The 107,681-nt window shown below is 46.8% G+C and overlaps 2 protein-coding genes across 2 annotated transcripts; both read right to left on the bottom strand.

The window, feature by feature from the left end:
* Positions 1–11,948: 11,948 nt before the first annotated feature.
* LOC130107851 (uncharacterized) lies at positions 11,949–17,031 on the bottom strand. Its single transcript, XM_056274630.1, has 2 exons — positions 15,681–17,031; positions 11,949–13,980 (listed from the first exon to the last, which is right to left on the bottom strand). The coding sequence occupies exon 1, from the start codon at positions 16,858–16,860 to the stop codon at positions 15,946–15,948; it is 915 nt and encodes a 304-aa protein (XP_056130605.1). The 5' UTR covers positions 16,861–17,031; the 3' UTR covers positions 11,949–13,980; positions 15,681–15,945.
* Positions 17,032–24,972: 7,941 nt separating this feature from the next.
* dnajc14 (DnaJ (Hsp40) homolog, subfamily C, member 14) lies at positions 24,973–69,638 on the bottom strand. The gene is made up of 7 exons (XM_056274316.1): positions 69,457–69,638; positions 66,114–67,613; positions 65,812–65,918; positions 50,786–50,905; positions 50,463–50,623; positions 32,561–32,663; positions 24,973–26,460 (listed from the first exon to the last, which is right to left on the bottom strand). The coding sequence occupies exons 2-7, from the start codon at positions 67,404–67,406 to the stop codon at positions 26,160–26,162; spliced, it is 2,085 nt and encodes a 694-aa protein (XP_056130291.1). The 5' UTR covers positions 67,407–67,613; positions 69,457–69,638; the 3' UTR covers positions 24,973–26,159.
* Positions 69,639–107,681: the final 38,043 nt, after the last annotated feature.

Below are 107,681 nucleotides of genomic sequence, written 5' to 3'. Positions count from 1 at the left end.
TCGATACAATCCTGTCTCGGAGGTCCACAGACAATTCCTTTGACTTCATGGCTTGGTTTCTGCTCTGACATGCACTGTCAACAGCGGGACCTTATATAGACAGGTGTGTGCCTTTCCAAATCATGTCCAATCAATTGAATTTGCTACGGGTGGACTCCAATCAAGATGTAGAAACATCTCAAGGATGATCAGTGGAAACAGGATGAACCCGAGCTCAATTTTGAGTGTCATAGCAAAGGGTGTGGATACTTATGTACAGTGGCTTGCAAAAGTATTCATACCCCTTGAACTTTTCCACATTTTGTCACGTTACGACCACAAACATAAATATATTTTATTGGAATTTTATGTGAAAGACCAACACAAAGTGGCACATAATTGTGAAGTACAAAGAAAATTATACATGATTTAAATTTTTTTTTACAAATAAAAAACTGAAAAGTGCGGTGTGCAAAAGTATTCAGCCCCCTTTTCTCTGAGTGCAACCAACTGCCTTCAGAAGTTGCCTGATGATTGCTGAATGATCGAATGTTGACCTAATGACTAAATAGAGTCAACCTGTGTGTAATCTAATCTCAGTACAAATACAGCTGTTCTGTAACTGCCTCAGAGGTTTGTTAAGAGAATATTCGGGAGCAAACAGCATCATGAAGTCCAAGGAACACACCAGACAGGTCAGGGATAAAGTTGTGGAGAGGTTTAAAGCAGGGTTAGGCTATAAAAAGATTTTACAAGCTTTGAACATCTCACGGAGCACTGTTCAATCCATCATCCGGAAATGGAAAGAGTATGGCACAACTGCAAACCTACCAAGGCACGGCCGTCCACCTAAACTTACAGGCTGAACAAGGAGAGCACTGATCAGAGATGCAGCCAAGAGGCCCATGGTGACTCTGGACGAACTGCAGAGATCCACAGCTCAGGTGGAGGAATCTGTCCACAGGACAACTATTGGTCATGTACTGCACAAATCTGGCCTTTATGGAAGAGTGGCAAGAAGAAAGCCATTGTTAAAAAGAAAACCATAAGAAGTCCCGTTTGCAGTTTGCCAGAAGCCATGTGGGGGACACAGCAAACATGTGGAAGAAGGTGCTCTGGTCAGATGAGACCAAAATTGAACTTTTTGGCCTAAATGCAAAACGCTATGTGTGGCGGAAAACTAACACTGCACATCACTCTGAACACACCATCCCCACTGTCAAACATGGTGGTGGCAGCATCATGCTCTGGGAGTGCTTCTCTTCAGCGGGGACATGGAAGATGGTCAGAGTTGATGGGAAGATGGATGGAGCCAAATACAGGGCAATCTTGGAAGAAAACCTGTTGGAGTCTGCAAAAGACTTGAGACTGGGGCGGAGGTTCACCTTCCAGCAGGACAACGACCCTAAACATAAAGCCAGGGCTACGATGGAATGGTTTAAAACAAAACATATTCATGTGTTAGAATGGCCCAGTCAAAGTCCAGACCTAAATCCAATTGAGAATCTGTGGCAAGATCTGAAAACTGCCATTCACAAACGCTCTCCATCTAATCTGACTGAGCTTGAGCTGTTTTGAAAAGAAGAATGGGCAAAAATTTCAGTCTCTAGATGTGCAAAGCTGGTAGAGACATACCCAAAAAGATTTGCAGCTGTATTTGCAGCAAAAGGCGGTTCCACAAAGTATTGACTCAGGGGGGCTGAATACTTTTGCACACCGCACTTTTCAGTTTTTTATCTGTAAAAAAAATTTAAAATCATGCATAATTTTCTTTGTACTTCACAATTGTGTGCCACTTTGTGTTGGTCTTTCACATAAAATTCCAATAAAATATATTTATGTTTGTGGTCGTAACGTGACAAAATGTGGAAAAGTTCAAGGGGTATGAATACTTTTGCAAGCCACTGTACATGCAATATTTCAGTTTTTTATTTTTAATAAATTTGCAAAAATTTCTACAAAACCTTTTTCACTTTGTCATTATGGGGTATTATATGTAGATTGATGAGAAAAAAAAGGAATTTAATCCATTTTGGAATAAGGCTGTAACATGACAAAATGTGGGGAAAGTGAAGGGGTGGGAATACTTTCCGGATGCACTGTATGTAGATATATGTACATATGTAGATATATCTAGATATATTATATTAGAATATTTGTAGCTATATCTGGATATGTAGATATATGAAGATATATGTAGGTATATGTAGATATATGTAGGTCATCTGATCTCATCTTCAGCTGCTTCTCCGGGGTCAGGTCGCGGTGGCAGCAAGCTAAATAGGGCACTCCAGATGTCCCTCTCCCCAGTAACACCCTCCAGCTCCTCCTGGGGGATCCCAGGGCGTTCCCAGGCCAGATTGGACATGTAGTCCCCTCAGCGCATTCTGGGTCTACCCCGCGGTCTCCGCCCAGTTGGCCGTGCCCGGTAAACCTCCAAAGGAAGGTGCCCAGGAGGCATCCTAATCAAATGCCCGAACCACCTCAACTGGCTCCTTTCGATGCGAAGGAGCAGCGGTTCTACTCCAGGCTCCCTCCGGATGTCCGAGCTCCTCACCCTATCTCTAAGGCTGGGCCCAGGCACCCCACGAAGGAAACACATTTCAGCCGCTTGTATCCGCGATCTCACCCTTTCGGTCGCTACTGAAATCTCATGACCATAGGTGAGGACTGGAACGAAGATTGACTGGTAAATCGAGAGCTTGGCCTCCCGGTTCAGCTCCTTCTTCGCCACAATGGTCCGGTATAACGTCCGCATTACTGCTGATGCTGCACCAATCCGCCTGTCAATCTCCCGCTCCATCCTACCCTCACTCGTGAACAAGACCCTGAGATACGTGAACTCCTTCACTTGAGGCAACAACTCATCCCCAACCCGGAGGGAGCAATCCGCCATTTTCCGGTAGAGAACCATGGCCTCAGAATTGGAGGTGCTGACTCTCATCCCAGCCATTTCACACTCAGCTTGAAACCGCCCCAGTGTGTGCCGGAGGTCGCGTTCTGATGAAGCCAACAAAACCACATCATCTGCGATGAGCAGAGATGCATTTCTGAGGTTCCCAAAACGGACACACTCCTCACCTTGGCTGCGCATTGAGATCCTGTCCATGAATATCACAAACAGTCTGTGAATGTTCTCATTCATCCAGGTCATGGTTATCCAAAGTCAGAAAGGCACGAACTGATGAAGCCTCTTGGATGAGAGGCGAAACGTCTTCACGGATATATACCAAGTCCAGTTGCACTCGATTCAATTCCTTTGAATATCACAAACAGAATCGGAGACAAGGGACAACCTTGGCAGAGTCCGACACCCACCGAAAACATGTTTGACTTTGTGCCAAGAATGCGGACACAGTTCTCACTTTGGTTATACAAGGACCGGATGGCTTGTAGCAGCTGCCCCGGTACCCCATACTCCCGCAGTACCCCCTACAGAGTACCCCGGGGTACACAGTCGTAAGCCTTCTCCAAGTCCACAAAACACATGTAGACTGGCTGGTCAAACTCCCATGCCCCCCTCAGTACTTCCTCAAGGGTAAAGAGTTGGTCCATTGTTTCACGGCTAGGACGGAATCCACACTGTTCCTCCTGGATCTGAGGTTCGACAATTGGTCAGAGCCTCCTTTCGAGCACCCTAGAGCAGTGTTTCTCAACCGGGGGTCCGCGGACCCCTAGTGTTCCGTGGTGTAATTGCAAGGGGTCCGTGAAAATAAAATATCTTTAAAAAAAGATATGACTGAGACCTTTATCTACCTAAACTAAAAAGGGTAACAGGACTTTTTTTCTCTAATTACATCTGTTTCACAAGTGTAATTTATTGTATTTTAATAAGAGATCTCGCTCCCGTTTGCGTTGTTAAAAGTTACTGCATAAAAATTCTTTTGTTACATATATCTGAAAGTTACTGAATACATGTTCTGTTTTGTTACATAAATCTGAAAGTTACTGCATAAGAATTCTGTTTTGTTAACTATATCTAAGTTACAACTGAAAGCTCTTATTTTTGCCCCCAAAGAGTGAATAAATGCTATAATGTGGCAGGAATGAGGAAAAACACATGAGACCAAAGCGAGTTTGATGTTTATTCCTCAACTCCAAAAACCAACTGCAGCAGGAACAACCCTGCACCGGCCAGCCCGGGAACGTAAACCACGCCCCCAGCTCACAGTCCTGCTGGGTGAGAGGCATAGCCCCTGGTGTCCGCCACACAGCCCCCCCCCCCCCGAACACCCAGAAGGGACTCCTGGAAAGAAAATTAGTGTCTCACTGGAGGTTTAAGCAGCCTGCCATAACGGCTGCGCCGTCCCTCAGCCGAAACAGTAGGTGAAACACAGTCCAAAGCCGGCTGAGAAGCAGAACGCTGAACCCGTGAAGACACTGCCGGGGTCCTGGAAGGAGGACGACCCCGACGGGGAACCTGGGCCGGAAACACAACTTCGCCTGCCACCCGGTTTAAGCCTATCAAGCGTGACACGCTCCCTACGCCCACCCATATCCAGCACAAAACCCTTAGGACCCGTCTCAAGAACCCGAAATGGGCCATCGTATGGGGGTTGGAGGGGCGAGCGGTGAGCATCATGCCGTACAAAAACAAAACGAGCCGACATGAGCTCCGCAGGCACGAACGACCGCGGAAAACAGTGGTGAACGGGGCCTGGAACCCGAGTGCTGTCGGACAAAAAAGGATAAACTGCCGGACGGGGTCGAGAAGCGGAACTCCCAGGCAAAAATTCCCCAGGGACACGGAGCGGCTGACCGAGCACCAGCTCAGCGGGTGACGCGTCGAGGTCCTCCTTAGGAGCCGAACGCAACCCGAGCATAACCCAAGGTAAACGATCCACCCAGTTACCATCCGAGAGCGCAGCACGCAGCGCTGCCTTGAGCGACCGGTGAAAACGTTCACACAACCCGTTAGCCTGAGGGTGATACGCGGTAGTGCGGTGTACCTGCACACCCAAGGATCGCGCAAGTGCCGACCAGAGCTCTGACACGAACTGGGGGCCCCTGTCTGAGGTGATATCTGACGGAGTGCCGAAACGGGCGACCCAGGACGAAAGAAAAGCGCGTGCAACATCCGAGGATGTTGTGGAGGATAGAGGGACAGCCTCTGGCCACCTGGTGGTCCGATCTACCATTGTGAGCAGGTGCGTAAAACCCTGTGAAGAAGGTAGAGGGCCCACTAGGTCCACATGCACGTGGTCGAAACGTCTGGCCGGGATCGGAAACGGTTCGAGGGGCGATTTAGTGTGCTGGTGGACCTTAGCGCGCTGGCACGCCACACATGCAGCTGCCCACCCCTTGACGTCCTTGCGGAGGCCAGGCCAGACGAACTGGGAACCGACCAACTTCACCGACGTCCGAACTCCAGGGTGCGAGAGGGAGTGAATCGAATCGAAAACTCGACGGCGCCAGGCCACTGGAACAACGGGGCGGGGACGGCCGGTGGAGACATCGCAGAGGAGGGCAGGACTGCCTTCCTGCATCACAGCGTCCTCTAGCTTGAGACCGGTACGCGTCGACCTAAGGGCAAGGACGTCCGGGTCGCTGGGCTGGTCGGCAGCCATAGCGGAGAAATCCACACCGAGGTGCACAGGACACACAAGCACACGCGAAAGAGCAATCAGCAACAGGGTTGGACTTACCGGCCACATGCTGAATGTCCGTTGTGAACTCGGAGATCGCCGCTAGGTGGCGCTGTTGACGAGCAGACCACGGCTCAGTCACCTTGGACATGGCAAAAGTCAGCGGCTTATGATCCACATAAGCCGTGAATGGTCGACCCTCCAGCAGGAAGCGGAAATGCCGGGTTGCAAGGTGCAGTGCCAGCAACTCCCGGTCAAAAACGCTGTACTTGCGCTCGCTATCTCGCAGTTTGCGGCTAAAAAATGCGAGTGGCTGCCACGCATTCGCCACACGCTGTTCAACCACAGCCCCCACGGCCATGTCAGACGCATCGGTTGTTAAAGCTATGGACGCCGTGGGTGTGGGATGGGCGAGGAGGGCAGCGTTAGCCAGGGCACACTTAGCTCCGTCAAAGGCCTGGACCCGTTCGGGAGTCCAGTCGACAGGGTCGTTAGCCTTCTTAAGCCGCAGGGCTTCGTAAAGTGGCTGAAGGAGGTGGGCAGCGCGAGGGAGGAAACGGTTATAGAAATTCACCATGCCCAAGAATTCCTGCAATGCCTTAACAGAGACTGGGCGGGGAAATTCCGCCACCGCTTGCACCTTAGAAGGCAACGGGACCGCGCCTTGCGGCGAAATGCGGTGACCCAAGAAGTCAATCACCGGCAGTCCAAACTGACACTTGGCCGGGTTGACTATCAGGCCGTGTTCGTCCAGACGACGGAAAACCTGTTTCAGGTGCGCCAGGTGCTCTTCAGCTGACGGACTGGCTACTAATATGTCGTCGAGATAAACGAACACGAAAGCAAGGTCACGCAACACCGAGTCCATCAGCCTCTGAAAGGTTTGCGCAGCCCCCTTCAAGCCAAAAGGCATGCGCATGAACTCAAAAAGCCCAAACGGGGTGATCACTGCGGTCTTGGGCACGTCCTTTGCGCGCACGGGAACCTGATGATAGCCGCGCACCAGGTCCACCTTAGAGAAAATAGTGGTACCTGCCAGGCGTATGGAAAAGTCCTGTATGTGTGGGATGGGATAGCGGTCATTGGCGGTGACGTTGTTCAGGCGGCGAAAATCGCCGCAAGGCCGCCACGACCCATCCGCCTTGGGCACCATGTGAAGCGGCGAGGCCCACGGGCTGTTGGAACGCCTCACTATACCCAGACGCTCCATGATGGCGAACTCCTCCTTAGCAATAGCCAATTTTACAGCGTCGAGGCGCCGCGCGCGCGCAAAAACTGGCGGTCCCAGAATGGGAATGAAATGTTCTACCCCGTGTTTAGTAACCGCGGTGGAAAAGGCAGGTGTAGTCACCGATGGAAAATCCGCCAGCAAACGCTGAAAAACATCCCCTAATGCTAAAAAGTTAGCATGTGTTAACGGCCCGGCTCCCCCTGTCTCGCACGGAACAGTGGCGAAAGACAGCATCAATTAAACGGCGGTTTGCAACATCAACCAGCAGACCATTAGCATACAGAAAATCCGCGCCGATAATAGGAACCGCAATGGCGGCCACTACAAAGTCCCACTCAAAATGGCGCCCGTGGAAGCAAACAGTCACCAACCTTGTGCCAAACGTCGCAATGGACGAACCGTTAGGTGCACTTAACTGTGGGCCGCCGCCTTCGGCCGACCTGTCTGTCTTAGCAGGAGGGAGTAGGCTCTTTTGCGAGCCTGAGTCCACCATTAACCGTCTTCCTGACATCGTGTCCTTAATGAAGAGCAGCTCACTACGACCGCCAGTGCCCACAGCTGCTACTGAGCGCTGGCCCGGGAGTTTCCCGCCGCCTCAAACGTGCACGGAGGGACGCAGCGCCTCGCCTTGCCGCCGAACCGCTGGTGGAAGAAACAGAGGCCTCTCCCGCGCCGTCTCCGGGCAGTCACTCCAACCACCACCGCAGGGTCCGCGTCCTTCGACGTCGGCTGCAGAGGCTCCGATGCCACACTCTGCACAGAGAACCGTCTGGTAGCCAGCAGGACCCGATCGGCCTCCTCAGCCAAACCTCGGCAGTCACCAGCGGCCAGACACGGGGAGTTAGCCAAAGCCGCGCGCACAGGAGACGGAAGCTGCGCAGGAAAACGTGCGGGAAAAGGAACCCACCTTCGTCTGAGCCTAGCAGCGACAGCATATTGTCCATGAGATCCACAGCCGTCCCGTCGCCCAAACCGGATAGGGAAAGGATTCTATCTGCCCTCTCTGCGGTATATAGACTGTACCTCCGGAGCAGAAGATGTTTGAGGGCGACGTATTTATCGTGTTGCGGAGGGGCGCGCAACAGCTGCATGGCCCGGTGTGTGGACTGCTGGTCCAGCGCAGCGACGACCAAATAGTATCTGGAGTCGTCCGCGGAGATTCCACGCAGGTGGAACAGCGCCTCGACATGCTGGAACCACGAGGCCGGGTCGCTCTGCCAGAACTCTGGGAGTTTCACAGCCGCGGCGAGAACGGCCGGCTGTGAGAGTTGGGGTGGCGTGGCCGAAGTGGATTCACACACATCTTCTGCTCCAAACATGTTCAATTCGGGGTCACCAATGTGGCAGGAATGAGGAAAAACACATGAGACCAAGGTGAGTTTGATGTTTATTCCTCAATTCCAAAAACCAACTGCAGCAGGAACAACCCTGCAACCACGCCCCCAGCTCACAGTCCTGCTGGGTGAGAGGCATGGCCCCTGGTGTCCGCCACAATAATGCAATTTAAAATGCAGTTTCTACTGTTTCGAACAAATTGCAACCCCCCTCCCCAAGATCAGGTGGAGGGGTCCTCAGGGTAGATCAAAAATACGCAGGGGGTCCAGGACCTCAAAAAGGTTGAGAACCACTGCCCTAGAGTAGACTTTCCCAGGGAGGCTGAGCAATGTGATGCCTCGATAATTGGAGAACACCCTCCAGTCCCCCTTTTTGAATATGGGAACCACCACCCCAGTCTGCCACTCCACACAGGTACTGTCCCCGACCTCCACGCGACACTTAAGAGGTGTGTCAACCAAGACAGCTCAACAATGTCCAGAGCCTTCAGCATCTCAGGGTGAATCCATCCACAACCGGCACCTTGCCACTGAGGAGATTTTTAACTACCTCAGACACCTCTGCCTGGGATATGGGTGGGGCTTCCCCTGAGTCTTCAGACTCTATCTCCTCCACTGAGGACGTGTTAGTCAGGTTCAGGAGCTCCTCAAAGTGTTCTTTCCACCGCTCAACAACATCCCCAATCCGGGTCAACATTTCCCCTCCCCGGCTGAACACAGCCTGACTCAAGCCCTGCTTCCCCTTCCTGAGTCGCCGGATGGTTTGCCAGAACTTCCTTGAGGCCAACCGAACATCTTCCTCCATAGCCTTGCCGAACTACTACCACACCCGAGTTTTTGCTTTCGCGACCGCTGAAGCAGCAGCCCTTCTGGTCTCCCGGTACCTGTCTGCTGCTTCAGGGGACCCCTGGGCCAACCAAGTCCGAAAGGCCTCCTTCTTCAGCCTGACGGCGTCGCTCACCACCGGTGTCCACCAGCGGGTTCTTGGGTTTCTGCCTCGACAGGCACCGATGACCTTTTGACCACAGCACCTGCCTGCCGCATCTACAATAGAGGCTTTGAACATGGCCCACTCAGACTCCATGTCCCAAGCCTCCCTCGGGATACACGAGAACTTCTTCCAGAGGTGGGAGTTGAAGACCTCACGGACAGGGGCCTCCGCTAGACGTTCCCAGTTCACCCTCACTACACGTTTGCGTTTGCCAGGTCTGTTTGGCAGCCTTCCCCGCCATCTGGTCCAACTCACCACCAGGTGGTGATCAGTTGACAGCTCTGCACCTCTCTTCACCCGAGTGTCCAAAACGTACGGCTGCAGATGTGATGATACGACCACAAAGTCTATCATCGATCTTCCGTCTAAGGTGTTCTGGTATCAAGTACACTTAAGAACTACCTTATGTTTGAACACGCTGTTTGTTATTGCCAAGCCATGACTTGCGCAGAAGTCCAACAACAAGGCACCGCCAGGTTCAGATTGGGGAGGCCGTTCCTCCCAATCGCGTCCCTCAATTTTTCTCCATCGTTGCCCACGTGAGCGTTGAAATTCCCCAGCAGAACTAGAGAGTCCCGAGGCGGAGCCCGATCCAGGACACCACCCAGAGACTCCAAGAAGGCCGGATATTCTGAACTGCTATTCGGTGCATAAGCACACACAATAATCAGAGCCTTTCCCCCAGCGACTCACAGTCTTATAGAGGCAACCCTCTCATTCCCCGGAGAGAACTCCAACACAGCGGCGCTCAACTGGGGACTTGTGAGTATCCCCACACCTGCCCGGCACCTGTCACCTTGGCCAACTCCGGAAAAGTAATAAGTCCAGCCTCTCTTCAGGTGTTTGGTACCAGAGCCCATGCTATGTGTGGAAGTGAGTCCAACTATATCTAGTTTGTACCGCTCCACCTCCCGCACCAACTAAGGCTCCTTCCCCACCAGAGAGGTGACTTTACACGTCCTGAGGACCAATCTGCGATGCCTTAAGTCAGCACGCCCCGGTCCCCACCTTTGCCTGCCGCCCAGCCTGCATTGCACCCTACCCCAATGCTCATCCCCACGTGTGGTGGGTCCACAAGGTGGTGACTCCATGTTGTTTTTTGGGCTGGGCCTGACAGGGCCCCATGGGCCAAGGCCCGGCCACCAGATGCTCGCCGGCGAGCTCCCCTCCCAGGTCTGGCTCCAGTAGGGGGCCCTGGTGTTGTGGCTACACTGCCCCAAGCTGCCTCCCCGGCACGTTCAAGCCACTCCCCCAGCTCGGACGTGCCGAAACATCTGAGTGCTCGGTTCGCGCTTTGAGGAGACGAGCGCTGCGCTGCACCAGGTGTTTGCCATCATCTATCAGGCACACCTGCGGCAATCAGGCAGCCCTCTACAAGAAACCTCCCAGAACACCCCTCTGTGCTTCGACGTACTGAACCCTGCGACCCTCCCTCCACGACTTCCACGGTTCCCCGCGTCTCGTCCCCAGCGACCATCACGTTTTCCCCGGACCTCTCCAGCGATCTCCCTCCGTGTCTCTCTCCCTGGACCCCTACCTTTGGACTTGACTTCCTGGATCTCGGACCCGGACTTCCTCGGACAACCCCTCGTTCTACGGATTTGGACTTTGGTAGCCTGACGCACGCACATTGTCACAACAACCCCCACCTGAGATTCCTCTGTTATCATCCCTGTGGCAGTGTTGTTTATTTTCCTGCATTAAAATCGCCTTTGGGTTTTCTCGGTGCTCTGTGTCTGTCCTTTGGGTTTCGCTACACTGGCCTATAGTCGTCATTCGTGATACGTAACACCCGGTTTCCCTTTTCCGGGCGAGGTGCTGTAACTCTACTGGTGTAAATTCACTGGGTTATTTGGGAATCGCTGTTAGTCTGGCCCCTACCCTGGGACCAATTTGCCTATGGAGACCCTACCAGGGTCTATTGCCCCCGACAACACAGCTCCCAGGATCACCGGGACACACAAACCCCTCCACACCGTTAAGGTGACGATTCTCGGAGGATATATATATATGTAGCTATATATATATATATATATATAGCTATATGTAGCTATATAGATATATTATATGTAGATATATGTAGGTATATGTAGATATATAGATATATTATATGTAGATATATCTAGATATATGTAGCTATATGTAGACATATGTATATATATATATATATATGTGTGTGTAGATATATGTAGACATATAGATATATTATATGTAGATATATGTAGCTATATTATATGTAGATATATGCAGAGATATGTAGGTATATGTAGAGCTATTATATGTAGCTATATGTAGATATATGCAGGTATATGTAGATATATGTAGATATATGTAGATATACAATGTCGAATAATCTAAACTGCTTTGGATGTTATCCAGATTTTCCCAAATGTAGTTTAACGAACCATTTTAATTACACGTTACCATTGTTAAACAACAATTATACTGTCACGAACCCAGCTTTTTCATGTTGTGTAATTGAGAAAAATGTGTGAATAAGACTCAATTCCAGCCTCTCTGAAACGAGTCCATTTAAGGAGCAGAGGCATGGACCTGCCATAGCCTCTTTCCACAGCCACAGCTCCTTGTGTTCAGAAGGTCAGAGGATGGAAACGCCATATGAGGTAAAACAGTGACTCAGGGAGCCATTTCCATTGTGTTTACAGTCAAATGGAATAGTTGGCTTATCTGAAGGAATGAGACTTCTACAGGCTTGCAGGCTACTAAAACCAAGATAGCAGCAAGATACCTGGCTGCCTACTTTGCGTTGGTTTACTTACAGAGCTGAGAAATTCCGTTTTGTTTGAACAAAAAAAGAAAAAAAAGCATTCAAGAAATCTTTTATTTTTTTATTTTGAAGAGCAGAGAAGGCAGGGAAAAATACTTTGCCAGTTCTACCTCTATTCCCCGACTAAAATCAAACATGAATGTCACACACACCAAACTCTGACGATAGTCACTTCTTAATGCTTATCGTTCTGTTTTTGCAATACTTTTGCATCTTTTGGTTTATTTTTAACTGCTCAAATGATTGTATCTTAATTGACTCGTTAACTTAAAATGTATACTTAAATTGTACTGATAATTTTTAAGTTGAAAAGGACAGAAATAATTTTCATTTTTACCTTTATAAAAAAGTTAAATTCATGGGCCATTTTCCTTGATGAGGATGTCAAAAAAGCAAAATTACACAGTACAAGATGCATAAAAAACCCAACAAATGTCAAAACGATTTTCTTTTTTGTTAATTGTTAATTTAATATTTGAAAATCTGTCAGGTTTATGTTGTGCCTTAATCCTTTTCTGACATGTGCTCATCACTTTGACATTCTATTGTCTCACTGATAAACACAGATCTGCTCTCAAAAAACTTCTTGACACTTTAATTCAAGTCCTTGTACTCCTGTAGTATCTCTTGTATCCTGGTTGAGTCTAATTATTTAAACTGGAATGGGCAATGTTAAGGAGGGATTTTAACATGGATTTGTCGATGCAAGCCAACTTCAGTCAATCTTAAAGGCCAGTTTAGGCTGAGTACTGTGCAGCATCTCTGCCTCTACAACCAAGCCTTATAGTACTCAATCTAAAAAAGCAATTCTACCATTTTTTCCCCAAATGGGTTAAGATGAGCCATGTTAGTACGGACACCTGTTCATTCAAAGCCCTTACTCAAAGCCTGCATGTTAACAGAAAAAAAGAGATGCAGGGCTTTTTAACTAACATCAGTTGACTTTTCATTGAATACTTCTGAAGAATTCATCCTCAGAATCAATACTGTAAACAAGCAGGGGTTTCTCTTGAAACAAACATCTATTTCAACTTCAAGTGACATTTCTATGCAAAAACCATTTCACCACACGAGTGCTGAAGCCAAACCCAAAATGCAACAGCTCAATGTAGCAAATCAAAGAGTGGAATAGGTTAGGATGTCCATTCTCTTAGAGCCAATGTCATTGTAGTTTAAATTCTACCCCACTTCTCGATGGCTTGTTTCACTTTTTAATACTTGTGATTAGTCTTATCACACACAAGTTGTGCATGTCAAAATGGAAACCTGTAGGGTAATTACACATTACTTGCAAAGCTAGTTTAATGGCACTTGTGTGAATGGCTTCAAATGAAAAAGAGAAAGTTTATAGCGTGGCTGCAAAAGCATCAAAGCAAGAGAAAATTGTTTCTCTAATTTTGAACCTGGAAGGGACCATTGACACCTGGCTCAAAACAATGACATGGCACCAAAGATTGAAATAATAACACAGAGGACCCCAACATTTGAAATAATTGTAACTTCAGATAGTTACCCAAATAAATGGGGAACATTTTGTTATTTACCCTCATGTGACCCCTTTTGCCCAGGACTGGTATATACAGATTTTAGTACATTTGTATGAGATGAGTTTTTAATGAGGCTTTAATAGTGTGTAACAGTTGATGATTTTTGTTTTAATGTGCAGATCCTGCTGAAACAAAGTTTCAGGCTTGTTTGAGTTTTCCTGTAAAACCAGGGATTTGCTTGAGATGAAATGCATATTGACAAACAACTAGTACTATAAAGTGAATTTAATCTTTTCTAGAAAAAAAAATATGGCTTTTTAACCAGAAATTCTCAATTTGAACAGGATTACAAATTTATAGATTAAGTGAAAATTACTGGGTGTCCTAGATTACACCATTCCAGTGCATTCTAGATCAAGGCTCCTCATGAAGATTCCTTCATTTATATTGCAATTACTTTGCATTTCAAAGTAACACTGAGAGCCAAAAGAGAAGTTTATAGACAATTACTTTTCTTTGATAAGAACATCCATCCATCCATTATCCAAGCCGCTTCTCCCAACCGGGGTCGTGGGATGCTGGAGTCTATCCCAGAAGTCATTGGTCGGCAGGCAGGGAGACACCCCGGACGGGCCGCCAGTCCAACACACACACACACACACACACACACACAAAATATATTTATGTTTGTGGTCGAAACGTGACAAAATGTGGAAAAGTTCAAGGGGTATGAATACTTTTGCAAGCCACTGTATATATATATATATATATATATAAATTTCCAGTGAGTCAAGTAAATTCTCTGTGAGATAGTATAAGCATGAAACAGGCTTGTGCTGTCTCAGAGAATTTACTTGACTCACTGGATTATTTTGCACCTTACTTGTTGAGCACGTTCCCTCCCACTCAGTGATTCTTTTAACAAAGTTATCCATCTATCTATCTATCTATCTGTCTATCTATATAGATATACAGTATATAGATAAACTTTTTTTCTTTTAACCTAGTTTATACACACAAACACACACATACTTTGTTAAAAGAAACACTCCACGGTAACGCAAGTGCTCAACAAATAAGGAGCGAAATAATCCAGTGAGTCAAGTAAATTCTTTATGAGTACAAGCCTGTTTCATGCCATAAGAGTATACAGTATATATACTACTACTACTACTACTACTATTACTTCTACTACTTTCGTGTGCTCCCGTTAGGAGGCGCCACAGCAGATCATCCATTTCCATCTCTTCCTGTCTTCTGCATCTTCCTCCATCACACTAGCCACCTGCATGTCCTCCCTCACCACATCCATAAACCTCCTCTTTGGCCTTCCTCTTCTCCTCTTCCCTGGCAGCTCCATATTCAGCATCCTTCTCCCAATATACCCAGCATCTCTCCTCCACACATGTCCAAACCATCTCAATCTTGTCTCTCTTGCTTTGTCTCCAAACCGTCCAACCTGAGCTGTCCCTCTAATATACTCGCTCCTAATCCTGTCCTTCTTCACTCCCAATGAAAATCTTATCATCTTCATCTCTGCCACCTCCAGCTCCACCTCCTGTCTTTTCATCAGTGCCACTATCTCCAAACCATAGAACATAGCTGGTCTCACAACCATCTTGTAAACCTTCCCTTTAACTCTTGCTGGTATCCTTCTGTCACACATCACTCCTGACACTCTTCTCCACCCAGCCTGCCTGCACTCTCTTCTTCACCTCTCTTCTGCACTCCCCGTTTACTTTGGACAGTTGACTCCAAGTATTTAAATTAATACATCACCTTCACTCCTTGTATCCTCACCATTCCACTGTCCTCCCTCTCACTCATGCATAGGTATTCCATCTTACTCCTACTGACTTTCATTCCTCTTCTCTCCAGTGCATACCTCCACCTCTCCAGGCTCTCCTCCACCTGCACCCTACTCTCACTACAGATCACAATGTCATCTGCAAACATCATAGTCCATGGAGACTCCTGCCTGATATCGCCTGTCAAGCTCTCCATCACCATTGCAAACAAGAAAGGGTGTTATGCTCGCGCACCAGAACCTGACCCGTGTGGCGAAACCCAAGACAGACAGACACGAGATGACTTCTAAGTCTACAAAGGGGGGTTTTATTGTGGGAGGGAAATGTATGGTGAAAAAAGGCGTTCTGTTAGGGGGATGTGTGAATAAACTATGTGGTGTCCCGTGGTTTGCGTGTATAACTATGTGTGAGTGTTTTTAGCCAATGTGTGGTGCGGTATGTAAATGACCAGGAGGTGTTGAAGAAATGTGCGTGCACCTGGCGAGAAAGTCCAGTCCGTGATCCAAGAGGGGTTGTCCGAGAAAGTCCAGGTCCGAGAAATCGAGTCCGAAAGGAGGGGTCCAGGTAGAGGGACAAGGGGGGAGATCGCAGGAGAGGTCCGGGGAGAAACGTGAAGGTCGCTGGGGACGAGGGAGACGCGGGGAGCCATGGAAAACGCGGAGGGAAAGTCTTGGGAGGAAACAGAGACACGAAGATAAGACACTGGGGAATAAACAGAAAGCAAGGAACGCTGGAGGGCTTATCAGAACTTTACCGCAGGGTTCAGTACGTCGAAGCACTGAGAGACGTTCTGGGAGGCTTCTTGTAGAAGGCTGCCTGATTGCCACAGGTGTGCCTGATGGATGATGGCAAACACCTGGTGCAGTGCAGCGCTCGTCTCAGAGCGCGAGCGCTCGGATGTTTCCGGCTCGTCCGAGCTGGGGGAGTGGCTTGAACGTGCCGGGGCGGCAGCTCGGGGCGGTGTAACCACAACAGGACCCCCCCTCCTACGGAAGACACCGGGCGACCGTCCGATGGCGTTGGGGTGGGCCCGATAGAACTCCTCCAGGAGTGCGGGGTCGGCCAGGTAGGACCGGGGAACCCAGCTGCGGTCCTCGGGCCCATAGCCAACCCAGTCCACCAGGTATTGGTACCCACGCCCCCGGCGGCGTACGGCGAGCAGCTGGTCGACATCCCAGACCATGTCACCACCGTCGAGGACCCTGGGGGGTGGAGGAGCTTGGACAGGGGGAGACACGGGGCTGGTGGCTACCGGTTTGAGGCGCGAGACATGGAAGACGGGATGGATCTTGAGTGAGGTAGGGAGATGGAGACGCACCGCCGAAGGGTTGACGATGCGGTCGATGGTGTAGGGACCGACGTAGCGGGGAGCCAGCTTCCGGTTGAGGGTAGGGAGGGGCAGGTCCCGGGCCAGGAGCCATACCCTCTGGCCAGGTCGATAAGCTGGGGCCGGCACTCTCCGCCGGTTGGCGCTGCGCCGGGCCCGCTCTGTAGCTTGCAACATAGCGGCCCGGGCGGTCTTCCAAACGCGCCGGCATCGGCGGAGATGGGCCCTCGTGGACGGGACCGCTACCTCCAACTCCTGATGGGGGAACAGAGGGGGTTGATAGCCCAGGGAACACTCGAAGGGGGACAAACCGGTAGCCGAACTCTCCATGGAGTTGAGCGAGTACTCCACCCAGGGCAGGTGCTTGCTCCAGGAGGCGGGGTTGCTGGTGGTAACGCAACGCAAAGCCGCCTCCAGGGCTTGATTGGCCCGCTCTGCCTGCCCATTGGTCTGGGGGTGATACCCGGAGGAGAGGCTGACCGTGGCCCCAATCCCCTTACAGAAAGCCTGCCATACCTTCGAAGTGAACTGGGGACCACTGTCAGAGACAATGTCCAGGGGAATCCCATGAGGTCGGACGACGTGGGAGACGAGAAGGTCCGCCGTCTCGGCTGCAGAGGGGAGTTTGGTGAGGGCAACAAAATGGACGGCCTTGGAAAACCGGTCGACAATGGTCAAGATGGTGTCATTGCCTTGGGACACGGGGAGGCCAGTTACAAAGTCCAAGGCAATGTGGGACCAAGGTCGGCCGGGGACAGGAAGGGGGCGCAGGAGACCTGCTGGAGGGCGATGGAGAGCCTTGCTGCGGGCGCAGGTTGTGCAGGCTGCCACGAACTCCCTGGTGTCTGCCTCCATGGTGGGCCACCAGAAACCCCTGCGGATGAAGGCCGCCGTTCGGTAGACACCGGGGTGGCAGGCAAGATGGCTGGAGTGGCCCCACTCCAGCACCTGGGGCCGGACAGAGGGAGGCACAAATAGCTGGTTCCGGGGTCCATTGCCTGGGTCGGGATGGGCGCGCTGGGCCCTTCTCACCACTGATTCGATGGCCCAGGTGACGGCGCCCACCACCCGGGCCGGGGGAAGGATGGTGTCTGGGGCGTCAGGGGACCCCTCGGGAAACAGACGGGAGAGGGCGTCTGCCCTGACGTTCTTGGTGCCCGGGCGGTAGGTGAGGGTGAAGTCGAACCGGCTGAAGAAGAGAGCCCAGCGCGCCTGCCTGGGGTTGAGCCTCTTAGCCGTCCGTACGTCGGTCAGGTTTTTGTGATCGGACCATACGATGAACGGCTGCCCTGCTCCCTCCAGCCAGTGTCTCCACTCCTCTAGGGCGGCGTGGACGGCCAGCAACTCCCTGTTGCCGATGTCATAATTCTTCTCCGCAGGACTGAAACGCCGGGAGAAGAAGGCGCACGGGTGGATCTTCTGGTCCTCCTCCGACCGCTGGGAGAGGACGGCTCCGATGCCCGTGTCCGATGCGTCCACCTCCACGATGAACTGTCTGCACGGGTCCGGGTGGGCGAGCACCGGAGCCGTTGTGAACAGCCTCTTCAGGGCCAAGAAGGCGGCTTCCGCCTCCGAGGTCCAGGAGAAGGGGCGGAGGTTGGAGGTGAGTGCAGTGAGGGGGGCGGCCACACGGCTGAACCCCCTGATGAAGCGCCGGTAGAAGTTTGCAAACCCCAGGAAGCGCTGGAGTTGCGTCCTGTTGGTGGGCCGTGCCCACTCCTCCACCGCTCGGGTCTTCCTGGGGTCAGTGCGGACGAGCCCCTTCTCCATGATGTGGCCAAGGAACTCCACGGAGACGGAGTGGAACACGCACTTCTCGGCTTTCACGAAGAGCCTGTTCTCCAGCAGCCGTTGGAGGACCAGGCGGACATGCTGGTGGTGTTCCTCCTCAGTCCTAGAGAACACGAGTATGTCATCCAGGTACACCACCGCGAACGTGTTCAGCATGTCCCGGAGCACGTCGTTGACCAATGCCTGGAAGACGGCCGGGGCGTTGGTGAGGCCGAAGGGCATAACGAGGTACTCGAAATGCCCTAGGTGGGTGTTGAAGGCCGTCTTCCATTCATCCCCTTCCCGGATGCGCACCAGGTGGTACGCGCTGCGCAGGTCCAGCTTCGTGAACACCGTGGCGTGAGTGAGTGGCTCGAACGTGGAACTCATAAGGGGGAGTGGGTATTTATTTTTCACCGTGATATTATTTAACATTCGATAATCTATGCAAGGCCTCCGGCTGCCCTCCTTCTTTGCCACAAAAAAGAAGCCCGCCGCCACCGGGGAAGACGAGGGCCTTATGATTCCTGAGGCCAGGGACTCTGATATAATTGCGCATAGCCTCCTTCTCCGGGACGGAGAGGTTATACAACCGACCGGTGGGAAGGGCGGCCCCGGGAAAGAGATCTATGGCACAATCATAGGGACGGTGAAGGGGGAGGGAAAGTGCACTTTCTTTACTAAATACAGGGGCTAAATCGTGATAAATGGAAGGAACACCAGTGAGATCCGTGGGAGGAGGCACGGGTCTGAGGCCGCTGGACGGGGAGTGGGCGGAGCGAAGGCAGTTGGCATGACACGCAACGCTCCAACCCAAAATCCGCCCAGTAGACCAAGAGATGTAGGGATCGTGCCGTTCCAACCACGGTCTTCCTAACACCAGGGGCGCTGTGGGGGCGTGCAAAACCAAGAAACGGATAGCTTCCACGTGATTACCCGAAAGAGTGAGGGTGAGGGAAGCAGTGCTGTGTGTGATTTTACCTAGTGAACGTCCATCTAGGGCTTGGGCTGTGAGGGGTGTGTCTAGGGGGACGAGTGGAATGCCGGCTTGCCGGGCCAGCGAGGTGTCCATCAAACACTCGTCCGCCCCCGAATCCAGGAGTGCACCAACAGACAGTGAGCGGTTACCCCAGGTGAGAGTGACCGGAAAGAGGTGGTTGTGCTCCTTCTTGGGCTGGGGCAGGGTCGTCAGACTCACTAGGACACCCCTCACTAGTGAGCCGGGTCTTTTTGGGCGAGTCGGGCAGGCCTTGATATAGTGGCCCGACCTCCCGCAGTAGAGGCAGAGGTGGCCATGCATCCTCTGCTCCCTAACTTCCAGCGGGAGCCGTGACCGACCCAACTGCATGGGCTCCTCCTCCGGCCTGGATCCAGAAGCCACCCAGGGTTGCGAGGTGGAGTGTGAGGGTGGAGAGAGCCCACGGGACGCTGACCCAGGGAAAGCACCGGTAGGACGGACGGGGGTTGGTCTATGGGAGGGGCCAGCGCGCGGGGCGCGTTCCTGGCGCCGCTCCCGCAGCCGTTCGTCCATCTGGAGGGCGAGGGTGACGAGCTCGTTGAAGGAGGCAGGGCGGTCCCGAACGATAAGATCTTAGATGGGCTCGCTCAGCCCCCTCCTGTACGCGCTCTTGAGCGCAGTGTCATCCCACCCACTGTCTGCCGCGAGTATCCTTACCTCCAGGGAATACTCTGCCACCGACCTGGCTCCCTGTTGGATGGAATGGAGGCGGCTGGCAGCGTCCTGCCCGTCAGCTGGGTGGTCGAACACCAGATTGAACTCGCGGCGGAAGGCACCATAGTCCGAGGCGAGCTGCTCGGTATGGCCTACCGCCGCTATGGCCCAGCTGAGGGCTTTGCCGGTGAGGAGGGACATGACAAGGGCTACCTTGGTCTCTCCTGTCCTATACCTAGCTGGCTGGTGTTTGAACAGGAGCTCACACTGACCAAGGAAACCCCTGCACAGCTCGAACTCCCCACCGAAGGCCTTGGGGCAGGGGAGGTTAGGCTCGCACCGGGGGTCAAGTGGGGGTTGACTCGGAGGGGGAACGTCGGGACCAGGAACGGGGAAACCGGAGGCCGAGCTGGGGGCAGAGACCGAGGCCAGGGCAGGGTGGTCGCTCATCCTAGAGGCCGCTGTGGAGAGTGCAGCGATCTGCGCGGTGAGGGCATCTAACGTGCTCGTCGCGGCCTGGGAGCCGGACTGAAGATCGCTGATCTCTCCGGTGACACGGGTGAAGGCAGTAGTAAGCTCTGAGCAGAGAGAGGCAAGTTGGCAACTGTGACTTCTTACTACTGCCTCTAGGGGAACGGGGCTCTGGGGCGTCACAGGGACCGTCCGCTCCTTGGGTTTGCCTGGGTCCATAATGGCTTCGACGTTCTGTTATGCTCGCGCACCAGAACCTGACCCGTGTGGCGAAACCCAAGACAGACAGACACGAGATGACTTCTAAGTCTACAAAGGGGGGTTTTATTGTGGGAGGGAAATGTATGGTGAAAAAAGGCGTTCTGTTAGTGGGATGTGTGAATAAACTATGTGTGGTGTCCCGTGGTTTGCGTGTATAACTATGTGTGAGTGTTTTTAGCCAATGTGTGGTGCGGTATGTAAATGACCAGGAGGTGTTGAAGAAATGTGCGTGCACCTGGCGAGAAAGTCCAGTCCGTGATCCAAGAGGGGTTGTCCGAGAAAGTCCAGGTCCGAGATCCGGGAAGTCGAGTCCGAAAGGAGGGGTCCAGGTAGAGGGACAAGGGGGGAGATCGCAGGAGAGGTCCGGGGAGAAACGTGAAGGTCGCTGGGGACGAGGGAGACGCGGGGAGCCGTGGAAATCGCGGAGGGAGAGTCTTGGGAGGAAACAGAGACACGAAGATAAGACACTGGGGAATAAACAGAAAAGCAAGGAACGCTGGAGGGCTTGTCAGAACTTTACCGCAGGGTTCAGTACGTCGAAGCACTGAGAGACGTTCTGGGAGGCTTCTTCTAGAAGGCTGCCTGATTGCCACAGGTGTGCCTGATGGATGATGGCAAACACCTGGTGCAGTGCAGCGCTCGTCTCAGAGCGCGAGCCGAGCGCTCGGATGTTTCCGGCACGTCCGAGCTGGGGGAGTGGCTTGAACGTGCCGGAGCGGCAGCTCGGGGCGGTGTAACCACAACAAAGGGCTCAGAGCCGATCCTTGATGTAATCCCACCTCCACCCTGAACCCATCCATGATTCCTACCGCACACCTCACCACTGTGTGTGTATATACAGTGCCTAAAAAAGTATTTGCCCCCTCCCTGGCTTCCTCTATTTTGCATATTTGTCTCACTTAAGTGTTCCAGATCTTCATACAAAATGTAACATAAGACGAAGCGGACCAGAGTAAATGCAAAATTCCGTTATTTTTTATTTATTTAATGAAAAAGAGGTATCCAACACCAATTGACCCTGTGTGAAGAAGTAATTGCCCCTTAGTTACTCAATCAACCAATAAATGTAGTTGATCATTGGATTGAATTAGAGCAGAAACACCCACGCTTGATTACTGCCACCTCTGTTGAATCCAAACATGACTTACATAGAACCTTAGCATCAATGGGAAGCAGACTACAAGGTGTCCACATGCTGATGCTGACATCAAAAGACCTTCAGGGAGAAATAAGGTAGGGACATAGTCTGGAAATGGTTGTGAAGTGATTTGTAAGGCGCTGGGACTACAGTGGAGCACAGTGAGAGCCATTGTCTCCAAACAGAGAAAACTTAGAACACTGGCCTAACAAGGGCCCAGTGACGACTCATCCAGAAAGTCACCAGAAAACCCAGGACAACATCTGAAGAACTAAAGAACTAGCCTCAGCTAAGGTGCACGGTCATGATTCGACAATAAGAAAGAGACTGGGCAAAAACGGAATTCATGGGAGAGTTGCAAGGCGCAAACCATTTCTAACAAAGAGAAACATTATAGTGCTCATCTTGCATATGCAAAAAAGCATTAATGACCCCAAACCTTTTGAGATAATGTTCTGTGGACAGATGAGTCAGTAGTGGAACTTTTTACAAGACACGGGTCCCGTTATGTCTGCCATTAAGCAAACACAGTACTTCACAAGGTCATAACATGTGACAGCATGTCATACCAACAGTCAAACATAGCGTGATGGTGTGGGGACACTTTGCTGCCTCAGGGCCTGGAAGACTTGCCATCACCAAAGGAACCATGAATTCTGCTCTCTAGCAGAAAATACTGAAGGACAATGTCTGGTCATCAGTCTGTGATCTGAAGCTGAAGCGTAATTGGGTTATGCAGCAGGACAATAACCCAAAACACAAGAGTAAGTCCACCTCAGAATGGCTCAAAAGAAACGAAATTAAGGTTTTGGAGTGTCCTATTCAAAGTCCTGACTTGAATCCCATGAAGATGCTGTCGCAGGACCTTAGACGAGCAGTTCATTTCACACAATGGTGGACAAGTACCTGAAGCTGAATGTTATAAAAACAAAAACTTAATAACACCTCCAGCACAGACAGTACAGCCCACAATTCCACCCACAACCCCACCTGCATCAGTAATGAAACTGTTGAGATGGCTGAGTGCTTCAAATATTTCACTCACCCTGGACAATATACGGAACTTTAACAACACACCACTGCATCCACAAACGCTGCCAGGAAAGACTCTCTGCCATCTGCAAACTCAACACACTTTCTGTTGCTGCTCTACAGAAGCATACCCCAACCAATTCTCCTCCGTTGTTCCCCATTTCTTCAACACGTTAACTGTCTCCAATAGGAACTGCCTCATACTCATCACACACAATGCCTCCAAGAGTATTGGCCTCCCCACCCCCCAACCTCTCAGACCTCAACGAGGCCATTACACACAGAACACACACCATTGCACATGACCCGTGCAGCCCCTCAACCCGTTCGCCACAGCTTCCACCTGGTCACTGATACAGATCCTCAGCTATGTACAGAGGTGTGTGTATCTGCTTATGAGGTTCTACAGACTGGGGCAACACATTTCCTTGGAAGAGGACAATAAAGAGTCTATGACGCTTGAAAACAACATCAGTGTCGCTGAATAACAGTGATTCTGCAAAGAGTGTGCCAAAACCCCTGCACAGCCACGTGGAAGCCCGGCCTCCCACGCAGCAAGTGTTGGGCTGTACTGGTTGCTGCTGAAGGTGGCACAACCACGTATTGGGCTCAGGGGGTGATTACTTGTTCTCATGGGTGATATGGTGTTGGGTAACTTCTCCTTCAATAAAGGAAATGATCATTTAAAAACTTTATTTTGTGTTTACTCAGGTTGCTCTGAAACCGTTCAAATGTGAAAAATGTTGCAAAAATACAGGAAATCAGAGAGAGCAAATACTTTCACCGAACACGTGTGTGTGTGTGTGTGTGTGTATGTGTGTATATATATATATATATATATATATATATATAGTATATATACACACACAAGCACACACACACACACACACACACAAATATATATATAACATGGATACAGGAAAAAAAAGATTTTAATAAAATCTTTTTTTCCTGTATCCATGTTGATATTCCACTCCTCATTAGTTCAGCATTCACTACACCATTGACGGTTTCAGAAAAAAACGCTCTCTCTCTCTATATATATATATATACATATATATCTCCATCCATCCATCCATTATCCAAAGCGCTTATCCTGCTCTCAGGGTGGCGGGGATGCTGGAGCCTATCCCAGCAGTCATTGGGCAGTGTACGTGTGTGTGTGTGTGTGTGTGTGTGTGAAAGGAATGGTTTACTGTTGTCAAGTCAGTACAGTGAAGTCATAAAGGCCAGCAGAAGGGTGAAAGAGGATCAACAGCAGTCATCATCCCTCACTTCTACATGAAGAGTTTCAAGATAAATGGACGTTTAAAGGCTGTCAGAATGGAAAGAAGAACAGGGTGTGGGTAAGGATGTGGCTTCACACACCTCCTGAAGGTCAGTGCAGACAGTCATGGGGCGTGCTGTGCGACGTGTAATGACCTTACTAGGTGTCCACACTGTAGGACAGGCAAAACCTCCTTCACAACACCAGCAGATCCAAGTACAATGTACATCCTGAACCGTGGGTTCAAAACCATCAGTGCGTGGATCCCTAGCGTGTGACTTTTATACACAGACAAGTTTCCCCCTCTTAAAAGGCAACAGCTTCACATCTCAATAATCCAGGTAAACACATCCCAGAAGACCTCATCAGCTGTCCATATGAACCGATTCATTATTCCAGGGTGACAGGTCACATAACAGCCCCCTGGTCTCCGCCTGAGTAGAGTGCTGTTAATGTTCAAACATGTTGTAGGGCTGTTCTACACCACCAGGAGGACTGCTCACATAACCATTAACTGGGCCTGATTTGAATTGTCAGACTAATTTAAATAGAAATTTTTATTATTATTACTATTATTATTATTATTATTATTATTATGATATGAGCCAGCCTTCTAATGTTAATGGCAAAATCAATAATTGTGATTGTCAACTTGATTTTGATTTTATCTACACATACCTCTCCAGAAGACCATGAGATCTGTCAAGCACAACACTGGCCAGTCTGGGTAGTACTACAGCAGCAGCGCTTCTCATGACATGTGAACACATTCAGCTATTGGACTCACAACAGATCCAGAAAGATGTGGCAGCAGTCACGTCTTCGCCCAGTCCCTTCTTTTCAGAAATGTATTTTACTATTGCTTCAAATTCAAAATTCCATGTCAGGGTACAGAAATAATTTTGTAGTAAATGAAAAGCAATCTCTACAAACAATTCAAATATTATAAATTCCACAGACTCTACCCAAGTAACGTAAGTGACAGCAAACAGCTGCTGACATCAACTTTGCCCGTTAACCAGAAGGCAACAGGGGCAGTAATGATTTGGCCTCTGTTTATGAACTTAACCATCACCATTTTTTGGCTTATCAGCTAATGTTAGTGTGCTACTGAGCCAACACCACACCTAAGCTAGCAATGCTAAGCTATTAATGCTAAGCTATTAATGCTAAGCTAGCAATGCCAAGCTAACAATGCTAATCTACCATTGTTGCTTCCTTGAGAAGTGCACTTTTTCAATCTTTAAATGTGTGTAATGCAAAACACTGCAATGTTATGTTATGTGAAGCGTTCTTTCAATAAACTGAGTAAGAACCATACTGCCTCCAGTCATTCATCTGTACTTCTAGTATTTGTAGATTTGGAACAGATGACTAGGCAGTAGTCGGTTTGAAATGTTGAAATCGGTTGGGTTAGTTGCAGTTCCAAAAGTTAAACGCACAGCACAAATGTGAGATTTGAAGCAATGCTGAAGCAGTGAAGCAGCCCAACACGACATACTTTGATAGTGGCAAGTCAGAATGAATTGTAACTGGCCTCTACTCTCTCTGCAGGTTACAAACTGAACTAATACCTGATGTGAAACCAACTTATCAAATTCAAACAATTATGAAAACAAATGATAAAATGCAAGTGAATAAATCTTGCATGCAATGCAGGACTTTGCAGGAAAGACAGGAAAATGTTTTATTACAGCATTCTGAAAGAGGTCAACGGAAAGGCTACAGTCATCTACAAGACCAACAAAAACATGAATTGAGGGGCAACACAAAACCATCACTGCCACCTCCTAACCCCCCATTCAAAACACCATTCCCAGGTAAATGGTTCCTCTCTCTCTCTCTCCTTTGGCTGATGCCATGTTGACTCATAATGGCAACCCAACCCACACAAATCTTCCTGAGTTCAACTCATGAAGGGGCAGATCTTGGCACGGCCACAGGCATGCAAGAGACAAACAATGCCATTATTTGTTTGTCTGTTTTGCTATGGTGATGAATCAAGATGCCAACAGATTTCACCTCTGAAATGGCTTGCGAACCTTTTTCCTTCTGCGAGGAGGCTTGCCGGTTTCAGTCCATGACTCATTGGGCTCAGACCTCTGACCCCCCGGCATGAAAAAACTTGTTTGGGCTGAGGGACAGGAGAACGGGTTAGCTCCAGCACCAGGAGGGTGATGTTGGGGTGGGGCTGAAGGGAAGAAGCCTCCGTTGGCAGCCATGTCATTGGCAGGCCTTCCCTGGAAGATGCGGTTGAGGAAGTCCTGCAAATCAGCGGGGTTGCTTGTGGGTTGACTTGTGGCTTGCTCTGAGGACGTTCTGAAAATTAAATGACATAAGATCAGTGAGAAGAGTGGGAAGACTGAAGTATGAGATTCTTCTTTTCACAAGTGGAGCTCTGCAGCATTAATTTGCAAAAGTAAACACAACGGCCCCATTTGACAACGTTTAACTAGTTAATAACTAGGCAATATGTATGGTAATAGGCACATAAAGGGTCGCAGTACTTTCAAATGCTGCAGACCAAATGGATGATGTATGTTTGGTTCAGAAGATCCATTACATACAGTGCATCCGAAAAGTATTAACACCCCTTCACTTTCCCCACATTTTGTTATGTTACAGCCTTATTTCAAAATGGATTAAATTCCTTTCTTTCTCATCAATCTACACACAATACCCCATAATGACAAAGTGAAAAAGGTTTTGTAGAAATTTTTGCCAATTTATCAAAAATAAAAACTGAAATATTGCATGTACATAAGTATTCACACCCTTCGCTATGACACTCAAAATTGAGCTCAGGTTCATCCTGTTTCCTCTGATCATCCTTGAGCTGTTTCTATATCTTGATTGGAGTCCACCTGTAGTAAATTCAATTGATCGGACATGATTTGGAAAGGCAAACACCTGTCTATATAAGGTCCCACTGTTGACAGTGCATGTCAGAGCAGAAACCAAGCCATGGAGTCAAAGGAATTGTCTGTGGACCTCTGAGACAGGATTGTATCGAGGCACGGATCTGGGGAAGGGTACAAAAAAATGTCTACAGCTTTGAAGGTCCCGAAGAGCACAGTGGTCTCCATCATTCGTAAATGGAAGAAGTTTGGATCCACCAGGACTCTTCCTACAGCTGGCCGCCCAGCCAAACTGAGCAATCAGGGGACAAGGGCCTTGGTCAGGGAGGTGACCAAGAACCCGATGGTCACTCTGACAGAGCTCCAGCGTTCCTCTGTGGAGATGGGAGAACCTTCCAGAAGGACAACCATCTCTGCAGCACCCCACCAATCAGGCCTTTATGGTAGAGTGGCCAGACGGAAGCCTCTGCTCAGTAAAAGGCACATGACAGCCCACTCGGAATTTGCCAGAAAGCACCTAAAGGACTCTCAGACCATGAGAGACAAGATTCTCTGGTCTGATGAAACCAAGATTGAACTCTGGCCTGAATGCCAAACGTCACGTCTGGAGGAAACCAGGCACCTCTCATCCCCTTGCTAATACTATCCCTACAGTGAAGCATGGTGGTGGCAGCATCATGCTGTGGGGATGTTTTTCAGCGGCAGGAATAGGAAGACTAGTCAGGGTCGAGGGAAAGATGAATGGAGCAAAGTACAGAGAGATCCTTGATGAAAACCTGCTCCTTGCTTGCTGGTTGTCCATCGTGCCCGATGATGACCATCTTCTTCTATTTGTGGGTCCTTTGGTGGCTGAATAGTCCGATCCTGGATGCACAGTTGCGGTTGCAGACCGGGCATGTAAAAGTGGTGCTGGAGGGGGTAGGGGTAGCTTTGCGAGCATGCCTCTTCGCACGCTTTGCTACACAGTGTTGTGTGCGCTGGTTTTCCATGTACTTTACTCCCTCTGAGATGTGAGAGCGCCAGGTTGTGCGGCAGAAAGCAAGTTCCTCCAAAGAAGAGGGGTTGATCTGACATCTTTTTAGTGTGGTCTTCATTTGGTCTTTGAACCGCTTCTTCTGCCCACCAGCAGTGCGTTGGCCAAGGCGTAGTTGGCTGTAGAGGACTTTTCGTGGGAGTCGTTCGCTGGGCATGCGGATAACATGCCCAAGCCACCTGAGTTGATGGTGTTTTAGGGTAGACTCCACGCTGCAGCTGCCTGCCCGCTCCAACACCTCTGTGTGTGGCACTCTGTCCTCCCAAGTAATGCCGAGGATCCTCTGGAGACATTTTACATGGAAGGCCTCCAGGCTTCTGAGATGGTGGCTGTAGATGGTCCATGCCTCACATCCATAGAGTAGTGTGGAGATGCACACTGCTCTGTAAACAAGCACTTTAGTGTGGAGATTGAGGTTGCTGTTTTGGAAAATCCTTCTCCTTAGACGGCCAAAAGATGTTGAGGCTTGTTTGAGGCGGTGCTGAATCTCATTGTCTATTTTGCAGGTGTCGGATAGCATATTTCCCAGATATTTAAAGGCAGGAATAGTGGCCAGTTGTTGCCCTTCTGCTGTGAAGGTTGTTGGGTGGTTTGGGAGGCCGGCAGTCAAGTGACAAATTACCTCTGTCTTTTGGATGTTAATAATCAGTCCCATTCTCCTGTATGCAGTTACAACTGCCGACAGAGTGTTTTGTAGAGCTTCTGGTGTTTGAGCTACCAGGGCACAATCGTCGGCATACTGTAGCTCAATAATGGTCTCAGAGGTCAGCTTGGTGGTTGCCTGAAACCTCCTGATGTTGAATAGGTTTCCATCGAGCCTGAAGTCAATGGTCACTCCAGCCTGCTTCTCCAGCCTCCTTCGTAACAGTGTTGTAACAGAGACTAAGAAGATATTGAACAGGACTGGGGCTAGCACACAGCCTTGTCTGACTCCAGTCTGCACACCAAAGGGCTCAGAACTGCAGTTCCCTACTACCACTCGGGCCATCATTCCTGAGTGAAACTGTCCAAGAATGGTAAGAAACTTGGGTGGACATCCAAATTTCTTCAGGACTTGCCGCAGCAGGGCCCGGTTAACTGTATCAAATGCCTTTGAGAGGTCTATGAATGCTATGTATAGATCCTTGTGCTGTTCTCTACATTTCTCCTGGAGCTGGCGTGTCACAAAGATCATGTCAACGGTCCCTCTATCCTTTCGGAAGCCGCATTGTGACTCTGGTATGACCTGTTCGGCTACTGCGAGTGTTAGTCTGCGGAGCATGATCTTGGCTAGAACCTTTCCTGCAATGGCCAGCAGTGAAATACCCCTACTGTTGGAGCAGATGGATTTGTCTCCTTTGTTTTTATAAATGGCCACAATGTTGGCATCTTTCCACTGTTGGGGGACACACTCGCGACTCCACACCTCAAGGATATAGAGATGCAGTGTCCTCGTACAGAGGTAGCCTCCTTCCTTGAGGATTTCAGCTGGAATATTATCAGGTCCAGGGGTTTTGTTGTTTTTCAGGGTCTTGACTGCATGTAGGATTTCTTTAAAAGATGGTGGGAGGTCTAGGTCTTGCAAGGTAGGCTGTTCAGGGAGTTCTGCCAGTACAGTTGAGTCCACTGGGGTGGGCTGGTTGAGCAGGGTGTTAAAATGCTCGGCCCACCGCTCCACTAACAGGGCCTGATCCTTGATGAGAGTTGTTCCATCAGCAGACCTAACGGGTGTCAGGGAGCAGTTTCTGGGGCCATAGATGGCCTTAACTGCATCACACAAACCATGCATGTCGTTCCTGTCTGCATGAGCCTGGATTTCGTTGGCTTTCAAAATCCACCACTCATTTTGCAGTTTCCGCAGAGTTGCTTGGACCTCAGAGCGGAGGTCTTGCCATTTTTTCTTGAGAGGTTGGGATAGTGGGTTGCTGAGGGCAGCTCTGTGTGCCTTATGCATGTTGTCCAGGAGGGTGGAGATCGTTCCGGCACTGTCATCAAACCAGTCCTGATGTTTCTTGGTTTTGAAGCCAATGGATTGGGCTGCATTGTCAAAGAGGGTGGTGCTCAGAGAGGTCCACTTTTCATCCATCCCAGACTCTGAGTTGATCAGCTGTTCAATGTCAACTAAGTTGTCGGCTAGAGAACGACGGAAGGTGTTTCGGGTGTCGCTGTTGGATAGTCTGGCGCAGTGGAGTGTTTTCTTTTTTGGCCCAGATTGGCGTCTCAAGGGTCGGACATGTACTCTGACTTTTGTCAGGTTCATACGGTGGTCTGTCCAGCAGTCTGCTCCTCGCATAGCTCTTGTAAGGAGCACGTCTTTAAGATCAACCCGCCTCACGATAGCATAATCAAGCAGGTGCCAGTGTTTGGATCTGGGATGCATCCAGGATGCCTTGTATTTATTCTTTTCTTGGAAAATGGTGTTTGTGATGGTGAGGTCATGTTCCGAGCACAGACAAAGAAGTCTTATGCCATTGAGGTTGACTTTTCCAATGCCGTGGGCGCCAATCACTCCATTCCAATTTTGCATGTTCTTCCCAACTCGGGCATTAAAATCACCAAGCAAAATGACTTTGTCGCTCCTTGGGATGTTGATGAGTATATCATCGAGTGCCTGGTAGAAGCGATCTTTCTCTTCATCATGAGATGGTAAAGTTGGAGCATAGGCACTTATCAAGGTGATGTATCGACATTTTGCAAGGGGTATACGGAGAGTCATAAGCCGCTCATTAATGCCCACTGGTGTTTCTTCGAGTTTGGGTAAGAGACTGTTCTTAATTGCAAAACCAACTCCATGGATGTGTTGACCTCCTAGGGGGTATCCTTTCCAAAAGAAGGTATAGCCCTCTCCTACTTCGTTGAGCAAGCCCTCTTCAAGGAGCCTGGTCTCACTGAGTGCCGCCACATCCACACAATAGCGCTTCAGCTCGCTGGCAATAAGTGCTGTTCTGCGTTGAGGTCTGTCCGTACCATGGCTGATGTCCAGGAGTGTTCTTATGTTCCATGCTGCAAATCTTAGTGGTATAATGTTTGTTTTTCGACTGCATAGTGGAATGGCCCGGCAGGTGTGGTTTCCTGCCCAGGTGCAGTGTTGAGTGGGCAATTTTGGGCCACCTTTTCTAGGCCGTTCCCCGAAAGGGGTGAGCAGTGCGGTCCCTAAATAGGGCTGCTCAGACGCACAGGGGTCTGCCGGAAACAGCTGCCACTCAATCCCAGCTGCTAACGACCGTTGCCCGGTGCCGCTGGCGTGCAGAGTTCCAACTAAGAGCTCCCAGCTCATTCAGACCTGTTCCCGTCATTGGATACTCCATCGCCGCCAGACTTTGTGAGGTCGGGGACTCAGATAGCAGAAGATACCTGCGCAGAGATGGTTTTTAAAGTGGCATGGGGGGTGCGCTTCTCCCAACGCCACATGACTTGATTGTAGAGGAGATGGTTCCGATGGCAAGGGGGATCCCTAGACGACCGGCACCTCCACACAACTGCAGGGGGCTGCCGGAAATCCAGTTTTTCGGAAACCGCCTTGAAGCGTGCCGCCACAGCTTGCTTTTCTGTTGGGGTAAGCTCCCTTAGCCTTATGTCTTCCAGACTCACCCACAAGGCAGCGGGGCAGTGGTTGATAGGTGCCAGGGCGTGTCCACCAGGGTGGGCCTGCACACCATATCTCTGGGGCCCACTGCTGCTCCGAGATCCCCTGCCAGGTTAGCCTGGGGCCGCAAGACCCCAGTTACCATGTGTGGCCACGGGGAGGCCTGGCAGGAGTCTTGGTGAAGGAGAGGCTATGTACTGGCAAGGGAAGGCTTACACGCTAGGATGCTTCCCTATTCGCCACAAAGGCTAGCCAGCGGCAGCAAGCTAAGGGCAGGAGGGACACAAGCGGGTTGGAAGAACACATGCACCTTCCCTCCAACTACACACTGCTGCACTAGACGCATCACAACAACCTGTGTGTATATACACACACACACCTGCTCCAGAGCACTCAGGACCTCAGACTGGGGCGAAGGTTTACCTTTCAACACGACAACAACCCTAAGCACACAGCCAAGACAACAAAGGAGTGGCTTCGGGACAAGTCTGTGAATGTCCTTGAGTGGCCCAGCCAGAGCCCAGACTTGAACCCCATTGAACATCTCTGGAAAGACCTGAAAATAGCTGTGCAGCTACGCTCCCCATCTAACCTTACAGAGCTCGAGAGGATCTGCAGAGAAGAATGGGAGAAATACCCCAAATATAGGTGTGCCAAGCTTGTAGCTTCATACCCAAGAAGACTCGAGGCTGTAATCACTGCCAAGGGTGCCTCAACCAAGTACTGAGTAAAGGGTGTGAATACTTATGTACATGCAATGTTTCAGTTTTTTATTTTTAATAAATTTGCAAAAATTTCTACAAAACCTTTTTCTCTTTGTCATCATGGGGTATTGTGTGTAGATTGATGAGAAAAAAAGGAATTTAATCCATTTTGGAATAAGGCTGTAACATAACAAAATGTGGGGAAAGTGAAGGGGTGTGAATACTTTCCGGATGCACTGTATACTCATAGGGTACTTACCGCTGTCGTGAGGAGCTGCTGTTGTTCTTGGAACCGAAGGAGATGTGATAGGGCACACGATGTGTGTCAGGAGAAATTCCTATTCTCTGGCAGCCTGCCCACTCTAAAATATGAAAGTAAAACACGTTATGCTGTGTGACTTAAGGATAAAAAGGTGCTCTCTTTGTCTTTGGTGGAACATTATGTCAGACTCATAAAACCTGAGACTAATTGACTGATCTTAAGATCCACCCACTAGGGCAACACGTTGTATGTTTTTTTTTTGCCATCACAATAGAAAAATGTGCAATATAAACACTGCAAAGTGCTGTAATATAAGCAATGATCACATTCAGCCTATCACTGGCATGCAAGCTGAATGACCCAACCAGGCAGGTCCTGTTAAACACAGGACGTAGGCTAAATAAACCAAAGAAGAGCTACAAAGAAAACACAAGTTTGGATAACTTTTTTTGGGGGGGGGGGGGGCTCTCCCCTTTTTTCTCTCCAATTGTGCTTGGCCAATTACTCCACTATTCTGAGCCGTCCCGGTTGCTGCTCCACCCCCTCTGCTGATCCGGAGAGGGCTGCAGACTACCACGTCTCCTCCGATACTACATGTGGAGACACTAGCCCCCCCCCCCCCCCCCGACAGTGAGGAGTTTCACCAGGGAGATGTAGTGTGTGGAAGGATCACACTATTCCCTCCCAGTTCCCCCTCCCCCCGAACAGGAGCCCCTTCTTACCAGAGGAGGCGCTAGTGCAACGACCAGGACACATACCCACACCCGGCTTCCCACCCGCAGACACGGCCAATTGTGTCTGCAAGGACGCCCGACCAAGCAGGAGGTAACATGGAGATTCGAACTGGCGATCTCCATGTTGGTAAGAAACGGAATAGACCGCTATGCTACTCAGACGCCTTTGGATGACATTTTGAACACAAAGGAGAATTTGGAACTGTAAACGACAATACTTCTGCTGCATGGAGATACTTTGGATAAAAAATAGATAAAAAAAGGTAAAATCTCACGAATGAAAGATTGCGCAAAAAGAGTTGGGTGATGGTATAGCACTGAGGATGGTATAGTGGTGAGGATCACAATGCTACAAATTGCCTAGTTATCACCCAAATGTAACCACAGGAAGCTACAAGATTTCTTTTTTCAAAAAATATTGAAACAAGTAATGTTAGTGCTCTTCCAGCTCTGTCGCCAGCCTGTTGTATGGTTTCGTGAGCATTACATCATATGATAAACATCTCAAGTAATATAAAGAATTGTCGGGTGAAATCATACACATCACAGTCATACAATATGCGCACAAAGATACTGCGCCAATTTGCATTAGCAGCAGAGGGGGTTTCATGGAATTAACTGTAACTATATCACAAATGTTTCAGGAATATTTGTGATACAATAACAAAAATTCCTGAACTCCGTTATAAATGTTGGAAGTCTGCTGAATTAGAACCATGATAAAGTCCGGCTGATGCCGGACAGCGGACCGTAGGGCTGGGGATCTTTCGGCTCCTCACCATTCATTCCAATTCAGAGGCTACGATGCCATTATAAACCCATTACTGATGCAGCAGCATTTTTGATTTCTATACATGATGTATTTTTTCTCACTGTGTGACTACTTTTAAAACAGCATATTTGTAATGATCCATAATTGAAATAAACAGATGAATTTACTACCGTTAATCTTTTATTAATGCAGGAACAAACAGAGAAGACATGTCAGCTGAATGGTCACGTTTCCCAGCATTGCAAAGAAGCAACAAGAAAAACAGAAGTGTGCCTGTAGCAGCATCCTTGTTGTAAATGAACACAGCCTTCAGCAAGACTTCAGCATTAACTGATAACATAAAAAGCTGCCCTCATTCACACATAAATAATAAAGATTCAACCCACATCCTCCTCTTATGGGCAATAGCACACAATCCCTCAGACAAAAAAAACAAAAAACAAAACAAACATTTTGCTGTATATTAAAATCAAAAACAGATTTCACACAAAAACAACACAGAATTATGTACCAGCTCCCATACAAAACTAAAACTTTCTGTGGAATATGTGGTTAAACAATATAGGGTGTAGGTTGAGTAGGGTGGAGGTTGAGGAGAGCCTGGAAAGGTGGAGGTATGCACTGGAGAGAAGAGGAATGAAAGTCAGTAGGAGCAAGATGGAATACCTATGCATGAATGAGAAGGAGGACAGTGGAATGGTCAGGATGCAAGGAGTGGCGGTGACGAAGGCGGATGAGTTTAAATACTTGGGTTCAACTGTCCAAAGTAACGGGGGAGTGCAGGAGAGAGGTGAAGAGAGTGCAGGCAGGGTGGAGTGGGCAGAGAAGAGTGTCAGGAGTGATTTGCGACAGAAGGGTACCAGCAAGAGTTAAAGGGAAGGTTTACAAGATGGTTGTGAGACCAGCTATGTTGTATGGTTTGGAGACAGTGGCACTGACGAAAAGACAGGAAGTGGAGCTGGAGGTGGCAGAGATGAAGATGATAAGATTTTCACTGGGAGGGACGAAGAAGGACAGGATTAGGAATGATTATATTAGAGGGACAGCTCAAGTTGGACGGTTTGGAGACAAAGCAAGAGAGGCAAGATTGAGATGGTGTGGACGTGTGGAGGAGAGATGCTGGGTATATTGGGAGAAGGATGCTGAATATGGAGCTGCCAGGGAAGAGAAGAGGAAGGCCAAAGAAGAGGTTTATGGATGTGGTGAGCAGAGACATGCAGGTAGCTGGTGTGACAGAGGAAGATGCAGAAGATAGGGAGAAATGGAAATGAATGATCCACTGTGGCGACCCCTAACAGGAGCAACCGAAAGTAGTAGTAGTAGTAGATGTGGTAAAACAATAAATAATGAGAAAATACAAAAAATAGGCCACAATGAAATCATGGAAGTGCAACATAGTAGATGTGCTTAGCTGATGCTGCTGGGATGTGTGAGTTCGTGTAAGAACAGGAGCTGGTCTACATGCTCCACTGTGCAGTAACTACATCCCCTGCAGTAGAGAAGACTCTCTCTGCTGAGACACTGGTGCCTGGAATATACAAGTATCACTTGGCCAATGTGGACACCAGAGGGAACATCACCTTATTCTTCCTACACCACCTGAGAGGGTCCTCAGAGAGAGAGAGAGAGAGGGGTGCGGCACTATGATACTTGGTCACTTCCTCCTCAGTTCCAGCAGAGGCTGACATGGGCTGCTGGACTCCAGCATCAGTGAATGTCTGCCCCAGCAGATCCACTAGCAGAGAGGATGAAGCCTTTCCTCTGGGAGCAGAGGGGCTTTGGTGTTGCTCCTCGGTGGTCTTGGGATGAGGGGTGTGCTCCTCACTCACTGTATGTGCTCTGGGTTTTCCTCCTCTTCTGCTCTCACCTCTTGCTGTAGATAAACACAATAACAACAGGTAAACACAACGACCTTAAATTTTTACATAACAATGTCAACATCTTCAGCCCAAACCACATTTGAACAAGATCATTAATTAACCAAACACAAATTTACTTTTCAAAATTAATGTATTGTTTATGGAATATTTTAATTTGTCAGTTGGATAAGTTAAATAAATGCCTTAAGCCCAAAGTGACATTTTACATGTTTTACATTGATTTTTACATAAAATAAAATGGCAGAATTACCTCTAGTGATGCAGCCTCATCGATCACTCTTCCATACGTCTCCACTCTCTCCTCCTCAGAAAGAAAAGGCAGTTCCTTAAAATGCGGGTCAAGAGCAGAGGCTGTGTGAAGAGTGTTTCTCTCCTGCTCACGGTGGACCTCTTGCTGAGATCCTGGCTGATGGCCTGCTTTATCTCCCGGACCTTTGATGACTCTCCAATACTGTCCTTTGTGTCCTGGATGAGTTGAGCTTGTAATGGGCCAATCAAACACACTGTGGGGGTGCTCTCCTCTGATATGAGAGTAGTTGCATCTTTCATTGGCTTTAAGGCCTTAATAACATCCTCTGCATTTGAGACATCTGCTTCACTGAGAGTGCAGAGGTCAGCCTCTCCTCTCATCAAAAAAAGACATGCATGTTAGGGTTAATACTCCCATCTGCGCCCTTGACTGAGGCAATGGAAAGAAGAACTGGAGTTGGCCCCTGGGCGCTGTAGCTGCCCACTGCTCCTAGCTACACAGCTAGGACGGGTTAAATGCAGAGAGGAATTTCCCCCCACGGGGATTAATAAAGTATCTCAAAATCCTCACTTGAGGAGAGAGTAAGGTGGCACAGATCACAGGGTGTTGCTCCAGAAACATGTCAATCATCTCAAAAGCACTGTTCCACCTGCAGCTGATGTCTGTTTTCAGCTTGTGACATGGCAGACCAAGTAGCTTCTGCTTCTCCTCAAGCTGGTGTTTTGCAGTGGTGCTGGAGTGGGAAAAACATGGTAATACGTCTGACCTTCCCCAGTAGCCTTGATACAGTAGGCAACTTGAGCGCTTGCTGAGATGCCAGATTTAGTGTGTGGGCATAACATCTCACTTGTAGGAATTTACCCAGTTGAGTAGCAACGGTCATGTTGGGGGTGTTATCAGTCACTTAAACTACATGTTTGGTAGTGAATTGCCATTCTTCTGCTACATTCTGTAACAGCTCAGCCACATTTGCACCCGTGTGGTTCTCACACATTGCTCTTGTTTGGAGCATGTGAGACACGAGCTGCCAGTCATCGGTAATAAAGCGCATGTATGGTGACAAGATTCTGTAGCAATAGATGTCCATGCGTCGCATACTATTGCTATCCTACCCACTTTCCTCAAGGATTCCACGACTTTGGTGTTGATTTCGCTGCAAAGTGTGGGTATCGCTGTATCAGTGAAAAAAACGTCAAGATGTTGTATCTCGGCTCCAAAGTGTGCAGCATAGCACGAAAGCTCTGGTTCTCCATGACTGAGTAAAGGTGCAAATCATTGGCAATAAAAGTTGCAAGTGACTTTGTGACTCGCTTCGCCCTTTCCAAATTCGGTGGAAGTTTTGACATCACTTTTGATATCACAATTGTTCTCTGGTTGGCAGCAACTACAACCGGCTGTTTTTCCTCCAACTCCGGGTGGAAACGCGAAATATGGTTTCTCATGTCTACTACTACTACTACTTTCAGCTGCTCCCGTTAGGGGTCACCACAGCAGATCATCCGTTTCCATTTCTTCCTGTCTTCTGCGTCTTCCTCTCATGTCTGTTTCTCATGTCTGTTCCCAAAATATTTCATTTTAGTTAGACAACTTGCATACAGTGTGGCTCTTGTCCAGGTCCCTTTTCCCTTCAACTTCATAGAAGCCTTAATGCCTCCATACGCTGGCTTTTAAGCCAGAGGGTGCCGGTCAGATTGTATTCAACTTCAGTTGTTCACGCTCAGTCATCCTCACCAAACTTGAAGAAGTAGCCTAGCTTAGAACGTAAACATGATGCACATATTTTACGTCCGTTACGTTTCACCAACCAGTTGATTCAGCAGCAGCCGTGAGGAGCATACAGCCCAGTCAAGAACTGAACAGTAAAGGAAAGTGCACATATCTTATACACATCTTATGTAGGAGGTACAATCTTAAGGGATTGGAGACTGCAAGGTGGTCACAGGAGAGAACGTAGCTAGGCAGCATCGGCTGGTGCTCTGTAGGATGACTTTGGAGACCAAGAAGAGGAAGAGAGTGAAGGCAGAGCCAAGCATCAAATGGTGGAAGTTGAAGAAGGAAGACTGTTGTGTGGAGTTCAGGGAGGAGTTAAGACAGGCACTGGGTGGTAGTGAAGCGTTGCCAGCTGGCTGGGCAACCACTGCAGAAATAGTGAGGGAGACAACTAGAAGGGTGCTTGTTGTGTCATCTGGACAGCGGAAGCAAGACAAGGAGACTTGGTGGTGGAATGAGGAAGTACAGAGGGAGAAGTTGGCAAAGAAGAAGTGGGATGGTCAGAGAGCTGAAGAAAGTAGACAGGAGTACAAGGAGATGCAGCGTAAAGCGAAGAGAGAGGTGGCAAAGGCAAAGGAAAAGTCATTTGGTGAGTTGTATGAGAGACTGGCCACTAAGGAAGGAGAAAAAGACCTGTACCGATTGGCTAGACAAAGGGACCGAGCTGGAAAGGATGTGCAGTTGGGACACTGTGGTGTTGTGCATATAAAAGAAATTGCATGCAGTTAATTCTGGTGGCCAGGTTTGGATGCAGCTATTGAGGAGCAAGCCAAGTCGTGTTCAGCATGTCAGAAGCTGAGGAATGGCCCACAGCTTGCACCACTACACCTTTGGGACTTGCCCGAAGAATGATGACAAAGGACTCATATAGACTTTGCTGGTCCAGTGGAATGCCACATATTTTTAGTGGTTGTTGATAACCACAGCAAATGGCCTGAAGTTGCAATAATGAAGAGCACCTCATCTGAGTGAACCATTGAGGAATTAAGGTCCACCTTCAGTTGCTTTGAACTGCCACAACAGCTCGTGAGTGATAACGGCCCACAACTGGTGTCGCAAGAGTTCAAGTTCTTCATGAAAGCCAATGTTACTCAGCACATCAAGTCGGCACCATTTCATCCTGCTACCAATGGTCATGCAGAGAGACTAGTACAGACTTTAAAACAAGCTTTGAAGTCCTCGCAAGGTAACAGATCTCTTAACAGGCATCTCAACACATTCTTGTTGACGTACAGAAACACACCTCAAGCTACGACAAAGGTGTCTCCTGCCTTAGCTATGTTGAAGAGACAACTCCGTACCAGGCTCAACCTACTGAGACCCACCAAAGACAAAACAAGCTGTGCAAACTCAACAGTGGAGAGACATGTTAAAGCCAAACACAGCAGCTTCACAGCTAGAGAGACAGTTCTTGCCCGGAACTATGCCAGAGGACCAAAATGGTACCTGCGACAGTTGTGGCACAAACTGACCCTGTGTCATATACAGTGGAAACCAATGATCGCATCATCTGGAGAAGACATGGAGACCAGCTGTTGCATACTTCTCGTTGCTGCGATGACATCTCTCCGCCGAGGAACCCAGAGCTGTTACCAGAGATCTACCAGGATCCTCCACCATCACTGCAGCCTTCAGTGATACACACCACTCCAAGCTCACCTGTGTCTATAAGAGTGCCTACTCCAGACATTGATTCTAACAGGCAGGGGCTTATATAGTCCCTGTTCTGGACTCTTTTAGTCATTGTTTGAGTTGAGACCTTTAGTCTGTCGACGGACTTTTATTTTGAAGTACTTCCTTCGCGACTGGGAAATTGTAAACAGGAAGTGTTATACCGTCTTACCAGTGCATTGTGTGCCGCAAAAGGTTATCCACCATCCTTGATTTTTACGTCTTGATGCACGCAATGTTTGTAAGTATTTCAGTTTATGTGGCCTATATTTACTACATCATTACAAAGTCTATCCCATTCATTTTTCGTTTTATCTGTAGTATGTTATGCCGTGTTGGTTTGTGCTAGCTTGCTATGTGTTAGCAGGTTCCCTTTTGCTAGTTGTATGCTACGTTATACCTATCTGTATATTAGTCTACAGCTCTTATTTCGTGCACTGAGGCACTCTTATTTGTATTTTTGATATATGTGTTCATTTTGTGTACTTACTTTATAGTACCTTCAATTTTGTAACTGTGATGTTATATTGTGTTTGTATATTTCAGTTTCACCTTTTGGCAAGTAAACATCATAGCTGAATGGACAGTTGGGTTATTGCTCAGATCCTCCGAGACCAGTACAGTCCCCAAGTAGAGACACTGCAGCTGTTGATGTTACCACAGGTCGTCGCTATCCCACTAGAGACAGATGACCTCCAGAAAGACTGACCTTTTTGTTTAGTCTAGAGGCTAACCCTTGACATGGGGCAGAATAAACCCTGGGTTAAGTCCAGGAATAGAGGCACTCTACCCTCTTTCCCTTAGTTCATATAATAGGCTATGTTCTAGACCCATAATGTTGTTATTATAAAAGAAAATACCACTGGCTACCGAGTTTTATTTGAAAGAGCTTGACTTTTGCTAAGGGAGCATTAAAGTATAGGGGAAGGAATATGTTGTGTATTGAGTATTAGTTTTTCCCAAACGGCACTCTGTAAATTCCGCCGTGGACGTCATTGATATGTGTAACCAGCCTTTCAGAAGTGTGTTACTTAAGATGAAGCTCATGTTCACTCCTACTCCTTTCAAATGCTTGTTTACTGAATAGTTGTCACTAATCCATAGTGAGTATACAACAGTTTGGAGACAGTGGCACTGATGAAAAGACAGGAGGCGGAACTGGAGGTGGCAGAGTTGAAGATGGTAAGAGTTTCATTGGGAGTGATGAAGAAGGACAGGATTAGGAACAAGTATATTAAGATGCCCCAACCACCTCAACTGGCTCCCCCCTCCTTTGCGTTGAAAGGAGCCAGTCGAGGTGGTTCAGGCATCTGATTAGGATGCCTCCTGGGCACCTTCTTTTGGAAGTTTTCCGGGCATGTCCAACTGGGAAGAGACCCCGTGGTAGACTCAGAACTCACTAGAGGGACTACTTGTCCAATCTGGCCTGGGAACGCCTTGGGATCCCCCAGGAAGAGGTGGAGAGCGTTGTTGGGGGGAGGGATGTCTGGAGTGCCCTACTTGGCTTTCTGCTACCGCGACCTGACCCCGGAGGAGCGGCTGATGATGAATGAATGAATGAATGAATGAATGAATGAATGAATGAATGAATGAATGAATGAGTATTAGAGGGGCAGTTCAGGTTGGACGGTTTGAAGACAAAGCAAGAGAGGCAAGATTGAGATGGCGTGGACATGTTTGGAGGAGAGATGCTGGGTATATTTGGGAGAAGGATGCTGACTATGGAGCTGCCAGAGAAGAGGGAAAGAGAAAGGCCAAAGAGGAGGTTTATAGATGTGGTGAGGAAGGACATGCAGGTGGCTGGCATGACAGAGGAAGATCCGTAGGACAGGAAGAGATGGAAAGAGATGATACCCTGTAGCGACCCCTAATGGGAGCAGCCGAAAGTAGTAGTAGATGTACGTGGTACTCACATAAATTATTAAAACACAGAAAAAGTTGATATTGTATTTTGTCCATAGAAAACTAATTTTGAATGTAAGGTTTACAATGTGTGTGTGTGTGTGTTGGGGGTTAGGTCTGGTCAACTTCTGTACTATTCTATAAATGTCGCATGGCTATGATTTAAAAACAAAGGTGGCTGAATGAATTTTGATTAAATGTTGTGAGTGACAGACCGGGAATTCCATTAGGATTCATGAAAGCTATCCATTTGTCTCGCTAATTAGTCCATGGGCCAGACGATATTTCGGTACACTCAAGGTGGCAAAACTTACTTATAATTTTTGAAAGGATCCATGTCTGTAGATGATATTTTGGTATGATAACCATTCCTGAGTGGCAGCTGTATCACAGTTATCAGCTCATGAAGTTAACCACCCCCTAAAGTAAATTGCATTTTAGACGCTGGTGCATATCCTGGTTTAGCCTCATGGTCAGGACATTTTTCAATGTTCTATAATATTGTCTTTGGTATCATTTTAAAGGGGACCTTCTTAGCTTTCATTCAAGCCCTGTTGTGGATATTTCTCACAAATATAGAGGTCACTTGAGCTCTTCAACCCGTCAATAACACACATCTTTCTGCAATTTTCGCCTAAACTATATACTTTCTTTTAGCCCTGTGGCATCTAGGAATATCAAGGACACAAAACACAAAAACTGGAATACTCACAGGACTGTAAAGATTCAGAAAATGTATAATATACCCATACTATTTCATTGTGTGAGGTGATTGTGAGCCTTAAATGAGAACTAGACCAAAGCCAGTTAGGTCACAAACTGGTCTCTATACATTTGTTTAAATACACAATCAAAATACATGATAAAAAGGAATACCATAGTGAGGTAATGAACTATTTTAATATTTTAAACAACATTGACATTTACATATACTTAGTCAATGATACATGTAATCCCATATCATTAGTGGGTATTTGTAATGGTAATGGGTAGGGTAATGGGTATATGTGAATATGGTTACATTATTGTTATCAAGCTCTGGGTAACCAAGTCCAGAATCAACATCCTGTGCATCAATAGACTACTACCACAGTAATACCATCAGAATCATCACACTGTCATTCATCAAACTGCTCGTTTCTCTCATCATCTGACTCCCCAAGTTCAAAGTCCAGTTCTGGACCATCCTGCTGTTTTTGGTTACTGCAGGTCTGTAACCTGCACATGTCTGTGCATGGAAGTCCATTCGACAGGCACATGCAGCTTGGCATTTTGCATGAATGCACACACTTGCATGTTAGCATTTTCAAGACCACATCTGGTGCAGGTGGGGAGCGCATCCAGTAAATGGCCAGCTTGCCTTCATCGTCTGTCCATCCATACTCAGTAGGGCTTGGCACCACAGGGTTAGCCTGCAGACAGCACTTCCATATTGCTGCCTGATAGTTGGCTCGTTGAACATGCATAAAGAGACAGTCTCTACATGGTGGCAGCTGGCTGGACTCAACCTCTCCCCTTTTGGTGCAGAAGAGCTGGTAAGGCAGTTTGTTCACCTCAGCAGTGCTGCTATTAGCAACATACATCCGACAGGTGAACTGCTCAATTTTCTGGAACAGCTCATCACTCACATTCCATGTCTGTCCCAGCTGACTAAAAGTCTCTTGGCAGGAAGTGTGCTTTCTCACTATCTTCAGGGCATTCAGCTTCCCTCGACCAGCGAATGCACTGACAGTGTCGCAGCCTGTGAAGGCATGTAAGCCAATTAGGCTGTCACAGATGCTGTCTCCAAGTGAACTTGCCAGTTTGGTGATGTCGACAAACCGTGTGCGGTTCTGAGTCCCAAACTTCTGGTAGATGGGACAGGTGATGTCCTTCTGGAAGCCAAGACAAAGCACCATGACATCAGTGTCCTCAGCTGTGATGATAACTGACTTTGAGCCCGCATTTGCTGCATGCAATGCATGCAGGAGAAGACGGGTGTCAGCTTCTTCATGTGTGGAGTGCAGTTCTGCTGCTTCCTCACACCCATCTTCTGTCAACTTGTAGCAGGTTTCCTCACAGGTCATGTACAACACCTTGCCATGCAGCATAGCTCTGTATCGTGGGAGTTTCCACTCTTCCACCAGAAACTTGATGAGACTGGTCTTGTTGGAGGAACTGCACAGAAATTTTCTCCACTGCTGGACGTGGTGTCCCCCTGCAAGATTCTTGTACTGGAGAGTGATGTCTCCACCCCGGTTCAGTCGTTCAGCATCTTTGATCGAAGTCTGGTGATAGACATCAAAAACAACATCGATCCTCCCACTCTGTGCTCCCTCATGGAGGACCTGGGTCAAGGCTGACTCTGCCACCTGTGCAAAGGTTTTGTTGTTGCCATTCATTTTTTGGACCAGGCTCATCCCATCAATGATGGAAGTAGATGGGATTGGGATGTCTTCTGCAGGAGATACATTCTTTTCAAGCTCTCTGGCAAGTGCAGCCTTGTTTGTTTTTCGTAAGGACCCATCAGCATTTGCCAGTGCCCATGGTAGTGGGCCCAATGGGTAGGCAAGGACATCCTTCAGATTCACCTTCCTGCTTTCAGCCACCAGGATCATGTGACTGAAAAGGTCCAATCTGCCTTCAGAACCACATCCTGTGCTTTCTTTCCATGAGCTTGTTTTGTGCTGACATTGGAGAATGTTTTCAGACTTTGCTTGGTCATCTTGTCGTGGAATTTCACAGGTGGTGGGTCTGCATCTAACCTTGTTTGCTGGAATGCTTGGTAGGCCTCTTCTCCTTTCTCAAGAGCTCTCAAGAGATCTATGGTCACATCAGGTGGAGCCATGTTGCCAGTGGAGAGGCTAACCAAATCAATCTCATCAGGGGACACAGGATTGAGCCAGTTATTCTCCATAAGGTCCATGAGAGACTGGACATCTGCTTCATCTCTCTTGATCCTTGGACTCTGTAGATCTGGATGAGACCATTTGCACCTGCCTTGACCTGTCAGGTCTCTCAGCTGTCTGAGGTACATGCTTCTGTACTCAGCTGTGAGATAATATTTGGTCACAGCTCCTGGCTTCAAGCTGAATCCCTTTGTCCCTCCAGCTGTTTGGGTGTCTTCGTTCACCGTTTCTTCTATAGCTTGGTCAACAGGGATTCGGCCAAAGGGATTGGTGGAGCCCAGTTGGACTGAGAAGCCTCCTTCCATGAATTCTGTGTACACATCTGGGTGTGTGATGGGCAGCTCAGACATCTGGGCGTAGTAGTAGGGGAGGTAGCGTGCATAATTCATCCTGTCATAAGCAAAGCACCATGGGATCATTGCTCGAATGCTAGCCAAGTGTAGCATCCAGTCTCACTCTCTGGATGCTCGGATGAGCCCCAACAAGACTTCAACCATGTCCAAATAGGACATCCAGAAGTTCGAGAGGCTGCCGTTTCCACCTCTAAGGAACTCACGGTAGACTTCAAATAGATCCATGATGCGTGTACAAGAGCTGTTCTCGAGGACCTCCTTCAAAGCATGTTGTGAGACTTCTTTCCCAAGGCTGTCAATGGTCTTCAGTGTCTCATTCAGGTGAACCATGTCATTCCTGTGAGTTTCTTCCAACCAGGACAGGAAACCATTCAAGGTCAGTCGCATGAGAGCCTCATACAGGAGCTTGTGTAGTCGCACTGCCCTGTTGTACTTGCGGCCATCCATAACACCAGCAATTGAACCTTCTGCAATCATGCCAGACTCAATGCAGAGGTCTTTGAGTCCAGCATCTTGGAAACGCTTTCCTATTATTGCCAGCAGTGTGCAGATGGTGTGGAATACCCCAAGCCTAACGATGATTTCATGGAACTTGTCATGGTGTTTCCATGTGATCTCGACAGCCTTCGCATACAGGGCTTGGTCAAAGACACAGACAATCTTCCTCAGGCCTAAGCACTGCATGATGCTCAGTGACTGGTTAAGCACCTCGTTGACAGTAGACATTTGTGTCGCTGGAGCATTGATGGTAGGCAGATAGCCTATATTGTCGGGGATGACCGTCATCTCTCCTCGAGTCAGGATGTTGAAGCCTGTCCAGCTGCTGACTGACTGTTCTTCTTGTTGTGACATGCGTGCTAGGACCCAAAGAAGGTTTTTCTCTCTGGCAAGCTTAGTATTGGCTGCAGTATCGGCATCTGACCTTTTGCTTTGTGGTGGCCCTACCCGTGGTCCAGCATTGTAAGTTGGTAACATTGGTGGGGGTCCATCAATGCTTCTCTTCTTTGTTTTGGGAACAGTGGGCATGGGTTGGACAGGAAGTGGGTTGACTGGCTTTGCTTGCACAGCAATCCCATTGACTCTGTGAGATGTTCCCTCACCACTGACAGTTTCTTCAAGACGGTCGATATTGTCCCAGGCTAAAGTTGTGAATATGCCAGGATGGATGTTAGCTGGAAGGGGAATGCCACTCCCTGATGATGAGAGTTTCTGGAGACACAGGGCAGTGTTGATCTCTTCCATCTGTGAATAGGACACACTGTGACCAAGTCGGTTGAGGATGTTTATCAACTCTACATTTCCTGTCAACGATTTGACACTGAATGGCAGAACAATGTGCTTGGAAGGCTTGGTATTTCCACATGTCACTGCATATACTATGTCATGGCCAAATGACTGCAGAAGGCACTGCACTCTCTGGGATGCATGATCAGGATCATTTGAGCCTGTGAGTAGAGAGTACAGGAAGATAATGAGCGACTTTGGAATGGTAGGACATTCTGCTTCTGGTTTGACTTCAGGCGGCCAGGTTTGAGGAACATCTTGACTTTTAATGTCTGCTCTCAATTTGATGACTGCTTTGGCTATAACATCTTGTGCACTGACACTTTTCAGGGTCTGCAGCTCCCTTTTGAGAGACTGATTTTCTTTGGCAAGTTCCCTCATGGACAAGTTATCGGGATAGAGGAGGAATTTTCCTTTCTCATCAGGGAATATCTGCAAGGCTCCAGCAAACTCACTCTCCAGGTTTCGCCTTATGTGCTTCTTGGTTGATTCCTTGACTTGGGCAATGCCTTGGGAGTTCATTGAAGCTACCAGTCTAGAAGAGAGATCAGTCATTGTCATCACTTGAAGATTGCCAAAAAGCTCCATCCTGATGAAGAGGAACAGCTCATTGTATGCCTTATTCACAGCAGCTTCATACTGGGCTGCAGCATCATCATCTTCATTGCTGGCAACCTCTCCTTTGGAAACCTCTTCTTTGGTGTAAAGTCTATAGCATGACCTGTGGTAGTGCCCTTCAGCTGCTACAAGGTCTCTACTCACAATGGCAAGGATTCTGCTGTCCCTTTTCTTTGTGGCTGCACTCCTGATCTTTGCATCAGCTCGCAGTTCTCGACACTGCACCAGTACTTCTCTCGTATTCTGTCTCTTGGAATATTTGCTGTTTTTCTGACAAAATATGCACTCTGCATCATAAGTCCTAGATGTACTTGGAGCATGTCGAGCTACTCTCTTAGATTGTTTCTCTTCAGCAGAGACACAACTTTTCTTTTCTTTTGCAAGGAGGCCATCAAGAATTTGCTTCATAGTGAAGATACTGCGACACTTTCTGTGGTAGTAGATTGCTGGAATCTGTCCCTCAGGAATGTCTTTTGCCAGTTTCAAAACTGGTGCATGATTTCGTATCTGAGCTGCCCTGAGCAGAGTTCTCCATGAGTCGACACTTTGTAGTGAAACCAGCTTATCTGTATCATCAGAACAGTGGATAATGCACTCCACCCGTGGGCGCTTTGGTATTGGGTAAAAACTTGCTTGTTCACCAGTGGCCATATTCAGTCAGTTTTCACCTGCCACATACAAACAAATACATGTAACTTAGGTGTATGAACACTACTAAAACAAAGTTTACTTTGCTTCACCAGCGTCATATTACCATTATTTATCTTACATAGCCACAAATAGATACATTACCTAGTTGCTATGCAACAGCTGTATTTTGTCCACATGAGGCCGCTAAAATCAACACAAGATGAAAGTTCCTCGTAGCCACTTTAACTAATCATATCAACATATACATTAAAAGAACATGCTAACATTATGGGAAATTAGCTTACAATCTTCTCCAGAGTGAGACAAGAAGATAGATACCAGTTTCCTCTATATGTGTTTAGTAGAAAGCTATCTGGCTGCACGTTAGCCTAGCTTAGCACAATGAATGGAAGTACACAGTACTGGTTATCCTTGGTTGTTGGCCAACTAAGAACTGTCCCAGAGTTTAAGCTAGGCTAATCAGTACCAGGGGTGTTGAAATGCTATATTTGTAAAAATCTGGGCAAATACACAATCGTGAGAGGCACAGAAACAGGTTTCCTGAAAGAAAAATGAAATAGCTGCTCATTTGGAAAGGTTATCATGTATTATTTTACTTCCGTTAGTGTACCAAATAAAATGGCACCAGTGAAGTTGTGTCACCTTGGGTGATATCGATATCTGGTCTGACCCATGGACTAACTGGCTTTGGTCTAGTTAGTTTCTTAGTAATAATGCCCTTCTAATTTAAGGTTCACAATCACCTCACACAATGAAAGAGTATGGGTATATTATACATTTCCTGAATCTTTACAGTCCTGTGAGTATTCCAGTTATTGTGTTTTGTGTCCCTGATATTCCTAGATGCCACAGGGCTAAAAGAAAGTATATAGTTTAGGCGAACATTGCAGAAAGATGTGTGTTATTGACGGGTTGAAGAGCTCAAGTGACCTCTATATTTGTGAGAAATATCCACAACAGGGCTTGAATGAAAGCTAAGAAGGTCCCCTTTAAAATGATACCAAAGACAATATTATAGAACATTGAAAAATGTCCTGACCATGAGGCTAAACCAGGATATGCACCAGCGTCTAAAATGCAATTTACTTTAGGGGGTGGTTAACTTCATGAGCTGATAACTGTGATACAGCTGCCACTCAGGAATGGTTATCATACCAAAATATCATCTACAGACATGGATCCTTTCAAAAATTATAAGTAAGTTTTGCCACCTTGAGTGTACCGAAATAGGAAATTTTGGGCTCTGGCCCATGGACTATATGGTTTGCCATGGTCATATTTGATGACCTTTGGGAACCATTCTTGGAGGACCTAGTGAGCATCTGTGACCTTGAGGGAGTTTATGTCAGGATGCTGAAAGACAGGGAGCCAAAGAATGCGCTCTTGGCAGTAGAAAAACTCCACCACGCCACTGCTGTCAGACACTGTGCAGCTGTTGATGCTGTTAAGTTGAGTTTTAAACCCATTTGAAGAAACATTTGTTGATAAAATTTTGTTTTGTTTCATGAACAGATTTTTGATGGTAGTTTAAAAAATGGACATGAGGCTCCATTGGCTTCGGAGCCAATGGAGCCTCAGTGATGGTTGGGAGGCGTGAGGGGGTCTCTACTCCAGGAGTAAGTCCCCCACCTCATTAACTTCCAGTGCTTTGCCCATGGGCTATAACTGGCAGCCATGGATGACATAAACAGGGATGACAGAATGAGGAAAGTAAGTATTACTGCATGAATTAATTTGAAATTAATGTTTAATCCAGGAATGTTTTACTGCCTATACTAATTTATCCTTCTCTTCACACAGGTAGCTCCTGTGTGAAGTTCCTTAAAGACCTCAACAAACAGTACCACTATTCACCTAAACCCAGAGAGAGCTCAAAGCACAAAGTGGGGTCCTCCAGCATAAGATCTGGAAGCTAACCAACAAGGTGGCTCCCATATATGGATAGAGCTCTTCAGACCCTCATGAAGGACTATGCTGTGGTGTTGGCAAATATGGAGAACACTACTGAATCCAGGCAAGTCATTGTTGAGGCAAACAGTCAGCTATTTTTCAATACTGGGTTGTATTCTAATTATTGAACACCTGTGACATGTGTACTTTTTTTCCATATCTGCCAGTGCAGACATGATCAGGAGAGCCAAGCAAGTGTGTCCAGATCTTGAAGGACTACAGCCACCTCCTGTTTATGGTCCTGGAATAGGATATCCTAAATTTTTGAGCTGGTCAGTTTTTTTTTCCCTCTATGGTTTTGAGTGATTAGGATAGTGTAGTGTTAGTATTGTGACATTGTTTTTATTTGCAGTCTAAGTCTAAAGCTTTAGGAGGACGATGTTACACTCCCCAAGGCCTTCTAGGCCTTTGAGACTGCACTGCTTATGCTCACAAGCATACACCCAGCAGCTGAAGAAAACCTTGAAGGCTTTCTTCAGGACTCTGCAGAGGGCTGATTCCATGCAGTGCAGCTCCAGAGCTTTAGCCAGGAGAGCAGGAATATATTCGACAGGTAGCAAATGGAAAAAGGGAAAATAAGAGCATTTGCTGATATAATTTAATTATCCTGTTGTTCATAAAGGGCTCACTCAATTGTGTTCACTGCGTGACATGTTTTAATTGCACATTGTCCCTGCCTTTAAAACAAACTACTTAAAATTTAATTTTATGTTGATAGATTGAGGAGCCAACCAGTTGTAAGTTGAGGCTGAAGATAGCATCAACAATCAATATTGCTCTCGCACTGCTGGGTAAATTCAATAAATTTAGTTTTCTATTTTGGAATTTAAAAGTTGATTTGGAGTAAGAGCTTACTCCATGTCTGGTGCCAGGACAAACTTTTGGCAACATGCTTTTGGTAAAACACCTAGAACAATTCTGCATCACAATCCAGCTGCACCCTTTGCAGCACCAGACATGAGGTAGGCTACTTAAGATGTAGCTTGCTGTGATTGCACAGCTATGACTAGAATATCAGAAAACAAAGAGCGGTGCTTAGGATCAGTCAATGAGGCTTTACTCAAACTGATGAACAGCCAAAAAGACGACAAGGGTTATGGATCTGTATTTGAAATGGCCATATAATTATTTCCGCCTTACAAATTAAATGGAAGCAAGCACCTGCTTTTACTTCACCTGTAATGTCATAAACCTTGCCATCCATGCAGGCAAAGTAGGTGATCCGTAAGCCCAACATACTGGACTCTGCCCACAGGTCTCCTTCCTCAGCACAATGACAACATTTGCATTCTGCACAAAACCGAGCCTCAGCAGGCTCTCGATCCATCTCGAACCTCCTGCACAGAGATTGCTTATTTGTTAACAAGCAGACAATCTGTGAAAGTGCTTGTGTTCTACAAGAGATATCAAAATAATCTTCTACAGGTTATCCCTTTCATTCATTTATCAGAATTTCAAGCAGTCTCAGTTTTCACAAATGCTCAGTGTGAGTGACATACTTGTGCTTGCCTTCACACTTGGTACACATCATTGTATTCATGGCTTCCTTTAGGTCATCTTGCAGTTTGGTGAGGAAGTCATTCATGGACTTGGAGAGCTCAGTGTCTGCCATACGTTTCCTGTGATGAAAGCAAACTTGTTAATCATATGTGAGGATTAGAGAATAGGCCAATGTAAACCAAACATTGGCTCAACATTTCAAAATGACTTTTTATTTAAGTGAAAAAGAGAGAACCTCAATGCAACATAGAGTTAAGACATTTCTAGTCAATACCTGCTCTGTTTCATCAAAAGTACTATAAATGTGTATTTAAGAATGTAAGCTGTAGCAATTTAAATAAAAAGGTCAAGTTTTTGTGTCAGAAAATTGAGATTATAATAGATTAGAGTGTGTCCATCTGTCTTGCTTACATGTAACAATGAGCACCAGATACACTCTACATTGTGATGTGGAAAATTAGCAGAGGGTTGAGAGAGTAAGGATTTCTATATGACTGAGAAAAGGCATAACTTGCAGGGTTTCCCCCAGAAAAGTTGTGAGGCTTGGTGGCAAGTGTCTTTTTTGATTGGAACGGGCCAGCGATGCACTAAGGTAGGGCCCTATAATTTCTGTGATAACTGAAGCACAGATAGAATCCCGGAATGGAGAATTTAAAAAAGCTACAACACAGATTCCATAGGGCCCTACATTAAGTCAGTGCTAAAAGCTGACTGACGATTTGAAAATATGACTACGTAATGTGTTGTTATAAGTAAGTCATTTATTCAACCCACATTTTTTTTAAAAATCAACAACTACAGCAGAATCTTACTGACAATGTACAGTCTTGGAATGCTGTGTTTTCAACAACAACAAAAGAAATTCAATTAAATTGAATCGGTATGGCGACCGAGTGAAGCAGACGCACAGAGAGCCATTCCCGAGCGATTTCGTAAATCCTTACTATTCACATCAACAGTAAATCTCGAATGTATTTAGTGTTGCAGGAACGGGCTACAATATAAATTTTAACAATGTCTGGCAAAAATAAGACCAGCAACCAGACAGGAAACACTACGATCACAGGCCCTACCATACCTCCAGAGCCTAAGCTAACAATGGCTACCACTGAACATAGTAATCTACTTCGGACTTTTTTTTTTCAAACTGCAATCATCTCAAAATCAGAACCTGCTTCTTAAATGGCTTTGGCCCTTCAAGGTAATTGTAGGAGCCAAATGTCTCCTAATGGTTAATAATTAATGTTTTAATTAGTAATTTGAATAATAATTAGTTTAAACACTTATTTTTTACACATCGTATACTTTAGGTAACTGCTTTCTTTATGTATTAAGTCTGCTGTGTAGTCTTAGATAGGTGCATGTCACTTTAAGAACTCGAGAAGGGTGTTCCTGGGTTAACACGCTCCGGAAGAGGAAGTAAGCGGAAGGCGAGTTGCCTAGGATGGAAGAGTGGAGCCACACGGTTTTTCTGACCGTGCACAGCCCTTGCATAGCCTACGTGTATTCGTGCACAGCCTATGTGACGTGCATAGCCTACGTGTATTCGTGCATAGCCTACGTGACCGTGCATAGCCTACGTGTATACGTGCATAGCCTACGTGTATTTGTGCTTTGTGCATATGTGTATTAAGTCAGGATAAAAGTTATGATTTCATGGATGCAATTCATTATTCCACTGTGTATCTTAAAGCAAGTTTAAATAAATATTTAAAACGCAAAGGAAGAATCACTCTTGGACCAAACAGACAAGTGGAACACACGTCAGCCATAAGGCTCTTCTCTTTTATTTAGTTTATCAGGATAGCTATAGCAGCCCTTACATCTCTGTCAGAAAAACTCTCCTGCTCCAAGTGGAAAAGGAAGATTGAGACGGATTCAAGGCATTGTGGACAGCAAGGAAACTCGCTGACGAGGATTACCCGAGCACTGGTGAGCGACGGTAAAAAGAAAGGCAGCACGGTAAGCAGTAAAAAACTTATCGCTAGCATTGCTTCATTTGAAGACGTTTCAAAGTAACGGGAAATATGGAAGAAAGGTTTGAGGAGCTACCTCGTCAAAAGAGGTATGCGAAAATGACGGAAAAGGCTGTCGAGGACAAACTGCAGAGGTTAACACAGTCTAGAAGAGCTAAGCTAGGTCAGCTAACCAACCAGGCAAATGAGCTGGAGCGGCTAATGGAAGATGATGCTAACGTCAATGCAGTGAAAAGGAAATTACATTTGGATTATCAGGATTCGCTAGGGGAAATAAACAAGCTATATTACAATATAAAACAATTAATCCATGACGACAAGTTCTCTGAAGATCAAAATTCATATGAGTCTAAAATCAGTCATGTAAGAGGATTTATACAAGAAGTAGAAACGTGGCTAAAGGCAGTCGAGGAGCGGGTAGAGCAAGCTAGACGCTGTGATGCTGAGGTAAAGCCTACAGACAGTGTATCAATGGCATCCTTTGCTTCGAGCATTAAGAGTAGAAGGCGTGGGCGTCCTCCAGTGCTTCCTCAGTGCACCTCAAGATTGAGGTAGAGAGAGCCACATTACTTGCAAAGGCTGCTGCTCTCAAGCAGAATCAAGATCTTGAACATCAGGAAGCTGAGTTGAAGGCAAAAAGGGAAGCAATAGAACTACAAACTGCTATTGCTGCATCTGATGCTAAAAATCAAAATATTAGAAAATGTTGATCCTGAGCGCTTATCCTAAGTCCTACATGTCAAATGACTATTGAATCTGGAGTTCTACCACCACATGCAGAGCCAATCATCAACACAGAAAACGGAGGTGAAGAATTCAGGTCACTTTGTCCCCAGCCCACTGGTGTAGGTCAGTCTAGTAATTTTATTGCAGATGATCATGCATTAGAAACGCTCTGCAGTTTCATGACACGCCAGAATAGCATTACAGAGTTGATAGTGAAGCAGCAAAAAATTACGACCTTGCCACCGTTAGACATCCCTATCTTCAGCGGTGATCCTTTAGACTACAATCTTTTTGTAAGAGCCTTTGAGCATGGAGTAGAATCCCGCACCGAAAGCTATAAGGACCGTCTCGACTTCTTAGAGCAGTTCACTAGTGGTCCAACTAAAGAGCTGATAAAAAGTTGTCTTCATATGAAGTCAGATGTAGGTTATTGCAGGGCTAAAGAGCTGCTCAAAGAGCATTTTGGGAATGATTACAAGATTGCTGTAGCCTACATGAACAAGGACTTGAGCTGGACACCTATCACGCCAGAGGATGGAGAAGCTTTAAATGCATTTTCACTCTTTCTAACGGCATGCTGTAATACCATGACTGAAGTGAGTTACATGGAAGAACTGGATAATGTTGTGAACTTAAAGGCTATCGTAGCAAAGCTTCCATACAAGCTACGTGAAAGGTGGAGAGCTGTTCTGTGTAGTGTACAGGAGCAATGTGACAAGAGAGTCAGGTTTAAAGATCTGGTTGAGTTCATAAACAAACAGGCCAAAATTGCACTTCATCCAATCTTTGGCAATATAAAGCAAGGCACAACTGCTAAAGGATCCACAACTAAACAAGATGATCATAGAGCACAGAAAAGAAGTGGAATCAAGAAGTCATTCACTACAACCGCTATACCATTGGATTGTCAAACGAAAGATGAAGTGCAAACAGAACACACGAATCCCATACAACAAGGACATGTCTCGTCTGTAAGGGTGAACACACCATGGAGTCATGTAGTAAACTAAAAGACAAGCCACACAAAGACAAGTTGGAATTCATGAGAGGCAAAGGACTATGTTTTAGCTGCTTGAAGCATGGTCACATGAGCAAAGCCTGTAAAGTAAAGGTGAGCTGTCAGGTGTGTTCCTTAGCTCATCCCACACTGCTGCACATTAAGAGAAAGGACACGGTTGCTGAGCTAAAGAAGAAGACTGATAACTGTGAAGGTCAAACAGTTTTGAGTGCATTTGTCTGTGCAGAGTCTGATGGTTATGAGTCTACTGGGGCCGGAGAAGATGACTGCACACTCGCAATACTTCCAAGTCAAAGCCAAGAAGGGAAGTGTGGTGGTGCAGACTTATGCTTTTCTGGACCCAGGGAGCTCTGCCACATTCTGCACGAAGGCATTGATGGATAAGTTAAAGCTCAATGGAAGGAAGACCGACATACTGCTGAGAACCATGAACGAACAAAAACCTGTATGCACTTACGTGGTGTCTGGCTTGGAGGTCAGCCGTTTGTCAGGCGGCGAGTTCCTTGAACTTCCAGATGTCTTCACGCAAAGGTCAATATCTGTAGGTAAAGAAAACATACCCCAGCAGAAGGATCTTGAAAGTTGGTCTTACCTCAAAGAAATCTACCTCCCTCAAATTGAGGCCGACATTGGACTGCTCATTGGAGCAAATGTACCCAAAGCTATGGAGCCGTGGGAAGTGATGAGCAGTGTTGGTAATGGACCATACGCTGTAAGAACCAAACTAGGTTGGACCGTGAATGGGCCCTTAAGGGAACTCTGCAGTCATGCAGATACGAGAAAACCAATGAAGACAACGGTGAATCGTATATCTGTGGCCTGTTTAGAGAACCTATGGCTTCAACAGTTCAAGATGGATTTCCCTGAGGGAGGAAAACATGATGATGTAGAGATGTCTAGAGATGATCATCAGTTCTTGGACAAGGTCATATAATCAGCTAAACTGGTGGATGGTCATTACACCACATGTTTACCGCTAAAGAGCAAAATGGTCGACATCCCAAATAATCGCAAGATAGCTGAACAGCGAGCACAAAACTTACAGCAGAAGTTCATCAGGAATGCCTGCTTTCAACAGGAATACACAGATTTCATGGAACAGCTTATTCAAAAGCATTATGCAGTGCAATTGTCCAATGAAGAATTGACACACATGGAAGGGAAAGTGTGGTATATACCGCACCATGCAGTATACAACCCAGTGAAACAGAAACTGAGAGTTGTGTTTGACTGCGCTGCATCCTATCAGGGCACATCCTTAAATGAGCAGCTTCTTCAAGGTCCAGACCTGACCAGTAGTCTAATTGGCATTGTAATCCAATTCAGACAAGAACCCGTTGCAGTCATGGCAGATGTGGAAGCAATGTTGCACCAGGTTAGAGTGCCTGATGATGACTCTGATTTACTCAGATTCCTTGGGTGGACAGGTGGTGACAATAACCAAGCCTTGTCTGAGCACACAATGACTGTACACTTGTTTGGGGCTACGTCTTCACATAGCTGTGCCAGTTTTGCTCTGGGAAAGTATGCCGAAGACCAGAGTGGGCAGTTCAAAGCTGAAGTGGTAGAGACAGTGTTGCAGAATGTCTACGTGGATGACTGCCTGAAATCTGTTGCTACAGATGAAGCAGCCATATCAATGTGTCAGGACGTGATCAAATTCTGTCAGAAAGAGAAGTTCTCTGATGAGATTTTAGCTCTACTCAAGGGACAGAATGTGAAGCGCAGTAGCCACTTGTATAAGCTGAACCCCGTGTTTCAAGATGGTCTGTTGCGAGTTGGTGGAAGGCTATGTCGAGCGGCTATGCCAGAAAGTTGTAAGCAGCCTGTCATTCTGTCTAGAGACTTCCCATTGTTGATGTAGTTCTACGACAGATCCATGAGGAAACTGGACATGGAGGCCGCAATCATATGCTCTCCGAACTGCGGCAGAGATTTTGGATCCCTAGTGCCAACACAGCAATTCGAAGGGTTCTCTCAAATTGTGTTACATGCCGTTGCTTACATGGAACAGTTGGGAAACAACTAATGGCTGATCTTCCTCGAGATCGGTTGATGCCAGATGATCCACCCTTCACCAGAGTTGGGGTGAACTATTTCGGACCACTTGAGGTGAAACCTGGAAGCCTCACAAAGACATATGATGTCTTCCTCACTTGTTTAGCTGTTCACGCAGTTCACATTGAGCTTGCCTCATCATTGGACACAGACTCGTGCATAAACGCAGTCTGGCGCTTCATAGCAAGGAGAGGACAAGTGAAACAGATTCGTTCAGATAATGGGACAAACTTTGTTGGGGCCAATCGTGAGCAGAAGGCAGCCATTGCTGACTGGAACACCTCAAAATTTCAGCATTTGTTTCATCAATATGGGATTAAATGGACATTCAACCCTCCCACAGCTTCTCATCATGGCGGAGTGTGGGAGCGGTTAATAAGATCAGTTAGAAAGGTACTGAATTCCATTGTGAGAGAACAAGTCCTTGATGAAGAAAGCCTTCACACAGTCTTATGTGAGGTTGAGTCGATCATCAACAGCTGACCTATCACAAAGGCATCTAGTGAGCCAAATGGCTTGGAGGCACTGACGCCCAATCATCTCCTGCTACTGAAGGTGAAACCATCATTACCACCAGGATTATTCGACAAGGATGATCTCTACTCAAGGCGTAAATGGAGGCAGGTGCAATATATGTCAGATTTGTTTTGGAAGATATGGATTAAAGAGTACCTACCTCAACTCCAGGAGTGGCAACGATGGTCCACAGCATCAAGAAACTTTGCAGAAGGAGACGTGGTTCTTCTGGCAGATGACTGTGCTCCAAGAAATTCATGGATTATGGGAAAAGTCATTGAGGCAATTCCAGACAAGAAGAGGCTTGTTCGCAGAGTTCGCATCAAGACAAAGACCAACATCTTGGACAGACCCATCACAAAGATCTGTCTCCTCATGGACTTTGAATGGGCAGGTGGTAAAGACTGAGCCCCCTCGATGAGCCATGTGCTGGAAACCTCTGCTCTCTCTCTCTCTCTCTTTTTTCCTTTCAGAAAAAGGACCTGTCAAGCTGACTGGCGAAATATTGGACTGTGTGCTTACCAAGCACTTTCTTTTCATATTTTGTAACATCAGATGTTTGGTCTGATAATACAAATGCCTGTTCATTTTATGTATTGATGTAATTTGATATGTAATTTGTTATGGATGTGGTAACTGTTCGAGGCTTTAGCATTATCAGAACAATTAGGGGCCGGTAATGTAGGTGCCAAATGTCTCCTAATGGTTAATAATTAATGTTTTAATTAGTAATTTGAATAATAATTAGTTTAAACACTTATTTTTTACACATCGTACACTTTAGGTAACTGCTTTCTTTATGTATTAAGTCTGCTGTGTAGTCTTAGATAGGTGCATGTCACTTTAAGAACTTGAGAAGGGTGTTCCTGGGTTAACACGCTCCGGAGGAGGAAGTAAGCGGAAGGCGAGTTGCCTAGAATGGAAGTGTGGAGCCACGCGGTTTTTCTGACCGTTCACAGCCCTTGCATAGCCTACCTGTATTCGTCCATAGCCTACGTGCATACGTGCACAGCCCTTGCATAGCCTACGTGTATTCGTGCATAGCCTATGTGACGTGCATAGCCCACGTGTATTCGTGCATAGCCTTACGTGACCGTGCATAGCCTACGTGTATACGTGCATAGCCTACGTGTATTTGTGCTTTGTGCATACGTGTATTAGGTCAGGATAAAAGTTATTATTTCATGGATGCAATTCATTATTTCACTGTGTATCTTCAAGCAAGTTTAAATAAATATTTAAAACGCAAAGGAAGAATCACTCTTGGACCAAACAGAAAAGTGGAACACGCGTCAGCCATAAGGCTCTTCTCTTTTATTTAGTTTATCAGGATAGCTATAGCAGCCCTTACAGTAATGGTGTGGAGTCTGTGTGTGTTTGCGTGTGTGATTAAGCGTGTGCGTACGTGTATGTGTGCATGTACAGTGGTGTGAAAAAGTGTTTGCCCCCTTCCTGATTTCTTATTTTTTTGCATGTTTGTCACACTTAAATATTTCAGATCATCAAACAAATTTAAATGTTAGACAAAGATAACACAAGTAAACACAAAATGCAGTTTCTTCATGAAGGTTTTTATTATTAAGGGAAAAGAAAAATCCAAACCTACATGGCCCTGCGTGAAAAAGTGATTGCCCCCCCCCCTGTTAAAACATAAATTAAGTGTGGTTTATCACATCTTTGGAAAGCTGAGTTCAATTTCTCTAGCCATACCCAGGCCTGATTACTGCCACACCTCTTCTCAATCAAGAAATCAATTAAATAGGACCTGCCTGACAAAGTGAAGTAGACCAAAAGATCCTCAAAAGCTAGACATCATGCTGCGATCCAAAGACATTCAGGAACAAATGAGAAACAAAGTAATTGAAATCTATCAGTCTGGAAAAGGTTATAAAGCCATTTCTAAAGCTTTGGGACTCCAGCGAACCACAGTAAGAGCCATTATCCACAAATGGCGAAAACATGGAACAGTGGTGAACCTTCCCAGGAGTGGCCGGCCGACCAATTTACCCCAAGAGCGCAGCAACGACTCATCCAAGAGGTCACAAAAGACCCCACAACAACATCCAAAGAACTGCAGGCCTCACTTGCCTTAGTTAAGGTCAGTGTTCATGACTCCACCATAAGAAAGAGACTGGGCAAAAATGGCCTGCATGGCAGAGTTCCAAGACGAAAACCACTGCTGAGCAAAAAGAACATAAAGGCTCATCTCAGTTTTGCCAGAAAACATCTTGATGATCCCCAAGACTTTTGGGAAAATACTCTGTGGACTGACGAGACAAAAGTTGAACTTTTTGGAAGGTGTGTGTCCCATTACATCTGGCGTAAAAGTAACACAACATTTCAGAAAAGGAACATCATACCAACAGTAAAATATGGTGGTGGTAGTGTGATTGTCTGGGGCTGTTTTGCTGCTTCAGGACCTGGAAGACTTGCTGTGGTAAATGGAACCATGAATTCTGCTTTCTAACAAAAAATCCTGAAGGAGAATGTCCGGCCATCTGTTCATGACCTCAAGCTGAAGCACACTTGGGTTCTGCAGCAGGACAATGATCCAAAACACACCAGCAAGTCCACCTCTGAATGGCTTAAGAAAAACAAAATGAAGACTTTGGAGTGGCCTAGTCAAAGTCCTGACCTGAATCCGATTGAGATGCTGTGGCATGACCTTAAAAAGGCGGTTCATGCTCGAAAACCCTCCAATGTGGCCGAATTACAACAATTCTGCAAAGATGAGTGGGCCAAAATTCCTCCACAGCACTGTAAAAGACTCATTGCCAGTTATCACAAACGCTTGATTGCAGTTGTTGCTGCTAAGGGTGGCCCAACCAGTTATTAGGTTTAGGGGGCAATCACTTTTTCACACAGGACCATGTAGCTTTGGATTTTTTTTCCCCTTAATAATAAAAACCTTCATTTAAAAACGGCATTTTGTGTTTACTTGTGTTATCTTTGTCTAATATTTAAATTTGTTTGATGATCTGAAACATTTAAGTGTGACAAACATGCAAAAAAATAAGAAATCAGGAAGGGGGCAAACACTTTTTCACGCCACTGTATATAGTTGCATGTGCATATGTATGTATGGGTATGTAGATGTGGACGTGCACACATATACATATACTACGTTATTTTTTTCTTGCATTTTTGTGCTACTCTGCTCTGTTCCTGTTTTATTTCTAAATCTGTTGATGTGTGTTTGCAAGCTCGGTAGTGCTCTCTGTTAAAAGGATAGAGGAATAAGAAGGATAGTGCTTTCATTTAGTTATTCCGGAGGTTAATACATAGTTTTGCCTGCAGCTCATCATAGGTGGGAAGATGAGCATAGGTACAGGGGGGGAGGGCGGGCTGGTATGGGGGGGTATGTTTTTGTTTTGCTTGCTTTTTGTTTTTTTTTTTGTTCTTTTTGGGTTTTTTTTAAATTATTATTATTATCCCCCCCCCCCCCATTACCTGTTTTTGCATTCGGATTGGCATGTGTCTGTCACTCTGCTTGCTGCAGTACCTTACTGGGTTTGCATGTATGCCCGACGACTTTTCAAGTGAACCAAATCACCGTATCCCATTATCATTTGACTTTCAGAAATTGTTATGACGAATAACCCAAGCAGTTCAGTGAGAGTGAGAGGCTCCATCAAAATTATCTCATGGCGTAGGGGGCCTGAATGGACCTGTGAAGCGAGCTAGAGTATTTTCTCACCTGAAACAATTAAACACAGACATCACATTCTTACAAGAAAGACACTTAAGCACAATAGACCACCAACGACTTAGGAGACCCTGGATAGGTCATATTTTTCACTTTACGTTCAACCTTAAAACGAGAGGTACAGCCATCTTGATTAACAAAAAAGGAAATTTTATTCCCTCTAACATCCTCTGTGACTCTAACGGGCGATATATTATAGTAACTGGCTCCCTTTATCAAACCCTGGTTGTTCTTGTCTCTGTGTATGCCCCAAATTGGGATGATGTAGATTTTATGAAGAAACTTACATCGTCGCTTCCCAATTTACGCACTCACAAGCTAATATTTGGAGGAGACATTAATAGTGTGATGGATCCCAGTCTCGACAGATCTAGCTCTAGAACAGTTACACCTTCTAAGATGTCGCAAGCACTGGCTACCTTTATGGATCAGTGCGGCTGTGTCGACCCATGAAGATTCTCTCATCCAACTGATAGGCACTATTCTTTGTATTCACATGTCCATAATTCTTACTCCCATATAGATTATTTTTTCATAGATAAGACACTTCTTCCCACAGCAACCTCAGTTGAACACTCCTCTAGAGTTAATTCTGACCACTCCCCCTGTGATACTTGACTTGAGCCTTGAAAACCATCATAGAGAGAGTCACTTCTGGAGATTGGATTCCACGTTTCTGTCCGATGCTAAATTTTGTACTCTTATTACCCAGTCTATTGACCTCTTTGTGGAGACTAACAAAACTGATAACAGTCCATCTTTACTATGGGAAACCCTTAAGGCAAGATAATGGAGATAATTTCATATACCGCTCACCATAATAAGGTACGAAAGAGACGACAACGTGAGCTTACAGTGGCAATAGCTTATCTAAACCGCCGATGTTCCATTTCACCATCTCCTGAACTGTTCAAGGAGAGACTTGCTCTCCAAACTGAATCCAATCTTTTGTCCACAAAGGATGCAGAGAAGATGCTGCTTAAAGCTCGGGGAACATAGTACGAACATGGGGATAAGCCAGGGTGCCTTCTCACACATCAGTTGAAGAGGGGGATGGTCTCACAGCAGATTTCTCAAATAACCAATAACTCAGGTTCACTGACATCTAACCCCTCTGAAATTAATGAGACTTTCAGAGCCTATTATTCTGATCTATACAAATCTGACTCACCTGGTGATGCTGACGTGTTAAATTTCTTTAATGGGCTCAATATTACTAAATTAACACCAGAACAACACAAAAACCTGGAGACACCTCTAAATCTAAACGAAATAATGGATGCCATCAAGTCAATGCAAAGTGGGAAATCCCCGGGACTGGACGGCTATCCTGCGGATTTTTATACGAAGTTTTCCAATCGGTTGGCACCTTTGCTTTTGGAGATGTTCGAGGACTCTCTCCAAAAAGGCACACTACCACCAACACTTACCCAAGCCTCAGTTTCACTGATCCTTAAAAAGGACAAAGATCCCAATTTATGCTCTTTTTATCAACCTATTTCGCTTCTTAATGTTGACGAAAGGTTACTTGTTAAAGTCCTTGCAGCTAGAATCGAGACTATTTTGCCCTCTATAATTTCAATTGACCAAACGGGATTTATTAAAAACCATCACTCCTTCGCAAACATACGGAGACTTCTTAACATCATTCACTCCCCAGCCCCTCTGTCTAATCCTGAGGTGGTTATATCTCTCGATGCAGAAAAAGCTTTTGATCGAGTTCAGTGTAGCCATCTGTTCTTCACATTAAAGCAATTTGGGTTCGGAGAGAAATTCACATCCCGGATACGCTTACTGTATGCTTCCCCCACAGGCCTGCGTATGTACCAACAATCAGCGACCACAATTATTTCCCCTCTCACGCAGGACACGTAAAGGATGCCCGATTTCCCCCCTCCTTTTTGCCATTGTTATTGAACCTTTATCAATTACTCTTAAGACTGATAAGTTGTTTTCGGGGATCAAAAGAGGTGATGCCGAGCACAAAGTATCCTTGTATGCAGATGACCAACTCCTTTACGTTTCCAATACAATAAATTCCATTCCGCATATTTTAGCCACTCTCCAATCCTTTAGTAACTTCTCTGGGTACACTAAATATACAGAAAAATGAACTCTTTCCTATTAATCAATTGGCCTAGGAAATACCCCAGTCTAATATTCCCTTCGGATTATCTAGCACCAGGCTTAAATACTTAGGAATAAATATTACAACTTCCATCCACTCTCTATGTGAGGAAAATCTTACGGCTCTAACAGCAAAGGTGAAAACTGATCTGCAGAGATGGAACAGCTTACCCCTCTCCCTAGCAGGTAGATTACAATCCATTAAAATGTACATGCTCCCCAGATACGTATACTTATTTCAATGCCTACCTATTTTTTTACCTAAACATTTCTTTCGTCAATTGGATTCAATAATTTCAAATTTTATATGGGGGGGGGGGGTAAAATCCCACGAATTCGTAAATCTTTGCTCCAGAGAGGGAGGTTACAGGGGGGATTCGGTCTACCAAATTTTCAATAATATTACTGGGCTGCTAACATGCATAAAATTGCACTCTGGATCTCACACACTGATGATAATTGGATTCAGTCAGAAGCTAACTCTTGTCATTCTTCATCCCTAAAAACATTGGTGTGTAGCAGTCTTCCATTTAAGCCTAAACAGCACTCCTCTAACCCCATAGTAGTTACCACTTTGAAAATCTGGCAACAAATTAGGCAACAGTTAAACTGTACTTCTCTGCCTCTAGCTACACCTATCTGCAACAATCAACTCTTTCAACCAGCCAAGATTGATTCAAGATTTGCCGTCTGGGGCAGACAAGGCCTATTCTGCCTGGGTGATCTTTATGTTGATGGCCTGTTTGCTAGCTTTGCACAATTACGTTCCACATTCAAACATGAACATTCTGATCTGTTTAGGTATTTTCAAATTCGCAACTTTGCCAAATCCAGTACCCCAGCATTTTCGCAGCCTCCGCCGATCTCGGGCATTGACCATCTTCTTGCAGTTACTGACTTGTCAAAAGGCCATATTTCTTTTATATACAATCTTTTATCAGCAACGACTTCCCCTCCTCTGCTTAAGATCAAGACAGGAGTGGGAGACTGAACTAGGTATCACTCTGTGCGACGATTGGTGGGACACTGCAATATGCGCAATACACTCATCCTCCTCTTGTGCGAGGCTTAGTCTCATTCAATTCAAAGTCCTTCATAGGATCCATTTTAGCAAAGCAAAACTATCGAAGATTTACCCAAACCTCTATGATTTTTGTGACAGGTGCTCTCAAGCACCAGCAGACTTGACTCATATGTTCTGGTCATGCCCGAGTTTGACGGAATACTGGAGGTCTTTCTTTAACCTTATATCGGAGATTTTGCAATTGAATCTGGACCCATCGCCTCAAATTACTATCTTTGGTGTCCCTGAGGAGGGAGTTAAAATGACTGCTAAACAAATTAATGTAATCTCCTTTGCCTCTTTAATTGCCCATCGCCGTAGTCTCCTCCTATGGAAAAATCGCTCACCCCCTCAAACATGTCCTGGCTACGGGATGTAGTGTCATTTCTGAAATTGGAAAAGGTCAAATTTGCTGTCTGGGGCTCAGGTGAAAAATTTTACAAACACTGGCAGCCTCTTATCTCTCACTTTGAAACGATGCGCTCTATGCCATTGGACTAGAGCAGTGGATGTGTGATTTGGTTTTGACAACGGTATACTGTTCTGAGGTATGCATTTGCATGCATATACATATAATGTATATATAGGTACATTAGGCATGCATTTATGTTGATGGGTATGCGTGCAAATATAACAATGTGCAGTTGCATACACCTTGGACTGTGACCTCGTGGGGTGGAGGCGACGTTTGGGGGCAGATTGTCATGTTGATTTGGTGTATTACCAATTGTCCATACTTTTTAAATTTTTTTTACGTATGATTTATGTATGTACAAGTATTTTGTACTTTGGCTTTGCTTATTTAATTCACTCATTTATTATTATTATTATTATTGATGTTGTTGTGGTTGTTTTTGATGTTAGCTATTAGGGGGGAGACGATGGTTATCGATGTCTTCTCCTTTTATATACGTGTACATATATATATATATATATATATATATATATATATATATATATATATATATATATATATACATTTCTTTGTACTGTGTGCTTTTGTTGAGATGCAGGGGTTGGGTGGGGTGGAAGGGTGGGTGGAAAAAGAAAATATGAAAAATGGTGACCTGTATTCCCAGTATTGTTTGCTTGTGTTTCACTAATACAAAATATGAAAAAAATTTGAATGAAAATAAATAATAACACAGTTTTTGCACTCTATAAAAAAAACTTGAAAAACATCCAGCTTGGCTACTGTGCGAGATCAACCAAGAGATCTCGGCCAAGGCTGCGCTAACGTTGTTGACTCGGTGGAGTCTCTTCCTCATTGCCATCACCTCCAGTATGTAGCCATCTGAAAAATTGTCTTCAGGTTTTTTGGCTTTTACCTTTTCTCCTTGACATTATCCCTAACTGTCACAAAGGAAGTCTCTGTGTTACTGACTGTTTGGCTGGCTAGCTAAGGTTGCTAGGTAACGTTAAGTTGTGATAGTTGGAAGCGCTGAACGTCATTCTTCACACAATGAGGGTAAAGGACATTGATCACAGACCTGCTGTTTTCCTATAATGCATTCAACAGAGGTCGCTGGTGAGTTTTCCAACCATTATATGTTTCCAATAGAGCTGCCCCACTGCAACTGTAGTTAAAAAAAAAAACATCTTAAAAATACATTAAAAAAAAAATTCCCCAATGCTTAGGCCCGGTGGGGGGTTAACCTAGGCCCGGTGAGCCGCCAGGCTTGCAATACACTGGCAGAAACCATGACTTGGCACCAGGGAAAGACTGAGTTTGTACCAGAGATATGGAGGATGGGTAATAAAACACACAGATTCCTGCTTAGCGAACTGTGCTTTTGATTACAGCAAAAGTTAGCATTGGTCTTTGAGATACTCACAGTTCATACTCCCTCCGTGTTTCAGGGTTACTGACAATATCCCATGCTGCCCTCAGTACCTTAAATGCCTCTCCAGCACGCGGGTGTTTATTCTTGTCAGGGTGGACCTATGAAAGTGACAACAGAAAAAAAGAGGCATAAGGAGGTAAACTCACACCAATAAATCACAACAGATTGAAAATAAACACCAAGTCTACACAAAACTTCTGATGTTATACCATCAGTTTTTCATCAATGCATTCCTTATTTTTAAAAGCTAAATTGTTTAGGTATTTATTAATCCCTTTTAATTGTAGACACACCTGGACAGCCAGCTGTCTGTAGGCCCTCTTCAACTCAGCCTCAGTGGCATGAAACTCTACTCCAAGCACTGTAAAGGGGTCAAGTTCGTCCTCTGGTACTCCTGTAAAGGCCAGTAATCTTTCAAGTTCTTGACCTGGCTGGCATTTCCCTGTCCCACTGGGTGACTCAGGGTTGGCTGGAGGCACATGGCCATCTCTCCTGAAGCAATTCATGACTTTCCCCAGTATGGGGGCGGCCCTCTTCCAGAACGTCGAGACTTGTAAGGCAGCCAAACATTGTTTACCTCTCTCTCCACCAAGTCGAATGAGAACACTTTTTGCCCTCTGGGATCCCAGAAGTATTAACACCCAGCCAAGTCCAAAGCACATTAAGGCAGCCCGTTTTACCCACTTCACTGACCTCACACTCTTATCAAACAGCTCTGTTCCCGTGCTTATCGTCCATACCAAAATTCTTCTAGCATCTGCTTTCATCCCAGGGATATCAGTGACCTTCACAAGGAGCTGCAGACCCAAGTTGTACAGTTTCACCCCTCCAGTCTCCACACCAACTCCACAATGGTGTGTAAGAGTGACAATTAGTTCAATTATCATATGGATGTATGAGATGCACCAGAAGCCAAGCAACTCTGACAGCAGCTCTTTGAAGGCCGAGGCGAGCTGAGTGCCAGTTCGCCTACGGCCCTTACTCTGTTGATGATGGTGGTTACGTCTCCGGGTCTGCTTGTGCCTACCACCACTTGATACAAAATTTGATTTTTGAAAGGAGGTAGAGGAAAAAGCACTGGATGAAATGTGACTGCTCTGTTCTGAAAACAATACCCCTCCATTGTGCTTGGATCTGCACCTCTTGCCAGTTCCTGAGTTCCTCCAACTAGACTCCCCATTCATACACTGCTCCTTTATAGCTTCATTTTGGCTTCCTTCTTGACCATCATCCTCTTCCTCATCTATAAACGGTGTCTTCTCCTTACTCTTGGCTGTCTGCTTTTCTAACTTGTTTGAAACCTCCTCAGTATCATTTTTGGCCTCAGTAGATTCCCAATTTTCAGCGCTGCCAATTCCTGAGTCTCCTGGAGTGACTTCATTTGGGGTATCTTGAGGGTTACGTATGAGACAGGTTATATTTTTCTCCTTAGGTGTTTGCTCACAGTCCCCCTCAGTTACTCTAACTTTCCATTGAGTAGGCCTGGTCACAGAAATGGGATCGTCACACAAGTGACTGCCATCTAGTGTCTCCTCCTCAGTTCCTGTTATGCTATCAATTTCCCTCTCAGATAACTCTTTGTCCATTTTTTACGACAGTCTTCTCTCTAAGTGCTGTGAGAATGGAACCTCATAGAGAGTGATGACGTAGGTCCATTCTCTCTGCCAACATCTTTAATTGAAGAAAGAGTGAGACTCGGGTTGCCCTAAAAATTGGTCTCATTTCCTCAATATCAGTGACCAGTTCCAGATGGTGACAGATCCCACAACTCAAACTAAGTACTGAGTATTCATCTGAAAAGAAACAAGACAGTTATTTCACACTCTAAACATGTAGCTAGTTGCAAGGAGCTTGTAACTAGCCAACTTCAACAATCATGTCTTTTTTTTCAGAATTGAGAATCCAACTAAAATACATCATAGAACAATGTTTCTATGCTTGCAAAAAAAAGTACACATTATTTTACATCTGGTAAATTGAATAAAATAATAGTACCTAATCAATTGATGATGGAGAGAACAACTTATCTGAGGACGTACTGAAATCATAAAAGATCTCGGGCCTAATAATATTGAGAAAAATAACTTTTTTTGCACTATGTATTGTAACATTAAGCTGAGTAATAAAAAAATTTACATATTTTCACCTGATATATGCAGCTTTTACCTTTCAAAGTTCCATTTGTGATCACTCTTGCAATGATTAGGGTGATTTTAGAGGGGGAAAATAAGGCAGTTATCCAAGAAGTCATTAAATCAGACTAAAGGATATCAACTGTCAGATGCACCAAAACAACTTTCTTCAATTGTATTCCTAAAAGCAGACCTTTCTATATTTTGTTTTCTATCAAACAAAAAAGAGTTTTAGGCTAAAATGACTGATGGGCCTAATTTGTCTTACATTACATCTTTTAAATTGTGACTATCATACATGTACATTGCAATGTTGATTCTGAAATGGTAAATTGTTTATCCCTAAAAAATATATTTTTAAAAGTATAATCATGTATTTTTTTCGATAATAGTCATTAGCAGTAATATCAAATGACACTCAACTGCATGGAAAAAACACAATATTCTTAAAGTCCAAGAAGTTAGTCTTCACCATGAATGTAACAGCTCTAGGTTTGGGGGTTTTTTTTGGGGGGGGGTTGTGAGAGGTTACATGTGTTCCTTAATTTATTGTGGTCTTAGAAACGTTATTACCGGTTAATTCTCAATATTTTTGTTGGGAGTAATTTCTTTTAGGGTTCTGCTTGCAATCATTGCAAGCAAAAGCAGTTCCTTGCAAAACTAGACATGCCAGAACTAAGAAAGAGCAAAATGTAACTACATAATAATGTACTCAAATGTAGTTATACTAATGTTCTCTGTGCCCAACTCACTGTTAAAATCCTCCTTGCTTAACTGCTATATAAATATGTGCACGTGCACTGACAGTTGTGCCGAGAAAACATAATGGTTCTGTAGCACACATGAAAAGGCGTTCAAAGGCTTGGCCACGTAGTTCGTTACCCTAGTGCGTCCATTATCATTCTGAACTGCTGTAGGCTCTAGTATTTCCTTAATTATGAGGACGTGTATCCAGTCTGTCTACACATGCTTTGCCTTCGTAACCGTTGGCTAAAGCTCATAATCAGAAAGCTGAGATACTCAACAGCTGTCATTCAATGATTATCCTTCCCTGGTAAACTATTAGTCAGTGTAATAGTTATGTTAGCTAATCCTTCTGTAACCAAAGCTAGCACCCAAAGCTAGACGGTAGGTTAGTTAGCTTAAATGAGTAACTAACTACTTCAGCGAAAGCCGCTAACCCGTGTAAACAGGGTAAATGTTGCGGGCTTGTAGCAAGCTATTTGACTAGCTACATTCAGAAAGCAACAAGCCATCTAAAACAAGACTGACAAAAAACAAAACAAAACAAAAAAAAACACGTTTTTAGCTAACAAGTCCAGCTAGTGTAACAGTAGCAGAGGGGGGAAAGCTAGCTAGCGTTACTAGCTTTTATTTCTCCTTCCTGTAAAAATTAGCACAAAAAAATAAAAAAGCTAAGATTGAACTAATTCGCAGCGTATTTAATCTAGCAACTGAATGAGACAACCCTCGTGTTTTATCAGCTCCACGTTTGGCTAATTACCTCCAACGCAGTGACTTGTGTTTCAAGAGTCAGTTGTTCGTCGGTTTTCTTGTACTTTCGTTACTTCGTCGTGTTTACTTATTATTATTTTGGCTTTTTTCTTCTTCTTTCTTTTTTCTTCTTTACTGTCTTCTTCTTCCTCGTCGCCTGCTTCTTCTTCTTCTTCTTCTTCTTCTTCTACAGCATCGTCTTTTCTCCTTCCTCGTTTCCGGTTCTTCCTTTTTTTTCTCTTCCAAACAATTCTTTATTAACAAAACAGAATTCGTTTACGGAACGCAGATAAATAACAGAAGGAGCCAGGGCTACATTACATTCCACCACATAGAGATATTAAAAGACGTACATAAATTAACAGTTTTAACAGACATTTTGTGTGTAGAAAAATAAATGTTTTACATATTGTTCAATTTCTTCCAAGAAAAAAAGGGTTTTTTTGTGCATGAATTTGATTCTGTGAATACTGCCAATTGCCAAAACAGGTTTATTATGAAAAAAATATTTGTCGCCTTTTTTGGGGTGTCTAAAGAAAGCAAATACTACATTCTCCCACAATAAAACGAAGTCTTTGAAAAGACGATCAGTAACAAATGTGCAAAGCTGTTGCCAGAATGTCTTGGTGTGAGAACAGAACAGAACAGAACAGAATAAGGGTAACACTGTTTCTGGATGTTCGTCACAGAAAGAACAGTTCGTGTTTACAACTCTTCTGAACTTCTGCATGTAGTGATTGGCCGGATAATATTTATGAATGATTTTAAAGGACACCTCTTTAGTCTTATCTGTGATTAGGTACTTATGTGGAAGCATCCAGACCTTCTTCCAGCGTATGTCATTCACAAACCGGTTCCAGTATGCCGTGACATATGTGATAGACTGTGGAGTTAGAAAACAACGAGACAGGAGACGTGAGAGTAGACGTAGTCGAGGTAGTTTACTAGCTCCAACTTTTTATGTCATATATTCGACAACGACACTGAACTCCCTGGACCGGAAGCGGAAGTGCATTCTCTCTTAGGTGAATGTCTCTAGTTATATAGATGTGGGTCACCACATAGGCCCCCCCAGAATTCACCTACACAAAACAATGCAAAACAGCAAAAGCGCAACTCATGAACATAAAAATAGACTCTACAACAGAACAGTCAATGACATAGTGCAAAGTCACGGGGAAAACAAGTGACGAGTCGGGGGGTGGACCCTGCGGCCATAACGGCTGCGCTTCACAGGAGGGGAAACAGATGGGGCCGAAACCCGGGCCATAGGCGGGGCCGAAGCAGGAACAGAGGCAGGTGCCGGGGCCGACCTAGGAGGGCGTCCCCGCCGCGGGGGTAGGGCCAATTGCATTGGCTCCCCAATGTCCAAGTGAGCAGGCTTGAGACGGTCTATAGCGACCCGCTCCGGCCTGCCCCCCATGTCCACCACAAAGTTCTTATCCCCCGCCTCCAGGACGCGGAAGGGCCCGTCGTATGGGGGCTGCAGCGGGGACCGATGGCTGTCGTGCCTAATGAAGACGTACCTCGCCGATGGCAGATCCTTGGGGACGTAGGACCGGGGGAGGCAGTGTTGAGACATCGGAACGGGAGCGAAGGCACCGGCAGCGCTCCGGGACGCACTGAGGTGAGAGGCGGCCGACCAGGGAGTCGTAGCATCCGGAAGAAACTCCCCCGGAACTCGCAGGGGCTGGCCATACACCAGCTCAGCGGAGGAGGTCTGGAGGTCTTCCTTCGGGGCCGAACGCAGGCCGAGCATGACCCATGGGAGCCGGTCCATCCAGTCGCAGCCAGTGAGGCTTGCCCGCAGAGCGGCTTTCATGTCCCGATGGAACCGCTCACAAAGTCCGTTGCTCTGCGGGTTGTACGCCGTAGTGCGGTGGATCTTCATCCCCAGGTGCTCAGCGACCGCCGTCCAGAGCTCCGAGGTAAACTGGGAGCCCCGGTCGCTCGTGATGTCACCCGGTGTGCCGAAACGGGCCACCCAGCAGCCGATGAACGCCCGTGCTACCTCTGCTGCCGTCGTGGAGGACAAGGGAATAGCCTCTGGCCACCTGGTGGCCCTGTCCACAATAGTGAGGAGGAACGTATAACCACGGGAGGGGGGCAGGGGACCCACCAGGTCAACATTGACGTGGTCAAACCGCCTCTCTGGAACCACAAACGGCGCCAAAGGGGCCTTGGTATGGCGGTGCACCTTGGCGCGTTGGCACGCCACACAAGAGCCGGCCCAGGCTCTAACATCCTTACGGAGCCCAGGCCAAACAAACTTGACGCTCACCAATTTGGTCGAGGCCTTCACTCCCGGGTGGGAAAGGCCGTGGACGGTGTCGAAAACTCGGCGCCGCCAGGAAGTAGGCACCAGGGGGCGCGGTTGACCGGTGGAGATGTCACAGAGGAGGGTGGTGTTGGCCGCGTCGAACGTCACGTCCTCCAGCCGTAGCGCCGTAGGGGTCGACCGGTAGTCTTGAACGGTCGCGTCCTTGGCTTGGTCCGCTGCCATAGCGGCGTAGTCGAGTCCCAAGTGAACGGCGTTAACAACCGCCCGTGAAAGGCAGTCGGCGACGGAGTTATCCTTGCCCGACACGTGTTGTATGTCCGTGGTAAACTCGGAAACCGCCGCGAGATGACGCTGCTGACGCCCAGACCACGGTTCTGAGGTTTTGGCCATACAGAACGTCAGCGGTTTGTGGTCCACGAAAGCGGTGAACTGTCGGCCCTCCAATAGGAACCTAAAGTGTCTGGTTGCGAGGAAGAGACCCAGTAGTTCCCTATCAAAGGTGCTGTATTTGCGCTCGCTCTCACGGAGTTGTTTACTGAAGAACGCCAACGGCTGCCAGCCCCCCCCCACCCACTGCTCACACACGGCCCCCACGGCGTAGTCGGAGGCATCCGTTGTAAGGGCTATGGGGGCGGCAGGCGACGGGTGAGCTAGCAGCGCAGCGTTGGCCAGCGCGGTCTTGGCGGCCACAAAAGCCTCGTCCATCCCCGAAGACCAGTCCAGCTCGTCCTTAGACTTCTTACCCCGCAGGGCCTCATACAGGGGACGCATGATGTGGGCGGCACGGGGCAGGAAACGGTTATAAAAGTTCACCATGCCCAGGAATTCCTGCAGCGACTGTACAGTGCGGGGGCGGGGGAACATGGTGACAGCCTCAACCCTGGCAGGGAGGGGAACGGCCCCCTGTGGAGTGATGTGGTGCCCGAGGAAGGTGATGGACGACTCCCCGAACTGACACTTAGCTGGGTTGATGATGAGGCCGTGTTCGCTGAGCCTGTCAAACAGCTGTCTGAGGTGCGTCATGTGTTCCTCCGCCGACGCGCTGGCCACGAGGATGTCGTCTAAGTACACAAACAAAAATGGCATGTCACGGAGCACAGAATCCATAAGGCGCTGAAACGTCTGCGCCGCCCCTTTAAGGCCGAAAGGCATACGTAAAAACTCAAAGAGCCCAAAGGGTGTGATGACAGCCGTTTTTGGGACATCCAGTGGGTGGACCGGCACTTGGTGATACCCCCGCACTAAGTCGATTTTGGAATAGATGGCAGCGTCCGCCAGGTGGGTAGAGAAATCTTGTATGTGCGGTATGGGGTACCGGTCGGGGGTCGTGGCATTGTTTAGGCGACGGTAGTCCCCGCACGGGCGCCAACCCCCGTTGGCCTTAGTAACCATGTGAAGAGGGGAAGCCCACGGGCTGTCAGAACGGCGGACAATGCCGAGGCGCTCCATAGTCGAAAACTCCTCCCTGGCTATTGCGAGCTTGGCCGAGTCGAGGCGTCGGGCCCGGGCGTAAACTGGGGGCCCCACTGTGGTGATATGATGTTCCACGCCGTGCTTGGCCACCGCCGAGGAGAAGGTGGGTGTGGTCAGCTCGGGGAAATTTGCGAGCAGGCGTTGGTATGGATCCCCGGTGGAGAGTGTGTTAGCGAGGCACAGCGCTCCAGCGCCCCCAAGCGTGCAGGGGTATGACGCAAAAGAGACGGCATCAATCACGCGACAGTTTTTAACATCCACCAGCAGGTTGAAAGCACAGAGGAAATCTGCACCTAGGAGCGGGGTGGATACAGCAGCCATCACAAAGTCCCAGCCGAAACGTCGGCCGCCAAAACACACGTCCACATGTCTGATACCGTACGTCCGAATGGACGTGCCGTTGGCGGCGTCCATCTGGGGGCCGTGACTGTCGGTCATCGTGTCCACAGCTTGTGCTGGTAGTATGCTGCGTTGAGCGCCAGAGTCAACCAGCAGCCGCCGGCCCGACAAGGAGTCTCTGATGAACAACAGCTTGCAGTCACGGCCGGCGCCCATAGCCGTTAACGAGCGCCGGCCTTGGCGTTTCCCTGAACCCTGTAACTGCAGGGTTTGCGACACCGTTTTGCTTTTGCCCCAAACCTGGCATGGTAATAACAGAGCCCGTCGTCAGGTTGGCGGCGGGCTGTCACCGCAGCCGCGGTGTCCATATAGTCGTACACAGGTGGTGGTGGGGCGGTCTGGTGGGGTAGCAGGGCATGCACAAACTGTTGCCGGTTGGCCAGGAAAACCCTGTCTGCTTCAGCAGCCAGAGAACGGTAGTCCTTGCAGGCGGCGAGAGGAGAACTGGCCAGTGCTGTGCGTACAGGTGCGGGGAGCTGCCTCAGAAAAATGTGTGTGAAAAGAAAGGCCGGATCAGCCGATCCCAGCACAGACAGCATTTTTTCCATTAAATCAGACGGTTTGCCGTCGCCGAGGCCATTCGGGGACAGTAAACGGTCTGCCTTCTCCAGCTCCGACAGTTCAAATAGTTTCAGGAGGAATGTCTTTATAGCATCGTACTTGCCAGCAGCTGGCGGAGCTTCCAACAGTGTCATTGCTCGCGCCGTTGTCGATGCGTCTAACGCCGCCACTACGTGGAAGTACTGCGTTGCATCCTGCGTTATCCCTCTCAGCTGGAACTGGGCTTCCACATGTTGAAACCACGGCCGTGGATTATGCTGCCAAAAGTCGGGTAGCTTCACAGTAGCGGTGTAAATGCTAGCGTTAGCAATAGCCATGTTGTTAGCACCGGCGTCGTCGTTGTCAGACATACTCGTATTAGTTGTTCGATCACGTCGGGGTCACCAATGTGGAGTTAGAAAACAACGAGACAGGAGACGTGAGAGTAGACGTAGTCGAGGTAGTTTACTAGCTCCAACTTTTTATGTCATATATTCGACAACGACACTGAACTCCCTGGACCGGAAGCGGAAGTGCATTCTCTCTTAGGTGAATGTCTCTAGTTATATAGATGTGGGTCACCACAAGACACAACATATCTTTGAAACAGGGCACGTATGGCTCTATTATTTTGGGGACGCAATGAAACGCAAATCTTACCCCCTGGAGAGTCAGCTAGATCAGGGAGAGAAGGGTATCTGTGTGCAGGATCAGCTACATTTCTGAAAAGCATTAGGGTGCCAGACTGCCAGTTGGAATGGCGTCAAGAACTATCGCAAATTCCTTGGGGGTTACTGGGAAATTATATGTAGATAAACAGAGTAAAAGCCCCTCTCTATTGAACAGCTGACCCACCGGCAGAATCTGGTTTTGAACCCATTTATCTAAGAAGAGTGATTTGTTCCTAAATAAGATGCCTCTGTTGTTCCAAATAATGTACGTGGTGTAAAGTTGTGCTTATATATCAGGCACCAAGCTAGAAGGACCTGCTTATGATTTCAGATAATTTTACAGGGAGTCTGTCTATATTATAATTACAACTTAAAACACCAAAACGAGAGAGAATGTTATGAGGAATAAAATTCCAGAGTGAAGTTCGGGTTTTTTATTTTTAGAAAATACTTGACCCAGTTAATTTTAAATGTATTATTTAGGGTAGTGAAATCAGGAAATTAAGCCCTCCAAATTCGTAATGATTCATAACAACACTATCTATCTATATATCGAAATCTCTCTCTTTCTCTCTCTCTCTCTCTCTCTCTCTCTCTCTCTCTCTCTCTCTCTCTCTCTCTCTCTCTCTCTCTCTCTATATATATATATATATATATCCACAAGATGTTGCAATGAACCCTTCGATGTAGAAAAAAGAGCTCAACAATTCAGGAGCAAACATATATATTTTATAGTTCAAAGATGTTAAATAGCAGAACAAGCTTGTTTCGTGCTCAAGGCACTCATCAGTTGCTGAAACATACATACATACATACTACATACATACACATACACACACACACACACACACACACACACACACACACACACACATATATATACACACACACACAAACCCCAATTCCAATGAAGTTGGGACGTTGTGTAAAACGTGAATAAAAACAGAATACAATGATTTGCAAATCCTTTTCGACCTACGTTCAATTGAATACACTACAAAGACAAGATATTTAATGTTCAAACTGATAAACTTTATTGTTTTTTGCAAATATTCACTTATCTTGAATTTGATGCCTGCAACACGTTCCAAAGAAGCTGGGACAGGGGCAACAAAAGACTGGGAAAGTTGAGGAATGCTCAAAAAACACCTATTTGGAACATTCCACAGGTGAACAGGTTAACTGGAAACAGGTGAGTGTCATGACTGGGTAGAAAAGGAGCATCCCCGAAAGGCTCAGTCGTTCACAAGCAAGGATGGGGCGAGGTTCACCACTTTGTGAACAACTGCGTGAGCAAATAGTCCAACAGTTTAAGAACAACGTTTCTCAACGTACAGCTGCAAAGAATTTAGGGATTTAATCATCTCCAGTCCATAATATCATCACAAGATTCAGAGAATCCAGAGAAATCTCTGCACGTAAGCTGCAAGGCCGAAAACCAACATTGAATGCCCGTGACCTTCGACCCCTCAGGCGGCACTGCATTACAAACAGACATCATTGTGTAAAGCATATTACCACGTGGGCTCAGGAGCACTTGGGAAAACCATCATCAGTTAACACAGTTGGTCGCTACATCTACAAGTGCAAGTTAAAACTCTACCATGCAAACCCAAAGCCAGATATCAACACCACCGAGAAACGCCGCCGGCTTCTCTGGGCCGAGCTCATCTGAGATGGACTGACACAATGTGGACAAGTGTGCTGTGGTCTGATGAGTCCACATTTCACATTGTTTTTGGAAATCATGGACGTCGTGTCCTCCGAGCTAAAGAGGAAAAGGACCATCCAGATTGTTATCAGCGCAGAGTCCAAAAGCCAGCATCTGTGATGGTATGGGGGTGTGTTAGTGCCCATGGCATCATGGGTAACTTGCACATCTGTGAAGGCACCATTAATGCTGAAAGGTACATACAGGGTTTGGAGCAACATATGCTGCCGTCCAAGCGACGTCTTTTTCAGGGACGTCCCTGCTTATTTCAGCAAGACAATGCCAAGCCACATTCTGCACGTGTTACACCAGCGGGGCTTCGTAGTAAAAGAGTGCGGGTACTAGACTGGCCTGCCTGCAGTCCAGACCTGTCTCCCATTGAACATGTGTGGTGCATTATGAAGCGCAAAATACGCCAACGGAGACCCTGGATTGTTGAGCAACTGAAGTCGTACATCAGCAAGAATGGGAAAGAATTCCACCTACAAAGCTTCAATAATTAGTGTCCTCAGTTCCCAAACGCTTACTGAGTGTTGTTAAAAGGAAAGGTGGTGTAACACAGTGGTGAACATGCCCCTGTCCCAGCTTCTTTGGAACGTGTTGCAGGCATCACATTCAAAATGAGTGAATATTTGCAAAAAACAATAAAGCTTATCAGTTTGAACATTAAATATCTTGTCTTTGTAGTGTATTCAATTGAATATAGGTGGAAAAGTGTTTGCAAATCATTGTATTCTGTTTTTATTTACGTTTTACACAACGTCCCAACTTCATTGGAATTGGGGTTTATATATATAACATGTATACGATTTTTCTAGAGATAGTTAATGAGCATACGGCCAATAGCCTTACTGGCTGTACTGTCAAGCTGCTATAAGGAGAGAGCTGCACATGTGAACTGAGACATCCCCTCAGTTTTAGTACTCAGGACCCTTCCTTTCAGGGATACATCTCTTTGCAGCAATTGATTTAGTTTCTTCTGAGTTTTTTTAATAATAGGGGTAAAGTTAGAAGAACATCTAATTTTTGGTCTTTAGAAATAAAGAGGACCAAATATGTAACCTCCTTTTTCCCAGGGATGTTGCAAATAGTATGTATATCACAGCCATGTATATTTATCGCTAGCAGGTCACATTTTTTTATATTCAGACATAGGCCTGCAGCCTTAGAGAAGTCGTTAATTATATCAAGAGCAATGGTTTCTGGTTCTTCTTGTTCTTCTCCTTTTTCCTTTCTTTTTTTGTGTGTCTTTTTCCATCTTTTGTACTTTATTATGAACACAAGCCCAAACCCTATGTCCACACTAACGGTCTCACAGACTTTGAGGTGCATTCCTGCTAACTGTGAGAGGATTTAGGGTTTAGGAGGGACATTGGGGGGTGGGCCACAGTAATATTACATTATTTTTTGTTTGAATTATATATATTTATTATATTGCCATAAGCAATTATCAGCTGTCAATTTTTGACAGCTGATGATTGCTTATGGCATGAAACAGGCTTGTACTGTTTGATAAAGAATTTACTGGACTAACTGGATTATATATAGAAGAGACGCTGCTCCTTCGCATCGAAAGGAGTCAGTTGAGATGGTTCGGCCATCTGATTAGGATGCCCCCTGGGCGCCTTCCTTTGGAGGTTTACCGGGCACGGCCAACTGGGAGGAGACCCCGAGGTAGACCCAGAACGCGCTGGAGGGACTACATGTCCAATCTGGCCTGGGAACGCCTTGGGATCCCCCAGGAGGAGCTGGAGGGCATTGCTGGGGAGAGGGACGTCTGGAGTGCCCTACTTAGCTTGCTGCCACCGCGACCCGACCCCGGAAAAGCGGCTGAAGATGAGATGACATATATATATAGCGCCTCCAGTGCAAACTAGTGGTAGCAGTAAAGGGGCTAACATCTAGCTAGGTTCCGTGAGGGGTTTGCCTTGACTTGAGATGAAAGAAAAATTCAGTTCCTTGTCCTTGAGTGTATGTGTTGGTCCAAGAGTTTGGTTCCTGATCCGTGAGTGTATTGAATATACTTCAACGATGACTATTTCTGCCCAGGTAGAGGAAATAGGCTAGTGTGTATGAGTTCTTCTCTGGTGTCTGGATGAATGATTCAGGCTTGTCAGACGTTTCCGGGGACAGATCCTACGGTAGGCCACCACTTCCATGATCGTCCACAGTCACACTGGGCTGGGCTCACCATCACATCTTCCAAATTCTATCTGGTAGTTAAAAAAAAACAATCTACACAAATAGTGCAGAATAGTAAGTATTTCATTCTATATCTGTTTCTAACATGAGATCTCATTAATTTCTTTTCATTCAGAACATCTTACAATACGCTTTCTATTAGCATGCATATGAATTGCAATAACATTACTTAAGCACTACATATATAATAATTCTGTTACACAAAATCAGTACAATCACAGTGTAGCCTCAATACAAACCATTTAAGTGCGCTAACCACTTAAACTGAATGGCTTTAACGTCAACAGGATAAGCGCCACGCATCTTTAATGTTACACAATTCCCCAATGCTTCACTGACAAAGCTAGTGCTTGGCACTAGCTAACTGGCGTGAGCTATCTTCTAAAACATTCAACATGACACAATGATACAGTATGTTATGCACCAATGTGAGTTCTAAACATTAACATTCTCATAACTATGATACAATACGTACCAAAGTACAGGCTATTCAAACATTAGACATTCTTATAACCCCGACTGGTTTTATGACGAGTATCTTAACAGCTATCTGATCCAGCGTTATTTTTTCCCTTCAGTTGTTAGCAATTAGCTAGCACAAAAACCTGCTTTACTCACCGGAGTTCCAAATACTTAAAACTCGACAGACCTTCGTCTCGTAAGCTCACAGATGAGGTTCTGATTATACATAACACTTTTCACAATCAAAAAATGTCAATACTCTTAACTTTCTGAGGCTATGTATAATGACATTCAGTCGTTGGTTCAAGAGCACGATTTCCAGGATTATCACAAAAAGAAAAGAGGAAAAAAATTGACGACTGTGTGTAGCAGTCTCTACCCTAGCGAGTTGCACAGTGCGCCCCTTAAGAAGTGGCATGTCACTACACCTCTAAATCAATGACTATTAGTAGCCCTATATGTCATATGGGTTACACCCTCCCCCCTTGACTCTGCATGAGTCCCTTCATGCGCTGACCTATTGCCAGTCTAAAAGACTAAACAGGGGAAGCCTTATAGTCAATAATGGTGTCAAGCGCTACATTAAAGCTTTCTAAGAGACTCTGTGCAAAGGAGATTAAGGGTTTCCCCAACTGGGGGTAGTGAAAATGGCCGGGTGGCCGTCGTGACCTCTCAGATTTATGTGTAGAGTCATTTGTTTCTTCATGTGCCACATCTTCACTTTCCTTTCCTTTATCAGTTGGCTCATCATTCATGTCAGTATTTTGCTGAACTTCCTCAACATCTTTGTCATCTTCAGGATCCTCCAGATTAACAGGAGATGCATCATATTCATCAACAGCAATTGCAGGAATTTCATTTATCATGCCCGGTGAAGTTGTATCCTCTCCAGTAGGGGTTGCTCATACCTAATGTCTGGCGTCTGTCCTTCAACCATATCAGGGGGCGTCTGAACAGGTTCAGCTGGCATCACAGAATTACCAACATGAGATTCGTCCTGAGGATGGGCGGTCATTGGCAGGGCTGGTGAGCATTTACCATCCGCTGATTGCGTTACAGTGGGTTGCTGTGTCCTTGGAATTTCATACACATGAACGTATCTTTCCTCAGGAAGGACAGACAGCTGGGTGGCGAAGAAAAGTGAGCCATCCTCAGACTCAGAGTGCTCCTCTAGAGGTTGAGGTGGACCACACCTGGTTCTTGGCCTGCGGGCCTTTGACTCGTCTTGTTCAACTTCCTCTGCTTCAGATAAGTCACCACAAGGGAGTAAGAGGTCCCTATGTAAGGTTCGGATAGGACCATCTCCATGTATGGGCTGTATTTTGTACACAGGTAGGTCTCCCATCTTTTCCAGAACTTTTTACACTGTGGATTCCCACTTATCTGCAAGCTTGTGTTTGTTTTGCAACCGCAGATTTCTTACCATCACTTGATCACCTTCCTCTAGTATTGACTCTCTTACTGCCTTGTCAAAGCGGTGTTTGTTTCGTTCAGCAACCTTTTGCGAATTCTTGCGTGCAATCTGGTAACTCTCCTTGAGCCATGCTTTCAGGTTTCTCACATACTGGAAGTGGGATTTAGGTCCACCACCTTTAACAGGCAAGCAGAACGCAATGTCCACTGGTAACCTAGGCTGACGCCCAAACATTAACTCATATGGACTGAACCCGGGGACCTCATTCTTGGTGCAGTTGTAAGCATGGGTTAATGGCTTTACATAGTCATGCCAGTGACTTTTCTTCTTGTCGCTCAAGGTTCCTAACATGCCAAGAAGTGTTCGATTGAACTGTTCAACCGGATTTCCCCGTGGGTGATAGGGACTAGTGCGAACTTTAGTGATACCCGCAGAGCGCAGAGCTCCTTAATGAGTTGAGACTCAAAGTCCCTGCCTTGATCACTAAGTAGACATTCTGGAAAGCCGTAATGCACTAAATACTGCTCCCAAAGGCACTTCACAACTGTTGTAGCCTTCTGATCTTTGGTGGGTATGGCAACTACATACTTGGTAAAGTGATCGGTTATAACCAAGATATCTTTTGTGTTATGACTGTCAGGCTCCAGTGATAAATAGTCCATGCATACCAGCTCGATGGGACGAGTTGTTTGGATATTCACAAGAGGTGTGGATTTTTCAGGTGGGGTTTTCCTCCTGACACAGCGTCCACATGACTTGATCTTTTTCTCCACATCTGCTGCCATCTAAGGCCAATAAAATATTTACCTAATTAAGTCAAGGGTTCTCTCCAAACCCATATGCCCAATATCCTCATGGAGGCATGTGAGAATGGTGGACCTTAGAGACTTGGGGGCCACGAACTGGTAAGTGATGTCGTCCTCGGATCAATGAGTTATATAGAGAAGACCATCTCTCAATTCCAACCGTTTCCATTCTTTGAGCATCAACTTGAGCTCTGAAGAGTCAGGACAGATATGGGGGTTTGCTTCATCTCCTGTCTCCAATAGATTGACAACATGTCCAATGACTGGGTCAAACCTTTGATGATGTTGGAGTTCTGCCTCACTGTAGGTAGGTATGGTGGAATAACCTGGTCCCTCACCTCCATACGCATCTGGCACCGCATCAGCATGAAAGGCAAGGGATTCTACCAAGGTGATAGAGGGCAGGTTGTTGTCGGCTTCACCCAAGAGATGACGGTGATACAAGGCCTTAACCGTGTCAGCTGGTAGGTGTTGTTGATCGGAAGAGACAGATGGTGAGGACAGGCGGTGAGAAGCAAATTGTTTCATTCGCTCTCTTTATTCGAGAGAATCATGGTCGTCATCCAGAGTGTCATGAGGCTGCCTTGATAGGCCATCAGCGTCTTGGTTGCATGTTCCAGCACGATAATTGATATTAAAGTCAAAGGTGGAGAGGGCTGCTAACCAGCGATACCTGGCAGCATCAAGCTTAGCTGACTTCAGAATGTATGTCAACGGATTGTTATCTGAAACAACCGTGAATGTGTTTCCATAGAGATAGTCTTGAAATTTCTCCACAATGGCCCATTTCAAGGCTAGAAATTCCAGCTTGTGGGCCGGGTACCGCTTTTCACTGAGGGAAAGCCCTCTGCTTGCATAGGCAATAACTTGCATCTCGCCATCTTGTTCTTGGTACAGGACAGCCCCTAAACCAGTAGTGCTTGCGTCTGTGTGGAGAACATACAGTAGTTTGGGATTCGCGAATCCAAACACTGGTGAGGAAGTGAGTTTTTCTATGATTGTCTCAAAAGCCTCTTGGCAAGCAGGAGTCCACCAGTTCGCAAAGGGTTCTTTCAGGTTGAAATACCCCCCAGGGCAAGATGTTGCTTTTCTACCCTTCTTATAAGGTGGATAACTTCTGGTAAGATCATTCAAGGGTTTGACTATTTTAGAAAAGTAATTGACAAACCAGCGATAATATCCTGCAAAGCCTAAGAAGGACTTAAACTCACTGAGAGTTTGAGGCCTTGGCCAGGTGCTAAGAGCACTGATTTTCTCAGGGTCTATCTCTACCCCTCTGCTGGAAACAATATGCCCCAAATAGTGCACTGAGCTCTGGAAGAAGTGACATTTTGCTGGGGAAAGTTTCAAGCTTTTCTCTCTCAATTGCTGGAGGACATGTAAAAGCTTGGTTTTGTGCTCCTCTAATGTACTTGAAAAGACTATGATATCATCCAAGAAAACCAGTACTTCCTTCAGATTACGACTGCCCATACATTTTTCCATTAACCAGTGGAACGTACTGGGGGCATTGGTGATGCCCTGGGGCATGCGATTGAATTTGTAAAACCTCAGAGGACACACAAAAGCAGTCTTAGGCTCATCACACTCCTCCATCTCAAGTTGGTAATAACCAGACTTGAGATCCATTACGGAGAACCATTTGGATCCGGCAGGAGCTGAAAAAGCCTCCTCCAGGTTGGGAATTGCATATTTTGTGTAGCGCCTCCAGTGCAAACTAGGGGTAGCAGTAAAGGCGCTAACATCTAACTAGGTTTGATGAGGGGTTTGCCTTGACTAACTCACGAAAGAAGTTGATGTGTAGTTGAACAGTTGACAATTTTATTGCCTCACAACAGCAAAATATACATACTTTTACATACTGGATTGAAACAAAACAAAATAGAGCTCTTTAAAGTAAATAAAATTATAAACTAAAGAAAATCTCATTCAAATCACAACCCTCAATGAGTGTTAGCAGTTTGAGATGAAGGAAAAATTCAGTTCTTTGTCCTTGAGTGTATGTGTTGGTCCAAGAGTTCAGTTCCGTGAGTGTATTTCATATACTTCAACGATGACTATTTCTACCCTAGTAGAGGAAATAGGCTAGTGTGTATGGGTTCTTATCTGGTGTCTGGATGAATGATTCAGGCTTGTCAGACGTTTCCTGGGACAGATCCTACGGTAGGCCACCGCTTCTATGATCGTCCACATTCTCACTGGGCTGGGCTAGCCATCACAATCTTCCAAGTTCTATCTGGTAGTTAAAAAAAAAACAATCTACATAAATAGTACAGAACAGTAAGTATTACATTCTATATCTGTTTCTAACATGACATCTCATTAACTTCTTTTCATTCAGAACATCTTACAATATGCTTTCCATTAACATGTAGTATATTAATTGCAATATCATTACTTAAGCACTATATATATATATATATATATATATATATATATATATATATATATACACTACCGTTCAAAAGTTTGGGATCACCCAAACAATTTCGTGTTTTCCATGAAAAGTCATACTTATTCACCACCATATGTTGTGAAATGAATAGAAAATAGAGTCAAGACATTGACAAGGTTAGAAATAATGATTTGTATTTGAAATAAGATTTTTTTTACATCAAACTTTGCTTTCGTCAAAGAATCCTCCATTTGCAGCAATTACAGCATTGCAGACCTTTGGCATTCTAGCTGTTAATTTGTTGAGGTAATCTGGAGAAATTGCACCCCACGCTTCCAGAAGCAGCTCCCACAAGTTCGATTGGTTGGATGGGCACTTCTTTGAGCAGATTGAGTTTCTGGAGCATCACATTTGTGGGGTCAATTAAATGCTCAAAATGGCCAGAAAAAGATAACTTTCCTCTGAAACTCGACAGTCTATTCTTGTTCTTAGAAATGAAGGCTATTCCATGCGAGAAATTGCTAAGAAATTGAAGATTTCCTACACCGGTGTGTACTACTCCCTTCAGAGGACAGCACAAACAGGCTCTAACAGGTACTATTTAATGAAGATGCCAGTTGGGGACCTGTGAGGCGTCTGTTTCTCAAACTAGAGACTCTAATGTACTTATCTTCTTGCTCAGTTGTGCAACGCGGCCTCCCACTTCTTTTTCTACTCTGGTTAGAGCCTGTTTGTGCTGTCCTCTGAAGGGAGTAGTACACACCGGTGTAGGAAATCTTCAATTTCTTAGCAATTTCTCGCATGGAATAGCCTTCATTTCTAAGAACAAGAATAGACTGTCGAGTTTCAGATGAAAGTTCTCTTTTTCTGGCCATTTTGAGCGTTTAATTGACCCCACAAATGTGATGCTCCAGAAACTCAATCTGCTCAAAGAAGTGCCCATCCAACCAATCCAACTTGTGGGAGCTGCTTCTGGAAGCGTGGGGTGCAATTTCTCCAGATTACCTCAACAAATTAACAGCTAGAATGCCAAAGGTCTGCAATGCTGTAATTGCTGCAAATGGAGGATTCTTTGACGAAAGCAAAGTTTGATGTAAAAAAAATCTTATTTCAAATACAAATCATTATTTCTAACCTTGTCAATGTCTTGACTCTATTTTCTATTCATTTCACAACATATGGTGGTGAATAAGTGTGACTTTTCATGGAAAACACAAAATTGTTTGGGTGATCCCAAACTTTTGAACGGTAGTGTATATATATATATATATATATAATTCTGTTACACAAAATCATTTAAGTGCGCTAACCACTTAAACCGAATGGCTTTAACGTCAACAGGATAAGTGCCACGCATCTTTAATGTTACACAATTCCCCAATGCTTCACTGACTAAGCTAGCGCTTGGCACTAGCTAACTATCGGCGTGAGCTATCTTCTAGAACATTCAACATGACACAATTCGCGTCTTAAGCTATGACGTAGGCACGTCCCTGTTGCGTAGGCGCGCGCGCGCGAATTTGCTTCCGGCTCCATTGACTTGTTGACAATATGCCTCACTGCTGTGTCCCCCTTTGTTTAAATCGATCAGAGAGTAAAACTGAGACCAAACTGTCTTTCTATCGCTTTCCTCCGAAAGACAAAGATAAGAAGAGGTGGCTGCAGTTAATACGGTAAGTTGCTATTGAAGAAATGCATTGAAAATCGAAGTTTGGCGCCGACTTTTGTGCTAAGTGCAGACTAGCTACCCTGCACTGCAGACTAGCTACTACCGGTAGCTACCCTCTTGTTACCGAAATCCACGTTACATACTAGACAGGTATTTAGATTTTTAGCTAATTCAACAAGTGAGGATCAATATATGTGCTTTTCCATATGTTTTTCTGCTCAATAAGGCTTTAATCAGAGTTTAGTGGAGGGTAAACAAGCATCGGTTAGCCACTTATGTTGTTACTACTACAACCCTGTCTGTGAAGACATACAGTTACTGTAAGCAAGCATTATGTCAGCTACACACTCGGAAAACTGCATTATTCTATGCATTGTTAGCCCATGATTATCTAAAACGAGATGATGCATCTCAAGGGGATTATCATTAAAGAGACTTGGAGTAAATGCATGAATAAGCAGGGGTACAGTACGTTAGATAGTCCAGGTGAATGTGCTGTTTCTGCCTGTTTTGTTACAGTAGTTTCACTTCTAACTTTTCCCATATAAATCAAACAATGAAACTTCATATCTACAAAAAATAATGTTTCTGTAGGGAGACTGACATCTAATTCTAAAGCCTTACTATGTAACCTTTCCTTTATGATAAGGCTATGAAAAGGCGTTAATATTTGCCCCCCCCCCAAAAAAAATCTGTATTGTATAGTATGTGAATACAATATAACTTGCCCAATCTGTATGGTAGACTGTTTGTATAATATCATTATACAATCTTTACAGTAGAGTATGTTAACACAATAGAAATTGTGTTTTAAAGAATTGATGGTTAAAGTGGCATTCTTTAACTTTTTTTGATAAAAAATAAAGTTGATTTTGGTCACAATTTACCACTATCTTTCACTGAAGGAGGTAACAGAGGACTGATTTAGCCTATTTCCCATTCACAAATCCTTCACCATCTGTTACAATGCCCATGTTTGTGACTGTGTCTAACCAGACACAGACACAAAAATGGGCATTGTAACAGATGCTGAAGATTTCATGAATGGGAAATAGGCTGAATTAGTACAGTGTTACCTCCTTCAGTGAAAGATAGTGGTAAATCTTGACCAAAATCAACTTTATTTTTTATCGAAAAAAGTTAAAGAATGCCACTTTAATTGTTCAAATCCAGGGCAGACGATAAGTTACAATGCAGCTTCAAGTTTTCATTGCCAATCATTTCTAAATCTCTCATTCTTTTTTTTTTTTTACAGGCGTGATGGCTTTACACCAAGCCCCTGCTCAAGGGTGTGCAGTTGGCATTTTCCAAATGGCAAAGCTGCTGGCCCATCACGTTTTGCTTGGAACGAGGGGAAGACTTTCCCAGGCCACCTCAGCCTTCCACACAAGAAGAGAAAAACAGTACCACTCCCTCCCAGTGGTGAAGAAGGGACAAATGAACTTGAATTACAAAATTCTGACATTGCAACCGCAGACACCCCTAGTACTTCAGACAACCCAACCGCAGACACCCCTAATACTTCAGACAACCCAACCGCAGACACCCCTGGTACTTCAGACAACCCAACCGCAGACACCCCTCGTACTTCAGACAACCCTTTTAACAGTGTTGCACTGCTAGAGATAGAGGTTGACATGTTGAGAAGAGAGAATGAAAAATTGAAAAGAGAATTGGAGAAACAAAAACAGACCTTTTCCTTCAGCCAAATATCTTCCAATCGTGTCAAAGTAAAATATTTCACTGGCTTACCAGATGTTGCTACCGTCCTGGTTTTGGAAGCACTCTTATCTAAGTTTGAGCTACAATATCATTCGAATTGGACAGTCCAGTCTATGCCACTAGTCGATCAGTTGCTACTGACTTTGATGAAGCTCAAACTTAATTCTGGTCATGAAGACCTTGCAACCAGGTTTAATTGCAGTACAGCCACAGTTACCAACATTTTTATCACCATTGTCAATGCCCTGTATGACATTTTATATGTTGGTATGCTTGAGAACAACATCCCCTCCATAGAGAAGAACCAGGCATCGTTGCCAGAGTGTTTCCGTCCGTTTCCTAACTGTAGGATTGTGCTCGATTGCACAGAGTTAGCAGTCTCCAGGACAGAGAGGCTTGACAAACAGAATCATTTATGGAGCCAGTACAAAAAACGGACCACACAACACACAAAGCCTTAATAGGTGTGGCTCCTAATGGAGTGATAACATTTGTCAGTGACTATTATGTTGGAAGTGCCTCAGACAAGGCTATTACATTAGATTCTGGAGTTCTCAATCATCTATGCCCAGGAGACATGGTGATGGCAGATAAAGGCTTCACAATCCGGGACATCTTGCCAGAAGGGGTTTCACTCAACATCCCGTCTTTCCTTGTTAATGGACAGTTCACACAAGAAGAAGTTAAGAAAAACAAACTCATATCCAGTGCTAGGATCCATGTGGAGCGCTCCATTCAGAGGTTGAAATTGTTCAACATTTTGGACAATATCCCATATCAGTTCACTAAAAACATAAACAAAATACTGAAAGTGTGCGTGTGTCTTACCAACCTACAAACACCAATTCTTCGGGAAATAGCATGAAATGACTTGAATAAATGTAAGCAGAATCAGATTCATGTATTTATACTTTTAATAAAGTAATACTGAATTAAGAACACTGCTTGATTTTTTTAATCAAAACACATTTGTAACAAAATGCATAGTGCAAAAACTAATGTCACTGTAAAAAGTATAAAGTGCAAAACATCAACATTGGTAACAAAATGCATAGTGCAAAAACTACTGTCAACGTAAAGAAGTGGATCACCATATGATGAATACAACATTTAAATATGCAAATTTGCATATTTAAATGATAATGATGTACCGTGCATGTTCACATCATGTATACTTTACATTACTTAACCACTTATCCAACCCATATGGTTGGACAGAGTCCTTCAGGGCTCTAACTAAGTGTCTTGTGTTTTATGTTATTATGTTATGCTCTCCTCGAACCATCACCTTAACGTGGTGGAGAGGTTTGAGTGACCCCATGAATCCCGAGAGCTATGTTGTCTGTAGCCTTGCGCTACTGTAGGGTCACACATGGCAAACTGGTCTAGGAGGGAACAGACTAAGAATGGTTCAAGAGCTGTGAGGAGTTGTGCCCCACAGTCCTTAAATACGCACAAAGGTTTAAATTTGATTAATTTGATTAATTAAATTTAATTAAAACCCTTGGCAAACTTGTCTGAGGATGACTAAATGAATGCTGGGGTTCATGTGGTTAAGACCATTCTTCTAATATTACATGTTTCCAAACATTTTGGACAAAATAGAACATTTTACATCAAGGTGCCCAGAGATTTCCTGGTGCCCAGCTGACCTGTATCCAACGTGGCCTATAACGTTAATAAGAAACAGATCGTAGCACACATGGTAGCCCTAAAATGGCTGTGATCTTACATGTAAGTCTATATTTCATTAATTCCTAATATGTATTTTAAATTCATTAAACCTTTACAGCGTTACAGTATGTACGATCATAGCCATTCTGGAGCTAGACACATGAAAAGCTAGCCTTGGATCCAAGAACGTCAGAGTTATTTTAACAAGTCAAACGTCGGAAAACAATTATCTACCGACAAAATAAAGCACTGGCAGTCTTTATCCAAGGCTTATGAATCGCCAGTAAACGTGGGCTATAACATCAGAAGCCAGAATACCCAACATTACCAAGCTAACGCTAGCTAACCCTGTTAGCTCACTCACCTCAACCTGATAAACTTTCTGTTTCATGGAAGCCTGTACCTTGCCTTTTATAATGCCCCCTGAAACATTTACGTTCACAACTCTATCTGAATTGAAAGCATTGAGACCCTTTTTCACCCTGAGAGGTTCGTCTTTAAAAAAAGACGTTAATGTAAATATATTTACGGGTTCAGACATATTGTTTTGAGTGGAAAATAATGCAGTGAGATTTCCAAGGCACCGGAAGTATAACCCCGCCCACACGTGACGTCGCGTCGTGACGTCGTGCTTAAGAGCCGAATGATACAGCATGCACCAAAGTGAGTTCTAAACATTAACATTCTCATAACTATACGTACCAAAGTACAGGCTATTCAAACATTAGACAGTCTTATACCCCGACTGGTTTTATGAAGAGTATCTTAACAGCTATATGATGACCCAGCGTTATCTTTCCCTTCAGTGGTTAGCAATAAGCTAGCACAAAAACCTGCTTTACTCACCGGAGTTCCAAATACTTAAAACTCGACACACCTTCGTCTCGTAAGCTCACAGATGAGATTCCGATTATACATAACACTTTTCACAATCAAAACATGTCAATACTCTTAACTTTCTGAGGCTACGTATAATGACATTCAGTCGTCGGTTCAAGAGCACAATTTCCAGGATGTTCACAAAAGGAAAAGAGAAGAAAACAATGACGACTGCGTGTAGCAGTCTCTACCCTAGCGACTTGCATAGTGCGCCCCTTAAGGAGCGGCATGTCACTACACCTCTCCTCTAAAGCAATGACTATTAGTAGCCCTATATGTCATATGGGTTACACACAAACCCACACACACACACACACACACATCTATCTATCTATATATATATATGTGTGTGTGTGTGTGTGTGTGTGTGTGTGTGTCCACAGGATGTTGCAATTAAACCTTCGATGTTGAAAAAAAGAGCTCAACAATTCAGGAGCAAAGATATATATTTTATAGCTCAAAGTTTTTAAATGGCAGAACAAGCTTGTTTTGTGGTCAATGCACTCATCAGTTGCCGAAACAAGCTTGTTCTGCCATTTAACAACTTTGAGCTATTATCTATCTATCTATCTATCTATCTATCTATCTATCTATCTATCTATCTATCTATACATACATATATATATATATAATCCAGTTAGTCAAGTAGTCAAGTAAATTCTTTATGAGATAGTACTAGCCTGTTTCAAGCCATAAGCAATCATCAGCTGGCTTCTATGCGTCTGGTATGAGATAGGGTTGTATTGTCTCATAAAGAATATACTTGACTAACTGGATTATACAGTGGGGAAAATAATTATTTGGGCCCCTGCTGATTTTGTAACTTTGCCCACTTACAAAGAGTGCAACAGTCTATAATGTTAAGCGTAGGTTCATTTTAACAGTGAGAGACAGAATATGACCAAAAAAAGTGGAATAAGACATTGTATGAATTTTATGAATTTATTTGCATATTTGTGGTCCAAAATAAATATTTGAACCCCTGGACAAACATTATGTTAATATTTAGAAGAAAAGCCATTATTGTCCAGCACAGATGTCAAACGGTTTTTATAGTTTCTGACAAGGTTTGTGCACATTTCAGCAGGGATGTTGGCCCACTCCTCCCTGCAGACAGCCTCCAAATCGTTCAGGTTTCGAGGCTGTCGCCTGGCAACCCGAATTTTAAGCTCCCTCCAAAGATTTTCGATTGGATTCAGGTCTGGAGACTGGCTAGGCCATTCCAGAACCGTGATGTGCTTCTTCTTCAGCCACTCTTTGGTTGCTTTGGCGGTGTGCTTTGGGTCGTTGTTGTGTTGGAACACCCATCCACGACCCATCTTCAGCGCTCTCACTGAGGGAAGGAGGTGTTGGTCCAGAATTCCACGGTACATGGCCCCGTCCATCCTCCCCTCAATGCGATGGAGTTGTCCTGTCCCCTTGGCTGAAAATCACCCCCGAAGCATGATGTTGCCACCCCCATGCTTGACGGTGAGGATGGTGTTCTTTGGGTTGTACTCCGTGTTCTTCACCCTCCAAACACGGCGAGTTGAGTTGAGCCCGAAAAGTTCTATTTTGGTCTCATCCGACCACATCACCTTCCAGGCCTCTTCTGAGTCATCCAAGTGTTCATTGGCGAACTTCAGACAGGCCTGTATATGTGCCAGCTCTTTGGTCTTGCCCATGGTGGAGATGTTGAAATCTGATTGATTGGGTGTGGACAGGTGTCTTTTATACAGGTAACAAGGTGATGCAGGTTTATTTTATGTGGGTAATTAGTTGGGATTGGGGGTGCATCTTAAAGAAAAACTAACTGGTTTGTGGGAGCCAGAATACTTGCTGTTTGGTGGGGGATCAGATACTTATTTTTCTAAATCAGGTGGTTATTAATTTTTATAAATTCATATGATGTGATTTTCTGGAATTTTCCTTGGGATTCCGTCTCTCACTGTTAAAATGTACATATGATTAAAATTATAGACTGTTGCATTCTTTGTAAGTGGGCAAACCTACAAAATCAGCAAGGGGTCAAATATTTATTTTCCCCACTGTATATTATACACACACACACACACACACACACACACACACACACACACACACACACACACACACACACACATCCATCCTTCCTTCCATCTATCCATCCATCCATTATCTGAACCGCTTATCCTGCTCTCAGGTTCGCGGAGCTGCTGGAGCCTATCCAAACAGTCATTGGGCGGCAGGCGGGGAGACAACCTGGACAGGCTGCCAGGCCACCACAATGCCAACACACACACATGAATTCAATACGGCAGTGGAAAACAACACTAGAGGCCAACTCAAATACAATCAAACAGGTAACCATCAAAAAGTAAGGAAATGTGTGTTTGGTAGATTATGTCTTTGTTGTAACAATGCTTCTTGGCAATAAATCTTATATCAGGCACCGGATTGTCAGCACCTGGGATACCAGAAGCTCAAAACAAGAGTCAATAGCAACAGCAAAATAAGCTGTTTGGCATTTGCAGAGAAGATTTGGCAAATTTTTCATGGGCGCAACCCACATACTCAGCTCTGCTGCTCATCCCACAAATGCATGTTCCTTACACATGTGGCACCATTTAAAAGGGAAATAAACAGGCTTTCCAACGCTATAAGATTTATTGCCAAGAAGCATTGTTACAACAAAGGAATAATCTACTACTACTACTACTTTCGGCTGCTCCCGTTAGGGGTCGCCACAGCGGATCATCCGTTTCCATTTCTTCCTGTCTTCTGCGTCTTCCTCTGTCACACCAGCCACCTGCATGTCCTCCCTCACCACAGCCATAAACCTCCTCTTTGGCCTTCCTCTTTTCCTCTTTCCTTGCAGCTCCATATTCAACATCCTTAGAGATAGGGTGAGGAGCTTGGACATCTGGAGGGAGATTGGAGTAGAGCCGCTGCTCCTTCGCGTCGAAGGGAGCCAGTTGAGGTGGTTCGAGCATCTGATTAGGATGCCTCCTGGGTGCCTTCAACGACAAAGAAATAATCTACCAAACACAAATTTCCTTACTGTTTGTGCTAAGTATAGATGACAAAAAGCTATATGTTAGGAATGAGTGAGACATCGACTCACCGATCCACCTCAAAAGGATCTACAGCGACGACATCGAGATGTCATTCGGACTGAACAAGTGTGGGTCATTCATTCATTCATCCATTCATCTTCAATCTCTTCTCTGGGGTAGAGTTGCAGTGGCAGCAAGCTAAGTATGGCACTCCAGACGTCCCTCCAGCTCCTCCTGAGGAATCCCAAGGCGTTCCCAGGCCAGATTGGACATATAGTCCCTCCAGCGAGTTATGGGTCTACTCCGGGGTCTCCTCCCAGTTGGCCATGCCCGGTAAACCCCCAAAGGAAGGCGCCCAGGAGGAATCCTAATCAGATGCCCGAACCACCTCAACTGGCTCCTTTCGACGTGAAGGACCAGTGGCTCTACTCCAAGCTCCCTCCGGATGTCCAAGCTCCTCACCCTGTCTCTAAGGCTGAGCCCAGACACCCTACGTAGGAAACTTATTTCAGCCGCTTGTATCCACGATCTCACTCTTTCGGTCACTGCCCAAAGCTCATGACCATAGGTGAGGGTTGGAATGAAGATTGACCGGTAAATTGAGAGCTTTGCCTCCCGGCTCAGCTCCGTTTTCACCACAATGGTCCAGTACACCATCCGCATTACTACTGATGCTGCACCAATCCGCCTGTCCATCTCCAACTCCGTCCTACCCTCACTCGTGAAAAAGACCCCTGAGATACTTGAACTCCTTCGCTTGAGGCAACAAGTCATCCCCAACCCAGAGGGAGCAATCCACCATTTTCCAGTAGAGAACCACGGCCTCAGACTTGGAGGTGCTGACTCTCATCCCGGCCATTTCACACTCAGCTGCAAACTGCCCCAGTGCGCGCTGGAGGTCGCGTTCTGATGAAGCCAACAAAACCACATCATCTACGAAGAGCAGAGATGCAATTCTGAGGTTCCCAAAACGGACACACACCTCACCTTGGCTGCGCCTTGAGATACTGACCATTGTAACATTCTGATGTGCTATTCAGCATGACCTCTGTACCTTACAGCTTGCCATAGAATAGTGACTTCGGCAAGTCCCGCGATATTGGAGCACTCTTGTATGTGATCCAAGATGGTGGAATGAATTAACACAGCGCTGAGCCGGAAAATGCATTTATTATTTTAAGTTTATAATTGTGCCACAGGGCAAATACTACATGGTGTCAGAGTAGAGGTTTGACTACCCACACGTCGCCGAGAAAACTGACTCTTGTGGCGTTCCAGCTCCACGGATGGACTGGGATTCGGCGAATTTACCCGAAGCATGGAGACGATTCCGGCAGCACACCGAGTTGCTGTTCACAGGCCCCCTGCGTGATAAGGACGAGGAGGAGCAGTGCAGTTACCTCCTGTTATGGATCGGGGAAAACGGACGTGGTGTGCACAACACCTGGATGCTCACGGGAGAAGAAGCCAGGAAGCTTAACCCGTGTTACGATAAGTACACAGAGTATATCACACCAAAGGCTAACCCCATTTATGCCAGGTATAAATTTCATGAAAAAAAAATGCAGGGTGAGCGCGAATCGTTCGAGCAAGTTGTAACAGAACTAAAACTGTTGGGAAAAGACTGCGGCTACCCGAACAGCGAGGAAACGGTCCGGGACCGCATTGTGTTCGCCACGAACTCACCCCGTGTGCGAGAACAACTACTCAGCCAGGGTGCAGAGCTCACGCTGGAAAGGGCCATAGACATTGCATGTTCACATGAGCTAGCACAGCAACAGCTAAAGACTATGGGCCATAGCAAAGACCAGAGCGGCCACGACACTGTGCATACTGTAAGCAGGAAATCATACAGACTAGAAACAGCACAAAAAGCTACAAAGCAAAGAGAAAGCATCACAGCAAACAGAGCATGTAGCCACTGTGAAGGGCAACATAGTGCCAAAGTTGTATGCCCAGCCAAGGGGAAACAATGCATTACATGCCAAAAATTCAATCATTTTGCAAAAGCATGCAAATCAGAATTCCCACCACAGACAAAACCTTACCGCAGTACAGTGCACACTGTCAGAGAGAACACCGACGAAGAGCAGACAGAACTAGACAGCATCACAATATAGAACAATGGCAAAAGCAATGGGCAGGCTTATGTAGAGGTAGGAATTGGCTCACCTCCACAAAAATTCAAATTGGACACTGGGGCACAGGCCAACACCATTCCAGCAAACCTATTTCACACACTGTTCAAGAACATTGCACTGAAACCAGCAGCACATAAGCTCACTGAATACGGGGGAAGAGCACTGAGCGTGACAGGCACATGCCAGTTAAAATATCGATACAAGGACAGCTTAACGTTGCTAGATTTCTACATTGTCGACACCAATGCCCCGCCGGTCCTAGCAATGAGATCATGTCGTGATCTAAACTTAGTCAAAATAGTGATGGCTGTGAATGAGGAAAATGAGGGAACACACATTGGCTCACAGAGCATACTGGAGGAGTACGCAGATGTATTTCAAGGCATAGGCAAATTTCCAGGCGAGTGCGCTGTTCTGCCTCATGAGTTTAGCTGTATGTTTATCGCATGTCATAGCGCCCTCTTGTGATAGTATATAGCCATGGTTGGTTATTGTTTAAATTGACGCACGCGAGGCTACCTACTCCAGTGTGACGTCATGTAGCTAAGTTAGACCAGACTAGCTCCGTTAGCTCTATATTCTTATGTTAGCCGTGATGTCGCATTTCTGTTGCTAGCTGTAATGCTGCATGCATTTCTGATACAGTGTCTGGATTGTGTTACAGTTTCACAAGTTTCCAACTAAAGTTGATGGAAGAGAATCTCCGTGTGTCATCTTTTTTTTGGAAGTGTTTATCGGGTGGGATGTAGCTAGCACCAAATAGCTAGCAAGACCTACACGGTGAAAAGACGGCAACACAGCTAGCAGTGGAGAGGAGGACAGCCTTCCAGCAGAGCTACACATCCAAGAGCTAAGTGGCTAACACCCAGACTCCCAGACAGCATTCATGCCAGCTTAACTATTCTGGTATCAAAACATTAAGGCATAATGGAAGGACCTAACAACACAAATAAAAGAAATGAAGATGAGCACTCTACGAGCTCACGGTCATCTCGTTCATCAAGTAGCGCAAAAGCTTAATTAGCAGTTGCCATAGCAAAAGCATAAGCCGAAGCAGCATAGGCTAGAGTAGCACATTCAAAAAGGGAAATTGAACTGAAGGTTGAGCAGGCACATATTCAAGCCACTCTTGACGCATTAAAGATGAAAAGGAAATGGATGCTGCCCTAGCAGAGGCAAACACATTGCAGGCTGGTTTATTAGAGTCAGATATGGAAGTCCGCAGCGAAGCCTCCAGTCTAGCCCTGCAAAACAGACAATACCAGTGTACTGCTGCCTACGTGTCAGAGCAATCCAGTATGTGTGCATATGAACTGCCAACTAAAATGAAGAGAGATAAAGTTAAGCCAACAGTATCTCACCCACACAATATCTACCAAACACAAGCTGCCGCTTCTGCCTACACTACGCCTCATTACATGACTCAGACTCCTCGGCATAGTGGGACACAGTCACCATTTCCTTTTCAACGGTCTGTACACAGGGCGCACTATGAACCTAGCGATCAGAGCACCAATCAGCAGTCACCGTTTCCTGTTCATCGGTCTGTACACGGGACACCCCATGAACCTAGATATGGCCACTCTCAAATCACCAACGATCTCACCACATACCTTGCCCACAGCAGCCTGGTGACCTCAGGGCTCACCACATATGATGACCAGCCAATGAACTACTGGGCCTGGAAAACCTCGTTCCAAAGCGCTAACCTGACTGATGGAGAATAACTTCACCTGCTAAGTGAGTAGTTAGGAAATGATTCAACAGAACAGGTGAGAAGAATTAGAGCAGTCAACATCAGAGATCCACCCACTGGACTGGCGATGGCATGGGAGTGGCTCGATGAAACATTTGCCTCACTCGAGGCCGTCAAACAGGCTCTCTTTAGCAAGCTGGAAAGCTTCCACAAAGTCACAATGAAAGATCCACAGAGACTCCTGGATCTAGACCTGCTGTCAGAGGTGGAAGCCGCTAAGCAAGATGGCTACCTCCCAGGCCTGCCGGACACCTCTAGAGGAGTTAATCCAATTGTTGAGAAACTCCCACACAACATACAAGAGAAGTGGATATCCTTTGGGTCAAGATACAAGCGCGGACATCACGTCAGTTTCCCACAGTTTCGCACACTGGAGAAACAACCACAGATGAAGACCCACTTCCTGGAGTTCACGGAGAACATGTTCAGCAGAGAACATGCAGAGGTTGCACTGCCTCTGCAACACGGACAAGAGTACTGGTACCTGCCCCTGTTCGGCGTGTACCATCCAAAAAGCCAAGCAAGATCCGTGTGGTCTTCGACTCCAGCGCGCCATGTGAAGGAGTGTCACTCAACCATGTCCTGATCATAGGCCCTAACCTTAACAACAGCCTGCTAGGTTAACACATGAGGTTCAGGAGGGATCGGGTGGCCATCACCGCTGACATTGAACACATGTTCCACTGCTTCGTGGTGAAGGAAGACCACAGGGACTTGCTCCGCTTCCTATGGTTTAGGAAAAATGACCTTACCTCTGACTTCGTGGACTTCAGGATGCGGGTCCACCTCTTTGGCAACAGTCCCTCCCCTGCTGTGGCTATACACGGTTTACGAAGAGCAGCTAAAGAAGCAGAGGCAGACTACGGCAGTGATGCAAAAGAACTCATCGACCACGAGTTCTACGTGGATGACGACACTGAGGAAGAGGCCATCAGTGTTCTCGGGAGAGCACAGAAGATGCTTGCAGCTTCCGACCTCAGGCTACACGAAATTGCATCAAATCAACCTGCCGTCATTGGTGCCTTCCCACCCGAGGACCGCAGCAAGGATGTCGAAGACTTGGGACCTCTTCGTTGATGACCTGCCCGTCCAATGTAGTCTTGGATTGGCCTGGAATATGCGCACAGACACCATAATGTTCCAGATTGCAGACAGCCAGAAGCCCTTTACTCGCAGAGGGGTGTTGTCCACAGTAAATAGCCTTTACGACGTCCTAGTATTCCTTGCACCAATCTGTGCTCAAGGAAGGCTGATATTCAGAAAGCTCACAACACAAGCAGAGAATTGGGACTCACCACTCCCCAAAGACATGAAGACTCAGTGGACCAGATGGAGAGAGTCACTCCACGACTTACAGGAAGTCCAGGTACCATGCCCTTACACATCCTTCTCAACCACAGGCGCGCAAAGAAGAAAAGTCTATGTCTTCGCAGATGCATCAGTGAAAGCGATCGCAGCTGTAGCCTAAATTAAGGTGACGAACCACGATGAAGACCCTAACCCTAACCCTGTCTTTGGAAAGACGAAGCTGACTCCCAAGCCTGACCTAACAATCCCAAGACTGGAACTGTGCGCGGCCGTACTCGCAGTGGAGATTGCTGAGATGATAGTCACAGAGATGGACATGACATTCGACAACATCACATGCTACACGAACAGCAAAGTCGTTCTAGGATACATCCACAACCGGTCAAGGAGGTTCTATGCATAATAGGGTACAGCGTATCCATCAATCACCATGTTCTGGCCCGTAGAAGTACGTCCATACCGACCTGAACCCAGCTGACATTAGCTCAAGACTGCCTCCTAAGCAGCACAATATGGTTTACAGGACCAGCCTTTCTACAGAATGCATCCTTGCACCCATTTGAACCTCAAGAGACTTACATACTCATCGACCCTGCTTCCGACTCTGAGGTACGTCCCCAAGTGACGACAGGTCTCACACATGTTACCAGGAATGTGGTACACCCTCAATGCTTTGAACGCTTCTCCGAGTTCAGCACCCTCATCACAGCAGTGGCGCACCTGATTCACGTAGCTCGGTCTTTCTCCTGCTCCGTCCAAGACAAGTGTCAGGGGTGGCACGTCTGATTGTCCTACAGAGGAAGAGCTGACGAAGGCCAAAGTGTGCATAGTGAAGAGTATCCAGAACGACTGCTATGCAGAAGAGCTCAAGTGCATGTCTTCAGGGCTCAACATCCCATCCTCTAGCAGCTTGTGGAAGTTGTGCCCTGCGGTAGACTGTGGTGGACTTCTGAGAGTAGGAGGTCGCACAGGACAGTCAAGTCTGAGCACGGACGAGACTCACCCCATAATCATCCCTGGCCGGCATCATCTGGCCCAGCGCTGCTGGTGTGTCACCATCACGAAGCCATGAAACATCAGGGAAGACACCTCACTGAAGGTGCTGTTCAAGCCGCTGGATTCTGGCTGGTAGGGGCAAAACGCTGTATCAGCAGACTGCTTTTCAAGTGTGTCATCTGTAGGAAGTTACGGGGAAAGACCGAATATCAGCAAATGGCATATTTACCAGCTAAACGACTGCAAGTGGCGCCTCCCTTCACCTACGTAGGTGTCAACGTCTTTGGGCCGTGGGATATCGTCTCACGTCGCACAAGAGGAGGACACTCCAACTCTAAACGATGGGCCATGATGTTTTCGTGCATGTGTTCAAGGGCAGTGCATATCGAAGTGATCGAGGCAATGAGCGCCAGCAGCTTCATCAACGCCTTAAGAAAGTTCTTCGCAGTCAGGGGCCCTGCAAAACAGATACGATCTGACTGTGGCACGAACTTTGTCGGCGCCTTCTGACAGCTGGACATGGACAAGACAAGTCAGAGCTTCAATAATGTTGAGAAGTACCTGAGCACACAGAGTTGCATCTGGGTGTTTAATCCTCCCACGCATCTCACATGGGTGGCGCGTTGGAACGCATGATCGGCATTGCCCGTCGTATTCTGGACTACATGCTGCTTGAACAGAAAAAATCCCGAGTGACACATGAAGTTCTCATAACACGAGTTTTATGATAACTTCCTGTGTTAGTTGGGATTTTTTCTGTGGCTGAGGTGGCGGCGGTCATGAACGCAAGACCTCTCATCACAGTGTCATCGGATCCAGAATCACCTCTCATCCTCACCCCAGCAATGCTCCTGACCCTCAAAACAGGTTTTACACCTCCTCCTCCAGGCAACTTTGAGGAAGCAGATCTCTTTAAAGTAGAGTGGAAGCAAGTGCAGAGCCTGGCTGACCTTTTGACGCTGAGACGGCTGAGTCCCCCAGTGTGAAGAGGTACACGGAGGAGGAGCCTGCCCCGTCTTCACTGGGATGAGGTGAGTAGGCAGAGTTTGAGGGGCCATCCGACAAGAGAGAGTTCACATTTTGTCTCGGTTGTGACCGGCACACGTTTGAAAAGTGATTTCTTTTACCACAGTTGCGACATGCATGTCCATATGCTGGGCACTCGCCTTGGTGAGGGATTGGTCCACCACAACTGAAACACTCGCGTGCGCGTGCATTTCGGGCTGTTGATGCCGGTTTCCGTGCTCGCTGCTGGCTCTTCCGCTCTGGATGGCGCAATGCTAAAATACCATCTAAACTAGTGTCGATTTGTTTTTCCATTTCAAGTGCTTGGTGTTCAGATGTTTCATTCCACCTGGCTATTTCAAGGAGTTTTGTCAGTGTCATTGTGGGATCGGTGAGATCTGCAGCTTTGTACGATGTGCCGGCTGATTTCTGCATCAGCAGCAGGGAACTCACAGGATGCAGCCAGTGTGCATAGGCGAACGTAATATTCCCCAACTGTTTCATTTTCGGATTGGGTAGATTGTCTGAATTTGTAAACTTCGAAGTCCATATTTTTCTTTGGTGAGAAATAAAGAGCAAGAGCCTGTTTGGCCTTATTAAAATCCTTTTCCTCTCCTCTATCAGGAAGTGTGTTAAAATTGTCGTATACCTGTTCCCCAGCATAGTGAAGTAACATGGCACGTTTTCCAGCGTCCTCCTTGATGTCCATCAGGAAATTTTCAAAACGAGCCATCTGTTGTGGTCCAGACGCAAGGCGCGCCTCCGCCTGAGTCTACCGGCAGGGTTCAATCAGCGCGCTCGTTGAGAGCGCAGCCACGCACAAGAGGCTCATCGGAGATCAGCGCACCTGAAGCCAATCTGCAGCCCGCTATAAGAGAAGATGCTGACGTGCAATCGGTGCCAGATTGTGCCATCTAGTACGGTAGTTACCCAGTAGATCGCTAGACACTTTGGCTGTGTTTTTCTCCTGCAATTCCTGCGTTGTGATTCCTGAGTCTAATTCCGTGTCTCTCTCCCCCGTCCCCCCAGAACCCCCGGTGCTTCTCGGGCTCCGTCTTCCTCGCGTCCCTTGTGTTCCTTGGACCCCTCCCTTGTGCTCCCACGCTGCCTCCTGCAGAACCCCTACTCCTGGACTTGCGCTTCACCAGCACGCACACGCACAAACACCCTCCAGTCATTTACATTCCTGCACATACGCACCACACTCGCCCTGCACACAAACACATAGTCTTTTACACAGCCCACATCCAAGGCTCTAGTTGCACCATACACATCCCGCATTTCCCTTCCCTGAATAGAAATAAACGTGCCTACGGGCTTGACCCTGCCGGACCCCTGCACTGGTTCCTTTCCGACGCACAACAGTACAATCTGGCCACGATGGAACCGGGTCCAGCAGGAACTCCAGCAGCAACTCCGGCGGCTACTCCCAGTGGATCTGGCGATCCTCCGCTCATCGTAACACTCAACGCAGCAGTCCAACAACAGGACACACGGATGACGACGCTGGAGAACGGTCTCACCGCCGCCTTCGCTCAAGTCCTCGCTTGGCTGGATCGCCTGGACGTGACGGTAAGCCCACCGCAACCCACACCTCAAGCGGACCAACCTGCCCCAGGACCAGTTCTGGCCCCAGCTCCGGTTCTCGGGCCCGCTCATAGAGAGCCCAAGCTAACCCCCCCGAAGTCCTATGAGGGCGAGTTCGAGCTCTGCCGTGGTTTCTTAGTCCAGTGCGAGCTGGTATTCCACCACCAGCCCAGCCGTTACACCTCAGACGGCGCTAAGGTCGCCTTTATCATGTCCCTGCTTATGGGTAAGGCTCTCAGATGGTCCACGGCTGCCCTAGACCAGAAACCCGCCATGTCTTCTGATTATGCAGCCTTTTTCAGGGAATTCAATAGTGTGTTCGATCACCCCATTGGTGGCTGTGACGCCACCGCCCGTCTCCACACCATCAAACAGGGCTCTCATTCGGTGGCCGAATACACCGTCGATTTCCGATTCCTGGCCGCAGAATGCCGTTGGAATGAAGAGGCCCTGCTGAGTGCTTATAGGCGAGGCTTAAGCTAGGAGGTCAAGGATGGACTTTTTAGAGACTGGCCGGCGACCTGCAATGAGTTAATCGACCTGGCTCTGAAGATGGACCAATGAAGGCGAAACGAACGCGCTCGAGCTCAGCGCCAGTCCCTCACCTCTCCCCGGGGTACCCCCCAGTCACCTCGCCCCCCCCGGGGTCCCCAGCCAGCACCAGCAGCTCCGCCCACTCCCTCGCCACGACCACCTGAGCCTGGGGTGGAGCCCATGGAGGTGGCTCGGTCACGCCTTACCGGGGCTGAGCGCGAACAGCGCATGCGAGGCCGGCTCTGTTTGTATTGTGGGCAGGCCGGACACTTCATTTGGGACTGTACCACACGCCCAAAAAGCCGAGCTTACTAGGGGAGGGGCTACTAGTAAGCTGCATGACTCTGCCCCAGAACAAGCCTTCCCCATCTCCTTTATTCCCTGCGTCTCTTGCCTGGGGTCAGCAGTCTCTGCCTATCAGCGCCTTTATCGACTCTGGCTGGCATCAGTCTCACCCCGCTGGAGACCCCTATTGAGACCCGCTCGCTGGATGGACGCGCTCTCTGTCTCATCACCTACACCACTGAGCCTCTCAAGCTAACTGTCTCAGGCAACCATGTCGAGATAATCCGCCTCCTTGTGTTCACTACTCCCTCCTCACCACTGGTTCTTGGGAGGCCTTGGTTGCAGAGGCATGACCCCAACATCGCCTGGTCCTCCGCTCGGATCATCGGGTGGAGTGTTGCGTGCCACGCGAACTGTCTCCGCTCCGCCTCCTATCCTCCTGGGGCTCCTAAGGCAGAGCCTCCTCCTCCAGACCTCTCCAACGTGCCCGAGGATTATCATGACCTTGCAGCTGCCTTCAGCAAGACCGAGGCGCTCTCCACACCGCCCCTACGACTGCGCTATTGAGCTCCTCCCTGGTGTCCGCACTCCACCCGTATAACTGTATAATACCACTCTTCCTGAGAAGGCCATGCAGGAGTACATCACCGACTCACTCGCCTCCGGGATCATTCGCCCCTCCGACTCCCCCATGGCGGCCGGATTCTTCTTTGTTGGTAAGAAGGATGGCACGCTCCGCCCCTGTATTGATTACAGGCAACTTAATGACATCACAGTTAAAAATCGCTATCCATTACCCCTTCATGAGCTCCACGTTTGAACCCCTCTCTGCTGCCACCATTTTTACCAAGCTTGATTTACGCAGTGCTTACCATCTCGTCCGCATCAGAGAAGGAGACGAATGGAAGGCTGCTTTCAATACGCCACTGGGACATTTCGAGTACTTAGTTATGCCTTTCGGCCTCACAAACGCCCCTGCAGTTTTCCAGACCCTTGTTAATGACGTGCTCCGGGACATGATCAGTGTTTTTGTTGTGGTTTATTTGGACGACATTCTAGTTTTTTCCCACTCTCTCAACGAACACATCCAACTCGTTCGCTTGGTGTTGCAGCGCCTTCTGGAGAACCGCCTGTTTGTCAAGGCGGAGAAGTGCGCCTTTCACGCCCCCTCACTGGAGTTCCTTGGCCACATTGTGGAGGCGGGGCGCATTCGGACCGACCCTAAGAAGGTCGAGGCAGTGTTGGAGTGGCCCAGACCCCAGAACCGGACAGAGCTGCAACGCTTCCTGGGTTTTGCGGGTTTCTACAGGAAGTTCATCAAGGACTACAGCCGCATCGCCGCGCCCCTCTCAGCCCTCACCTCCACCCTCCGCCAGTTTGACTGGACCCCGGAGGATCAGAACGCCTTTACAGACCTCAAGAGGAGGTTCTCCGAGGCCCCGGTGCTTGCTCACCCGGATCCTACCCGCCAGTTCGTGGTGGAGGTGGACGCCTCTGACTCTGGGTTGGGGGCGGTCCTCTCACAACGCTCAGGAGAGGATCACCGTCTGCACCCCTGCGCCTTTTTCTCCCGGCGCCTCACACCAGCTGAGCGCAACTATGACGTCGGCGACCGGGAGCTGCTGGCCGTCCACGCCGCCCAGGCAGAATGGAGACACTGGCTTGAGGGGGCGGAGCATCCCTTCCTGGTGTGGTCAGACCACCGGAATCTGGTGTACTGCCAGGCCCGTTGGGCGCAATTCTTCAGCCGATTCAATTTTATGCTGTGCTATCGTCCAGGCTCACAGAATTCCAGAGCAGACGCACTCTCTCAGCTCCCCCCGGGGGCGTCTACGAAGGATGGCACCCAGGAGGGTGCTCTGGACACCATCTTGCCTCCGATCCGTGTTGTGGGTGTCATCACCTGGGCCATCGACTCTCTGGTCAGGACCGCCCAGTGAACTCACCCCAGCCCTGGTAACGTTCCCCCTAACCGTCTGTTTGTGCCTGCCCCAGTCCGCTCGAGTGGGGCCACTCCAGCCGCTTCACCTGCCACCCTGGCGCCTCCAGGACACTGCCCTTCCTCCGGCGGCGCTTCTGGTGGCCTACCATGGAGGCTGACGTTCGGGAGTTTGTGGCGGCGTGTATCACCTGCGCCCGGATTAAGACCTCCCATTGCCCCCCTGCTGGTCTCCTGCATCCCCTCCCGGTCCCCAGTCGCCCCTGGTCACACATCTCCCTGGACTTCGTGACTGGACTCCCGGTGTCTCAGGGTAACACAGTCATACTCACCATTGTCGACCATTTTTCCAAGCAGGCCCATTTTGGGGTGCTCCCTAAGCTCCCGTCCTCCGCCGAGACCGCCGAACTCCTAGTTGTCCACGTGGTCCGTCTCCATGGCATTCCCCCGGACATTGTTTCTGACCGTGGTCCCCAGTTCTCTTCCCAGGTGTGGCAGGCCTTCTGTAGGGGGATTGGGGCCACGGTCAGTCTCTCTTCTGGTTACCACCCTCAGACTAACGGACAGGCGGAGCGCACCAACCAGGGCCTGGAGTCTGCCCTGAGATGTGTGAGCACCAGCAGCCCCTCGACCTGGAGCAAGCACCTGGCCTGGGTGGAGTATGCTCACAACACCATGACTAGCTCTGCCACTGGAATGTCTCCTTTCGAATGTTCACTGGGCTACCAGCCCCCCCGTGTTTCCCCAGCAAGAGACTGAGGTGGCGGTCTCGTCAGCCAGGGATCGTCTCCACCGATGTCGCCGCAAGTGCAGGTCTGCTCCTGCCGCCCTGCTGCGAGCCAACGACCGGTCCCAACGCTCCTCTAACCGCCGTCGCGTCCCAGCCCCGGTCTACCAGCCTGGTCAGCGTGTCTGGCTAATGGCCAATGACCTCCCCATCCCGACGACCTCTCGCAAGCTCGCCGCTCGCTACGTGGGACCCTACACTGTGGAGAGGATCGTCAACCCCACTGCTTTGCGTTTGTCTCTCCCTCCTTCTCTTCGGGTACATCCCGTGTTTCATGTTTCCAAGCTGAAGCCTGTGTCTGTCAGTGCCCTCTCCCCACCTGTCGCAGCCCCGCCTCCTCCCCGTGTACTCCAGGACGGCGACCCGGTCTGGCCGGTTAGGAAGCTGTCGCGTGTCCGCCGCCGTGGGAGGGGCTTCCAGTACCTGGTGGACTGGGAGGGCTACGGTCCGGAAGACCAGGGCTGGGTGCCCCGGTCTTACATCGCCGACCCCGCCCTCCTGTCGGACTTCTACTTGTAACACCCTGACGCCCCTGGACGGTCGCCCGGTGGCTCCCGTAGGAGGGGGGTTACTGTTGTGGTCCAGACGCAAGGCGCGCCTCCGCCTGAGTCTACCGGCAGGGTTCAATCAGCGCGCTCGTTGAGAGCGCAGCCACGCACCAGAGGCTCATCGGAGATCAGCGCACCTGAAGCCAATCTGCAGCCAGCTATAAGAGAGGACGCTGACGTGCAATCGTTGCCAGATTGTGCCATCTAGTACGGTAGTTACCCAGTAGATCGCTAGACTCTTTGGCTGTGTTTTCTCCTGCGATTCCTATGTTGTGATTCCTGAGTCTAATCCTGTGTCTCTCTCCCCCGTCCTCCCAGAACCCCCGGTGCCGGTGCTTCTCGGGCTCCGTCTTCCTCGCGTCCCTTGTGTTCCTCGGACCCCTCCCTTCTGCGCCCACACTGCCTCCCGCAGAACCCCTACTCCTGGACTTGCGCTTCGCCAACACGCACAAACACCCTCCAGTCATTTACATTCCTGCACACACGCACCACACTCGCCCTGCACACAAACACATAGTATTTTACACAGCCCACATCCAGGACTCTAGTTGCACCATACACATCCCGCATTTCCCTTCCCTGAATAGAAATAAACGTGCCTACGGGCTTGACCCTGCCGGACCCCTGCACCGGTTCCTTTCCGAAGCACAACACCATCCATCTTTCCCATCTTGATCCTAATGATCCAGGTGCTCCACCGTGACGGTCAAAAACAGAGAATGAATCAGCTGTGGCAGAGAGCATGCTGGCGATGGTTAGATGCGGTGGGTGTAGGCTACGTTCTGATCTGAGCTGCGAGCTAATCCGTTTACACGCCGGGATGCTAAACATTAGTTAGCAGCTATCACTGATCACTATTAGGCTACTCAACAATCCTTTCGGTCCGTGGCAAGGTAGCTCCTTTTAATCCACAAAACCCTCGTCGCCATTGTAATGTCCACACACACACGGGACGACTGTGTGAGCGAATAACTGGGGCTTTATTTTATCACTCTCGTTCTGTCGTTCATACATCCATGCTGTGTGTCCGGCATACATGCTTGTTCTCCTTCCTACTTCCGTACTCGCCCCATAACCCCTTGCGTCTCTTAAAGAGGTATTCTCTATTAAAGTCTGAACATCACACAAGCCATCAACACTTATGCCCTACCAGTCATCACATACCCAGCTGGAATAATGAGCTGGCCAAAGGAGAAGATGAAGGTCACAGATATCAGGACATGGAAACTCCTCACAATGCATTGAGAGTTCCGTCCAAAGTCCAGCAGCCTTAGACTGTACGATAAGCGAAAAGATGGGAGCCAAGAGTTACTGAGTGTCAGGGCCACTATCCAGGATGAAACAAGGAACATCCATGAGTACATCAGAAAGAGGGCCCCCAGGATGAACCGCTGTGTGAGTACCACAGGCAGCAGCAGCAGCAGAAGAAAAAGAAGATAAATCACAGACCTGAAAATGATCACACTCATAAATAAATGAATTAAGTACCTCATGAATTATGGTAAGGGCAGCACGGTGGCGCCTCACAGTAAAAAGGTCCTGGGTTCGAGCCCCGGGGTAGTCCAACCTTGGGGGTCGTCCCGGATCGTCCTCTGTGTGGAGTTTGCATGTTCTTCTCGTGTCTGTGTGGGTTTCCTCCGGGGGCTCCCGTTTCCTCCCACAGTCCAAAGACATGTAGGTCAGGTGAATCGGCCGTACTACATTGTCCGTCCGTGTGTGTGCGTGTGTGTGCCTCGGCCCTGAGTGATAGTCTGGTGGCCTGTCCAGGGTGTCTCCCCGCCTGCCACCCAATGACTGCTGGGATAGGCTCCAGCATCCCCGCGAGCAGGATAAGCGGTTTGGAAAATGGATGGATGGATGGATGAATTATGGTCTCAATTGGCCACTTGGGAGCGCTACAAAAACAAACAAACAACTTTTTAAGGGCCATAACTCCAACACCCTTTGCCCAGTGCGCCTTTGGCACACATACAGATGCCTCCTATGTGCTAAAGACTATAAATATCCGCTATACAGCACGAGTGCAACCCCCTTGGA

Source organism: Lampris incognitus, chromosome 2 (genome assembly GCF_029633865.1).
Source record: "Lampris incognitus isolate fLamInc1 chromosome 2, fLamInc1.hap2, whole genome shotgun sequence".
NCBI classification, from domain to species: Eukaryota; Metazoa; Chordata; class Actinopteri; order Lampriformes; family Lampridae; genus Lampris; species Lampris incognitus.
This window is presented reverse-complemented; position numbering and strand designations above follow the sequence as displayed.

Coding starts and splice junctions, on each gene's coding strand:
- LOC130107851 (XM_056274630.1), bottom strand. CDS start 16,860: ATGGAGAGTTCGGCTACCGGTTTGTCCCCCTTCGAGTGTTCCCTGGGC.
- dnajc14 (XM_056274316.1), bottom strand. CDS start 67,406: ATGGACAAAGAGTTATCTGAGAGGGAAATTGATAGCATAACAGGAACT. Junction 65,919..66,113: donor ACAGACAGCTGGCTGTCCAG/GTGTGTCTACAA, acceptor TCACTTTCATAG/GTCCACCCTGACAAGAATAA. Junction 50,624..50,785: donor AAGTGTGAAGGCAAGCACAA/GTATGTCACTCA, acceptor ATCTCTGTGCAG/GAGGTTCGAGATGGATCGAG.